The sequence below is a fragment of the Cupressus sempervirens genome, chromosome 6 (genome assembly GCF_028749045.1).
Source record: "Cupressus sempervirens isolate cs-2001-9-10 chromosome 6, ASM2874904v1, whole genome shotgun sequence".
NCBI classification, from domain to species: Eukaryota; Viridiplantae; Streptophyta; class Pinopsida; order Cupressales; family Cupressaceae; genus Cupressus; species Cupressus sempervirens.
In genome coordinates this window covers 203,336,500-203,480,678 of record NC_143123.1, presented here as the reverse complement: position 1 = coordinate 203,480,678, position 144,179 = coordinate 203,336,500, and the positions used below count along the sequence as shown (strand labels likewise).

At 35.3% G+C, this 144,179-nt stretch overlaps 2 protein-coding genes across 5 annotated transcripts; both read right to left on the bottom strand.

The window, feature by feature from the left end:
- Positions 1–54,318: 54,318 nt before the first annotated feature.
- LOC149551943 (initiator tRNA phosphoribosyl transferase family protein) lies at positions 54,319–124,383 on the bottom strand. Of its 4 annotated transcripts, none has more exons than XM_089787443.1 (7): positions 123,894–124,383; positions 94,053–94,254; positions 93,162–93,947; positions 92,743–92,849; positions 92,007–92,115; positions 91,830–91,889; positions 54,319–54,669 (listed from the first exon to the last, which is right to left on the bottom strand). In XM_089787443.1, the coding sequence occupies exons 2-7, from the start codon at positions 94,249–94,251 to the stop codon at positions 54,518–54,520; spliced, it is 1,413 nt and encodes a 470-aa protein (XP_089643569.1). In that variant the 5' UTR covers positions 94,252–94,254; positions 123,894–124,383; the 3' UTR covers positions 54,319–54,517. The 4 variants fall into 4 exon arrangements, with proteins under 4 accessions (XP_089643569.1, XP_089643567.1, XP_089643570.1 ...); XM_089787441.1 differs by having other exon boundaries at positions 94,053–94,241; XM_089787444.1 differs by having other exon boundaries at positions 94,053–94,266; positions 123,894–124,030.
- Positions 81,365–83,026, bottom strand: LOC149551944 (uncharacterized). Its single transcript, XM_089787446.1, has 2 exons — positions 82,758–83,026; positions 81,365–82,408 (listed from the first exon to the last, which is right to left on the bottom strand). Exon 2 carries the CDS (start codon positions 82,007–82,009, stop codon positions 81,644–81,646), a length of 366 nt encoding a protein of 121 aa, XP_089643572.1. The 5' UTR covers positions 82,010–82,408; positions 82,758–83,026; the 3' UTR covers positions 81,365–81,643.
- Positions 124,384–144,179: the final 19,796 nt, after the last annotated feature.

Below are 144,179 nucleotides of genomic sequence, written 5' to 3'. Positions count from 1 at the left end.
TCTTATTCATCATAATTGATGATGCTAGATATGTTATCTCTCAGTATGATTATCAAGTTAAGAGGGAGTGTTAAATATTAACCATGATAATCCTACTGGTCTAAGAAGTGAAAACCACACCTTAGTCTTCTCCCATTATATCATATGTTAGCCTTTATATGCACTAGACTTGACAATAAGATAGGCAGAAATCCTTGGAAGAAACTACATTTTGTACTAACCATAACAACTTTTTTATGTTAGCTAAGAAATTAATTTATTTCTTGAGGCATTGATTATCTCAAATGGTGTTTGGGCCGACCTAGGGAAGGTCATGTTCCATTAAGGGACATGCCCTTTGGTCTTGATATATAAGGTAGGCATTATTGTAGTTTGAGGACACACAATAATAAGAAGTCTTCTCCCTCAATTACTAATACATGTTTGAATATATTGTAGATATAAATAACATTCAGATCAAAGTTAAAGGTGATAACTCCTCCTTACTTTAGAATATTAAGATCATATTCAGCAGTAAAAAGATATTATACAAGTCTGAGTTTTTGAGTACAGAATTTGCAAAAAATTTACACATTAGGTACATGGAAAATGCATTGATTTTTTTCTTTGGCATAAGATGTCAAAGAGGGAGAGATTGTTGTCATAGCAGATAAACTTTGTATTAGTAAAGAAGGAGAGTTTGTTGTCAGAGGGAGAAATTGCAGTCAAAGAAATCAGAGAATCATTCTAGAGGAAGAGATTGATGTTAGGGGGAGTTCTCACTGATAGAGGGAGTTCTCATGGATGAGAATCAAAATGAAACTAAGGATATTATCCTTACTTCTATTTTTCTGTAAAAAAAATTTATACTATGACATGTTGTGTTGCCATCAATGCCAAAGAGGGAGATTGTTGAAAAAAATTATGCAATTCTATATTTTCTTTGATGTTACACAAAATATCAATCCTTACCGAGAAATTTAGTGATTCTCAATCTCACTTGGGCATTGAAGGTAGTTTCCTGTGTATGTTGAACATTCAAGTTATAACTAAGTTCAGAGCTATTTCTTGCCAAGCTCAATTGGGCATCAAAGGCGAATCTTTTCTTAACTGAGTTTACTTTTTAATGTCCCCACTAATTGGCATTAGATTGGAACATTATTACCTTCAAAATAGATGTTAGGTTTGAATATCAACAAGCTTAAATATATTAGCCTAGCCATATTTCCAACCATTGCCTCATTCTTATCTAGCCATTTATACAAGGTTACTCATCTTTCACGCTAGCACAATAGCCATTTATATGAGGATCTCACTTCCTACACTGGCACCATAAGATTCATTACTCATTTAGCCATTTATACATGGGGTATAGTTACTTCTCGCACTAGCATCATAAGCCATTTATATGAGAGGACACATCTCATGTATTGGCACTATCAATCCCACTTTAGCCATTTATATAAAGGTGCCTCCTAACCCTATACAGGCATGAAGCCATTTATATAGGTTTGAAATGTCCTTATACTAGCACTATGGGTCCTTAATCATTTTGTAGAAAAATATAAGATCTCCTTGTATCTATTAATTAAATTAATTATCTATATTTAATTTTATACAAATTCTTATCAATACCTTCTTATATTATTGTACTTATATAATCATATATTTTATACCATATTATTAATGAAGCTTAATGTATGCATGTGTGTGTGTGTGTGTACTTATACTTCAACTTGTAAATTAAATTTAATATTACCCTAATTGTCCTTTGGTGCACGGGTCCCAACTCTTGGTATCCTACTAGCTTCTCTGCTCCTTGATGGTCTATCCTTGACATGGTTGTTTTAATATTACTATGTACTTTTTGCATGTGGTCTGAATACTCTTGTACTCTTTGGTACCTCTACACAGAATTACATCCAACATGGTTACTCCCTTGATTGGCGTAATCAATTAGTCCTTTTTATGTATGATACAATGATGACTAAGATCTTCGGTACATGGATTATTGAACAACCTTTTGTGATTAGACAGGTCCCCAATCTTGTTCTTTCTGCATCCAAGGACTATTGCTTTAGCGGCAGCAACTGCAGATTTTGAACTTGATATTTATGGCTTCGTAGTGTTTCTATAGTTGATGTGAGCATCTAATTCACAGCTTGTTGATTTCTAATTCCCAAGTCCTCACCTTTTGACCAATTTGTCTGTCCTTCCCTTTTCTCCCCTTTTCTTGATTAAATGTATTCCTCCATTTATATGTGGGAAGGAATATGGGTTATGACCCATCATTTAATTAGATTAATTCTTCTTAATGTTTAAAGTAGGATGATATTTGGATTAGTTATTTAATTAAGAATTTTTACTTTATCATCCATATCTAAACATAAATGATTTTATTTAAATGATCATGTATAAATATTATTTTGGACATTCAATAATAATATATGTTAGCTATAGTATTATTGGTATATTTAACAATTATATTGTATGACTAGATATAATTATTGTTTGATCTATCATAATCTATGAAATGTTTTTGAGAATTTAGGCTTATGACATACTCAATTACCAAAGGAAAGTTAGCATGATCCTATGTTTATTGAGTTCACTCAATTACCAAAGGAAAGTCAATTCAAAATTAGTATTGACTAAGTTGGGTTGGTTAACAAAGATTTCATTTGAGTTGACCAAGTACTCTTTTCTATATTAGTCGACTGGTAGCATATTGAGTATGATAGATTTATTAGTTAATTCAAGCCAACTTGAGGGATAATATTTGATTGATTAAAAGTATATTCAAGCTAACTTGAAAATATTATTCATATAAGTATAAGGTCAAGTTGAGGATTGAATTAAGGAAGTATGGAAAGGAAGAAGATGAATTAAGGAAGCGAATTGGAAGGATATCTGCAAGAGGAAAAAGTATCCAAGTTGACCAAGTTGCAAAGAATATTCTAATCAAAGAGGATAAAGTAATCAAGCTAGAATAGAGATCTGAAATCAACAAAGACAGTTGCATCAGAAATCAAGTCAAGTCATTGGCACTCTAATAATTTTAGCAGTGAATCAAATCTCCTAACAGAGTTAGCGTAACAAAAATTTGGTAAATCCTCTAACAAGGTGGAATTTCTAGATTAAAGTATCTAAAGACCTCTAATAATGCCACTCCTAACAGGATGAATTAAATCCTTTAACAAGGTCACACCTAACAGTGTGTTTTGTAACCTTTGGCAAGGTTGGCTCCTCACAGGGCTCACTTCATAAGAGTAAAAAATAGTAACTAGTTGCAATTGGTGGTTTTCCCAAATTTGATTTCCATGTTAAATCTTAGTGTCTCATGTGTTCATTTTATTTTCTTTATGTTTCTGTAACAAAGTTAATTAAAGTTAATCACATTTAAATATCTTAAGATTTGCATGTTCAGTGTTAATTGAGTGACAGTAATATATTCAGTGCTAACTAAGTGACGGTAATATATTTAGTGTTAACTGAGTTACAAAAAGTTATTGGTTTTATATTGTGTTGACATCTTTAAGGGATTTTTGGATTTATTTTTTTAGTAACTGATTCACCCCTCCCCTCTCAGTTACTCCTTTCCATTTCCAATGAATACCAAAATTGATGTGATGCAATTTGAGAACTTATATGTCCAAGAGAAATAAGACTAAGTATTTTCAAAGAAGAAAAGTTTTAAAGATTCTCAACTTAATGTAAAACAATGAATCTAAGATGCCTCAAATGATTGATAGCTTATCCAAACTAATTTACAAAATTGAAAGAAAGATATGGTATTCATGCCCCTTGAGTTTCAAAATAAAAATGATGTAGAGGAGATGTAGAAACAAAATAGATTTTATCAATTTATGATAATATAAGGTCCATGATGTATGATGAGCAATGTTGAGATCATAGAACCAAGTTTGACCATTGAACGATGAAAATGCACCCCACTTTGACTGAAAGGATGAATATTGAGATTAGGTCAAACACAAAAGAAAGGTGATGAAATGGTAAGGAGGAGAAGTAAAAGAGGTAGAAATAATAAAGAAATGATGAAATAATGATTTCCTTAAAAGAGTTCAAAATTTTTCCTTGAAAGGGTTCGTCAACTACACATAGAAGGAAACAAATTTGAATCATGAATTTGATAGTTAAGATGAATTCAGAGTTTGATTTTGATCCCAAAAATGGATCTAGGATGTCAATTAGATTAGGGTGAATTTTTTGTAAAAATTTGAGACTTTGAAAAATTAGTTCAAAAGTCTATATAAAGGGTTCAAAGGGTCATTTTCAAATCATTTTTCATTTTGAGAGTTCAAATCCTTGAAAGAGAAATCATATAGGTCCCAATGCATGAGCATTGTTTTGAGCTGAGATGGTTGCATAATTGGCCATGAGATCACCCCGCGCTAGTAAGTGATCAAAAAAAAACCTTGATTTGGCTTCAATTTAAACATTTTTCATTCTTTAGAGTTCATTTTTGTAAATTTTTGGATAATCGTCTAGAATGTATATTCCCCTTATGTGAAATATCATGTGATTTTCCTCAAGTCTAATAAAATTTTCACATTAGTTATCTCTGGTATCGCTTAATAGGCACTCATGAGTTGCACAATAGGGGGTGAAATGTTGTAATAAAACCAAGCATTATATATCTTTACACAAAATGTTCTATGATATCCAATTAGTCTATGAAATATCATACAATTTCTTTAGTGTGTCATTATTTTTTTATTTGACTATTTTATCTTCTTGACTACTCTAAGTGATGTCTTGATGTTTCTAGACACTTCTTAGTATCATTCTAATGATTTTTGGTGAGTTTTGATATATTTTTCCTTGTTGTATCGTTGCAGTGAGTATTTCTAGATGTGAAGATTAGATGTCCATATCTTATGATTTTATGTCTGGTGAGCCAATTATCATATGAAGACATGGGTATGTGCAGGATCATGGTGTGCCAAAAAGTGGCGATCTAAAAAATATGTAGTTCTGAAATGCCTCAAAGAATTTCAAAATCTATTCCAACTTTTTTCCCACCCATCCTGATACTAAATGAAAACAATTAATACCTTTATAATTCCTACTATATCTTTCGATACCAACCTTATATGGTCATCTTTAAAACAACTCGAAAATGTGTTTTTGGCATGTTTTTATGTGTTTTTTACTTCAAGCATGTAGCTGATGACTTTTTTAAAACCAAAATTTGATGTAATGAAAAGGGTTTCTTAAGAATGTTCTTAGATTTTCATAAATGTAAGGTTTGTCAAATTACGAGTTGAGTAAGCAATTATTACTTATTTTCTAATGGAGTTAGCTACAAAGTGTTGATTGACATACCGGTTGAAAAATAGCTATAACTTTCAAACCATATAAGATTTGTAAAATCCAAAAGATGTGTCACATTCTATGCTTCGACTAGTATAAGAAAAAAAAAAAAAAAACTTAATTTTGTTTTTTTTTGAACTAGTTAAGGTGGTCAGACACAGGAGTTTTTAATTCTAAAAATAGTATAGTAGAAAATTCATAATTAATTATTTATTTGGAATAAAATTTTCCAAAAATATGTGTCACATCCAGGCATGAGTCTACTTTTTATTTTTCAAATTATATTTAAAAATATTATCATTTGATTATGATTAAGGTGGTCAGACATACACCTACTTTTTATTTTTGCCCTGAAATTTTTGTAGAATCGCATTAAAATCCAAACTTTTGACCAATCAAATAATTTTTTCTCTAGATAAGGCCTTGTAGTTTAGAAACTAGATTCAATTTCCTACAAATTATTTTCTTACAACTTTTTGATATAAAGTCCAAAACCACTTTAAAATTATGTATCAAGTTGACATAATCCTGATTTATTGGTTTTTGACTGCCACTTAAGGCCATAGTTTGGTACACCATGATCCTGCACATACCCACATACAAATTCTCATGACCATTAGCCTTTGATCTTTGCTATATTTTCCCCATATCCAGGCAAACCATATTGGTCTCTTGACTACCTTAGTGGAGAGGTTTCACTTAGAGAAAAATACATTTCACTTGTCAATAAGAGAGATGATCGTCTTACTTGAGGATGTATATCAAATCCTTTGGATTTCATGTAGAGGAGAACCAATGAGTATCTAGATTCCATTTTTGCACTTTGTATTTATTTCCTTTTGATTAGATACTCATGATATATTATGATATATGTCATGCTTTTTATGTAGGTATCCTTTGATTAAACCTTGATAGAAGGGATAGTATCTATATGGCAGGTGTTTCATGATGACACCATTCTTGATCAATTTATCATCTATGATCAGATGGTGAAACATTATTGTGACGACTTCCCTATGGTTTTAGTTCTATGTTCCTTGATTGGAATTCTACTAGGTGTTAATTGGAGCTAGGAGGGCTTCTAGTATGAATGGGGTAGTATGGTTATGGATCTATTATCCCATACTCATCACATATCTTGAGGCCCTTCTCTTCTTTGTGATATGTATAGAGAGCTTCATAACATAGCATATAGAGAGGTAAAGAGTTGGTCTGTAGAGGTTGGTGTGGGAGCATATTGTCATGATCCACCCATGGGTTCATCCAAGACATTAGGGGAGATCCTATATCTATAGGTACTCCGGCTACATAAAGTAGACACATATTGGGGATTCCTTGTACTAGAGGAGGAGACTTGATTACATGGTGACCTTACAAAGAATTCAAGCAGTGGGAGAGAGTGTAGGATGAGTTGTCTTACATGTTTTGTAGTAGGTCAATACTAAGAAGATATCCATGGTTACTGGAGAATTTTGTAATCAACCATAGAGGAGGCCTTGGGATGGGGTTTGGTTCTCATTTATGATCTTTGGGCAGAGGAGGTATGGAGGATTCAATGGGTCATCTAGGACTTGCTCCAAAACATTGAAGATATGGGAGAGACTTTCAATCATAGAAGATGGCTATGGGATCTTACCTATCCCAAGTTAAATAATATCACTAGGAGAGTGCCCTATGTAAGAGACAGAGGTAGAGGGGATGATGGATATGGGGAAGATGGAGGAGGGGGAGGAATTGGCCAAGGTGGGACTAGGGACATTTCCCCTTCTAGAATTCATCCACCTAATGGGTCCAAGGTGAGGGGGATAGTGGTATCCATGAAGGAAGAGGATCCCATGGAGGAGGAGAGACTGGTGTGTAGACAATGTACAAATAGAGGGTAGAGGAAGACTCCTCGGCAAGAGGAATGAGGGGAGGGATACCTCTTCATCCATAGTATGGGTGAAGGAGCTATAAGTAGTGGTATAAAAGCTATAAATTACTATAGAGGTTAAAGATCATAAGCTCATAGATCGAACACACACAGAGATAGGATCTTTTTTAGAAAAGGGATCAAGCTCAGAAAGAAACATAGTGGTATAGGGATAGAGAAGCATACTATTATGTAGCCTATGTTATAGTGGGACCAGTTGGGAAGAGGGTTCCTAACTACTCTCAGAGAGTGGGACCATTAGAGGGTACAATTTAGCCACCTAATAGGATGCAAGCTCCTCCATCTACATAGGAGAGTGAGAGTCAATCATGAGCACTCATTTTGTCCAAGCTTGTACTTCGAGATTTATTTGTAAGAAATTTTATATTTTGATATTGTATCTAGATTTTGATCTCACATCATACTTGTACTTGATTCATCATGATACATATGATATACTTGATTCGACTTATGTTTTTTGTGTACTTGTCTTATTTTATGCTTTCATCATGGCTATGTCATTTACATGTAGCACTTAGTTTCCTAGTGTGATGATGTTAATATACGATCTCTTTACCTTTCCTACATTATGTATGTGATTCTCTCGTAGATTTTATTTTCATTATTCTCTAAAATATTGGATGGACTTCATGACTTAAAACTTTATTGTTTGGGATAGATTAGATGTAATTGTATGATTAACCCCTAGTGATTACATATAGAAGAAGATATATGATGATGAGAAATCCCAAAAGGTGATGAAGAAATAATCAAAAGATAGAAGAAGAGATAATTGACCATAGTTGACAATGCATCCAAAAGTGTTGAAGGAGACTCTCTCCAAACTTGAATGTATGACTAACATGCAACCTAGGATGAAAACTAGAATGAAATATGTAGAGTGCAATTTTCAAGGGTTTCTTTAATAGGTCCTTAGTTTTATCATCAGTCATTATTAAGGGACATCACAAGATCATACAACCATCACTAGTGCAACTAAGGCTATACAAAGATATGAATACTATCTATATCAGATAGGATGTAGGAACCTAACACAAGCATCAAAGACGTAGAGGTCAAGATGACTTACTACTATATTCCAAGTTAATATAGCATAATTATAATCACATTGAGATACAAAATGTTGAGATGGCTTTAATCATGATCTTGTGTGACAAACACAATTAAACAATAAAGGATATAATCTTGAATGACCTAAGTGTCCCAACTGTCAAAGAAAGAGATGCCTAGTCTCATCAAAACCACACCCATGGGAAAAAAACAAATAAAATATGTCCCATATGTTAGAAATAATAGTCTACCAAGATAATTGAGAGGGGGGGTTCCAATTAAAACATTTATCAACCTAAATTAACCCTAACAATTATATCAAAGTAAATAGAAACCACAACAAGATGCACATACACAATTACACCATATTTATTAACTAGGGAAACCTTTGATCAGAGGGAAAACCCTGATGGGAATGATGCACACAAAGATATACTGATATATATTCCTTGTTAGAGGATGGACCCTATTAGGAGTCTATAAACACATTCAGTACATAAGATTCCCTATTAGGAGATTTTGAATCCCTATTAGGAGATTCGAACCCTATTAGGAGTTGTGCCAACCCTATTACGAGTTGAAGAAGGAAGAAGGACCCATTGTCCAAATAGCTTCTAGGGAAAGACCACTAAACTTCACTGTCCAACTGATCTCTCAACTATTCCTTGTAGAATAATTGTTCGTACTATGTTTTATCCTCTTTCCTTTTTCCTATCAACTAGACCAATCACTTGTAGACCTTGTAGACCAGGTCACAAACCTTGGATCCAAATATCAAACCTTGGATCTCAAAATAAAACCTTGGAAACAAAATTTTCTCCTGCTTAACTCTACTCTACTTAACTTCACATATCAATCTAGTTCCTCCTCTCTTCGCTCTTCTTCTTTGCTTTCACACATAACAACTCTGCTAAGAAATATAACAAGTTTACAAGAACATGCTTTTGTAAACTCTATCTCAAAATAGTCTTCACTAAAAATTTCACAACTTATTCCTAACTTAATATTCTTGATTTTGAGGTTAGCTGCATATGCTAGATACTTAGAAGTATCCCCCATAACATTGCTTAGTGAAAATACTCAACGATCTATCTGTACCAACTTAATCTTTATTGTTGTTCTTTTGTCAGATACCACAAAAAATTGCTATGTTGACATCAATGACAAACACAATCATGAATGTAACATATCATCATCATAATGACCTAATCATGTTTCTACAATACTCCCCCATAGTAATATCATCATTATTCATGCTTCCAACACCATACCCCCAGTCCTCTAGTCGAGTGACATCCTAGAGTAACCAAGGAGGGAACATCAATGAAAATTTCTCACAGGTAGCACAAAAAGAAAATAAACAAGCAAATCTTAGTCATTCTAGTTTAAGTGTGGTGTGCAAAAGAAAAGAAATAAAATCACCAACTTTCTCAGCTTTATATATTCGAGTGAGATACATCACACAAATAGACTATGGACAAGTTGTAAACCATATAAAATATATCTGATAAGTGTTAAGAAACACTTTATGTCAAGGGAAGTGTTGAGAAACAATTTTTGCATGGTGCAGTCACCAAAACATAACCACATCCTTCAAACCAAAAGATAACATAGTCTATTCCCCTAGACCTAGACAAAGAACCAATTCTAGACTAGGAGAAAAGTAAGCATGATGGAGGGAATTGGCCAAGTGTCAAAGTTACGAGCCAATAGATAGTAGCACATGGTCTTAAGTAGCAGTTTTCTCTAGGTTTTCACTACTTATAAGGATTTTTTTTCAAGACTTTTTATGATTTCTTAATATTTGATTTTCTTAGGTTTTTTCAAGAATTTTTTATGATTTTTTTGGACTTTTTTAAAGAAATTTTTATGACTTTTAGAATTTCTCAAGATCACAAGATATGTACAAAAGAAATCGGGGTACTAGGATATCAAGCATAGAATTTATTTAGGTGGAGCACATTGATCATCACAAGTTGATCTTCCTCAACTGTAGAAAGATAATATGCACCAAATCTAAAGGAAATAGTAATGATATAAGGACCCAGCCAATTTGGTTCAAACTTCTCTTCCTAAGCTCCATTTTTTTAATTCTTAGGATTCTCAAGTAAGACTAGATCTCCAATCTCAAGCTCTCCAAGGTGAACTTTCTTGTTGTATCTTTGTGAGATGCATTTTGATAAACCCATATGTGGTCGAAGGGAGCTTTTCCTTGCTCATCCAAAAGGTCTATCTCCTTTAAACACATAATTCTATAGTCTTCATCTATCATAAAACCTTTCAAAGCTACCCTAAGAGAAGGAGTCTCAACCTAAAGGGGAAAGATAACCTATGATCTATATACAAGTTCAAAAGTCATGGCTCCTATAGGTGTCATACAGTAGTTTTATAGGCCCATAATATAGAATTTATTTGAAGGTGTCGATCTCTTCCTAGCATGTTAATTGTTCTATGTAAAAAAATTAGCAAAGTTTTTTTTTGATGCCTCAGCTTGTCTGTTCCCTTGGGGGTAGTTAAGAACAACCAGTATTGAATAATTCTAAACTTATTACATATTTACTTAAGAGCCTTATTTTTGAATTGGCCTCCATTATTAGTAACCATAGAGAATGGCACACCATACCAACAGATGATGTAATTCAAGATTTAAAAAATAGACTTATTTTCCTATAGAAGTAGATAATGGAACAACCTCAATAACCCCATTCATGAAATACTTTGTATCAATGATGATAAACTTGTGACCACTTCATGAGTTGGGGTGAATCTAACCAAGTCAAAGACCCACTACTAAAAAATTCCAATGTGTAACTATGGGTATCAACTCCATGCTTGGAGAATGGATTTAATTATTGTACATGTGATATTTTTTACAAGATGTAGCATACCTAACGACATATGTTTGTATAGTAGGAAAATAATAATTAGCCCTTAGTATCTTCTAAGATAATGCAATACCATTAGGGTGAGACCCATAGATGCCCTCATGGATTCTAGATAGCACACATTCAAATTTTTCTTTCTCTAGATACCTAAGAAGTATTTAGTCTAGACACCTCTTAAACAACTTACTAGAAATGAGGGTAAAATGGTAAGCATGATTGATAAGTTGACATTTTTAATTATGAGTTAAGACATCGGGGATGATTTGGTCATGAAGATAAGAGTAGATGTTGATAGTGTGATGAATCATGACCAATCATGGTACAAATGATGTGGTTTTTAGGGGATTCACAAGAAGGATAATGTAGCTCTTCCACTAAGAATTCAAGTCTTGATTCATGTTCATGAAACTTCAAGATAGAAGCCAAAGTTGTCATTGCATCTGCTACTTTATTTTCTTCTCTAGCCACTTTTTGAGAATTGATGAAAATAAAATAGTTCCTTAGATCATCAACCAATTTATTGTAAGGTATTGTAGTTAGAAAGTAAAGTACACAAAGATAACTGGGGGGTTGAATCAATTAAGCAATTAAAAGAACTCTCAATATCTATATTAATTTTAAAATAGCAAAAAACTAGATCCAAAAACCATAGAAAGATAATCATACACAATAACACCTAATATGTTAACTATGGAAACCCTTGATCAAAGCGAAAACCCCAGTGGAAATAATGCCCATAAGATGATGTACTAATATAAAAGTTCCTTGTGAAAGGATGAACATTGTTAGGAGTTAATGAAATAGAATTAGTACATATAAGTCCCTGTTGGGAGATTTTGAATTCTTGTTACAATATTCCAAGCCTATTAGGAGTTGTGTCAGCCCTATTAAGAGTTGAAAGGAGGACAATTAAACCCACTATTCAAATAGCCTCAAACTTTCTTCACCAAATAATCTTCAGGATAATATATACAAGCTCTGAAATGACTAAATTGCAACTTCTTTTCCAATACAATTCCATTTAAGCTCATAGTGCATCCTCAACATCAATCTCTTCTCTAACATAGCCAAATTTGCATTTAAGCTTGCATAAACAATAAATTGATCTCACTAGTCCAATTGCCACACTTGCAACCAAGGAAATGACCTTTTGTTTATGCCAAGTCATAAAAAATTACTAATTAATCCTTGAGGATTTCTCAATTTATAATGAATAGTATAGGACCTCATTAATATATTACAATAACACAACACATTACAATTAGCACTTACAAGAATGTGTTTATCAATAGTTGTCTCATAGGAGTCAACATGCTAAACAAACTTCATAAGTCATCCCAAAATGTATATCTGATTTTACTATCTATAATTTAGCATCTTGAACATGTCTCTAACCATCCTCTAATCTTATTCAACCAAACTCCATCTCTTCTAAAAGATACAACTATTTTACCAATACCCGCTTGCCAGAAACTCTCTCTAAAAGTTACCCTCAAAAAGCATTGCATAACTATGCATGTCTTCACATATCTTGATACACTCATAATTGAAGTATCCATACACAATTTTGAATAAGTTCCCAATTTGACATAACCCAAACCATTGACTATTGACCACCCCAAATGCATCTTCCTTTGCAATTATGTTAATCTCCATCAAATAAAGTGTGTGTTGACATTAATGACAAATATTGTCATGAATAAACACATAAGCACTCAATCATGTCTCTAGCAATGCTAATATACACCCCCATTGTATTATCATCAACACTATGGCTAACTAAATCTTCATTTTGCATTGATGGTATCATAGATGAAAAATATTTAAGTACCAAATATACTTTACTCCCCCATTAATGTTTCCCATGAATGTGAACATACATCTCAATCCCAGATAGGTTGTAGAGTTTATTTATGTTCAAATCACAACCATAGAGTACATCAAATAATTAATAACCAATATGTATAAAGAAGGTGTTAATCTCCCCTATGCATAATGTTCTCTCCCCACTAATATCAAAAATATAATGTATTACTCACATCTCTTCCCCTATAAATATTGTATCAAAATAATGTTTTTAATGTACCAATCTCTCCCCCTTTGACATCAATGAAAAAGGTACCATTATGTCAATTCAATCATTTCCAAAAAAACTTGTTCAAGCTCAAGTATCCAAAGGCACTCTTAAATGTCAATACCAAGAATCCATAATGACTCAGCTCAAACATACACTCCCCCTATGGAGAAGCATCAAGCATCCAGTACTCTACTACATATTGGGTCGATGCAATCTCTGCATCAACTACTCTGAATAAGGTTGGGACATAATCCCAAGCATGTATCTTAGATACTCAAATGTATCCTTAACCAAAGGTTTTGTAATTATGTATGTTAGTTTCTCCTTTGTGCTAACACATTCCAATATGATTTCTTTCTCTACTACCTTCTCTCTCAAAAAGTGATACTTAATTGAAATGTTATTTGTCTTTGAATGTAAAACTAAATTATTTGACATAATCATTGTACTTGTGTTATCATAGTGTATGATAATAGACTCAGTAAACTCAATTCCAATATTCTTTAGTAACTTCTTCATCCAAATAATATGACTTCAATTATTCATTGTTCCTATAATTTGTTTCTATTGTATTCTATTAAATGTAATCCTATTTCTTTATCATCCAAGAAACCAATCTTCCTCCGAAGAAGAGTGCTCCACCAATGGTGCTCTTTCTATCATCTATACTTCCTACCCAATTAGCATCAACATATGCACACAATGTGAAATCATATGATCTATCATATCATAAAGTATAATCAAGATTTCTTTCAAATATCTCAAAATTATTTTTATTGCTACAAGGTGTGTCTCTTTAGGGTCTTCTTGAAATCGCACTATAATTCCAACTACATTATCTATATTAGGTCTAGAATGTGTCAAATGTTGCAATCCACCAATCATAGATATATACTTTATCTATTCTGCACTAGGGGATTCATCTTTGCTAGATAACATACATCTAGTTAGCATAGGTATTCCAATAGGTTTACAATTTTTCAATCTAAATCTCTTCAATAAATGTTCAACATACCTAGCTTGTGATATCAAAATTCCATCTTTTTTATGTACTATCTACAATCCCAAGAAGTATTTGATCTCTCCAATTATACTCATCTCAAATTCTTTCTTCATTTCTTCTAAAAATGTCATGCTAGCTTCATAATTATCTTTAAAAATAATGTCATCCACAAACACTACAACAATCAGTGAACCATCTTCATCCTTTCTCAAATAGAAATTGCTATTAGTATTACCTTTCAAAAATCCAAAATTTGTCAAGTGTGTTGGAATTATAATAGGAAATGTAAAATTCTAAAGGGTGGGGGTGAATCAGTAGTTTAAACTTTGACCCATAAAACATTCACCACATATCCATCTCATACATTCAATAAGTAAACTGAAATACCATATGAAGCATGTACATCTAAATCATGCAAACAAGTAAGCATTCACACATATATGACACCAGATATGGTTACCTAGAAACCCTCCAATGAGAAGGTAAAACTAAGGCAGGGATGACACCCACAAACCTTCACTATTGCAGTAATAAAGTATATCCAATGAACGTTACAATGTTTGATCATGAGACATGATCTACCCTGTTAAAGTCTTACAAAGGCTATTAGGTCTTGCCCTATTAAATGATTTCAACACCCTATTATAAGTGTGCTTTGTTAAAGGACATTAACTCACAATTAAGTGAGCACCTTGTTAGAGGATTTCAATACAACCTGTTAAGACTACTCCATTAAGAGATTTAACTAATTCACCTATTAGAATGACTCAGCATTGATCCTGTGGTTAGCACTTTGTTTCTTGATGACATATCACCTCTAAACTGATGTATTCTTGATCCTTCTTGATCATATGTCTCTTTGTTGTATATGATTCATTTCTGTTGTTCTCCTTTAATTGATTCTACAATGCAATTTCACTTTACAATTCTTTAGCCACCATGAATGCTCTGTTTATGCATGCAAACTTCTCTCTTTGCTTATTCCACATGCATATGAATTTTAGGGTTTTTCGTCCTTAAGAATATCTAGTTGACTTAGGGTTAGGTATTAATCAACGGCTATGATTCATCCATGTTGCCACATAAACCTTCTTCTTTTTTGATTGGATGCATGCAATTCATAGGGATTTCAACTTAAGATTCATCCTTATTACCAAAATATCATAATTAAATCTGTAAGTTGGCTCAAAAATGGTTTACATAGTAGTTTATGCCATTACAAACAACTATGACAAAATTGTGCTACTTGGCATCTCAAGTCTTTGATGCTCAGCATATACTAAATTCTATACTATGACTCGGCATCTAAATGACTCAGCATGCACTACTTGTTGGAATACTTTAAAATAACGAAGAGGGGGGTTGAATCAATTATCCAAGGTCAAGATGTATAAATAAAAAATTTTACAATTTAATGAATTTATAAAACATCATTCATCATGCATGCATCCATAAGATTATGCAATTACTTAAAACTTGTAAGTTACTATCAAACCAACTTTGCAAAAATATAAAACAAGAAACATAACAGATTCATCAACACACTTGACACAATGATTTACGTGGAAACCCAATTTGGAAAAAACCACTAGTAACATGCTACTCTTTTCACTTGGAATGTCACCCGGTTAAAAGATTTATAAATGACTATTAGATGAACCTTAATCCAAAGGATGTACTCTAAATTGATACAATTGTTAGAGAGTAATAGTAAGGCTTGATCCGATACAACTTACAACTTCATTTGTAGATTGCATATCTCTATTTAGTCCTCAATTTTTTTTGGCCTTCATACATTGCAGCTCTGATAGCTTGTTCACCCTTCAAGTATTCATACCCTTAAGCCTTCTTGCTTAATGTGTCATTGTAGACTCTTCTCTTAGGTCACTAGATGAAGAAAAACCCTTGATTCCTTATTTCTCTTAGGTTCTTGCACATGACAACCTTGCTTCATGACTAGCCATTCCTATAAATAAGAAATTAAGATCTTTTTCCACTCATTCTCTATCATCCAATTTAGGGTTTGGATGGATTAGGTAAGATACAATGTATCTACCCCATATCTCATATCTCTTCTAGAAACTTATCCTAGAATCCACTTTGAATTCACCTAAAAATGGTTTACTTTGAATTCTATGCCACTAGCTCAGAAACCTTATCTTCCACCTAGTTCACATAATCCAAGAAAATAAACTTGTCAACTTAGATCCATCAAATTTGTGATCTTTTGAATAATGCAATAGCTTAGCATTATCAAGCTTCTGATGCTTACCACATACTATGTTGTTGGACATCCACTATGAAATCACTCAATATGAACTAAAGTTTATTGGTGCTCAGCATCAACTAAACTTTACTCGAGATCCACTACTCTACTTAGCATACAGTAGAATAAACTTTTACTCGGCTTCAACTAATTTTCTACTCGTCTTGCACTGGCTTTGCTCGGCACCTACTATCCACTCGGTCAAGCTTGGTAAACAAACTTTGTGTAACTTGTTCTTCTAAACTTTCTTAGTGTAACCAGTCTTTGTAACCTTAAGTAAATTATCAATATATCATGTCATCACTATCTTAATTGATTATTGTACTTCATTAAATAATCATAACTCAACCTTTCCTCTCGGTGCTATTGTTACATCTTTTGATCAAATCCTCTTCATCAATCAAATAAGTGATAGTATTTAAATTTTATAAGCAGTAGTCTTACCAACGAACAGGAGATTTGAAATTAGTGACAAAAAAATGATTGAAACACATAGTCTTCTTCAACAATCTCCCTCTTTCAATCTAGTTTCAACAATCTCCCTCAACAATGATCTTTTCAATCTAATCTCAACAATTTCCCTCTTTGGCATTGATGGCAAACCAAACTAATTAACCAAATTAACCAAATGGTAAATATCTTGTTCAACCAAACTGACTAGGTTAAAACAGTGAGACAATACCAAAAAAAAAACTTATATTGAAATCTCTCCCTCTATTAGCAACCTCCATCTTTTGAATAGGTTACAAAACACTTTCTTATAACTCCCTCTTATTATATCTCCCTCTTAATAGGTAGATGTTAGAATTTATCTTTCTTTGCTCTCTTGATCAATAACTCTCTTTCAACAATTATCTCCCTCCTAAGATCAATAAACTCTCCCTTTTTGACAACAATGCTCTCCTGATATAATCTCTCCCTCTTGATCATTCAATATTTTTTGATTAGTAGAACTCTCCCTCTTTGAAAACAATGCCAAAGACTTGTCATCTTTAAGATGACAAATATAAACTTTTTCAGTTTCTTCAATTTCTCACTCTCTCACCTTGATTGTGACTGATTTGAAGTTTTAGCTCTTTGATTACTTTAGGTAGGTCCTAAAGTAAGATCATCTGCATCAATTTCTAACATATGAACATCAATTTTTTTGATGTAGGGCACTCCTCTTATTACTTAGATAGCCTTAAATAAGGGTATCACCCCTAGTTTACCTCTTAGATACTCGTGAGCATCCTTAGGTAATGCTTTTGTCAAGATATTAGTAATTTGTTCTTTTGTGTTGACATATTCCATCTTCACCTCTTTATCTTGAACTAACTCTCTCAAGTAATGATACTTGATTTCAATGTGCTTAATCTTTGTGTGCATCACATGATTCTTTGATATGTTGATGGCACTTGTATTATCACAATAATATATCACTAGTTTTTTTATCTCTTCCTTCATACCTTTGAGTAGATGTTTGATCCATACAATGTTTATACAATTTATAGAAGCAACAACATATTTAGCTTGAGCAGTAGACTATGAAGTGTAATTTTGTTTCTTGCTAGTCCATGTAATTAGTCTCTTGCCTAAGAAAAATGCTCCTCCACTGGTGCTCTTTCTGTCATCAATGTTTCCATCCCAATCAGCATCAGTGTAGGATCTCAATTCAAATTTTTCATTCTTCTTGTAGTATAGACCAAACTCTTTTGTTCCTTTCAAAAATATCTCATTATTCTTTTTACAGCCATCAAATGATTCTCCCTAGTATTAGCAGAGAATCTTGCAACTATCCCCACAAATAATGCAATGTAAGGTCTGTTATGTACTACATATTGAAATGTGCCAATCATAGACCTATATAATGTTTGATTCACCTCAACTAAATCATCATTCTTTGACAACTTATATCATGTTACCATAGGTGTACTTACTAATTTGAAATCCTCCAATCCAAAAGTTTCTAATATTTCCTTGACATACTTTGACTGAGTGATGTATATACCATATTTCATCTGATATACTTGCAAACCCAGGAATAATTTGATCTCTCCAAACATTGACATCTCAAATTCTTGCTTCATCTAATTTGCAAAATCCTTACATAAAGCATCTTAACCTTTAAATATGATATCATCAACAAAAATTTTAGATAAAAAAGTACCTTTGTCTTTCTCTATCTTCATGTACAAATTGTTGTTATCATTAGTCCTTTCAAATCCAATCTTTACAAGATAATTATGAAGTCTCTCATACCATGCTCTTGGTGCTTTTTTTAAATCATATAGAGTCTTATGTAGTCTACATATCATGTTCTTATTGTTAACATCAATAATACCTTTTGGATATGCTATGTAAACTTCTTCCTCTAATATACCATTTAGAATTGCAGATGTAACATCCATTTGATAAAATTTGAAACCTTTGAATACAGAATAAGCAAGTAAAGTTCTGACTCCTTCCAATCTAGCAACAAGAGTGAATGTCTCTCCATAGTCAATTCCTTCTTGTGCATATTCCTTGCAAACTAGTCTTGTTTTGTTCCTTGTGACTTCACCACTTTTATCTAGCTTGTTTCTCAATATCCACTTGGTACCAATCACATTTTTGTCTTCTAGTCTAGGAACTAGAGTCCATGTTTTGTTTTTCTCAATTTGTTCAATATCTTCTTCCATGGCTTTACTCCAATCATCATCTTCTAAATCATCTCTCACTAATTTGGGTTCCTTCGTGCTCAGCAAACATGTATCATTTCTTAATTTGTTTCTTGTCATTGTTCTAGCATCTTTATCTCTAATGATTTGAGCAGTAGGATGATGTCTTTTGACATACTTAGACAATCTTGGTTTAGCTCTTGTTTCTTCATTTTATCTTTCAACTTTAGAGTCACTGCGTACATCTCTGTCAGGTAGCTCAACATCTCTTTCATGTACACTAATCTCAGAATTAGAATATGCATTCACTTCATTTTCTAAATCGGCATCTGTATGTAGCTTAGTTCCTAAATGCAACTCGACATTCATAGGGTGTGACTCAACAGTCACTTAAACTTCTTGTTGATTTGTAACTTGATTTGTAGCATCTTCATCAACAAGCATACCTTCATAAAAGTATACAAATAATTTGTAATCTTCTGGTTCTTTCATAGGTTCAGCCTCATATACCTCTGTATATTCATCAAAGTTCACATTTGCACTTTCCACAATTTTGTTAGTATTATTATTTAAACACTTATAAGCTTTACTTCTTATGAAGTATCCTAAGAATATACCTTCTTCACTTTTTGCATCAAGTTTACCATTCCTAACATCTTTAAGAATGTAACATTTACTTCCAAATACATTAAAGTATTTTACATTAGGTGAATATCCATACCATAGTTCAAAAGTTGTTAAATGAGTACCTTTCTTGATTTGCACACATTTCAAGGTATGGACAACTGTACTTACAGCTTCTCTCTAGTATTTCAAAGCGATATTCTTCTCCATCATGAGAGTTCTAGCACAGTCCATTATAGATGTTCCTCCTTTTAGCTATTCCATTTTGTGGAGGTGTTCTAGGGGCGGATGTATGTCTTTTAATTTCTATGTCATTATAGAACATTTCAAACTCATTTGATGTTAATTTTCCTCCTCTGTTAGATCCCAAACACTTCAGAACTTGTTTCCTTCTCAACTCTTGCTAAGTACCACATTAACATTTGGAAAGCATCAAATTTCTATTTCAGAAACATAATTGTCATCATCCTAGAATTTTCATCAACAAATAACATAATGTATTTATCTCCCTTGTATCTTTACACATCAATTAGTCCACGCAAGTCAGTATGAACAATCTCTAGTATTCCTTTAAAGGTATAATTTTTACTCTTAAAACTTGACTTTGTCATTTTGCCTAACTGACATTCTTTGCACATTACATTATCAAGCTTCTTCAATTTAGGCAAACTTCTAACTTTCTTCACATTTACTATACTAAATTATAAAATTTAACATGACATAACCTCTTGTGCCATAGCCATACATCATCAAATTTTATAACAAGACAAGTAGCATCCTCTATATCAAGATAGAATAAATTACTTCTAGTTTGATCACCCTTTCCAATCAATTTTCTATTTGTGTCATATATCTTAGCAATCTTGTTTTCAAACTCATCCTTACATCCCAAATTATTTAGTTGTGACACACTCAACAAATTATAGTTAAGTCCTTCAACATAGTAAGCATTGTCACATAAAATCTTATCTGTGAGTTTGATAGAACCTTTTCCTTTTATTAGACATTTTGCATCATTACCAAATCTTACACTATTTCCATCATAACAATTTAGGTTAATGAACTTAATTTTTTCTCCAATCATGTGATGTGAACACCCATTGTCAATAATCCATCTATCATTCTTGTTCACACAAGTCACAAGTGCATTTTCCTCATCTTCATTAGATTTTTCCTTCATTGCAACATACACCACTTCATCATCATGTTCACCAAATCCTTTTTTTTTTTCATCTTCAACAATGTAGCAAGACTTCTAGCCTTTGTCTTTGTAATCCTTGCTATCATCTCTTATTCTCTTATGCTTGTCACCACCTATGTAGTTCTTCTTCTCTACATATCTAGTAGCAATGTGACCAACCTCATTGCAATTGAAACAAACAATGGGTAACCTACCTTTGAACTTGGCTTTACCTTTGTGGAATCTTCTTGCCAGTAGTGCTTCAAGTTGTTCAACATCCTCCTCATCTATATCATTGTCACTAGACACATACTTCTTCTTTTTCTTCTTCTTCTTCTCATCAGGTTCATTTAATGATATTTTATCTTTGAAATTCAATCTTTTCAGGTTTGTAATTATCAAATTTAGATAGCTCAAAAGTAGTGAGTCTACCTACCAAACCTTCAAGTGATAGTTTATTCTCTAGAATACATCTCAATTCTTGAATTGCAAAAACTCTAATAGCATATATAAGCAAAAATGTCCTTAAAATTTTGCTTAGTATAGTATCATCATCTATATTACCAATAGCTCCTCTTATTGCATTAACAACTTCTTTTATCCTTTCAACATATTGAGAAATATTCTCACCTTCTTCCATTCTCATATCATAAAACTTACCTATGAGACTTTCAGCTTTGGCTCTTAGAACATTTGCATCTCCTCCATAGATAGTGGTTAGGGCATCCCACATTTTCTTTACACTATCAAGGCCTTTGATATCATCAAATTCGGCATAACTTAGGGCACGAGCAATCTCCAACATTGCTAGTTGTGTTATTTCTTCTTCAGTAGTTGGGGTAGCGGCAGGATCAACATGCTCAACAGAAATGGTAGATTGTGCATGATCTCCAAGTCCTCCAAGGTGTAGCTTCATCAAACTTTGTCATGCAGGAAAGTTATCTCTATTGAGCTTGGGTACTTCTCTTTTTGACATCTTGATAGTTGTGCTTCTAGTACCTTCAAACTAGTGCTCTTAAGTAGATGGCTCTGATACCAATTGTTGGAATACTTTAGTATAACTAAGGGAGGGAGGGGGTCAATCAATTATCCTAGGTCTAGATGTATAAATAAAAATTTTCATAGCTTAGTGAACCCATAAAACACCATTTATCATGCATGCGTCCATAAGATTATGCAATCACTAAAAACTTGTAGGTTACTGTCAAATCAACTTTGCAGAAATATAAAACATGAAACATAATAGAAACTTCAACACACTTGACACAATGATTTACATACAAATCCAATTTGAGAAAAACCACCATTAACATACTACTCTTTTCACTCTTCTAAAGTGATGCCCTATGAAAGGCCAACCCTATTAAAGGTTACAATACACACTGTTAAATGTGACCATGTTAAATAATTTCAATCACCCTATAGGAGTGAGCCTTGTAAGAGGACTTTAGACCATTCACTTGGAATGTCATCCAATTAAAAGATTTACATATGACTGTTAGGTCAACCTTAATCCAAAGGATTTTTTGGTGTTTTGAAATGCTACAAGTTTCAAATTATCTCGATGAGAACAAGACATATCTAAGGGCACCTAACTCCCATCTTCAACATGTTATTTTAGACACCTGGCTAACTATAAGGCTTGACCCTTCTTCTACTTCAAGCTCTACAAAACCTAGGCAGGTGGACCTCAGATTCAATTAATATGGTACCAATGCAAAACATATTCTTGAATCTAACAAAGCAGATAAAAACCCTTAATCTCCTATACTTATGCAATCACAAAGATATGTAGTAGTAAATTGCAAATCTAAGAAATTCACAAGCTGAGTGAGGGCATCATTTGCAGCTCTTCAACATGAAAGGCAAATACATTTGATTAATGATGTTGAATTCAGTAAAACTTCAAATATGCAGCAATAAACACAAATGATCATGTAGATGATCAATGCCTTATCTATTGGGAAATTCCATGAATCAAACACATACATATGGATACCTAAGAAATACTCATAATTTAGATATCTTATCTATCCATTCACCTTATAAATACACATCTATGTTCATAAAGATCTCACTACTTACTGAATATCCTCCTGATGAAACCTACAACCCTATCAAGGTAAATAAGCATTTACTTGGCTTTTTGTTCCAATAGAAAACTTATCCAGACATAAAACCTTAAGGGATTGCAAATGGGTTTAAGCTCTTTGTTCTTAAACACAAACATTGCAAATAACAGAGGAAGGAGACGAGAATCAGAATGAAACTAAAGATATTTTTGTTCAACTATATTCATTTCCTTGAAATTATACATTCATATGCCTAAAATCAAAACATGAAAAACACCTAATAGATCTGAACTTTCTATATTATCTTTTCACTACTAAAAGAAATTACTAAAAGAATGGTGTCTCAGTAGTGAGTAATTTTTATCCTCAAAACTGGAACCCCTATAATGGCTGAAAGAAAGAAGGATATAGAAGAGGATGAATTCTTAGATCTAATTTGAAGACGACATGTGTCCACTTGAAATTCTATCCTTTTTAGTTGTGAAACCTTTTTCATCTTTCTACCCATCTGATCTGATATGATTTTCATCATTATTTTCTAACAAACTTGTAAATATCTCTGTTGAATGATGAAAACCTTTATGCCATCAAAATATCTGAAAAACCTCATGAAATGTTGAAGGAATTGAGGCTTAACTAATTTGAAGTGACAAAACTCAACTCCAACTACATTCTTACCATGTTTTACCAAGCTTCTAACTGAATTTTCAATTTTTACCAATTCCACTAAAAAAGCCCCAAAATTTACATTTCTACCTATAACTCAAACCAGTGAATTCCTGTGCAAAAAATAACCTCATAATAAGAAGTTTCTCTTCTCCCAATTTCGATGATATTTAACATCGCTATATTCGCCTACAAGAAATCCCTTGAAAGTCAATTTGAAAAACATATCCCCTCTGCATGGCCCCTAGTCTGCAACTTTTAAATTTTCAAAAATTTAAAAAAGTCTAAAGTCTACACTTTAGAATAAATGCCTCTTTGCATTTAAAATTTTTAAACGTGCATCTAAATTGTGTTTAAGGACTTAATTTTCTCAATGGTACTCAAAATTGGGGCTTCAAATTTGAGTCCCAACAGGATTTACCCTAGACTAATACAATTTTTAGAGAGTAATAGTAAAGCTTGATCAACTTACAAATTCATTTGCAGATTACAGATCTCTATTCAATTATCAATTCTACTTGGCCTTCATACTTTGTAACTCTGATATCTTTTTCACCTTTCAAGCATTCATATCCTTAAGCCTTCTTCCTTAATATGTCATTGCAGACTCTTTTCTTAGGTCGCTAAATGAAGCAAAACCCTTGATTCCTTATCTCCCTTAGGTTCTCATACATGACAACCTTGCTTCATAACTAGCCATTCCTATAAATAGAAAATTAAGATCTTTTGTTGCTCATTCTCCATCATCTAATTTAGAGTTTGGCTAGATTAGGTAGGATACAATGTATCTACCCCATATCTCATATCTCTTCTAAAAACTTTTCCTAGAATTCACTTTGAATTTGCCTAAAAATAGTTTACCTTGAATTCTGTACCACCAGCTCATCAACATTATCCTAAATATGGTTCACATAATCCCAAAAAACAAGCTTGTCAGCTTAGATCCATTGAATTCATGGTCTTTTAAATAATATAGTAGCTCAGCATTATCAAGCTTCTGGTGCTCAACACATATGTTGCTCAGCATCCACTGTGAAATCACTCAACATGAATTAAAGTTTATGAGTGCTTGGCATCAACTAAACTTTACTCGGTATCCACTTTTCTGCTCAGCATACACTAGAATAAACTTTTAGTTGGCTCCAACTAATTTTCTACTTCGCTTGCACTAGCTTTGCTTAGCACCTACTATTTACTCGGTCAAGCTTGGCAGAAAAACTTTTTGTAACTTGTTCTTCTAAACTTTCTTAGTGAAACCAGCCTTTGTAACCTTAAGTGGATTATCAATACATCATGTCATCACTATCTTAATTGATTCTTGTACTTCATTCCATAATCATAACTCAACCTTTCCTCTAGGTGTTGTTGTTAGATCTTTTCATTAAATCTTCTTCATCAATCAAATAAGTGATAGTATTTAAATTTTATAAGCAGTTGTCTTACTAGCAAATAGCAAGTTTGACATCAGTGACAAAAATATGATTGTAACACATAGTCTTTTTCAACAATCTTCCTCTTTGAATATAGTTTCAACAATCTCTCTCAATAATGATCTTTTCAATCTAATCTCAATACTGCTTACTCAACTTTTGTATCACTTGGCATACACTATATGTTGGACACTTGAGTGACTTGACACTCGTTGTGGACTCGGCATGCTCTAACTTATACATGTTGTGCTCTGTATATACTACTTGATCGGTATAAACTAAGTAAATGACTTAAGTGTATAGACACTCATTAGTCAAAACCAATCTGAGATCAACAATCTCCCCCTTTGACATGAGTGTCAAAACACTTGGTCATGCATTGATATCCTTATTCTTTATGAGCATAACATATCTCTTATTCAACTTATGTACAAAATTTCAAATTTTCAAAATTTTACAACAACTTATACCTCAAAATCTTGTACTCCCCCTACGTTGTTGGATCTAGTTCTATATTCAAAATTGTTACTCCTATTGATTAGATATGCCTCAACTAATACTCTTTCACTTCATGCTTTCTCCCCCATGCTCTTACTTTGTTTTAGTTGATGCTCTTTCTCTCCTTTCTCTAACTTTCTCCCCCTTTGGTGAGTTTTCTTTCTCCTTTTTTACTTTCTCCCCATTTTTGATACTGATGTAAATGGGTTATACATTGATAGTGTGTTTGTCCAAGAAATACTTATGGACCTCAAGAATAATTTTAAGAGTTGCATCCCAATTTTCACAAGCTACATCCAAAGACTTAATTTAGATAGCCAACTTAGCAGCAAGGTGGACTAGCCATCTAATGTAGAAAGATGGGATCTTTCTTCATAAGAGTTTCTGCATAGCCTAACTCCTTGTGAAAAATCTCCATGTGAGGAGTCAATGTAGTTTGGATGCTAATTCATTTGGCCCTTATGTTGGCTTCTTCTACAGATAATGATGCTAACTGACTCTAGGTTTGTAATAAAGTTCTAAAATTATTCTCACTTTGAGCTAGAGCCATAGGCAATTTAGCACCTGATGCATTAACTTGACTTTCCAAGCTCAAAATGTGACTCCTTGATTCTTGTGTGAAGAGTGTGGGGTTGCACAATTTGGTGTATAGTGAGAAAATGTTCTCAAGTACCTTCTTAACACTTTCTACCTTAGTTGCCAATGCAACTTATGTAAGTGTTATGTCACCTGATATTTTCTCATTCACTTTAAATTGAAATTTCTTTTCAGACCATTGTAATAATATTGCATAGTATAAAGGTCTGCATCACTTACCTTTTCTGCTATACTTGTAAATTGTTTAATAAGTGGCTTTGTTTCATCTAGAGCAGGTAGACTAAATGCATCTAGGAAGATTTCTTTAATATCAAGCAATGCTTGATTCTACCTATGCTCCCCTCTGAGTAGTTCTTGATGTTTCTTTATAGCCAAGGCTTCTTGAAGCATACCCATCTGCTCAATTGTCATTGTGGCATAATCAAATTTTGGTAAAATAATTCCTTCATCAAGGCTGACATCTCCATATGTTATGACCTCTTCTGCCTTTAATGAACTTGGACTTGGCACTAAGAATTGTAAAGGTGTTGCATTTGTGATCAACTTCTAAAGAGTGTGACTAGAAGGAGTGTCAAATTCTAGTAAAGTTACCAGGGCTTGCATGGTTGCTTGCTCCTTCAACTTAGGTTTCAACTTGGTCTCTTCAAGCTTGTTCTTTTCTACCACAATGCCTTGAAATTTACCTTGAACCTATGTTGGAGGTGCAAATAAATTTATCTGACCTACTTGACTCTATGTATCTATAGTGGCTTGAGTTTCCACTTTATCTTCTCCAACTATATCAACATTTTCTGATGTAGCTTATAGTACTTTATCTAAAGGTTTTACACTAGTCACTTCAAGGGTGATGGTAGGTGGTTCTTTTGTTTTCACCTCTTCCCTTGTAGCGTCAATCATTGATTTTTGGATTTCATCTACACTCACTAATACAGGGTTATCACACAATTTAGCCTGCGGTATAGATGGATCAAGTATTTTTTTCAAGTCTTCCTTTATTAGGGGGTTGATGTTTTGAGCAGTGAGATCAGAAACATCCTTTACTGTAACTATTTCAATGTTTACACTTGTTTTTTGTTGAGGACTGACATTTGGAAATTTTGTATCGTGTACACTCTATTCTTGTTACTGCTCTACCTCAACTATTTCCTGGTCATCTATATTCATTTATGTACCTCCCTCAACTGTGCCTTCATTTTTCTCATCTTCTTCATCATCTTTAACCTCAATGGGCTCCTGTTCTCCTTCTTTTACTGTAGCTAGCCCATATGTAATTTTCCACATTTCTGTGGACTTCTTCACAACATATTCTATATTGTTATGCAATATGCTAAAGGTTCTATATTTTGGAACAAATCTAACAACATATTTCTTCATGGCTTTAGCAATTTGTGCCTTACTGAGTTCGAGCATAACTTGAGCTAGGGATGTCTCTCTAATTTATCTTTCTAGGTTCAAACAATAATGCCATTTTTGCTCCACTCTTTCATATAAAATTTTAGGCATAGAGTTTGCAAGCTCTAGAGGTGTTTTCTTAAAATTTTCCATCATGGCATGTATTGCCTCCTCTACTTGATTATTTTCAACTTTTCCACAATTATCAAAATCAATGTGAGAAAATCCTGATAAATTTGCATTATTCCTAACACTCTCACATAGGTTGTCTAAATTTGAAGATGGATTGTGACTCACCCCTTGGAATTGATTGTTGTCATCAGATTTTGTTCTTTCCTCATCAAATTCAGCTTGAGCTATGTACTTTCTCCTTGGTCTTTTCAATGCTCCTCCTTCTTGCTCTATAGGTTTGGCTTTCTCTTTAGCCTTTTCTGTTGTGATACATGCACTAGCCCTTGTGGTAAGTGTTGTAGTTTTGTGCTGACTTGGCTTAGCAACCTTCTTGGATCTTCTCATTGCTTGTCCCTTAGCCTTTCTCTTCTTCTGATTAGTAGGAGTTGGTGCTTCCTCAGCTTCTTCTTCCTTAGCACCTTTTGCAATTTTTGTCTCTTCCTCCTGTTGATCTTTACCCAGTCCTTATGTTAATGCAAGTGGTGCTTGGGTCTAAGTGTCTTCTTCCTCTTCATCCTCTTCTTTCTCAGCACTTACACCAAATTTGTCTTTCAATTTCTTTATCAAATTCTCCTTCTTCTAGATGACAGACGCAATCTTTAGTTCCATGGTAATCTTAGATTTGGCCATCTCGTAGTTACCAAATGCTTTGGCATCTTTATCTATATCTTCTGCAAGTAATGTTGTTATTGTTGCAGAGGCCTCACCTACATTAATTTCATAGCCTAATGGTCTTAACCATCTCACTCTTGGATTGTTTCTTGAAAAAATGTGTAATCAGCATCAACTAGGAAACAAACATCATCATAATGATACTAGAATCCTCAATCTTTTCTTCATAGATTGCTTGAAGTCCTCAAAGTAACTAGTCATTACTAACTCAAAATTTTCACCTAATTATTCAATGAACTCTCCTATTTGACTTGCTATAGACCTATTTGTCTTCCATGCCACAGTGCCAAATGTAGGAAATGCACTCTGAACATAAAAGAAGATAAATACTAAAATTGATCCAAATTTGCACTGAGCACTCTTTGTTTTCCTTATTGCTCCTAGGTTTTCAATCAATTGTTGTAGCTGTAGCTCAGCAAGATCATATGAATGATCCTTTTTCACAATCTTATAACCCACATCTATTGCAATACATGGCACACTGTACAATCTACTTGATTGGTAAAACTTATGTGCAATTACCCTTACTACAAAATCTATTAGAGGTTTTGTGATGGTGTTAATTGTCATTCCCCTCTTATTCCATACAACCCCTATGTTCTTCTCAATAACCTCTTTTGACTCACTTATCATAGTCTTAGGCTAATCTAGGGTTGGATACGCTGTTACCCTATGGATTATTATTTTGGTGATTTTAATAGGCTCATTGTCTAGCCATAGTGAACTATCATGAATCCTACTCAATACAATTATGATCCATTCAGTTTTGAAAACATTAGGAAAATCTAGGGCACGAGTTAACCCTTTCTTCTCTACAATCTTAAATTCTTCTCTTAGCACGGCATTTTCACAAAATTTTCCATATGCTTCTCTTATTTCCATGTCACCAATACTCCCAATCTTACATTTGTAACACATTTTAACATCCTAAATCATTAAAAAATTTGGTGGTATATGGATAATGCACCGGAGGGATCCTATTTGTATGCAATGTCTAGTATGGCTTTGAAAATTGATTGTTTCACTTCATTGCTAACCAACTGAACATTCAAAACCTCTTTACCCTCTACACCCTTTGAACTAGATGCCATTTTTCAAAACTAGGGTTTTCAAAATTAGAAACAGTGTAGCTCAGACACAATAAATACCTTGCAAAATCTGACAAAATGGTGTCAAATTGCTATTCAAATCTTTTACAATTACTTCGAATGGATTTCTAGATCGCTTCTAGCTCTTTGTGCTTTCTCTCAATTTTAAAAGATGTAAAATGTGCAAAAAAATGATCAAATACCCCTTTGAAGTACTGCAATTAATGTTGAGTGCTTACATAATTGTAAGGTTGGCATCAACCAACTTTTGGCTCACTCAGCATCCACTAGTCTTTTCATTCATTCGATGGTCATTACGAGCTCGGCATCAACTAGCCAGTTTGTTAGCTCGGCATCCTCTAGCATATCACTTGGCAATCATAGGAAATTTTTCATGCTCGAAAATAACATGAAAAAATTTAAACTTTTTCTTTGATTCCTAATAACATCTTGCATCTTAATTCATGCTTATGTGTAATTTTCAGCACTAAATCCTTTGGAACTGATGTATGATATAAATTTTGAATATCAATCCCACATACCTCTTGATTGCTTAGTTTGATGAGGTGTGATCACCTGACCCATTGGGTGAAGTGATCCCTTCTCCACTTGATGTGTTGTAATCCTCTTTCTTCGTATATGTCTTGTTCATTTCATTTCTAACATTTTCAATATTTTCTTTTCCTTTTCCTTTATCTTTATATAACTCACAACTTGGTGCCTTTGACCTTGTTGGACAATATTGACTGATGTGACTAATCTTCAAATAGCTAAAACATGTGGTTTGACATAACCACCTTTTGTAGTCACTTCTAGAGTGTGTCCTAATACAATTCTCAAGAACATGTCCATACTCTTGACAATAATGATAGCTATATCTTGTATTATAATCTCAGTTATAAGAGTTGTCATTGTTCTTTACCTTTGTTTGCCTGTTTGATGACCACATGGGTTGGATCTGCACTCAAAAGCTCTATGTCCATACTTCTGACAATTATAGAAATATCCTTCAAATATGTGAGTGTGCATGGTCTTAGTTCTACATTGATGTGCCTGATGAACTTTTTTGTTGCACTTATGACAGTGAATCAAGGTCTTATGCTTGACATTATGATCTACAATCTTGTTCCTATACACATTAGTAGTATGTCCTTTCTTACCACAATTATGAAAAATAGGTTTGGAGTTCTTACCTTTTTTTCTCATTTCTTTAACACTTTTGGATGATTCTCCTTCTTCGGTACTTCTCTATCCTAGTCCAGATGTATCACTATTAAATCTAGGAGATCTCAAAAATTGCTCAAAGTATTTGATGGCTTCACTTGGTTTATTGAAACTTTTGGAAAATTCATTTTCCCTTTTTAGGTCATTATGCAATTGCTCATTCTACAACTTTAATGTTGTTATCTCAATGTCCTTGACATTTAGCTCATAGTTTGTATTCATCATTGGACTCAAAGTATCCAATTGCATGTTGCAAATCTTAGTTAGCTCTAATTATTTCTCTTCCAATATGTTGATCAAAATTCTTTTGGCATCTTCAATCATGACTTTATCTTCCATAAATTTCTTTTTCTATTTAGTCACCTCACATAGTAGTATGGCTTGTCATTCTTGCTCTAACTTGAGATTTTTAATTTCTTCAGCTTGCACTTTGTTCTTTTCCATTAGATCTACAATTGTTGCATCATATTCATTGGAGTCTCCATTAGAAAATAGCTTATTAGTGTCCATCTCTATGTATTGTGTGTCATTCTCCTCAATAGCAATTTCCTTCCTTCTCTTCAAAGATTTCTTTAGGTCTTCTCTTGCTTCATTCAGTTGATGTAGAATGAGTTGTATTTCAATTCTCTGATTCTCAGTGATCTTTCCCAACTTGTAGACTTCCATTTTCAAGATCTTTCCTAAGAGCTGCAAAGCTTCTCTTTCAAAGCACAAGGGTCTAATACCAATTTCTGGAATTACAATAAGAAAGGTAAACTTCTAGGCAAGGTGAATCAGTAGTTTAAACTTTGACCCATAAAACATTCACCACACATCCATCTCATACATTCAATAAGTAAACTGAAATACCATGTAAAGAATGTATAATTAAATCATGTAAACAAGTAAGCATTCACACATATATGACACAAGATATGATTACCCAAAAACCCTCCAATAAGAAGGTAAAACTAAGGTGGGGATGACACCCACAAATCTTCACTACTACAGTAATAAAGTGTATCCAATGAAGGTTACAATATTTGATCATGAGACATGATCTACCCTGTGAAAGGTCTACCCTATTAAAGGCTTACAAAGACTATTAGGTCTTATCTTGTTAAAGGATTTCAACATCCTATTAGAAGTGTGCCTTGATAAAGAACTTTAACTCACAATTTGTTAGAGGATTTCAATACAGCCTGTTAGGACTACTCTATTAAGAGATTTAACTAATTTGCCTATTAGAATGACTCAACATTGATCTTGTTGTTAGTACTTTTTTACTTGATGACATATCACCTCTAAACTGATGTATTATTGATCCTTCTTGATCAGATGTTTCTCTACTGTACACTATTCCCTTCCTCAGTTCTCCTTTAACTAATTCTGCAGTGCAATTTCATTTTACAATTCCTTACTGATATGAATGCTCTATTTACACATGCAAACTTCTCTCTTCACTTCTTCCACACGCATATGAAGTTTTGGGTTTGTCCTCATTAAGAAGGTCCAAGTGACTTAGGGTTAGGTATGAATCAACAGTTGTTATTCATCCATTTTTCCAATTAAAACTTCCCTTTTCCTGATTGGATGCATGCAAATCATAGGGATTCCAACTAAAGATTTGTCTTTATCATCAAAATATTGTAATTCAATCTGTAAGTTGGCTCAAAATGGTTTACATAGTAGTTTGTTCCATTACAAAAAATTATGATAAAATTGCGTTACTCGGCATCTGAAGCCTCTGATGCTCAGCATATACTGAATTCTATATTGTGACTTAGCATCTGAATGACTCGACATGCACTGCTTACTTGGCTTCTATATCACTCGGCATATATTCTCTACTCGGCACTTGAGTGACTTGGCACTCACTATGGACTCAACATGTTCTATCTTATACATGTTGTGCTCAGCATATACTACTTGTTCGGCATGAACTAAGTAAATGACTTAAGTGGATAAACACTCATTAGTCAAAACCAATCTGAGATCAACAAAGTCTTTATCCAATCTTGCATACCATGCTTTAGGTGCTTGTTTTAGTTAATACAATGTCTTCTTCAATTTGTAAACCATATCATTTTCATATGTCAAAGAAAATCCATTAGGTTCAATATATTCTCAAGTTCACTATAAAATTTGAGCTTCTTGTTAGCTACATATGCTAAAACATTATCACTACCTCTAATCTAGAAATGGTTGAAAAATTTGTTAGAGTGATTTTAAATAACTAAGGGGGGGGGGGGGGGGGGGGTGAATCAGTTATACATAGGTACATATGTACCAATTGAACTTATATTCACTTCAAATACTTCAAATCTAAACATTTAGTAGCTCAGTCTCTATAGAAAATAATTAGTAACACAAACTTGTAGTCCATTTTCCTAATAGTAACAAACTTGTAGAATGTAAAACATTTCATATAAGATCCACACAAGTATGACACTAGGATTATATGTGGAAACCCAATTTGGGAAATATCATCAAAAATATGTGACCAATTCTTCACTCTTCTCAAGTGAGATCTATTAGGATTCAACCCTATTAAAGGTTACAAAATACACTGTTAAATATGACCTTGTTAAAAGATTTAATCACCCTGTTAGGAGTGGCCTTGTTAGAGAGATTTAGAAGATTCCATTAGAATAGAACCTTGATTAAAGTATTTGCATATGATAATTAGGTCAACCTTGGTTAAAGGATTTCAATAATGATACAATTCTTAGAAAGTGGCAATAGATTGATCTCGTGACAAATACAACTCACTTTGCAAATACAAATCACAATTCGATCTAACAACTAACTCATTTACTAGCCTCCATTAACATCTCCATCCTTGATTCACTTGGCAATCCTTCAAGCAATCACTCTTCACCTCAACACTTCACTATTCAATCTTCTTCTCAAGTTTGCCAATCAATAGAATCAACAACTACTTCAACCTTCTTAAGGTCTTCACTAGCTATGCTAACTTCACTACATTTATCCCTTGCATCTACTTAAATAGACAATTCTAATCTTTTTCCGCTTAAGCATCATCCTATATCTTAGGGTTTGGTAAGATTTGTTAAATCCTTCCATTATTTGTCTCCTCTTTTCTCTTCTAGAAACTTCTCCACACTTCTCTTTGAATTCAAGAATAGAAACACCCAACCACATTTTCCCTTGAATTATATTCTCCAGGTCTTCCATCCTTATCTTTAACACTCGTTCCATATTCCAACAATTCAATTGTGTTAGCTAGAATTCAAGATTTCCTCATAACCTATCAAATGTCATCCATCATCCAACAACAGGTTCTGACACTCGGTCAACACTGAATTACTCGGTCGATACTAACTATTTTATCCAACATACTTTTTAATACTCATTGGATATTAATATTTGGTTGACACTATATTTTTCTCTTCTTATACTATCCCTTGGCCAGCTCCAAAATCACTCAGCATATGCTTCTAGTTCCTTAATCTATTTCTCTTTTTCTTGGTCAAGTCTATTCATTTGGTCTTCTATTGTTCACTTCTTGTAGGATTTAGTACAACTATCTTCTCCACTTAGGTTATGATTAAATAATAATATTACCTTATTAAAGTATAACTAATCAAGTGCCCATTATAGTTCCTCATAACTCAAGCTTTCCTCTAGCTCCTTTTGTTATGCCCTCTTCTTAAATCCTCTTCATCAATCATCTGGATATGGCACTTTAATCATATAGAAATTGTCTTACCAGTAAGGTTTGAAATCAATCTTCATTTTCTAAAGCATCTTTTACTAATTTGGGCTCAAACTCACAAAGTAAACATGTATCACTTCTAATTATTTTCCTTATCATAACTATGGAGTCTTTGTTTCCAATGATTTGATTAGGTCCATGATGTTTTCTCACATACTTTGCTAGTGTAGGCTCTTTTCTTTTTTCTTCTTGTTCAGGTTCATCTTGAAAATTAATTTCAAGTTCATTATGTATTTCTACTTCCAGTTCTAGTTTCTTGGCAATGGCTTCTTGGTGTTTGGCAACTTCTTCATGGATTTTGACATCATTTTGTTAATACTTGTCACATACAATCTATTGCTCAACAGCCTATTGTTGGTAATCGGTATTCACATTTTTTTGTTTCTTGGTAGCCTTGTTCTCTGGTTTAGGTAAGGTGCAAGGAACACCTTCATTAAAATATATGAATGTGTTGTAGTCTTCGGGTTTTTTCTTGCATTGAACTTCATTTTTTACATATTCGTCAATTTTCACACTTGCACTTTCCACAACTTTGTTAGTATTAGAATTAAAACAGTTGTAAGCTTTTCTCTTAGTAGAATATCCTAGGAAAATTCCTTCATCACTTTTAGGATCAAGTTTTTGAATTCTATTATCATTTAGTATATAACATTTTCTTCCAAAGACTTTAAAATATTTCAAATTAGGTGCATGCCCATACCATAACTCAAATGGTGTAATTTATGTACCTTGCATGACTTGTACTCGGTTCAAAGTATAGACTATTGCACTTACAACTTCTCTCCAGTATTAATGTGACACATTATTTTTCATCATCATTGTTCTAGCACAATTCTTGATTGATATGTTCCTGCTTTTAGCTATTCCATTTTGGGTAGGGGTCCTAGGTGCTAATATCTGCCTTTTCATTCCTTAATCATTGCAAAATATGTTAAATTCATTAGAGATAAACTCTCCTCCTCTATCAAATCTCAAGCACTACAGACTTTTACATGTTTCCTTTTCAACTCTTTCCAAATACCACTTAAACATTTGAAAAGCATCGAACTTTTCTTTAAGAAACATCACTATCATCATTCTAGAGTAGTCACCAAAAAATAGAATGAAATAGTTGTGTCCACATTATCTTAATACTCTAATAGGTCCACAAATATTAGTATGAACTAGTTCCAAAATATCATTAAATGAATATGTCTTTCTATTGAAACTAGACTTGGTCATTTTTTCCAATTGACATTGTTTATACATAGCATTATTAAGTTTCTTCAATCTTGGTAATCCTCTTACTCGTTTCATCTTACTAATTCTTACCAAATTATCAAAGTTCACATGACAAAACCTCTTATGCCATAACCATATATCATCATATTATGCAAACAAGTATGTCTCATCAGATAAATCTAGATAAAACAAGTTATCTCATGTTTGTTCTCCACTTACAATCACTTCACTAGTAGCATCAAATATCTTGACCTCCCTATGATCAAATTCAACTCTATATCATGATTTTTTCAACTGTGAGACACTCAAAAAATTATAGTTAAGTCTTTCAACCCAATAAACATGGTCAAATTTGATCTTATCAATCAATTGTATTATTCCTTTACCTTTTAGAATACATGGTGCATCATTACCAAACTTAACACAACTACCTTTATATTGTTCTATGATTCCAAGCTTACTTTTATCACCAATCATGTGATGTGAGTAACCACTATCAATTATCCATCTCTAACCTTTACTTGTGTATGAAATTAATGCATTTTTCTCATCTTCATCAAAATCTTATTTCATAGAAATTTAGATAAATTCCTCATTATTACTATCAAACTCATTTTCAATTTATTTTTCAGAAATATAACAAGATTTCTTACCTTTGTCTTTGTATTCCTTGTTTCTTCTATTGTCTCGATCACCTATTTTGCTCTTTTACTTGCTTTCCCTTCTTTTGTCCTTGTCTTCTTGGTTAGGAGATCTTGCAACAATATGAGCAACTTTGTAACATGGAAAACATATTATAGGAAGTTTACCTTTGTATTTTACTTTTCCTCTTAGAAGTCTTCTATCCATCAATGCTTCAAGCTCATCAAGATGATCATCAAAGATATTACTGTCACTTTTCACACACTTTCATTTTCCTTTCCTATTAAGAACCAATTGAGATTTGAAAGAAGATTCAATATTAGTAGAAGTAAAAAAATTTAAGTTTGATAATTCAAAAGCAGTAAGCCTACCAACTAATTCTTCCAAAGTTAGATTGTTACTAGGTGTACACCTCAGCTTTTGTATTGTGGAGACTTTAATAGTGTATATGGGAAGAAAGGTTATGTGGAGACTTTAATAGTGTATATGGGAAGAAAGGTTCTCAATACCTTGTTGATTATAGTTTCATCACCAATCTTTCCATTTGATCTTCTTATATTATTTACCACTTCTTTGACTCATTTACAGTATGATGTCACCTTCTATCATTCTCATCTCATCAAATTTTCCTCTCAAACTTTTTTATTTTTCCCTCAAAACATGTGTCTCCTCCATAGATATTTGTAGCATATCCCACATTTTCTTAGTAGTAGTGCACTCCTTAGGGTTGATGCAATCTCCAACATAGCTTGATTGTGTTCTTTCTCTCCTTTATCTACTGAGCTGTCAGAGGTCTTGGTATCTCCACATATGCATTTTCCACATAGTGTATTACTCCTCCAATTCCTACCAAATGCAACTTCATCAAACTCTTCCATGTAGGGAAGCTCTCCTTCTTCAACCTTGGTACCTCCTTTTTTTACATCTTGATCTTTAGCTTCAAGTACCTTCAAACTTTTCTTTATAAGCACCAATGCTATGATACCAATTGTTAGAATGATTTAGAATAACTAAGAGGGGTTGACTTGGTTCTTCTTAGGTTCAAATGTACCAATTGAACTTATATTTACTTCAAATACTTCATATCTAAACATTTAGTAGTTCAGTTTCCTTTAGAAAATAATCATTAACATAAACTTGTAGTCTAGTGTCCTAATAGTAAAAAAATTGCATAATGTAAAAAATTAATAGTACAACATCTCAGATAACATCCACACAAGTATGACACTAGGATTTAACATGGAAACCCAATTTGTGAATAACCACTAATAACATGTAACCAATTTTTCACTCTACTAAAGTAAGCTCTATTAGAAGCCAACCCTGGTAAAGGCTGCAAAACACACTATTAAATGTGACCTTGTTAAAGGATTTAATCACCCTATTAGGAGTAGCCTTCTTAGAGGCCTTTATGAACATTCCATTAGAATGTTACCTTGATTAAAGGATTTACATATGAGTGTTAGGTCATCCTTGATTAAAGGATTTCTATACTAATACAATAGTTAGAAAGTAATAGTAGATTGATCTGACAAATACAACTCACTTTGCAAATACAAATCACAATTTGGTCCAATAACTGACTCATTGACTAGCCTCCATTAACATCTCCATCTCTAATTCTCTTGGAAATCCTTAAAGCAATCACTCTTCACCTCTCAAGACTTCACTATTCAATCTTCTTTTCAAGTTCACCAATCAACAGAATCAACTACTTCAACCTTGTTAAAGTCTTCACCAGCTATGCTACCCTCACTAAGTTTAGCCCTTGTACCTACTTAAATAGGAAATTCCAATTTTTTTCACTTGATCATCATTGTAGATCTTAAGGTTTGATAAGATTCATCAAATCCTTTCATTATCTATCTCCTCTTTTCTCTTTTACAAACTTCTCCACACTTCTCCTTGGATTCATGCATAGAAATACTCAAACATGGTTTCCCTTCAATTAAATGCTCTAAGTCATCCATCCTCATCTTCAACACACTTTCCATATTCCAAGAATTCAATTGTGTCAGTTGGAAATAAAGATTTCCTCATAATATGTCAAATGTTGTCATTTGGCCAACACTAGGTTCTAACACTTCGTCATCACTGAATTCCTCGGTCGATACTAACTATTTTTTCTAGCATACTTTTTGATACTCAGTCGATATTGATATCTCAATCAACACTATATTTTTCTCAGCTTATACTATCACTCAGTCAACTCAAGCATCACTCAACATAAGCTTCTAGTTCCTTAATCTTCCTCATTTTTTCTCGATCAAGGTTATGCATTTGATCTTCTATTGTTCACCTCTTCTAGGCTTTAGTACAATTATCTTCTCCACTTAGCTGGTTATGATTCAACAATCATATTATATTGTCAAAGTCTAACTAATCAAGTGCTCGTTATAGTTCCTAATAAATCAACCTTTCCTCTAGGTCCTTTTTTATACCTTTTTCTCAAATCCTCTTCATCAATCATCTTGATATAGCACTTTACTGAGATAGAAAATGTCTTACTAGTATGGTTTGACATCAATGACAACATAAAAATTGTTCCAATTGTAGTTTCCAACAAAATTTTCCTCATTCCTTCTTGCTGTGTTCATATCTCTTACAAACTAATCTTGCTTTGATTCTCACAACTTCACCTTGTTTATTAATCTTGTTTCTAAATGCCCATTTAGTTCTAATAACATTCTTATCTTTAGGTCTAGGAACCAATTCTCCAATCTTGTTCTTTTCAATCTTCTCTAATTCCTCTTTCATAGTTTTAATCCAAAAGTCATCTTTACAAGCTTCATCAACATTCTTAGGTTCAACTTGACAAATTAAATGCAACTCTTCACTAACATTATTTCTTTTCAAATTTCGTTTGTTCACACTTCAAATGATTTGTTCAATAGGGTGATCCTTTGCCACATTTTTGTTAGGTGTTTCTTACACAATTCTAATTTCTTCTCTAGATTTAGATATTTGTTCTTCTCTTTGTCCTTCTCTTTGTAATTTAGTCTAAAAATCATTGTCGGTTTCATAAAATATTTTTCTCAACAAGTTGACCAACACTCAAATATTATATTTCAATCCATCCACAAAGTAAACATTCTCAGTGTTAGTCTTTCCATCAAGAGTAATGGATCATTTTCCTTTTATGTGAATTATTTCCAACTCTAAATATTCCTCGATCATAACTATTGAATTCCTCAAAAATACTTATACCTCTTGTCATATAATGGGAATAACCACAATCTATAATCCAATCAAACTTTTTCTTCTCAATCTGTGATACTGAGGCTTTTTCTTCTTTTACTTCCTCTTTTATTTCTTTTTCAAGACTTTTATTTTTAATAGAAAAAAATCCTATCTCATCATCATCATCATCACTATCATCTAGTAAATTCACCATCTTAAAATCAAGTTCATCATCCTCATTAGCAAAGAAGCAATCCTTAGGTATTCTTGACTTGTAAGGCTTTCTAAGCTTAAAGTTCTTTTCTCTCTTAGGAAATTTATAAGAATAATGACCAAGTTATTTACATATCCAAAAAAACTAGAATTTTTTTACCTTTAGGATCTCTCTTAATAAGCATGGAAAGACCTCAATTAATCTTCTTACCTTCTTATTCATTTGTTGCTCAGCTACTACTAGAATAATATCCACTTGTACTCACATTTCTTATCATTGTAGGTATTTCCTTTTGTAAACTGAAATAAATTTCCACTCTAGGTGAATCTTCATTTTGTTTCATCCATAATTCAAATATTTGTAACCTCGCAAGAAGATTTTATCTTGTAAAATTAGGTGCACAGGGAATAACTTCTTCAATCATCAGTGCCTTCTGAAGAAAAATATGTGTTAAAGTTTTCAATATTTTCTAGACAATTTAATATTCTATCTTTTCACCTCTACAACTTTTAATTCCAACAATAATTTATGATATTCCACCAAAGTAGTCTTATATTGTTTCATTGTCCTATATTTAATAATCTTTAAAAATGTATATCCAACTCTGTAATCTAGCCTTCTTAGCATGTTCATCACCGTAAAATATTTTCCATAAAGGAATCCAAATTTCATCTGCAAGGTTTAACTATTTTACCTCTACAAGTTTAGATTTAGGAAGAGCTAATAAGAATGCTTCTTCGACAAGAATATTCTACATGAATAGATCTTTTTCAATTTGTTTATAGGATTCGATCTTATTGTCATCTACCACGCTCTTCTTCATATTCACTAACCAGAATTATGGACCCATGCATAGAAAGTGAGTCTTCATCTTCTCCATCCAAGTGTCATAATTAATTCCATCAAACTTCAAACTTTCTTTTCTAAGATAAGTCACAGATCTCCTCAAGCCTTTAAAATTTTCCTCTAAGGACCTAATACTTTGATACCAATTGTTAGAAAGAAAAGTCCACCAAGATAACTACGAGGGGGGTAGGGGGGGTGAATCAGTTATACATTTAAAATAACTCTCAATATTTTTCTTAGCTCTAAAATATTTTAACAATAGATGGAACAACCATAGAAAGATAACCATGGACAATAACACCAGATACATTATATAGGGAGACCCTTAATTAGTGGAGATCTAGGATTTCATTTCCATGCCCTTGTGATCACTGCATTTCATTGTCGTGCCCTTGTGATCTCTGCATCTTGTTATCGTGCCCTTGCGATCTCTGCATCTCGTTCATTTTATTGTACCTAATCTAATGACAGTTCTACAATAATCAACCTAGCTAATAACAACAATTTAGAATATTTTTGCCTCATGGCAAGGCACCAAGTTCAAAAGCAAGTTGTGTACTAGTTAATGTGAAGTAGTAAATGAGGATTCTTAGGTACAAGCAGACGTGTAAAGTTCAATTTACAAAGACGGGCAGGCTATCTATTATTTTACCTAAAACTTTGGATAAGACCGTTGAGCTAGATGATATAGCAAGGGATCAATTTGTGTTGAAACATAATGAATAGATTGCACAGTTGCAGGCAACTTTTAATTCAACAACCCCCCACCCCTCAATGATGCCAACGAATCACAACCAACTGACCAAGGGGTAGTCTTAGAGAGGGGTTTTACTAGCACTTATAGTCCCACGAGGACACCTCGGCATGCTGCCCAGAATTGTATATTAATGTATTAATGGCTATGACAGAGCAGTTTATGTCTCTAGAAGTGAGATGCATTATGGAAAACAATAAATACAAGGAGGCCAATGAGGGCTATCAAATGATGGCTTGGGAAAATAGCGCACTGAGAAAGTGGGTCCAAAAATTGTAGTTTACCTTGGAAAAAGATGGGTATGAGATGATTTTGTTAAGGCAGGTGGTAGTAGAGTTGAAAGCAACATAAGGTAACAATGCAAGGCGAGGCAATGGGGATAGTGGTAATGCTTCACAAATTAATGATATCCAAGGTACAATAGCTAATTTAGAGCTGACAGTAAGAGAGTTGAGTGAACAGATTGAAGGAGTGAAGATTGTTTTGCTGCATGACACACTTTCAATTGGTAATCTGGGGGGACAAAATAAGAAAGACATTAGTCAAACTTTTAATCTTTTAGGGGCAACAAGTGAGACTAACCTACATGGGGAGGTTTTCCATGGTGAGAAGAATATGTTAAATCATTCAAGTTTACTAAGACAGATATCAGACAAGGAGGATAAAGGTTTCTCGTCACAAGCATGTTGGGAAAGAAATGTAAATGTTGATTCTTGAGAGGGTAATGCTTAAGATAGAGATACCGTAGAGAGGCAAGCGAGAGCAGTAAATGTTATTATCAAGTGTGTAAAGGATTATGAGGTGAATGAATGTACACTGGATCTCGCTACGGACTTCTTAAATGAGATATTACTTTGGTAAAGGAAAATCTGACAGGCTTAGAGGATTGATAAAATGTTGGAGGAAAGGGATAGGCCCATAAAAGTGGTGTTGGCTTGCACACATGACAAACATGATCTTTTAAGTAAAAAATAGACTTTGAGAGGTTCTCATTTCCTTTTAGAGGAGGATCTGAAACAAAAAAAAAGTAAGAGCAGCCAGGAAATGATGGTAAAAGGGCATGGTTGTTCAATGGTAGAGTTGTTATTCCTCACTACGGTCGGCATTCCAACGTAGGACAGTGTTAGTAAATAGATTGTTCTTTTTAAGTTAACCTTTTAAATGCCCAATATCTATGAACAATGATTGATTACAATAGCTGGCAAATCGTAACTAAACAACTAATTTCCCTCTAAATTTATAGGTACAACTCCCTCATGTTTATGATTTGCGATGAATTTGTTTGTTCCTAATTCTAAAATGGGGTTTGTTCTTGACTAGTGAATGGGAGAAGAAAACCAAGTTAGGCCTAGACATGAACTAACTCAAGCTAGAATTTGGGTCTTAACACTAATCAAATTTGTGAACCCATACATTTTATGAACCCGAAAATTTTGATGATGTAGTAATGAATTCTATTTATATGAATTAGATACTTAAAAAATGCTTCTAACTCTAAAATGCAAGGAGATAGCTTAAGAAATAATGCTGGAAAGAATCTCCTTTAATGTCTAACAACACTAAGATTATCTTTGGTTTGATGTATTAAACAGGGGAACAAAGCTTTGTTTGTTCATTAGCTCAATTCAACTTAAAGAGATACTTCTAACCAAGACAAGCAATGGAATAGTAAATAATTGATACAAAACACATTTAGTTTGTCTCTACAATATGAAGTATTTCACACCAGAAATTAGCTGACCCTTCATTAATCTTTCTATTGAGTAAATATAGGATTTCAAGATGAACCGTTACAAAAGGGAACTAAACCAGTTCATCTCCTCAAAAATGATAATTGGCAAGAAGCCAATTATCAGTTACAATTTCACATTAGAATAAAAAATAGTGGGAGAAACATCATTACACTTTCTTCCCTTTTTCTAATTTCGCCTTATAGGCCTTGGCAGCGACGATGATTGGAATGAGCTCCTCGTGTCTATTGACGTGGACGTTGGTGTATCTGAGAATCCTTGGAGTGTTCTCTAGCCAAGTCCTTGATTGCGCTCAACCGTTCTTGCATTTCCTCCATCGCTACATGTATGCATCCACTGAGCCATTGGAGATCTGACACTCTGTTCTAATGGCTAGTAGATTTCTCTATTAATTTATCCAGTTAGCTAGAGAAATTCTTTTACATAATAGAAACTCCTACTACTCCTTTCCCTTGTCCACTTGTTTGGGAGTCAGTGTGTAGGCCTTTCAGCAACTCATAATTCTTATCATGTTCGTCCTTGACTTTGATCTTTGTCTTTTGTAGCCCTTTCTTTGCTGCTGAGATAATATCAACTTTTAATTGCAAGCTCTATTTTCAATCAAACAAAGGCTCATCTCCATTTTATAGAATATTGGCTTCTACTACTTCTTTGGTCTTCATTTGGACGATAGAGTAGCCCGGTTAGCTAGGATGTTATCCTTTTCTATCTCAAGTCTCAACACTGCATTGTCGAGTTGATCACTGCAAGTCCTTCAAACTTGAGTTTCTCACTCCAACTCCTACTAATTTTCCCAAAATGCTTGTCTTCTTGCAGCTAAGAGATGATGGCTCGTATATTTGTAGTTGTAGGATCACTGGTAGGTAGTACCCCCAAAATACTTGCTAATAGGGAAACTAATTGCCAAATGAAATAATTAAGGTCATGGATCTTTGCCTTCGTTCTGACTTTGGAAAGCTTGAGGCTTTCAAGTTCTTCTATTACTTCATTAGTTGATTTCTATAAGCCCACTTTAGTATCATGCCTAACCTCTCCTAGATCTAGAGACTGTAGTGTGAAGTCAACTATAGTTAGGTCTTCAATCCTACCATCTTTGGTGAGTTTGGTGATCTCCATAGTTAGCGGCCCTGTGTCTAGGTCTCGATCGAGGATAGACAAAGTCTTCTGCTTCTTCACTTTTCTCAATGTTGACCTCGAGTGGATGGCCAGAGACAGAGTCTCTTTGTTCGGAGCCCCATCTTCTATCCTCTTCCTCTTTTTGTCTAAAGTATTCTTGAGCCATGACTCAATGTCAATTACTTTGGATGCAGTCCCTAGTGTAACCACAGTGAACATATTTCTCTTAAAAGGAGTCAAGGCCTTTGATGATGAGGAGAAAGGGTTTCCTAGATCAAGGGAAATGAATTTTGGAGCTTCAAGCACCTTCTCTGCTTTAGATGATTTCTTTACTACTTCATTGGACTATGTGGACTCGCTTTCAATGCTCCCATCATCTCCAAGATCAACTACTTGTATCTAAGGACTACTTAGTAAGAGTAATGTTGCACTTATAGATGGGATTGGACTGTTGTGGGATTGCAGAGCCACTGTAACTGTAGTGTCTTTTAGTTCTTCTTCTTTCTTCTTCTTGGCTTCTGCCTTTGTCTTGTTCACTAGTACTGAACCATCCTGACAAGTTTTATCTAGTGGGATGTTCTTGTCAAGAGGTTAATCACCTCCATCAGCTAGTTGAGCGGGTCCTTCAGTGAGAGGTAAAATTGTGCCTGAAGTTACAGTATGGGAAGATGAAGTTGTTACTACATTTGGGGAGGGTTGAGCAGATGCACCTTTGCTTCTGCTTTGTTGTGTCGTGGTCCACTCAACCTACTTCTCGATCCTCTTGTAAATTCTTGCCATCATCATGTCTAGGTCTTCTATGACAACTTTGAATGGTTCAAAGCTTATAGGAGTATCCCTTAACTTGGTCAAATAATTAGTGCTATATATACTCTGGCCATCATCCTCAACTCCATCCACATCTATATTTACCTTATATAGATTAACTTGATCTATTGTCAATCTTGTGAAAGTGTAATTACAGCTTCCAAATTCATCTTTGCAATCGGCCTAGTAGCTCAATTGTGGTGACATGTTTTATTACACTCCCAATCTATAGGACATATTTAGCATATCTGTTGGGGTCGAACATAGGTCTCAAGACCTCATACATATCCAGCTTGTACTTCTTTTCGAAAACCTTCATCATATTCTTGGTATTAGACTGAGTGTCACAACTAAATGCTCCAACTTTCAGAGGGAACTTGTACCCTTTCTCCTTCAAACTCCTACTCAGGACATTTACCTGCAAAGCTTGTCAGATGATCTCGATCAATACTATCATATCATTAGGATATCTTGGCAACTTCAAAGGAAATCCATCAAAATTTGCAAGACGCATGTGAGTAAAAGATGAGAACTGAATGAAATAACAACCAAATTGATTGATGGCGGCCATCGCTTCAAAGGAGAATCTTCTTTCTAGACACCCTTGCAATTCCTTGCAAATTATCATAGTAAATATGTCATTCACTTTTACATAATCTTCATAACTATTCTGCAATTGAAAGCACAGATTAAATTCATAGGACTTGACATCGTCCAAGAAATTATCCAGGCATGGCAAACTGGGCCATAATTGCAAGGAAGCTAGCATATAAATCAAGAACGAAGACATATAGAACAAATTGTAAAACATGGCTACCTAGAGGGCATTGGACAGAATCTCACTTACCTCTTGTGCTCAATCAATATACTATGTATCCGAACATATAACTTGAACCAAAAAGAAGTATTGTTCAACAAAATTTAGGGCTTCTACTTCAGCTCTCAATTTGTGCAAAAGAACGAAAATGTCGATTATCTCTGGTTTGAGGTTGGTTCCGAAAAACATTTTGGGAACTTTGCTCTTGTCACTCCGTAATTTCAAGAACCATGTTCGCATGATCTCCTTCCTCCAGATCATCTTCTTCACCAAGAATTTTGAAACGACCCCACCGATAGTTAAGTCAAAAAAATCCTCCTGTTCTAGCACACAAAGGCAATTTATCACCGTTTGTCTGTCGATTGAAATCAATATGGTGTCATCAAGTAGAACTATCTGCTTGGTTTCCAAATTGTAGTGATGGATACATTCATAAATGATTTCTGGAGCTTGAACTGCAACCGGGAAACCAGCGGCTTCAACCAAATCACATCCTCGAAGCTTCTCAGTGATAGGATGGATGCATTCATACTTTACCCTCTTTTGGAATTCTACCATAACATAGAAATGAAGGGATGTGTCTCTGAAGTTCTACATTGAGAATTGATCCCAGTCAAACCATCGAAACCCATGAACTTAGTGGCCATAACTTAGGAATGAGATTTTGAATGAAAAAAAAAGAATAAGACAACGGACACTACAATCACTGGCTTTCAAAAAGCTATGTGTACTAATAGAATGAGAAATCAAGGAAACAAGGTAACTCATTCAACTGCCTATGTATTTTTTATACAAGGACCTCAATTCATCTATTATACTTCAGAATTTGCGCCACACGAGTAAAATTTAAGGAAATACCTGTTAAAGAGTAAATGAAAAGACTCAATGGACATTTAAAATTATTTTCACAGTTCTGTTGGATATAACGATAACTTTCTATTAACACGTTATTTACTTTTCTATTTTCCTTTTAGTTTCAAAAAGTTGCCCTTAGGATACTCCATTTATGAATATCTACCAAGTGAGATCCTGACCATATCTTCTTTCTGCAACAATTCATTTCGTTCTAATATCATCCTAACATATACTAGATCCAACATGGGAGCCGAATTTTACTTGTTGACCTGATTTCTTTGCATGATCGAAAAGTTTCCTGCATGGGTTGGAAACCTGTCGAAGAGGAGGCAATTTCCATTTTTCCACCAACGCTTCCTTATTGGTTGAATCTTTAAAAACTGTATTTCTTATTGTTAAAGATGTTTAGTTTAGGTGCATGGATCCACTTGGACGTCACTTAGCATCTTAAATTTCGCTTTTATCTATTTTGTGGAAAATCATCTTCATGGGTTGGAAACCCACCGGAGAGAAGATGAACTGAGGTTTTCTGCCAAGGCTTAGTATTGAGCGATAACAAATCCCAATTATGTTTAAGAGTTTGATCCCATATTTAAACATCAATTTGCCTTAAAATTTGCACCTTTTGAATCTTTTTAAGCTAGATACATCTTCAATTGAGCCTTTGTGGAAAATCGCCTTCATGGGTTGGAAACCCACCGAGGAGAAGGCACCATGGGATTTTTCGCCAATGCTTATTTTATCAACCATTGATATGTCGTGAACTAGTGTTGTAAAGACATGTGAATTTTAGAGATCCTTCAAAAGCATGGGAACAAACTAGTGAGTATGCTTCTTTTGTAATGAATGAAATTTGATCTCTATTGGATTGGAAACTAAACTTACCTTACAAATTATAAGACAAAAACAACCTGCTCGGCTATGGAGATAGAGAAAGCGTATTGGAAAAATCTGATAAAGACTGCCTAACCTTAGGAATCTAGACCTAGACTCAAATATTCATGAGAACAAAACTGACTTCATCTAAACAACAAAACTCACTTTTGCCAACAAATAAGAAAAAAAAAGTAGGACAACAGATAGCAAGGAGGTAATATTGATTTGGCCGAAAACTCTAATTCACACTCTTACATTGTGAAGGTTTCACAACATAGGTTTGTGGATTCAATGTTGAATCCTCCAAGACAAAGCAAGTAGCAATTAGGTTGTACCCAAGCTTCATTAGGCTTAGTTTGTTGGAATTGCGGAGGTTGTCCTTAGAGGTGGGGGTCTAGGTTAGTACCTATTGCTAAAGGTCAAGACATTGTTTGTCTCACTAAGACCCATGAACATGAAGGTTGTAGGACCTTTAGTTTTGAGGGCTATTCGAAGTTTGCAATGTGGAATGAGGTGGCTAGTAATGGTAAAGGCTATGGTGGCATTGTGGTTTTAGTGAAAGAAAATTTTGGGTGTATGATTCAGTTGGAAAATGAGGACAGCAATAAGCAATTTATTTGGTTCAAGATCTCAAAAAACAACATGATCAGAATTGTTGCTTATTATTTTGCACCTCAAGTCTAAAAAATATATAAAAAGTATGGGTTAGATGATAAAGACCCTTCTACAGCCTTGAAAAGGGAGGTTGATGTGTTCTCACAACTGGGTGATGTTATTCTCATTGGAGATTTTAATGCTAGGACGACAAGTGAACAGGCTAGTGTCATCTACAATAATGACTATTTTGATCCCATTTGGCTCACGAAGGACCCAAGGCAACAATGGAACAGGATTTCTCAAGATACGAAGGGTGGTAATCATTTTCAAGAGAAGTTGATTAGTCTTTGTGGCACTTTTGATCTAATTATTTGCAATGGCTTAGATAAGTGGGCAAAGTCAGGTTTTTTCACTTGCAACAATTATAATGGGGCAAGCATGGTTGATTATGCTATTTGTTCTCAAAATTTGTATTAGAGAATTGAGATAGTTACAATTGGGGATCAAATATGGGATATGAGATCATATCACAAACCTACTTATATCAATTTCATGTGGATAGATAAATAGTAGGTTATAGGGGAAGCAAAGAGCACCCATCAATCTATTTCACTAGGCAAAATTCTTTTAATTAAGAAAAATGGTAATACTTTTAGGATCGCACTTGAAAAGCTATAAAAGGAAAAGGCATCTCATTTGCATGTTCTAATCAACCATGAGTTACAATCATGAGTTAACAAATCTGACCCATGGGGCACTCTCCAAGTGTAAAATGTCAAAGAAAAGTAGGTCTGATTCTTACTGCTTCCCTGTGAATGCTTGGTTTGATGAGGAATGTGAAATGGCGAGGAAGCATTTAAGAAATTCAAACAAAAAGGACTTCAATATAAAAGCTTATAAGAAGATTTTGAAGAGGAAAACATATGATTATTTGGTTGCAAGGCGGAAAGATTTTTATCTTCCTTGGCAAAATTAACCTGAAGCTTTTTTGGAAGGAGCTTCATGACAAAAAAAAAGGAAATTGTCAATAACATTTCAAATTTGCAATGGTTTGAGTATGTAAGGTAGCTTTATAAACAAGATTGTGCGGTGGACCCCCCACCCTTGGTTAATAATATAGAAAACCTTTTCACAGTGCAAGAAGTCAAGATGGGTATTAAGAAGTTGGGAGGCAGTAAAGCTAAAGATTTAGGTAGGCTACAGGTTGAATATCTCAAGTGGGGCATAAATGTGCTCACACCTCATATTACGCATATCTTCAATGGCATCAACCAACAAGGCTTTCCTAAGGAGTGGACTACTAGTTTAGCAATCCCTCTCTTTAAGAGTGGGGAGTTAAACAATCCATCTAATTACAGGACGATCATGATCAAACCTTTGTTTGCTATATTTTTTGGCAGCATGATTGAAAATAGGATTAGCAAGTGGGCAAAGGGGTAGCATAAGAGGGCTAAAGGGCTAGTTTGTTTCAAGCCCAAGCATCTCACTATTGATCATTGCATGATTTTGAGGCACACTATTGAAAAATGTGGGAAGTTAAGGGTGAGTTATTTTGTTGCTTTGTTGATTTCAAAAAGGCTTTTGACACAATCCTTAGGGACAGATTGTGGCTTAGGATGGAAGATCTTGGGATTCCCTCGCACCTTAGAGATGATGTTCATAGGTTGTATGACGAGGTCAAAGTCAAAATTAGGACCTCTACTGGTACTTTTGAATGCTTTAGGAGTGATATTGAGCTCAAACAGGGTTGTCCCTTGTCACCTACTTTGTTTGGGGTTTATATTGACAAGTTGGAAGAGTGACTAAACACGCAGGGTGGCGAGTGTGCACATTTGGGGGAATTTGTTATTAGGTTGCTCCTATACGTGGATGACCTTACTTTGATTTCCAATTCTGCCCAGGGTTTGCAGGAGCATCTATATACCCTTGAGTGTTTTTGTACTAGGGTGAGAATGCAAGTCAACATCAACAAAACTAAAATCGCGATGTTCTCCACCAGCCAAAAGTACAATCAGCATCAGTTCTATTATAAGGGCAAGACTCTTGAGGAGGTTATGAAGTACAAATACTTAGGCGTGGACTTTAACAAGCATCTAAGATGGGAAAGTTGTAGGAAAAAAAAATTGGGTGGCTAGAAGGCCTTGTTTGCTCTTGAAAACAAATGTAGAGAGGTTGAGGTTTGTTTGCTCTTCAAAAAAACTGTAGAGAGGTTGAGGTTTGGGATTGGATGACTACTCAAACCCTTTTCAGTATTTTGGTGGTGTCAGTTGTCCTTTATGGGGGTGAGGTGTGGGCTAGCAGCACCTCCATTTCCCAATGGAAAGAAAATCGAGGGTATTCAAAAGCATTTGATCACTAGCAAGTTCAAAATCAAATGCATGGTCCCATATGGTATCATGCTAAGTGAAATTGGGGCTACCCCCATTGAGGCTACGATTAGGATCCATCTCTTATGCTATCTTAAAATAATACAACAAATGGAGAATAGTAGATGTCTTATCATTGTCTTTAACGATGTTTTGTGCAAAAGGAAGAGGACGTGGATGTAGAAAAGCATCAATTAGATGAGCAAATGGAACATTCATTTCAACATATGTCCCACTAATAGCAAAGCAATTAAGGCCTTTGTTTTGGAAAAAATTATAAGAAGAACAGGGCTAAAGGGATGGCAGGAAGAAAAGGTGTTACATCAATGAGTTTAATCCCACTAGTGACAAACTTCAAAAGCCTTACGTTGGGGCCAATATTGTTTGGGAAGCTAAACTTTTTATTGCTCAATTGAGGACTAACTCACATCAACTCCGCAATGAGAACCGACATTGGAAAAAGCCTTAAGAGGCTTGAGAGGAGAGAATTTGTACATTTTGCAACTCAAGTAAGGCGGAGACTGAGAACCACTTTGTGGTTGAATGTTTTGCTTTTAAGGACAACAGGGCCAATTTCATTGATTATTTGATTGTGTACAACTGGCATAACCTTTTCAATGAGTAAAACATTAAGAAGCTTGGGGCCCTTGTTGTCATTTTAAATAGGAAAAGTCTTGATCTAATGAAAGTGATAGGTTGTCCCATAAACTATGTTTAGTCTCGTGGACTTTAAATTTTTCTTCTTCTTCTCCCAATAGTCAAACAAACCATGATTGATGGGACCGCCACCTGGACCTCTAGAAGACCAACACCGCAAGCCACTGCCACCAACAAAGTACTGCCCACCGGCAGATACCAAGTGAAAATGAGCATAAACACTCCTGAAAAGTTGCATTGGACATTGTGCATGTGAGCGACAAGAAGTGAGGATCGAACACAGGACCACCCTATCAATAGGGCATGCACCAACTATCGCACTATAGGGTGAACCCCTCATAGCTTAAGGTTTTGAATACATTGGTAATATTTTATTTTTAATTAGCACACAATGATCAAAGTTTTTAGATTTTCAAAAAGAGATATATTTAAGAAAAAATGTATAATAAAAAAATAAGCTAACAAATTATATGGCAGAAAAAATATTTTTTGAATATACGATGGCTTACTTTATCATGAATATTTACGAATTTTGAAAATCTTTTATCACTCACATTTCGAATATTTAGGGGATGAAATTTGAGGATGTGCAACCACACGTTAAAAAAGCAATTCATATTCTCCCACTTTTTCCAATCTATCTCAATCTATCTATTTATTTGTGTGTGTATATATTCCCCTCTCTCACACACATCACATTTTTTCTTCCTTATATTTATTTCTACCTCCCCTCCCTCATATTTCTCTTTTTCTCTACTCCACCTCCCCTCCCTCCTATTTATCTTTTTATATAACTTTGACGCATTGAAATTTTTGTTGGTCTGAGAAAAATTGAATTATTAACTTCTATTTTCCTATAATATTAACTGTCCTTCTCTCTCTCTATATATATATAAATTAAACGACAAATAAAGAGACATGACATTTTGTTGTGTAATATTGTTCGACTTCTACTTGACTCTCATATTTTCTATCATGGCATTGGAGCAGAATATTTTGGCGCCGCATGCAGTGTACAATATTATCCGGCTTCTATCTTACTCCTCATATCTCTTCCACTCAAACCTTTCTATAGCATCTTGTAATTGCTAAACCTCGGATATGGCTTGCACGTGCTCATGGTGAATGTGGTGATAGCTCGTATTACTTGTTGTCTGGCCATCATCCACTCCATCAGTGGTTTCCGTTTTATGGGTTTTGAACATATCTATCAATGGTGTCCTGCTTTTCATAATATCTTTTCTCCACGATCTCTATCCAATAACTGCCCAACACACCCTCTCCGTGCTCGGCTGGCAAATATAACGTATGAGGATCAATATAATGTGAGTTTAGTGTCTTCAAATTATTGCATCATAATCTCTTTGTATCTAATTTTTAAAATGTTTAAAATTAATAAATTGTTTAAATAGTAAATGGATATGCTATCTTGTGTCCAACATTCATTTGCATAGGCGCAGTCTAAAACTAAGCTTTTAAAGACAAATTTGCTTAAAATGTCTAACAATTCTACTTGAGGATGGAAACACCAAAGGCTACAAGACACTCAAAAACCTCTCATGAGTCGGTAGTGACGAGGTCGCGAAATTGATTTAGTGGCACAATAAAGTGTCAAAATGGCAAAAGCCAAGATCAATTTCCAAGTTGCAAAGTCTCGTATCATTTATAATTGAAGTGACAATGATCTATAATGGTGGCGACATATTCGACAATAAGAGCTTGGTGTTCGAACTTTTTATGTTGTGATTGGATAAGTATGACCCCAAACACATTTCTTAGTTGTTTCTAAATGGATGTGTTTGTCCTCCGTCACAAGATAGTGTAAGTGATAGGAAGTACTTGTCCCCAATTTTAGGAGTCGGTAATTTTGATTAGATATCCTTATGCCCAATCATCATTATTGTTGTGAGCAGATGTGTCTATCCCTATCTTTAGATGAAAGTATGGTCCACGTAGTGTGAAATTAGACCCGCTATTTCTTCTCATGAGTAGGTGTGTATTTCCCGACTTATTGCGTCATAGTGTTGTGGGACAAACCATTTAAGGACCTTTGATGTGTATGTCCCTACTCATACCTTACATTTTCGGTGAACTACCGAATGTGATCATCAAATATTGTGATGTGCTCTCACCTCATGTTCATAGTAAGGGGACTACGAGAATCAGTGTTCACATTGTTGTTAACGACATTGTATCATAGGATGCATATCATAATGATGGATAAAATAATATCTTAATATTAAGTTGTTGATAAGCTTATTGTATTATAAAATGCATAATATAATAAGGTTTGTTAGAGTATGTATGTTAATATTAAGTTTTTGAGCAACGAGTTAATATTATATTGTAAGTATAGTAAGCTTAATGAGGTTAGTTCGATTATTGCTTCTTATGAGTAGAGATGTGTTCAATGAGCTACCGAATGTGGTCAAATATTGCGATGTACTTTTACCTCATGTTTAGTCTAAGGGGGTTGCTGGTAATTAGTGTTCATGTAGCTGTTAAGAATATTATATCATTAAATGCATATAATAATAATATTTGTTAGAGTACGTACATAAATATTAAACTGTTGAGAAACAACTTAATATATGTATATTTGTTAAAATATAAGTAAATATATCATTACTGTACGAATGTTTATAGGAATTTGAATTGTTAAATCAACTCTTATATTTAGAAGAGTTGCTGTAGGAAGTTTCCTATAAAATAGGATATGAAATATATATTACATGTAATTTGCATTGAATTAAAAATAAGGAAGGAAAAAAAAGGAGGCGTGGTTTCTATTCGACTGTCCCATATTTTCTATATTAATCGCTTCAACCTCAAGATAATTCTTAAGAATTGTATTACTATATTACATTCTCTATGTCCCGCAGATAAAACTCAGTAGCAAGTGCGAAGTAAAAAGATGGGAATCAAATCATTCCTAGCTGGAAACTTTCCCAATGCAAAAATGAGTTACGCTAGCAATACAGGCAGCAAATGCTAGTATAAAACGCTTTCAAACTTTCTAATCAAACGCGCCATTACCATTAAATTAATAAATGAGCTTGAAAATGACATATCCACATATGGAACTATATGTTATAAAATATTCCATAACTAAGTTAAGGCAGGAAGTAATGTTTCTTGAAACTTTACTAATTGAAAAATTACCCCAAAAATGATTAACTGAAGGTGGCAAGATTCTAAATGTAATTAAGGGGCTCTTTGCCCACTGAGGATCAAATCTGGGTGATTTGAATATTTAGAATTTTAAAGTACAATATTAAAAGCAAAAGCAATAAAAAAATAATCAATAAGATTATAAATCACTATTCTCTTCTCAAGAAGTTAAAGACTTGTCTCAGGTTTCCACGTGATGGTCTTGCATTGGTTGCGAAACTGCAAATGTAAACAAGTTGTCGCCGAATATCCCATTTCGAAACCATGGCACTTCTAAAACTCCTTCCATTATCAAAGATCCCTACAAAACAAGATAGATGAACTGAGTAAAATACAAGTATGCCCTTGAGCAAAAGGACATATGATAAAATGGCTAATATATTTAAGTTTTTTTAGGGAATATAAAGTTCTAGTGTTATTACATTAATGGTATGAATTATCTAAACCATTGCCATTTACAAAACACGTTCACAAAATTTGGGACTATTCAACACCACCACGATGACTCAAGGCACACTTTGTATTTCCTTGCAAGTTATAAGACATGAAGTTAAGGTACTGACCACCAGCAAAACTTTCATTAATTGAGAAAATGAATCAAACACCTGTAATGTTGAACAAACCTCTAAACTTTCCAAATTATTTATACCTAAAGCAATTGATGTGTGTAAAATACACCTTACATATGGCGAAAACTAGCATAACAATAAACCAATGAAATCACATTACTTATCTAGTCTGAATCCCTAAGAAATATCAAAAATTAGAACCAATACAACAGTTTAAATGTCATTCATTCAGGATTTTCAATTCAACAGGTGCCTTTTGCCTAATATGGCTGTGTTTTTTGTGCTGACTTCTATTTTATTATAATCTATGTTCTAGGGACATAGGCAGCAAAATAATGTTTTGACATCTTCAATCATTGTTTTTAATTATAGATAAGCATGGTTTGAAGGGCCCAGAACATTGTACAATGAAAAGGATAGAACATGACGCACAGATAGACAACAAACAAACAAAAGGAACAACTAAGAGACTACAAAAAGATGCAGCATTATTTTTTTTTAAATAAACTACCCACCCAAAGCAGGGCGGCATAAAAAAATTTCCAAAGAACTTTGCTTTCTCTCAGAACAAGGGCCCTCCTCCCTATATCTGAACATTTTGAGATAAGGAGCAACAAGATCACTGGCAGATCCTTCTATCAACCCAATGCATCAAAAAAGCTATCCATCATCGAACAATCCATTGAGGATTTCCCTTTAGTATCTACTTTCTGAACCTCCTGAAAGAATGTAATGGAATTCTCCTTAGAAGCTGGCAATTGATCCTCCTTCCACACAAAGTGTTGTTTCTTATTTTTCAAATAGTAGATGCATGACCCACTTTACCACAAGAATGGAAAACAACTGCAGAGTTTTCATAATCAATTTGCTGCACCCAAACTAAATATTTTGGAGATAAAGTAATCTAAGTAGGAAGCACCTGGTTTTTCTCGACAAAGACGCAAAATCTAGCAAATAACATACGCTTCATAAATTTGGTGATTTATCAGCAGCACAATATTGCCCAAAAGAAATAGCAATAATCATGTAAATGTTTTCATTTCGATACTCCAAGGGTAGTGTAAAGTTTCTTACCAGATTTCAATTCAATGGTAGACTGATGCACAATTTTATTGCAGGTATAATCACTGTTGACAAAGGATGGATTTGTTTCAGAATCTGTAGAAGTTACTGCAGAGATAATATAATATTCTTCAACTCACAATGTTCTTTGACCCTTTGATGTGCATGCATTAATAGATTTTGATGCCTTGTTTACTCAGGCAGATCGGTATATATATCAAGTGGAAGTGTGGGGATGAATGGTCATGTCTCCGAATGGAGACATGAACATTCCTCCTCACACCTGTTCAGAGGTAACTAATCATTCACGATTTGTTACGGACTTGACCAAAGTATAACAATGTATTGCCAAATGTTAAGATCTGTGGCCCGATATAAAGGATAGATCGATAATGATCTAAATATCAAAGGAATCAGAATTAGTTTCGATCATGCCTAAAATGATCTCAAAAAATATATATATCATCAATTTCAACTGTGCATTACTCACATACAACAAATACATATGCATATATGTATAACAGTATGTGCATCATACTGTTGTATATATATATATATATATATATATATGTATATATATATATATATATATATGCGCTAACCACAGTAATGTCAGACCAAAGCTACATGCATTAACACTCCCTCTTAGCTAGGGAAGACAAAGTGCAAATATATAAGTTATCCTTATTTGAAAAGTAATATCCTCTAGATATATTTAAGAAAAACAAGTATCATGATATTCTTTCCAGTTATGGTGTGTACACAGATATCAAGTCTCATGATATCCACCATAAAAGTTCATGGTATATCCATAGATATTATGTCACATAATATCCACAATGAATTTGAACATATTGATCTTCAGCAGATATCAAGTCACATGATATCTATCAACATGCTCTTTTAACTATCATGATTTTTCCATGAATATCAGGTCACATGATATTCATCATAATAGTAATCTAATAATTATAAAGTCATCACCTTATATTATTAGAATCAACATTTCATTATAAATGATTGTCACCTTTTAATAATGTACATAGGGTAGGCGCATAAGTCATAAAGTCACACATATGACAAAAGAATTTACACTTTAAACATCTTTATTAAAATAATACAAATTTACAAAGTTGAGATTCAATCTCATAAACTTACATTTCAACCATACCAAATTTCTTTTTGAAATGTTCAACCTTCACTTTAGGAAGAGCCTTGGTGAGAATATCAGCTTGTTTGATCACAGATAACTTGATACAACTTTGGTTATCACAATGAATAGTGATAGGTTTCATAGGCTCAGAAAACAAGTTAGAAAGCAACTTCCGAAGCCATACTGCTTCTCTAGCTCCCATTGCTACTACAATATACTCTGCCTCGGTAGAACTCTAAGCAATTGAAGCTTGCTTTCTACAAATCCAAGAGATCATAGCTGATCTTAAGCTAAAACAACATCCTGATGTGCTTTTCCAGTCTTTTACACTTCCAACCCAGTCAGAATCAGTATATCCATGTAACTCCAAGCTAGTATTCTCATATTTAAGTTCATACCCAATGGTACCTTGGAGATACCTTAATATATGCTTCAAAGCAACAAGATGAATCTCACGAGGTTCACACATGAACTAACTTAATGCATTCACAACCGAGTAGATATTAGGTCGAGTATTTACAAGATACACCAGGGACCCAATTATCTGTCTGTATAAAGTGGGATCAACTAGTCTGGATTCAGCACTTGCTTCCTTTAGCTTGTGTAAGTTGGTTTCCATAGGTGTTGACATAGGTCGACAGTCCCACATTCCAAATCTTTTCAACATATCAACAGTATACTTCTTTTGATGCAGAAAGATATTCCCAAACTTCTAACGCACTTCCAAACTAAAAAAGTAATAAAGAATTCCTAAATCCCTCATTTCAAATTCATTAGCCAAATCTTTCTTAAACTGATTAATGAGATGTTCTTCCCCTATAATCAGAAGCTCATCAACATAAAAAATAAGAATCAGCATATCACCTTTAGTTACCTTAAAGTAAAGATTTGGATCAGTCACATTCTTGGTGAATCCCAGACTTAGATATATTTATCAATCCTTTCATACCAGGCTCGGGGAGCCTATTTGAGTCCATACTTCCAAACCAAGAAAGTAATGAAGAATTCCTAAGTCCTTCATTTCAAATTTAGAAGCCAAATCTTTCTTATTCTGATTAATGAGATGTTCTTCCCCTATAATCAGAAGATCATCAACATAGAGAATTAGAATCACCACATCATCATTAGTTACCTTAAAGTAAAGATTTGGATCAGCCACATTCTTGGTGAATCCAAGACTTAGGCGTATTTATCAATCCTTTCATACCAAGCTCGGAGAGCCTATTTGAGTCCATATAGAGCCCTCTTCAATTTGCATACATAAGAGGCAGCATCATGAGTCATAAATGCTTTTGGTTGTTCCAAGTATACTTCTTCCTCAATTGTTCCTTTTAAAAAAGCAATTTTTACATCCATTTGATAGATTTTCCAACCTTTCGTTACTACAATGGCTATTATAGCTCTGAGGTATACCTAGCAAATGGTGCAAAAGTTTCTTCAATGTCGATTCCTTCCTCTTGAGAAAACCCTCTAACCACAAAACGAGCTTTATGTTTTTCAATGCTACCATCTACAGCATACCTAACTTTGAAGAGTCATTTTAAAGAAACAACAAATTTTCCTTTAGGTCTAGGAACTATATCCCAAACATCATTTTTTAGTATCGACTGATATTCTTCCACCATTGCATCTTTCCAAGCTTGATGTTTAAGTGCTTCTGAAACACTTGAAGGTTCAAGGTTTGGACTCTCACACATGAATGCATTGTATGTCAATTTTATAGGTCTTTTGCTTTCTCAGAAAGTCCCTGAAGGTGTTGCCAATCCATCTCCTTCCTATATAATTTTCCTTGCCCAAAATGATCTTTTAGAATGATCAAAACTATCTTCTCGAGTCTCAAGAAGGATCTCGATTTCATTTGAAGTCTCCTCAGGGTACTTCCTCTAAATCTTAGGAGCAGGAGCCTCTTCTTGAGGTAAATCATTTGTATCTAGTTCATCTAAAGTTTTGGCTCTTTTGAAAGCAATATCTTCTTCAAAAATCACATCTCTACTGAGTTCTGTTTGTTTCTGTCCAGGTATGTGGACTCTATATCCTTTTGTTGTTTCACTAAAACCAATAAGAATTTAATTCTTCCAGTAGGTTCTAATTTTGTCCTTTTCTCCTTAGGTACATGAACATAAACAGGACATCCAAATATCCTTAAATGACTAATGTTAGGATTCTTTCCTAAAAAATGCGCTTCTTCAGGGGTCTTATTGTCCAAATATGAGTGAGGACATCTATTTCTAAATATAGAGTGTTGTATTAGATGCTTCAGCCCAAAATGACATGCTCAAGCTTTGATCAAAATTCATAGCCCTAGCAGTTTCTACAATAGTTATGTTTTTCCTTTCAGCAACTCCATTTTGTTGAGGATTGTAGGGGACTTTGAAATCCCTCTTAATCCCAGCAAGTTTGCAAAACTCTTTAAATATTTCAGAAGTGTACTCTTTCCCATTATCTATTCTTAGAACTTTAATTTTCTTTCCTAAGAAGTTTTCAGTGATTGTTATAAATTCTTTAAACTTAGAAAAAACCTCTTCAGATTCTTTGCACTTAAGTAATTGTATCCATGTCTTCCTTGAAAAATCATCAACAAATATCACATAGTATAAAAACCCTCCTATGGATGGTAAGGACATGGGTCCACATAGGTTTTAAGTGCACTAGTTCCAACACATCTTAAGTTTTGTTCGAACTATGAGGAAATAATTTTTTAGTGTTCTTCACCAAGGCACAACCTTTGCATGATTCATTGTGAATATGACTTAACTTGGACATTCCATTCACTAACTTTTCCTTAGATGTTAGGGCACGAAAGTTGATATGACCTAATCTTCTATGCCATATTTCATTTGAATCAGAAGTCTCATGTACAAGTGCAAAGTTTGACTTAGTGCATAGCTCATATAATAGTCCTTGTCGTACTCCTATTGTTAGAGCCTTCTTTATGGTTGAATTCTTAGGCCATGCTAGTACCTTACCTTCCATGAATGCAATTCTATAACCATCATCTTCAAGCGTAGATGTAGATATTAAATTCCTTTTAATACCTAGTACATAAAGAACTCCAGAAAGCTGAACAGAATTCCCAAATTTCAATTTGATGGTGCACATCCCAATTCCTTTTACGGAATGTGCAGAATCATCACCAATTGTAACTTTCTCATCTATTTCTATTTGCATACTTTCTAGGTTATCTTGATATCTAGTGATGTGTCTTGAAGATCCATTGTCAACTATCCAAGTGTTTGATTTGGTTGATGTTTGACTAGACAATGCTGAATAGATGTAATGTCCCCTTCTCCATGCTAGCATTAATGGTGCCTAGTTGGTCTATCTTTCCATCCAAATAGGCTAGTGGCATGTGATTTAAAAATGTCAACCAATCATAGGAGTTTTGGTTTCAGTTGAGGAGATTTTTTAAATGGTAAATCCTAAAGGTTAAGTCTCTTTATTTTATTGAGTTGAAGTATAAAATACTTTATTGTTTAAAGTCACTTTAGAACAAAATGACTTAAGTGACTAAAAGACAAAAGTCTTTTATCCTACATTGCTAAGAGGTTTGTTTCTCCCCACACTTCGAAGTTATAAAAGAAAGCTTTTACATTGGGATTGGCACCATGAATATATGTTATTTTATATAATCCTAAAGGTTGCTTAAATGTGACTAGATTTTTCCTAAGGACGAAACCCCTTAAGGAAAATAGTGAGGTTAGATGCAAACCTGGCACTCACATTGCATTTTCAGAATTGAGGATTTGAATTGATATATGTGTTGAGCTATAAGAGGTTGGAGTTCCACGATAGGAGGGAGAGCAAGAGGTTGAATCTGTATAAAGTCTTGGCACCTACTAGTCATTTTTTGGAAGTGTTGTGCTTGGACAGCAGACATCCCACAACTGAGGAAGGAGAGGTTGACGTGGGTCAAGAAGTCTACAGACCAGACATACTGGAAGTCGAGTCACCCACAGCAAGGCACATTTCAGTCAACGTCCATATACCCATAGCCACAGGAAGCATAGTGAAGACAGGGTTAGCAGCTCGTGAAATTGGTCACAGTAGCTACATTGTTAGTTGCAGAGAGATCACGGTCCAAGGAAGTCACGCTAAGTCTCTTTTCAGTAGCAGGTGTGAACGTAGAGTGACTAGGCATTAGCAGTACTGGGACTGAAGTTATTAAGGTGCAGGTCAAAGACAACAGTATATGCTCCTAGCCATCAACAATTATGCCAGTATTTACAAACAGCTCCTAGCCATCAACGATTATGCCAGGTTTCATTTACCACTCGTGTTATAAACTTGCGTAGTAATGTAAACATCATTTAGTTCATTGGGATACATCCAGAAATTACTTTCATTGTGATAGATAATATATTGCATGTGAGTTGCTGCTATTAGAGAATAGATTAATTTCAGTACTGTATTTTTCCGAGTTTTCACTTTCTTTGCAAATTCCTATAGCCATAGTACTTTATTTTCTTGAGTCAAACTTCTTACAGCAGTATCAAGTCTTGGGCTACATGCCAACTGTTTGACAAAATACCTCAAGCCCAAACTTGAACTCTTTAATCAGAACTAGCAGAGATCATTACAGTTGTATCAGAGCCAGAGGTCCTACCATCTTGTGGAAAAAAATTTACTACATAATAGGTTGGAATAAGTAGGAAAAATGAAAGAGAGGTATGAGGAAGAAACCTTATAATTTCAATCACCTCCAACCGGAACAAGCAGAGTCTTCAAAGTAGATTGACGTTGAAGATAGTTATTCAGTGGATGAGTTAATTTTTAGAACAGGCTGAACAGGCTAAACAAGTTGATCAGATTGAACGAGGTAGAACGGGTAAACAACATTCAAATGGCACTTAATGAAACTGAACCAGATCGAGAAGTAAGGGAAACATTTCAGGCTATTAAAGATGGGCAGAATAACATAGCTGATGCACTTCAGCAGCTTGCAGTTAATATACAGCAGTTAGCCCTTGTTAACAGGAGAGCTCCGAGCCATCATAGTGAAGGTAGTAGTGTAGCAAGATCACTTCGAGTTGTTAGGCCCCCACAAGAAACACAGAGAGGCCTTTGATGCTCGTGTTTAATGCAGAGGAAGAGGTAGCACCACCAGCAGCACCAAACTTATTGCCAAAAAACGTTATGGTGATGTATGATGAATGGGATTTGTTTCTTGATCCAATTAAACAAAATATGTCCTTTATCCAATGCCTAAATCAGAAAAGGGAGTCAGACAAACAGCACCAAACAGAGATTTAAAACATGCTATGAATAAATTATCTATCCCTACTTTTGATGGCAGCGGTAAGACATCTGTGAGAGCTTGGATTCACAAGCTAGACACTTACCTAACACTTAAACCTTTGTTAGAGATAGAAGCCATCAGATTTCCTATGACACACTTAGAGGGAGCGGCATATGATTGGTGGCACCACGAGTTGGGTTACCCAGGATCATGGTCTCATTACATCCTATGAGACTTTCAGCTCTAAACTGATTACTCGCTTTGATGGGAAGGATATAGAGGTCTATTACAGGAATTTGGCACAGTTACGACAGGGTGGATCTCTAGATGATCTCATTGACAAGTTTCAACAAATCTCGGTGGTGGTTCCAGACATGTCAAAACAGCATAAGGTAATGTTGTTCACCGAGGGTTTACAAGATATATATAGAGGTTTGGTTAAGGTACTTAAACCAAAGACTCTAGATGATGCTATTAAGATCGCACACGATCAAGAGTCACCCTCTTCGATATTACAGCCTAAGTAAACATATAAGGGGATCAATTCATTCCAAAAGAACAAAATCAGCATAAGGCTACACCTCCCAGGTTGGACTTTGAGACACGAAATGAACTCAGGAGGAAGAAGCTATACTTCACTTGCAGAGAGTCATGGAAACTAGATCATAAATGCCTTGGCAAAGGCAAGATACATTATGTAGAGGTACTTTAAGAGGAGGAGGATGAGTAGCAAGAGGGCAGCGATGTTGATGGTAGTAATGAGGAGGAGAATGATGATCGACCACCTAGAGAGAGGAAGAAGGAAGGAACCCAGAGACACCTCCTATCATAGCATCACCTTCTAGCAATCCCACAGGACACCCCTGTCGTTTGAAAAGAATTATTAGAGGACAGTGTATTATATGTCTCTTGGATACAAGTGCCTCGCATAACTTCATAAGCTCATGATGGGTTACTAAAAGGAAGTTACAGATTGACGACATACCCGAGTTTGAGGTTAGAGTGGCAAGAGGTGAGAGATTGAGATGCGTAGGGAAGGCGTCAGGACTTCCAATTCATTTTGATAATTTCTTTTTTGAGGCAGATCTTTATGTGGTTGATTTGGATGAGTTAGATGCCATGTTGGATAGACAGTGGTTGAAAACTATTGGCAGGTACACAGTTGACATGATAAGATGCAACTGGAATTCTTACAGGGTGGCAGATAAGTGATCCTCAAGGCTATGCCAGAGGGAGCACCCATGCTGATTTCAGCACATAGGATGGAGGCAATCATGAGGCATGATGACATGGACTAGGCAGCCCACTGTTTTATTTCTTCTAAGGCTACCTTAGACTCAGGGCAGCAGATTCATGTTGACATTCAGCCGGTGCTTGATAAGCACATGAGGGTTTTTGAGGTCATACCGCCAAGCATTCCCCCGGATAGAGGGTTTGAGCATATCATTGAATTGGAAGAGGGTGTCAAACCGTCATCATAACACCTTATCGTCATCCCAAGCATTATAAGGAGATAGAAAAGATGATTAAGGAGCTTCTAGACATGGGTTACATCAGATATAACTCTAGCCCCTTTGCTTCTTCAATTGTATTGGTGAAGAAGGATGGCACTCTACGTATGTGTATTGATTACCGTGCTCTCAACAAGAGGACCATCAAGAACGGATACCCAATCTCTTGCATTGATGAGCTACTAGATGAGTTACATGGGGCAGTTTACTTCTCAAAAATATATCTCAAGTCAGGGTACCATAAGATATGAGTTTGCAAGCAGGATGTGCATAAAACAGCCTTCCGTTATCACTATAGTGACTACGAGTTCTTGGTTATGCCATTTGGACTCACTAATGTGCCAGCTACATTTCAGTCATGTATGAAGCACATCTTTCGAAAGCAGCTACGAAAGAGCGTATTAGTATTTTTTGATGACATATTGATTTTCAGTGGGACTTGGAAGGAACACTCACAACATCTAGATGAGGTACTCAGTATCATGGAGGAGCACTCGTTGTTTGCTAAGGAGTCCAAGTGTAAGTTCGGGTTGACTAAGATTCTTTATCTTGGTCAAGTGATTGGAGCAAATGGGGTGAAGGTACATCAAGAAAAAGATTCAGGCATTTCTAGATTGGTCACCACCAAGGAACCTATCAGACTTTAGAGGATTCATGGGTCTTTGCTCTTACTACAAGAGGTTCGCTAGAGGTTTCTCTCAGATAGCGACTCCCCTTACTAACCTCACATGGAAAGGGGCTTTCAGATGGACAATTGAGGCAGAGGAGACCTCTAATAGGCTCAAACAGGTAATGAGCACATGCCCAGTCTTAGCACTACTAGATTTCTTTCGACCGTTTGTTCTTGAGTGTGATGCTTCAGGGAGTGGTATTGGCGCAGTTCTCACACAAGATAGGCATCTGATTGCTTATGAGAGCAAGAAGCTCAAGGATGGCGAGAGATTGTACTCCACTTATGATAAGAAGATGTTGGCTATTATGCATGCTTTAGCAAAGTTCAGACGGTACCTAGTGGGGGGCAAAATCACAGTTAGGACGGATGACAATAGTTTGTGCTATTTCCTAGAGCAGAAGGATCTAATGAGAGACAACAAAAGTGGGTCAACAAGATTCAGGCCTATGATTTTGACATTGAGAACATCAAAGGTAAGAACAATATAGTTGCTGATGCACTTTCCAGGAGACCCTTGGTAGTGGAATGTTGTGCTATTTCTAAGATTTCAGCAGATTGGAAGTCTCAATTGCTGGTCGAGTATTCCAAGAATACTCAAGCATGTCAGATTATGGATGGACAGCTTCAGGACAATAGGTACAAGGTAATAAATGATGTGATTTTCTATAAGGATCGTATTTACCTTGTACCAGGATCTAAACTCAAAAGTAAGAGTATTGAAACTTTACAAGATGCACCATTAGCAGGACTGGTTGAGTATTCTAAGAATACTCAAGCATGTCAGATTATGGATGGACAACTTCAGGACAGCGGGTACAAGGTAATAGATGATGTGATTTTCTATAAGGATCGTATTTACCTTGTACCAAGATCTAAACTCAAAGAGTATGGAAACTTTACAAGATGCACTATCAGCTAGACACCCAAGATTCTTCAAAACCTACAAACAAGTTAGGAAAAGATTTTCATGGAAGGGCCTCAGGGACGATGTCCTCCAGCATATCAAGGTGTGTCAGACTTGTCAGCAGAACAAGTCAGAGCATGAGTTTCCAGCCGGGTTATTACAGCTTCTCCCCATTCTGATGCAGAAATTGGAGAGTATTTCCATGGATTTTATTACAGGGTTGCCTAGGGTGCAAGGCAAGGATTCTATTTTTGTGGTGGTGGATAGGTTAACGAAATTCGCTCACTTCTTCGCCATAGCAATAGATTGGTCAACCTCTCAGATAGCTGAATTATTCTTTCAGGAGATTTTTTGTTTACATGGTCTTCCTCGCACCATTGTGAGCGACAAGGATAGCAAGTTCCTTAGCACCTTCTAGCAAGAATTGTTCAGATTGACCGGTACGGAGTTGACACCCAACAGGACTTATCACCCCCAGACGGATGGACAGACTGAGACAATTAACAAATGGGTGGAAGGTTATCTGCGAGCTATGTAGCAGGACAGCAAAGAGCCTGGGTTAAGTGGTTGTATCTAGGAGAGTATTGTTACAACTCCTACCACCTGTCCATTCAGATGTCTCCATTTCGTGCTCTTTATGGCAGCAAGCCCCTGTCATTCATAGACCTGACTTTGCAGGACAGCAAGGCACCACTAGCAGGGGACTAGATACAGGATCAGCAGGATATCCTTAGATCTCTTTGGGAGAACATTCTACGGGCTCAAAATCAGTAGAAGATGTACGTTGGTTGCCGGCAGACTGAGTGGAGTTTTGAGTTGGGTGACATGATTTATCTCCGTCTCCAACCATACAGACAGAGTTCTTTGAAGAAGAGTGGATCTCAAAAACTTCAGCCCAGACATTTTGGTCTGTATTGCATTACTAGGAGGGTTGGTGAGGTCGCCTATGAGCTGGATTTACCTGATGATAGCTGAATTCATAACGTGTTCCACGTTTCATGTCTCAAGAAAGCCACTGGCCAACATACAGTACCTTCCATAGAGTTGCCCCCACTCGATGAAGAAGGGAAGCTTGTATTAGTTCCTACAGAGGTGATAGAGGTTAGGGAGAGGAAACTACGGAACAAGTCCATCAAGGAATATCTGATTCGCTGGAAGGATTTACCTTATGAGGATGCCACTTGGGAAAGCGAGACAATCCTACAACATCCAGCATTGAGATCGCTTGAGGGCAAGCAATCCCAGGAAGGGAGGACTGTACTATCCCCTTCTCCACGATAGAATTAATGGCGCCTAGTTGGTCTATCTTTCCATCCAGATAGGCTAACAGCATGTGATTTAGGATGCTAGCAAGTCACAGGAGTTTTGGTTTCAGTTGAGGAGATTTTTTAGATGGGAAATCCTAAGGGTTAAGTCACTTTAATTTATTGAGTTGAAGTATAAAGTACTTTAATGTTTAAAGTCACTTCAGGACAAAACGACTCAAGTGACTAAAAGACGAAAGTCTTTTATCCCACGTTGCTAAGAAGTTTGTTTCTCCCCACACTTCGAGGTTATAAAAGAAAGTTTTTGCATTGGGATTAGCACCACGAATATATGTTATTTTATAAAATCCTGAAGGTTGCTTAAATGTGACTAGATTTTTCCTAAGGACAAAACCCCTTAAGGAAAACAATGAGGTTGGATGCAAACCTGGCACTCACATTGCATTTTCAGAATTGACGATTGGAACTGATATATGTATTGAGCTACAGGAGGTTGGAGTTCCACGACATGAAGGAGAGCAGCAGGCTGAACCTATATAATGTCTTGGCACCTACAAGTCATTTTCTGGAAGTGTTGTGCTTGGACGGCAGACATCCCACAACTGAGGAAGGAGAGGTTGACGTGGGTCAAGAAGTCTACAGACCAGACGTATTGGAAGTCAGGTCACCCACAGCAAGGCACATTTCAGTCAGAAGCCATATACCCATAGCCGCAAGAAGCATAGTGAAGGCAGGGTTAGCAGCTTGTGAAATTGGTCACAGTAGCTACGTCGTTAGTTGTAGAGAGGTCACGGGCCAAGGAAGTCACGCTGAGTCTCTTTTCAGTAGCAGGTGTGAACGTAGAAGTGACTGGGCATTAGCAGTACCGGGACTGAAGTCATTAAGGTGCAGGTTAAAAACAACAGTCTATGCTCCCAGCCATCAACGATTATGCCAATATTTACAAACAGCTCCCAGCCATCAACGATTACGCCAAGTTTCATTTACCACTCATGTTTATAAACTCGCGTAGTAATGTAAACATTATTGAGTTCATTGGGATACATTCAGAAATTACTCTTTGTGATATATAATATATTGTATGTAAGTTGCTGCTATTGGAGAATAGATTAATTTCAGTACTGTATTTTTCCGAGTGTTCACTATGTTTGCAAATTCCTATAGCCATAGTACTGCATTTTCTTGAGTCAGACTTCTTACAGCAGTATCAAAATTTAAAGTCTTGGGCTACATGCCAACTATTTGACAAAATACCTCAAGTCCAGACTTGAACTCTTTGATCAGAACTAGCAGAGATCATTACAATAGAAGGAATGTTTCTCAAATTCATGACCTTCATTTGATTTATCAGATTTGGCAAATGATTCTTGATGTTTAGATCGATCAGGACAATATATTGCATAATGTCCATATTGAAAACATCTGAAACATTGAATTTTGGACAAGTCTTTCTTTTGTTTTGACTGTCCTTTTCCATGAAAATTTATTTTCCTTTGGTTGTTCTTCTTCTTTCCCTTTTTATGAGAGTTGGTGTTAAGAACTTGAACGTCTTCATCTAAAGTTTTATGTTTTCCTTTAATCATTAATCTTGATTCTTCTTGTAGACAATCAGATCTTAATCGATCTAGTTTTGGGATTTTAGATCTTGCACTTATACCTTGTACAAAGGATTCCCAAGAATTTGGAAGTCCTAGCACTGTTAGGGATTATTCTTGGTTGCCAATCTCATAACTGACTACAGATAATTGATCTCTCAAATCTGTGATTTTCATGAAGAAAGCATTTACAATTTCACCTTTATTCATGTTGATATTATTCATCTGTCTTTTAAGAACAAGTTTTCTGCCAGTGTTTTTTTATTATGAATGCATTTTCAAAAGCTCTAATCATGTGATATGTTGTTGCATGTTTTGCCACAATTGGCACTATGTGATCTCGAACAGCATCCACAATTATCTTCATGGCCTTCTCATTATTCTCGATCCATAATGTTTCCTCTTAATCATCTTTCGGTTCTTCCTTATCTTCTCTTACAAAAGAATCCAATTTGTTTTCTTTTAATAACATCATTATACGAAGTTTCCAGAATTAGAAGTTATCAGCACTTGTAAGGTGGTGTTTGAATCTCAACGTATTTGTCATCTTGTAGAGAAAAGAGAGATTGCAATGTATTGTGAAATCTGATCTCTTAAACTTAATGAGATCTCTCCTTAACAAAGCCCTGATACCATGTAGAGTTTCTTACCAGATTTCAATTCAATGGTACACTGATGCACAATTTTATTGCAGGTATAAGCATTGTTGACAAAGAATAAATTTGCTTCAGAATCTCTAGAAGTTAGTGCAGAGATAATATAATATTCTTGAACTGAAAATGTTCTTTGACCCTTTGATGTGCATGCATTAATAGATTTCGATGCCTTGTTTACTCGGGCAGATCGGTATATATATCAAGTGGAAGGGTGTGGGGATGAATGGTCATGTCTTTGAATGGAGACATGAACATTCATCCTCACACCTGTTCGGAGGTAACTAATCATTCACGATTTGTTACGGACTTAACCAAAGTATAACAATGTATTACCAAACATTAAGATCAGCGGCCCGATATAAAGGATAGATTGATAGTGATCTAAATATCAAAGGAATCAGAATTAGCTTCAATCATGCCTTAAATGATCTCAAAATATATATATATATATATATATATATATATATATATATATATATATATCATCGGTTTCAACTGTGCATTGTTCACATACAACAAATACATAAGCATATATGTATAACAATATGTGCATCATACCATTGTACATATATATATACATATGTTGATCACAGTAATGTCAAACCAAAGCCACATGCATTATCGGGTAGCCCTGGCAATCAAACCGAAACAAAAAACTTGAATTTTTCTTTCGTTAGATTGAAAACCAAGAAACTGATTTTGAAGACTAAACCATTTAGTCCCCGAAACCAGGGTCATTAAAAAGGACCTTATCAATCCTTCTAACAAGTAAAAAAGCAAAACATTCAATGTTGCAGACATCTCAACCTTGCCTCATAGTTTCCAAACCTGAAGGATCCATCTTCTAACGGTATCAATTTTGAGACTAAAAGGAACATAGGCAAGATAATAGAAGCAGAATACTAAAAATAGGGCATATTAAGGAACTTTGCCAAATGGAAAAAATCAACCTCAACCACAAAACCGTGCTCAAGTGCATTTTTGCCTTACTCAAGAAACTTTGATAGGTGAGAATCTATGGAGATGGTTATAAAGCTCCCAAGGTGCTATTCGGAAGAGTTGAAGGAATTTTCTAAATGATCCACTATAGAGCCTCATATGCGCTTGCACCACAAAACATAATAATAAGAGAATGTTTGTAAGGGGGAATCCACAACGTTGGACTAAGAGACAAACTTGGATTATGGAAGCCCTTAAAGAAACCTCAAATATATATGTTTCACCAAAGTCTCGAACTTGATGTAGAAACCTTTGTGAAGAGTATCAAAAAAATCAATGTTCATCAAGCGAAGAAAGTTGAACTACATAATCAAAGGACAAGTCAAAATATGCTCATGGAGTATGATGTAAATATTTGAAGTTTCAATTAAAGCAAGGTGAATTTGTGCGCAAAAAGAATGTACACAAGGACTAAAAAACTTAATTTTCAAAACTTTTTAATCGAGATGAATGTATGTTCAGGATGCTCTTGCACTCGTGAGAAGAAGTATGTCCTTCCTTTGTAAAATTGTCGAGGGAAAGAAAAAATAAAAGGGATGTAATAGTTTGCTCATTAACAACATTGAAGAATTAGTTAGCACCCAACACATGAGTGATAAATCAAATTGTTGGTAATAGGTACACTGTTATTAGATTTAAGCCCATTAAGGAATTGCAAAAATTAGTCAAGAAATTCAAAATAACAAATTAAATCCAAGTCAAAATGATAAGAAATGGCGAAATTGGAAGAAAAATCAATTTTGGAATTATAGTTGAAATTTTTTTTTAAAGAGGTGTAAAAAATTATTTTAAAAAAATGAGATACAGGAGGAAGAGCTCAGCTAGGAGCTCTATCCCTACCAACAAGATCATTGAATTCAATAGCTAATTGAGGGCATAACTGTCCCATATCCATAATGTTCCAATCTTGCACATGATTAGAAGCCCATTTAGCCAAACAATCAGCAACTCCATTCCATTCCCCAGGAATGTAAGTAACATAAACAGACTCCAGAGATCTACACAAATAGAGAATCTGATTCAGAAATGAAGCCAGGTGCTAACTAACATCCGCAAGTGCCTTTGAAGTAAGAAGGTTCACAACCACTTGGGAGCCAAACTCACAAATAATCATGCACCATCCTCTCAAACAACATCGTTTCACAACATGTAAAATTGCCAGAGCCTCCTTAGGATTGTTAGTATGACAACCCTTATGCACTGAAAAAAGAAATTGAACTTCACCAAAGTTGCAGCGAGCCACTCCCCCAATACCAAAAGGACCAGGATTCCCCCGGGAAGAGCCATTAGTGTTGACTTTTAGAACTCCAAGCAAAGAAGGAGACCAATGCCACTTGCGATTCACCCATTGCTTCACCTACCACCTAGTTTGTCTAGGCAAAGTGTGGAACCATTAGCCCACAGCCACAAGGGCCCCTCTATGAAGCTGAAAATTGAAGCGATTGCAAATGGCAAGGTCACCAAGAGCCATACCCTTGTCTAAGACACACTTAACCTAAATTGTCTCATGCAGAGAATGGGTAATCTTCCACCAAAGTTGCATGACTCCAATCTAGACATCTTGAAATATTCATCGGTTCCTCTCCAACCAAATATGTCAAAGAATAAATGAAGGACCAGCAACCCGCGCAACTTGAAGAGGACAAGCAGTAGAGGGGGCACTCCCCAAACAAACCTAGAAAGAAGACAAGGAAGGAACGTGCCAACAAGGTCTACCCCAAGCATTCCACCAAAGTTGTCAAATCTGGACAGAATAAGAGCACTTGAAGAAGAGATGGGAGACAGACTCCCCTCCATTGCTGCACAACACACAAACTGAGGACCCTTGGAACCCACGCTTACAACGATTATCCCACATAAGACACCGGTTATGGACCACCAACCACATGAAAAAATTACATTTGGACAAGAAAATTTATTCCAAACTTGTTTTCACCACAACACCTCAGCATCTCCAAACAATTGTCTAGTAAGCTCCTTGTACCTAGCAGAAACAAAGTATTTACCAAATGGGGTACCCCCCAAGCCAAAACATCTCATCCCTCTAATGAGCAACACTCCCTAGAAACCAAAATTCTAGAAAGATCCCAGTGGTTCTCCTCTAATCCCTCAAGAGGCCAATATGAAGAGTTTGCCCATCTATAGCCAACATCAAGACCCAAGTGATAAGGAGTCTTATAATGAGCCACCTTATCCCATCCAGCATTAAGAAAAGAATCACGAAGGGTCTGAAGATGAGGGAACATAGATAAGATAGGAGGGTTGCCATCCCAAGCATCAATCTAGAACAAAGCGAGTAATAAATCAACTTTATCATTTAAAGCATTAAATTGATTAGATATTGAATTTCTTATTTAATATTTAATCAATAAATTTTGAAAAATTGAAACAGTGGCCAAATTGATCAAAAATGACAATTGGAGCAAAATTGGATTTCTAGGAATTTGACAATGAAAGAGTTTGGAGATGTCAATAAGTGCGATCACAGTCTTGAACAAAACATGTCAATTTTGGAAGAGGGAAAGTTGCTTCTAGAATGGGAAAATGTTTTATATTCAAGATTCCACGAGTTTAAAGTTTGTTTGAAGTTTGGAATGAGATGTAATGACGCCTTCTAGTTTAATTCCTCACATGTGCTCATGTTTGTCTATTCTATTTTGCAGGTAAAGTTATTCCAACTCCAAAGGGTCAAGGAAGAGACTCAAGTCCTAGGATTCTAGTTCCAATGTTGAAGACATCCAAAATTCCAAACAACACAATTCAAGGTGTTCAAAATTCAAATATCATCAAGTTCAAGAGCACATATACAGATGATGGAAGGATGGGACATCTTGGATTCTCTTTGAAAGTCCAAGCCCAAGATGAAGGTAGTTCTATAAGAAGAAATTCCACATTGACAAAATCATTGACGAGAAAGTCCAATCCATTTCAAGAAGTTGAATTCCCAACCAGGCACATGGAAGCAAGAAAATGGTCAAATGGGGCTAATTCAAAGGATATAGTCATATTTGGATCGAGTTTTAAAATGGTTCAAGGACATTACATGGCACCCAGAATGTTGATGTGGCACTCAAACAACTCCACCCATTGGTAAAAGATCCCAAAGATCAATGCATTTAAGGAAGGACAATCAAGAATAGTATATTCAAGGCAGACAAGGCATTTAATGTGTAATGGATTCTCCTTTGTAAACAGCAAAACTTTGAGATTGTTGCTAAGAGCTATTGGGACAAAAGAATTTTCACTAGAGTTTGGTGATCATTTGATGTGTTTTAATGCTTTCTTGATTTCATTATTCCCTCATTTAGATTAGATGGTTAGATAAGTTTTGATGAATTCCTTGGTTCATACTTTTGATGGTTTATTGATTGTAAGTTGTCGACAATGTACTGATTATAAGTTGTCGTGCAAAGTTAGCCTCAACCCCACCTCTATATATGCTAAACTTTTCATGTGTATTGTTCATTCTGATGGTGTCCGTAGTGGTGCGAAATAAAATTGCACACCCCCTTGAAGATCGCACCAGTTCTCGCAAAGTTATAGTTTATCTTGGTGAAGTAGAACTCGGTGTTCAGGAATTTGTCCACCAAAACATTATAATTCCTAAACCCTTTCTCGTTTGCTTTCTGCATATTTCTTGAAAATCCCAAAAAAGGGTACCCTGGTGCAATATATTTTGATAGCTCCCATCTAGTATGATTTGGAATCAATCCATATGAAACAAATGTAAAACGCCTTGTGATATTTAGCAAATCACATCAACCATTGAGCTTATCTACAATCAAGATCTGAGACAAAGAGTAACCTATATGATCTTTTTGCAATCCTAGCATACATCGTACTTTGATCAAGAGAGGCTAACATAGTTTGGTATTTTGTTCTTCTATTGGTGAGTCACAAACTATAATATCCCTTCCCTAGTTCGATAAAGAATTCAGACTTTCCTTCATTGACATTTTTGCGAACAGTTTGCAAGCAACCTTGAAATAAACTTGGAGACCAAATACTCTTGAACAAATACCAATTTAGAAGAACAATACAAATATAAATGCTAATCTAATATACTGAGAATTCCAATTCTCCTATTATGAAATGACAGACTACTATCACACAATAACGATCATACAACAGTATATATAATCATATCTCAGAAGTGATATCTCAAACACAAACTCTCATTTCACCAATATTGAATAAACATACATATAGCAGTGTTATAGTCACCCGATTTAAAGACTTGATAACTAATATTATATTCAATGTAAGGAAGGGGACGTGGCACCTGTAGTTACAACATTCATGGATTCTTCAGAGCCCCTATTGTGTATGGTGTGTCGTAAGGAAGTTATGTGCAGCAACGAATAATGTTACTGCCACCTTAACCACACGTGATTCTGCCTTTGCCCGGCCTGTGGGTGATGCTTGTGATGGTGCCTCCGCAATACTGGAGTTAGAGTGACACAGTCACGTTGTGCGACTGCCCTGACCACCTCACAATCTACTAACCATGTCGATCTATGTATTCCCTATGTGGTGCTGATATTGGCTGTGGACTGTCGATATATTGGTTGTATGTGGTTCAACTTTAACACACCCGACCTGTATATATTCCCTAGCACTTGTAAATTTACTACCAGGCTACTCCCACTCTCAGAGGTGAAGCAATGCCACTGCAGAACGAGGTTATTGATATATTTACCTCTCAACCATAAGTGTTTGCCAACCCTATATGTCGTCCAAGCACCCACATTTGCCCGCTAAGGACCTGTATGTGCCCAAGTGACTCTACGGAGTTCAATCACCACTTCTGCTACCTGTCGTGGAACTTCAACAATCTGTAAACCAATGCATTAACTCAACTCATATTTCTGAACCTACAATATGAGCACTAGGTTTGTGTCCAATCTCACTTCTTTCCTTAAGGGGTTTCATCTTTAAGGAATTAACAATAACATATATTCATAGTGTCAATCCCAATGTAGCTCCACGCTTTTATAACCTTGATATGAGGGAAGACACAAACAACTAGGCAATGTGAGATTAAAAGCCAATTTCGTCTTTTAATCACTTAAGTTACTTTATAACTTTATAACATTAACATATTTAAATAAATCACTCAAGTCACTTGAACTTTAATATCTCTTGAAATATTTGTTTGATTGCAATGTCGTTTGAAATAGGAATCTCTCTTCATAATTCCCCATGTGACCAAATACACTTTCTAAAAATAGAAAAGGTCCATCTCTATTACCCCTAACTTACTATACATAGTAAGGATGACAAATGGAGTCCAAATGACATCGAACAAAGGCCAAATCCATAAATCATTGAATGTTGAAGATGAATCAATCCTCAGAAGACCCTCTAACCATCCTCAATAGCTTGCAAGGATCCCATATTAGGCTAATCCCTGAAACTCTGATGCTGGCAACCAATGGGGACATTACAGTCCTCCCTTCCCGAGATTGCTTGCCCTCAAGCAATCTAGCAATAACAGTGAACTCCAACCTCCACCTGGATCCCAAATGAAATAGTACGTGACACTCATGTTAACATTGAACCAACTGCATACCACTAACATCATCAGGACCAACAACATAACTTGCAATATAACACTCAAAACTTGTGCTAATGATGTAGGAGTTAGAATATCACCAAAAGAATCCCCCATAAGAAATATCTTCATCTTGGTTCTCACCCATAGAATATAAACAGGACAGGAATTCAGATCAACAATCCCTTGAAGAGTTGTAGCTACAGGAGAACCATATGCACTCATGCCAACTGTATCAACCATAGGTGTAGCCACATCAAAATCTATGGACACAGGAACGTCACTAATTGTCGTAACACAAAACTGAATCTTTATAGATGGTGAAAACTGAGCCCAACTCCACTCAGGTGAGTCATCAACATCAACCTCAAACAGCGAATTGTCATAAGACAATGTTGCATCCATGTCAAACGTAGGACTATTCATGAAGTGAACACCAACACTCTGTTGATCGATAGTATAACATGACTCTATCACTACATCGCTCACCTCATCAACAGTAACAAGTGTACTACCATCAGAGCACAAATATACAATCGCTTGCATACTGCTAAACTCCTCATTGGATGACTCAACCAACACAGAAGTGGTTGTTGATATGACAGTATCCTCGCATGCTCCTACTCCCACTATCACTACATCGCCATCAAATACATGATCCAGGGAACTCGTGCCAACAACTGCATCATCTAACTTAACCTAACATAAACCCACATCACATTCCACCTCAATTGTCCCCAACTCATGCTATGTCTCATAAGAAATGTCCCGCAAATCTGAAACTGCAATTGTATCATCACCTTCCGCTCTTAGAAAAAGTGATATTATTCTCTGTTTAAATCCCGACTTTGAAATCAGTTGGGTCATCCATTTGTGATTTTGATTCATCTCATTCACTAGCACATCCAACTGTTTCACAATACCCCGTATCTTAGAATCTCCCTTCATTAGCAGAGAAGCACGCCCTTTGCAGGTCTAATGAATACTAAACCTTCTGTCACCATCAATAACACTAAAAACCAAGTCCTCCACCTGTGGCTCAAAAGAAAAATGATGAGCACTCCTCAAAGTGTAATGCCGATAAAAACTCCCAATCACTATCAAGGTCTCATCGTCATCAAACTAGAAATCAGAAGATAGCTCCAATCTCTAACTCTGAACTATTAGTCGGGCGAGATCCTGGGCAAACTTCTCAACAAGCCCAACCACAAAATCTCTACTAGGAAGCATTGTAGCCAAGGTCTCTACAATCTTCCTCACCAATTGTCAAATAGCACGAGAGCCCCGAATGAAAGCACCCTTAGATATACTGTATGAAACCTCTCACAAATCTGAGCTCTCAAGCAAATACTCCATGAATGACTCAGTACAGTAGAAATTAGATGTGTAAGCATCAATCTACTCCCCCGCAACTGATCACTCTGAAAATGTGACAATGCCAACTATCCAATGTTACCAGCTGTATGAAAAGAAAAAATCGATTCACCTCCAATAGAAGGAAGCAAATCACCATGAGAGCCCGTCTTCATTGATGCTCTCCTCTCCTCTGTACATACTACACTCATATCCTGGACGAATGTGTTCACCACATCATCATGTTCCTCATCGTCAACCATAGAAGCAAACTCACCACCAACCACAATATGTAACTAAATAGGGTCTGAAGTTGGTGTTGACTATACCCGTTCTAACTCCATGTTAACCTCACCCAACTATGACTGTGACTCCTAAAGAGCCAACTGAGTATACTGAAGAGAGTCCACCATCACCTCAAGCTCTCGAGTGATCTCAACCACCTCCTCCTCTTTCCCTAACAATGCCTCATAGCACGTGCTACCCCACTCCAGAAGGTAATCTCTGTCATCAACTAACTGGGAGTAACTATGCTTCAAGATCCTAACAGCCTCTCAAAGTGCATGAACCTCTACTAAGGAAAGACTACTATCACCGTGCTCATCTGACACTGGGGCACCCCAACCAAATGTAGCTAGCATACGTTGAATAGCATCATAATGATCAAGAGATGAATAAATGTCACTATCACTTGCGTTCAGCTAATAAGTCACGCGATGCCTTTGTAACCCCTAACTCCTATGCAAGCTCTGTGTCTCACTAACTGCACTGTGATAGGAAACTAAATCAGAACTACCCACCACAAAATCACTCATACATGTGCTATTGTCCTTACACAACTGTGCATCCGAGATACAATTACTATGTACCTTAAACAACTCCTTCGAAGAAATAAAAGCCCTCGCAATCTCAATCTCCCCACATGTCTCAACTTCCACCTCAATAGTAAGATCCTACAAACATTGATCCTGGGACTCATCCAAAATCTCATAAGGGTCATCACCCAATATCTGACAAGGGGTATCATACCCGGTGCAAATCATAGCATCATCCAACAAATCACTAGAGGTGTCCACATTGTCTTCATCCCCATCACCTAATAGAGTCTCAATTGTCGTCACCTGACTCTGAACACATGACTCTATGCCAAGCTATGAATCAATAATGCTAGGACATAAACCCACATCTACTGACTCCATTGTAACACCCAAATCACCAACATCACAACTAGGTGACTCCATACATGCATCGGTCCCACCTGAGGAAGCAACTGCCTTCTACACTAGAGCAACACTGTGACAACTCCCATACAAATCTCCAATAATAATTCCCTCCTCAAAAAGAGCCTAAAGTATCAGTAGTAACAACTACATCAACTATCTCTACACTAACTACAACAACTCTAGGGGCCTCAACATGCTAAAGCTTAGCGTCGTTATCCACCAAGGGTACTAACACATCCACTGATCTCTGTGAATTGGGTCCATCGTCAATGCAGTAGATAAGACTAGCAGGTGTTGTACTAAATATAGGTACATCTGCATCATAGACACTTGTTGGGGAAAACTCAAGTTTCCTTCCCTGCAATCTCGATAGCGGCCTTCGAAAGGCAAAAATCGAATACCTCGCTGACCTCTCAATTGTCTCTAGATCTAACAAGCTCTCCATTTTTTTATTTAAGTGTTAAACAAAGGGCAAATTCTGTTTAACCGGATCAAGGAATAAATCTCATTCATCGTACATTGTCATAACGTAATTTGGTAGTAGGTTTGGTTTCGCGAGTGGTGCTACCTCTTCCTTCGCATTAAAAACAGGCATCAAAGGCCTATCAATGTTCCATGTGGGGGCCCTAGTAGCTCAAGGTGATCCTGCCACACTACCACCTCCACTATGATGACTTGAGGCTGCCCTGTGAGGCGGAGCTAACTACTACATAGCACTTGTAAGCTGCTGAAGCGCAATGGCTATATTGTTCTACCCATTGATGTAAAAATCGCCTGAGGAGATTAATCGCCTAGGCCTGAAAAAGTTTAATCGGGAAAAATTGGGAAAAATCGAAAAAAAATCGAGGAAAAAATCAAGGACTAAAAAACCACTAAATTTTAATTAAAAAATGCGACTTTTTTACAGAATTCAATGTTTTTTTGCATCTAATGACTTAATTACTAACAATACATAAGAAACAAATTAAACAATCATGTTTAGATATATATCAATGCAAAAAGAGTTATTAATCGGTAAATTACTAACAAGTAGTGACAAGTTGTAAATTACTAACAACTAACAAGTTCACAACACATGAGAAGTATTCTCATAAATAAAGTGTCAAATGTAAAGAGTTCAAATAAGCACATCAACATGACTACAAATAAGTACAAATGTCAAATACAGGACTACATCTTCCTCTTCCCAGTCGCTTTACTAGCGAGTGCGGGAGAGGGTAAAGCTCTAGAACTAGAACCCCGCAGGGTTTGTGCCTGTGTCTGTGTCTGTGCCAATGCAGGAGATGGTGTAGCTATAGAACTAGATGTCGGTAGCTCCACATTCGTTGCGCGCAAGATGTCAAGGTCCTCTGCAATAAGCTCAATGTCATCATCCTCATAATCGCCCTCCTCAATGTCATCCAAATCGATGTCATATCCAGTTTCACCCCCTTTGTCCTCCGCAGCCTCCTCCGCGCCCTCCCTCTCCAAATTGGAGATGTCCTCTTGTGTAAATAAGGGAGCCTGCTCCTGTGCCGTCCAATCATAATAAGGATCTATCTCATCCAAATCGATCGGCCCAAGAGGATCTTGTTGTGCCTTTTTCATGCGCAATTTAAGATTATATTGCACATAGACCATGCCATTCATCCTCTTTTGGGACAACCTATTTCTCTTTTTTGTGTGGATGGCCTCAAACAAACTCCAGTTGCAATCACAATGTGATGTGCTGCAAGGCTGTGATAGGATTCTGAGAGCAAATTTTGCAAGATTTGGAGTGCTTGCACCCCGAGTGGTTCACCAAGCCACTGCATCACAAAAATTGTACAAGTTAGAAAATACTAATAGACAACAAAAAGTGAAACATAAATGTTAATTTAGCATTTGAGATTCAAAAGTTTGCAAATGTATTACCTGGGGTTTGTGTAAGCCTTGCTCTCTTGCAGAGAGAAGTGGAGAACACCTTGCCCCCTGCTGAAGTGAAGATCTCCTGCTCAGCGATGATTTTATCTCTTGTTTCCTCGCTGGTTACCATCTTTTCGACGCACTCACTTAGGCCTCTGATGACCTCTCCATCAGGATCTGCATATGTACCATCAGCCCTAAAACCAAAAACCAAAAACAAATAAGTCTTGCAATTTTAGTACACACCCAACACCCTACGAAAGCAAAATGAACTCAAGTCTTCGTTAACTTAAATTTGAGTAAGAATGAGCTTACGGTATACCTAAAACGTGGGTTGAGGAAATATCCTGCTACATGAATGGGTTGGTGGAGCTGATTATTCCACCTTCTATCAATGATCTGCCAAATGGGTTCATATTTGATGCTTTCCCCCTTGTAGTAATTTTTGACAAATTCTTTGGCCTTGTCCATGGCCTCATATAGTTCACCCATTGGCATTTGGTCTCCATCAACCAAACACAAAACTCTGACTAAAGGCTCAGACACCTGCAATATAAATTTGAAATTAGTTGACAAGTTACAAAATTATTATTTACTTGAGTTACAAACTTAGTATGTTATAAAGTTGTAAAGTGTAAACTAAAACTTAAAGTTTTGTAGTTACTTTTACTCTTTCATCAGGCCTTATCTTCAAAATATTTATCAAACACAATCCACACAACATTCTCTCCTTCACTCTTCTTTGAAAATGTGGAAGCAAGCCATTTTTTGGAAACAAACATTTGCTTCAAAGAAGCCAAATTATCGAGAATGCTTTCCAATGTCAAAAAAATCGTTGCAAACCTTGTAACGGCAAGCCTGACAATTTCTTTGCCATCAATGTGCTCTCTCATCAGGCTAAGGACCCATGGGTGATTGTATATGTATTTTGTCACCCGCCTTGCATCCTCCACAATTGGAGTGACCCACTCAAGTTTGCCCATGTCCTCCAAAAGAAGGTCAAGGACATGTGCTACACATGGGGTCCAAGAGAGAGTGGGGTGCCTCTGCTGTAGGAGTTTTCCTGCCAATTGTAAAAGAAAATACTAATTAGTTTCCAACTTTTCAAAAATATCAAACTATTAAAAATTCTTCTTGTGAAATTCACAATGCACATGCAACATAAAATTATGGTTTACCTGCTGATACATATGCAGCAGCATTGTCTATGATGATTTGCACCACATTTTCAATGCCAATCTCTAAGACCATGTTCTCCAACATCAATGCCAATGTCTGAGCATTTTTTACCTTGTTGGAGGCATCGATTGATTTCAGGAACACCACATTATCATTACAGCAGGCCAAAAAATTAATTATGGTCCTACTCTTCCCATCCGTCCACTCGTCAAAAAGAATGGTGCAACCAAATTTTGTCCATTCCTGTTTCTGTTCCTCAACAAATGCTTTGGCCCTCTCAACAACATTTCCAATAAGCCTACAAAAACAAAATTTAGTTATGTCTTAGATTCTTAGTAATTTAAAATTGATTTAGACTTTAGTAATCAACATTCTAATTTCTAGATAAATTAATTAAAATTTAGAACTAAGTAAAAAGTTAAAAATTAAAAGGAAATCGAGTGTAATAAAATTATTCGCTTACCTGCCACCCAACACAAAACGAGAAGGGGACTTGTACCCCTTTCCTGCAACTGTCAACCCTATGGCCAAAGCCTCCCAATAGGGACTGTCAACAACACTAATAGGAAGGTTGTTGAAAACCCAAAAATCTGCTAGTGCATTGTCCAACTGGTCATGGACCTCCTTATTCCATCTAGTGGCCTCTAATGAAGGTTGTGCACCAGGTGTGTGCCTCAGCACAAAATAGCTCCCTATCCCAGAAGCACCTGCTGATCCTGATGGTGCGAAAGGGCTAGGAGGTGTAGGAGTGGGAGTGGAAGCGAAACTCATGAAAGAAAAACCACCCTGTTTGCGGACACGTGGCCCACGATAAGAGCCGACCATGCTCTCAATGGCTGCTTCCTCCTCCTGAACATCAACAAAACTGCCCTGGGTCTCTGCTATGGCTGCCCTGACATGCAATTTATTCCGCTCTCTTTGCAATTTTTTTTGCTCTCCAGCTGCGAGCAAGGCATTTGCAAACCTTTTTATTTCTTTTGTTGTACTCTCACAAGGATTCGTATCATGTTTTGAGATCCTTGCAATGTGATATTTGAACCGGTAAATGCCCCCCGGATATTACTTTTTCACATCGAATGCAAATCACTTTGGTTGGTTCATCAGGTGCTTCATAGGCATATTTCCATCCCTGATCTCTCGCATTCTTTGGCCTGGTGCCAATGTAGCCTGAGGGGCATGGAGTCAATGGCCATTTGTCTGCCATTTAAAACTGTTGCGGGCTGCCTACACATACAAATTTTTAAAAAAAAACTATAAATAAATTATAACAAGATCAAAGTTAACAGTTAAACAAAGAATTCAAGCAACATTCCAATAACAGCGCCAATAAATTGAAATCCAAATAACATTCAAACAAACTAGCTGCTAGGGTTTCAAATTTTTCAAAAAAGTGCAAATTTCTAGCATAAATTTGATCTAGAATGGAAAAAAATGCAAATGAATGCATTTAATCTTGCTTACATTCATCAAATGCATTCCTAACTAATTAGGAATGTATTGTTATCCATTTACATGCAAGAAATAAAAATACAATCTCTTGCAAAAATAAAAAACAAAGATTCAAATCACTTACCTAGTAACGAAGAAATCGAATCAAAAGGCCTCCAAATGCACTCGATTCCGCTTGTTTCTTGCCAAGAACTCCTTCTCTATCCTCTCCTCTCCAAAACGCCCTAAGCAATGTAAAAACAGAATGAAAAAAATGTGTTTTTTCTTCATTTTATGTGACTGCCGGGCAGGGGCGATTTTTTTGCAACAAATCGCGATTTTTAGGCGATTTTTTAGGCGATTAATCTGCGATTTTTTGGAAAAAATCTGCAAAAAAAAATCACGATTTTTGGGGCGACTAAATCGCCGGCCCCAAAAAATCGCGATTTTATGTCATATCGCCGATTAATCGGCGATACTCACATCTATGGTTCTGCCCATCTCTAATAGCCCTCAAAGTTTCCCTCACTTCCCGTCCTTGTTCATTCTCATTACGAGCCATTTGAGTGTCTTGTACGTGTTTCACTTCCTCTTTCCTATACCTGCTACTGAACAATGCTCCATTTCATAGCACTATTGGCTCCTGGGTTTTATTACCTCTGTGGTAATAGCAAAAATCACAATACCACTATCTTCCAAAACTATGATTTTGCAATACTGCATTCACAAACAGACTTCTACTTGCATAAACACTCCATACAAATCCACTCCACAATCTCCATCTCTCAACTTAGACTATTTCTGATAAATCCTTATAAAAATTTGCCTCTGTTATAAATCCACAAGCTGGCAGGAAGACCAGCTTTGCTACCATTGTAATATCCCTTCCCTAGTTCTATAAAAAATTCATACTTTCCTTCATTGACATTTTTGCAAACAGTTTGCAAGCAACCCTGAAATAAACTTGGAGAGCAAATACTCTTGAACAAGTACCAATCTAGAAGAACAATACAAATATAAATGCTAATCTAATACACTGAGAATTCCAGTTCTCCTATTATGAAATGATAAGCTGCTATCACACAATAACGATCATACAGCAGTATGGATAATCATATCTCAAAAAGTGATATCTCAAACACAAACTCTTATTTCACCAATACTGAAAAAACGTACATATAGCAATGTTACAGTCACCCAATTTCAGACTTGATAACTAATATTATATTCAATGTAAGGAAGGGGATGTGACACCTATACTTACAACGCTCATGGATTCTTCAGAGCACCTAGTGTATATGGTGTCATAAGGAAGTTATATGCAGCAATGAATAATGTTACTGCCACCTTAACCACACGTGATTCTGTTTTTGCCTAACCTATAGGTGATGCTTGTGATGGTGTCTCCGCAATACTGGAGATAGAGTGACAAAGTCACATTGGGCAACTGTCGTGACCACCTCACAATTTGCTAACTTTGTCGATCTGTGTATTCCCTACGTGGTGTTGATATTGGCTATGGATGTAGACATGTTGGTTGTATGTGGTCCGACTTTAACACACCTGACCTATATATATTCCCTAGCACTTGTAAATCTACTACCAAGCTATTCCCACTCTCAAAGGTGAAGCAATGCCACTGCAGAACGAGGTTACTGATATATTTACTTCTCAGCTATAAGTGTCTGCCAACCCTATCTGTTGTCCAAGCACCCACATCTGCCCGCTAAGGACCTGTATGTGTTGATATTGGCTACGGATGTAGACATGTTGGTTGTATGTGGTCCGACTTTAACACACCTGACCTATATATATTCCCTAGCACTTGTAAATCTACTACCAGGCTACTCCAACTCTCAAAGGTGAAGCAATTGCACTGCAGAACGAGGTTACTGATATATTTACTTCTCAGCTATAAGTGTCTGCCAACCCTATCGGTTGTCCAAGCACCCACATCTGCCCGCTAAGGACCTGTATGCCCCCAAGTAACTCTACACAGTTCAATCACCACTTCTGCTACCTATCATGGAACTTCAACAATCTGTAAATCAATGCATTAACTCAACTCATATTTCTGAACCTACAATGTGAGCACTAGGTTTGTGTCCAATCTCACTTATTTCCTTAAGGGGTTTCGTCCTTAGGAAATATCCAGTCACATTTAAGCAACCTTAAGGAATTAACAATAACATATATTCATAGTGTCAATCCCAATGTAACTCCACGCTTTTATAACCTCGATATGAGGGAAGACACAAACAACTAGGCAATGTTGGATTAAAAGCCAATTTCATTTTTTAGTCACTTAAGTTACTTTATAACATTAAAATATTTAAATAAATCACTTAAGTCACTTGAACTTTAATATTTGAAATACTTGTTTGATTGCCATGTCATCTGAAATAGGAATCTCTCCTCATAATTCCCCATGTGACCAGATACACTTTCTAAAAATAGAAAGGGTCCATCTCTATTACCCCTGACTTACTATACATAGTCAGTATGAAAAATGGAGTCCAAATGACATCGAATGAAGGCCAAATCCATAAATCGCTAAATGTTGGAGATGAATCAATCCTCAGAAGACCCTCTAACCATCCTCAATAGCCTACGAGAATCCCATATTAGGCTAATCCTTGAAACTCTGATGCTGGCAACCAATGGGGACATTCCATAAACTACACATCAACAAGTAGGAAACTTGCAAGTTTCTCAAAAGTCTTTTTATGAGACAGAGTTTTAGAATTGGAAACCATAATTTTCCAAAAAAAATATGGTTGTAAAATAAAAACAAAAAGGCTTGATTGCAACAAAAAAGCTCTTTTCTCTATTTTCTCTCATTTTGATCTTTGGCATGTGCACAAAACGGCTAGGAAAGTGATTCTTGACTAACTAGAGGAAAGATTTGAAAATTAAAATAACTCCAATGAAATTATGAAGGTATTTCCATTTCAATCTATTGCTTTTCCTATTTTCTATGTGATTTCATACCATAAACAATGAAAACCTTGTTGTTTTTGTAAATATGGGTCTATTTTTTATTATAGTGTTAAAATATAAAGAAAAGATTTATCTTAGACTAGCGAGCAGACCATGAAACCACTATATTTCTAAATAACCAGCCAAACACCTTCAGATACCACTAACCCCGAAAACCACTGTGACTATACATAAAAAAGACTGTCCTGTCTTTACAAAATTAACACTGAAGTGTTTATAGACATGAACGTTGCAAGCAAAGTGGGTTTAACCTTGTAGGAAACTCCGTAGTTAAGTGTGCTCGAGCTATAGTATTAAGATGGTTGAGCTCCTGGGAAGTCTCAGTGCTTCACCTCTATGAGCATCACCTAGATCCAATGAATGCTAAGTGTTCCATTTATTGTCATAAAAGATGGATTTGTGTGAATCACTACTCATGAAACATGAGTCAATGAGTTTGACTCAAAAAACTACATAGTAAAATCCTGATGGCAATATCACACAATTTGACTTGTGGAAAAATATTTCCTACTTCTCAATTGATGAGCTTAAGGGGCTTTCTAATAAATGGTTCTTAAGCACAACACTCAGTGAAATTTTAGCAAATGGGGTTGCAAGCAGACTGAGTTTAACCATGGAGGAAACTTTGTAGCTAACCGCACTCGAGTTGGAGTAGTACTAGGATGGGTGACCTCCCGAGAAGTCCTGGTGCTTCACCTCTTTGAGCATCACCTTGATCCAATGAGTGCTAAGTGTTCTATTTTTTGTCATGGGAGATGAGTTTGTGTGAATCAATACTCATGAAACATGAGTCAATGAGTTTGACTCCAAAAACTACACAATTAAATCCTAATAGCGATATCACAATTTGACTTGGTATGGAAAAAAATCTCTTTCTTAATCAATTGATGAGCTTAAGGGACTTTCTAATGCACTGTTCATAAGGCACAACACGTGGTGAAGGTTTTGCAAATGGGATTGCAAGTAGAGTGGGTTTAATCATGGAGGAAACTCCGTAACTAAGCGCGCTTGAGCTGGATTAGTACTAGGATGGGTGACCTCCTGGGAAGTCTTGGTGCTTCACCTCTGTGAGCATCACCTAGATCCAATGACTATGAAGTGTTCCATTTATTGTCATGAGAGATGGATTTGTGTGCATCACTGCTAATGAAACATGAGTCGATGAGTTTGACTCAAAAAACTACACAGTTAAATCCTGAAAGCAATATCACAAATTGACTTGTGGAAAAATATCTATTACTTATCAATTGCTTCAACTATACAACTATAAACCATAAATGATTTTCACAACTATTCATTAAGGATTACAAACAGATAAAAAAAACTGTAAACAAAAAAGACCCTCCAAGTTCAAGTTTTCTCCTCCTGCACAGGGTGCTCACCCAATAATCGTCTTTTGAGAATTTTTGTCATTTCCATGCTTGCTTCACAACATCCACTCCAAATAGCTCCTCTTCACAAGCCCCATCTCAAAGGTAATCTTTGATAAATCCCATCCCACTTGAGCCCTGGGGCACCTCTTCCCCTTGTCCTTCCCAACACTTTTTAGTAGAAAGGGTCTCAGTGGTGCAGGGACCTTAGAAACATTCAACCATTCATCTTTCTTGTGTGATGAATCTTTCACCTGGTTTTTCCATCACAATGAAAGCCAGACCCATATGCCCATTTATCCCTAATGCACTCATGTAATGCCTAGTGAGCATCATCCTTACTACCAAGCTCCAGCCACCATGCCAAACAAATCGAGGTGTGTCCACATTTGTGCAGTAGCAATATTCTGATTTTATATACTTCTAGTTCTTCCCCAATAACATTTCTACCATTTGATAAAGCATGGAGTCTTCAAGCTCAAACACATTTTTCATTCATCTTCCGAAATCCTACCCAAAATTGCTAGTTACTGCTTGTGAGTAATGGGGATGAACTTTGCCTGCATTGCAAATAGAGCCATTATCACTTCCACATAAACCACTGGAAAGATCTCAAAAATGTAGTAAATATATGGTCACCCCAAATACCTCTACCAATTTCAAATACAAAAGGTAAAGAGCTCCAAAACCTTTTTAAAGGAGCAAGCACAATGCCATAAAGCATTAACATTATCACAAATGTCCATGAGTAGATTAGTGGGTGGTAGCGTCCAGAAGCTTCCACCAATTAAAAATGATGTTTTGGAGGTTGTGAAACATCCCTTTGTCTTGTGGGTCATTTATGGGGACCACCCACTTAGACATCTTGTCTACCGCATCATTTCCTACACACTTTACATGAGAAATTTTCAAATTTTGTAAATTCCTTTCTAATTATTTTTCATTTTCCCAAGATGAAACCTCTCCTTCTAATGGTATTAAATGCAAATTCAGGATCTCAAAACATCTACCATTCTAACAATAGATAAAACAGCTTGAGATTTGGCTTGATTGTCTATACCCATAGAAGATTTTCAGCTCCAAAGGCGATGATCTGCACCATGTGATCTTGGGAAACAAATCCTACCCAAGATGAGGGCCCATCAAAATTAACTTTGATCCAATTCTCCTCCCAATTAATCCATACAACCTCCTCCTACTCATAAGAAACTAGATCACCCCAAGAAGGCCCATTAATAGGCCTATAAAAACCTTCTTGTTATTCCAATAGAATTTTCCTTTTGTTTTTCGACTCTTTGAACCCTCCCTATTGCATTTTTTTTGTCTTAGGCTTTGTAATGAGCATAGTAAGAAGGGGACACATCCCCCAACTTTTTACCAACGTCCCAGAGGCAAGTACGCATCGGGGACTTGGGGGCGCCATTCCCCCATCCCCAGCAGCACCACTAGATTCAACCACCTCCACTGAAGATGGGGGGACGTCTCAGTGTTGACTATTTGTCGATTCGACTATTTATGTTCAATGTTCCAATTCAATGCAATGTTCACGTATTTACTCTTTTACATCTTTATATCTTATATTGCAATACATCTTATAACTAGCATTTTAAGCACCATATGTATAGTATATACAACCTCCCACCATCCCCAAATTAAGGCCCCTCTGTCCCCCATCCTCAAAACTTGTCCCCCAAGGCGATGTAACTATGGTAATGAGTAATATAATTGATTAGTACTTACAATTTCAAAAACACTATAAAAGAGAACTATATTCAGAATGTGAAAGGGAAATAATATGAAAAAGGAAGCAACTATAAAGTTCAACTTTACAGAATATTACGTCTGAAAAGACCACAAATGATATTGCAATGTTCTCACTGATAACTATTTTAGCAGATTTATATTACAGTAAAGGGAGTGTTAAATGTTTTTCCATTAGATGATAAAGAGTTGCTAATACAAAAGAAGAGAGCGACTATTTGAGCCACAATTTTAGCTATTATTATTCCAGTAGCTTTTCCTTTAGTTTACATAAAAATGGATGGAGTTAAAAACATTGGTGGATTTAATGTTGAGAATTTGAGAGATCATAGGTACAAGTTTCAATGAGAAAATCGAAGCGCAAGGAACATTCCCTTTCTATGGCACAATTGCTACTAAAATCCATCAGAATCATTAAAGAGAAAATATGAAGCCTATTTCACAAGAGATTGAAAATAAGCCCACAAGACTAGGGTTTGACTTCTCTCAAGGCATGTATTAGTTTGCCTGATACCTATTTATAACTATTTAAAAATGCATGGAATGCTATGATATATGTCCAAAGCATTCATGTACTACCATTGTACTCTTTGCAGGCCTTCAGAACCTTCCAGTATATGATAAAACTCAATGGAATGCAATTCCCTAACAACTAACAATTGCAGGGCATGCACTTAATTAGTGAATTTCATCAATTTAACTAAGCATTAAGCTTGTAGAATATTTAAGAAATTTAAATATAACAAACACAATCCTTCATTTGATATAAAATATTGCAACAGTTCATTTTTTTGCAGCACTACAAGCTGATTTTTACCTTTCAGATAGGAACCATTCTGCTTCCGGTTCTACAATGTCTATATACTATTATGTATATACTTTACTTCCCGCTTGATTATACAATTGTCCCTACCCAAATGAGTAGCTATTTGCATTAAGTGGGGGGTCAATCCCCATGGGTGAGTTGACTACCCATTCCCTTCCCTTCTCCCATGTTACAGCAGCAAGTGTTGTTGTTCCATATGGCAATCAAGGCGACATTTTGGCCAAAGCCACATGGCTCATAATTGTACAGCCTAGTTTGGGAGATTTAATCCAACACTTTGTTTTGTTTTTTGGGTTTTTTTAAAACAACCATGACTTAAAGCTCCATTGCCATAGTTTTGGGCTACATTTTCGAGAAAGGATGCCAAACATGGGTTAACAGAGAAGTTTGGTACTCTTTTCAAGATCTTGTAGTGATATCCCAAGTTCTTTGGCCAAAGACATGTATTTGGTGAAATAGATGAATTTAACTTAGCAAATTTTATTACCATTTCTCTGTGATATCCCGATAGTGACAGAAGAGCATTGCATATTCATGATTATAAATACATGTAGATATATTACATTGCATTGGGATTCCATCATGCCTACTGTTCAAGGTTGCTGAGCATTTTGTCCCGGGTCAGGTATTCTTTGTGTCAGGATGAATTCCAGGAAAGCATAATCTTAATGTTAGGGTTAGAAGATAGATATCAAACAGTTAAACGCATATTCAATCAATAAGACAGGAATGAAAACACACACAAAATGAAACAAGAAGACAGAATTTAACACAGTTCACCCAATATGGGCTACATCCACCAAACTGCAGGAACTCAAACATCTATTATCCACTGCATAACCTGCAACATTCTCATGAATACACTACAATACAACTCCTCAACTCCCAACCACTTATACCAAACCCTATTTTAAGAATTACTAGAAATTAGAGTTTTACAAAGTCACACAAAAAAAAAAGGAGAAAAAAAATTTTGAGAGTGTACAGTATAGCGTGATCAGTTGCCACATACCAACACTTAATGGTTGGGCAAAAAAGCTCCTGAATCATGCTCTCATCCCATGGCTTTGCAGGATGACCATGTTGGGTTGATGATGGCCAGGACAGTTTATATCAATGTGATTCATTATTTGCATAATCATGTGTGTGTACATTATTTATGTATAATTGGACTTAATGGCAATAAGTACCATAGTTGTACATTTCATGTATATCCAATTTATGTGCTAGCGCCAAGAATCTAGACATGTCAATTTGAGATGTCATTATGCCATTTTAAACATGTTAATGATTTAGCATTTGGTTTATTTACTTTAATGAGAAATTGAGCAATTATTTATTTGTGAGATATAGTTTAAGGATTGTGCTACAACTAACTCATGCATTTTACAGGGTACCTGATCCAACTGAGCATATACTCAGCCACAGAGAAAGACCCTAGAACATGGTAAAATTTGGTCCTTAATAGTTAATAGTCAGGACTCAGGATGGTCCTTGGCTAGCGTGGCTCTTCATGGGTCATCTTTTTCTTCTTTATACTTGACTATCGAATATAAGGAAGATTGGGGCATTTGTAGGCCATCAAGATGTAAGCATTTAGGTTTGTTCTGTGAATCAGTTCATGAATTAAATCTACTCTGAATTCAACATAATTAGCTTTTAAGTCTGTTACTCAAAATCTATTAGAACTCGGCAGCCAACAAAACACAGACATTTGCAGTTTATGCTGTAAGAAAATTCCAAGCTTGTATCTATCATCACTAATTGTAGAGATTGGCAGACTGAAAGAATATAACTTTGAGGTTTGCAGTGGGAGTCACTTATGCGGTGCCTGGACTATTCTAAGTCAAATTTGAAATGGTTTTGAACTTATATTTCTAATTATAGATCTTGGAAGCCTCTGAATAGGCAAGCATAGTAGTTTGCACTGGGGGTCAATCCTATGATTAATAAGTTTTCATTCCAGTGTAAAAACTTTTCTTCCCCTAAATCTCTATCAATGCAACTTATCAGTTAACCGCCTCAGTCCATTTAAATGTCTGGGTGAACATTTTCCATAAATCCAACAAGACATCAAGAAAGTTCGCTTCACCATTTTGAAAATGCTTTCCTTCTTTTTAATAACATATATTTCCAACCTAGCATAAAAAATGCAGTTTCCATTGTGCTTTTAGACTAAAATCTAAATCAACCATAAGCCTGCAACTGATGCTAGATTAACACAAAATAGGACCACATAGAAGGAATGGAAAATCAGTACCTTTATCATCAAACAAAGACATCAGAATCGCCAAACATATACACACGCTTATGTCTTCACCTGGAAAAAGACAGAAACTTAGAAGCGTATGTGAGAGGTTGAAAGTCTAAAACATTAGACTGGAAGAATAAAAATAAGTCTGTAAAGGCAAATCGCATGAACACATTATCATAATACCATTGGAGCAACAAACTAGAAGCGTTTGTCCCCTCTCAAATTTTTTCCTTGCAAATTCTACTGCTAAAGGAAGATTCTTTTGCAAGTCATAACGATTGAATTTGGAACCCTGGCGAAAAAAAAGAAAGCAATATGAACACAATTATTCATTCTGAATCAACATTCCTCCAATAAGTTAAAAAAGCTCCTAAAAGATTTAAGCTCAATATCATGATTACTTAGGCATTTCTAATCTGTATGTGTGCTTTGTATCAAAGTTAATTGTTTGTGTGTGTGTGCATGTCTGAGCATTTTAAAGCTAGTGTGTGTGTTGCAGGCTTTATGTCTTTTGTTGGGTGGATGTGTGTGTGCGCATATCTGTGCTCTATATTTATGGTGTGTGTACATATGAGTGTGTGTTGTGTGGTGTCTGTGGTCTGTGGTCTGTGGTCTGTGGTCTGTGGTGTGTGATGTACAGAGTCTGTCCATGCGGATCCAGATTGTGGGTATATGGGGGTGTGTGTGTGTACATGTGAATGTTATGTGTTGGAAATTTTATTTATATGTATGTGTGGATGCATATCCAAGTTAATTGTCAATGTATGGTTGTATGTTTCGTGTTATATGTTTTATGTTTTGTCTTTTGTCTTTTTTTAGTGTGTGATAGTGTGCACGAGCATGTGTATAACTACACACTACAGCACATGCTAAATATGCATAATAGACCAACCTTAATGAAATCACACGAATCACTCACCAAAATAGGCAAATGAATATATGAACCTTCACCATCACGAGGAACAAAGCTAGTAGTGTCACAGTTTAGAATACTGTCAAACTGCCCAGAACCATCTCCTTCCCGAGCTTTGTTTAAACATCAAAGAGAATAAGATTCAACAAATTATGTGAGATGAATGAATAAGCTCCACCAGAGTACATGTTAGATCAACATATGAAACTAATTCAAACATGGATCACAATCATAAAATCCTGGGTGACCATAATATTGTAAAACAAAAAGAAAAGGCACAATATACCACATGCTTTACGTTAGGATATCTATTTCTAAATATGCATGGGAAGAGAATGCATACAAGATTAAAAAATTATAGAAACAGTGACATAGTACATACAAAATTCTTTAGAAGTTAAAAAATCTTGCAAAAATGAACATACCATATTCGCTACTTGAAATCGCAAGTCTAGTAGTTCCTATCCAATAAAAATTGAATTGTCCTTGGGGCAATTGCTGAATTCCATGTTGATTCAGCTTTTCAGTTCTATCTGCAGAGACAAATCTTCCATTGGTAGCTACATCAGATTGGAGTTCACTATTGAATCCTTCCTCCAAGCTACTCACAACATCAGTTGCTATTTTCTTTGGTTTAAGTTTGATCTGCAAAGCCTCCTGTCCTCTTTGAGCTCGATATACCCTATCCTGTTCTACAATATCTGCCACCATTTTATTACATACCTCCGGTCCACCAGAAATAAGATTATATGAGTGCTTCCAAAACAGGCTAGGTGACAGTCCACGTGCCCAGCTTTCTTCATCATCTGCAGCTCCTGGGATATAACTCCAACTGTACTCATCATCATTCATTCTCTTAGTGTTTTCCATAGAACTTGATGCAGAAACAAGAATAACAGGAGTAAAATCCCAAGAATCCAAATCGGGGACTTCATTAAGCCAAATGACAGTCTTCTGAGATATCCATAGTGGGCGCAAAGGCCTTCTTAGAGATGTGGCAAGAAACATTAAATCAGACCCAGTAGCTTCCAATATTTTTGTCCATCCATCAATACGGCTCTCTATATTAGCCTTTTCACTGTCAGACACCCACAATGGAAGATGCAATGAGCAATCCCAATCTTCTAATTTATTTATAACTGCCTCCCTATGCTGGCAAAGGTTTACTTCAGCATTCCTATCTGCCAAATTTATCCTCTCATGATGGTAATCTGTTTGAAGTTGCACAGGTGAACTATTAGAAAAGGTGACGTATGGTGCAAGAACCCTTAAGAAATTAGAAAGCATATAAGCAGATAAAATCATTTGTTTCCCACCTTGAGCATTTGACATTTCAGAGCATGTTGACTGTAAAGCTTCAGAATATTTTGTCAGATTGGTGTGACGAAAACCTTGAATCGCTCGATTTAGAACACATATCCATATCGGTATTGTCTTTGACATACTATCTGGAAACCGTTTGCCTTTCCTTGTTGCATCCACAATGATGCATCCTCCTTTCTCCGCTGCACTCATTTACTGCAGGTTCACCTAAGCACTTCTTAAAAGTTTCTAAATCATAACTGAACAAGTATAAAAAGTTGTTTTCTGACATTCTCCTATATGAAATAATATAGCAAAGATGAAACAAAATAAAAAATGATTGCTATTGGAAGATATTAGTTTAAACCTCAAAATATGCCACCACTAAAATGGGGTTTTTTTATTAGAAGGTATTAGTTTATACTTTATAGAGCATACCATTAAAATCAACTTTCCAAAACCCTAAAATCTTACTACAATGTCAATTATTCACAGTACACAATATAGAATACTCTACAGTTGGTGTATCAAATATGAAAGGGAAGGCTGCTCCATTAACAGTATTGCAAACCCATCAAAAGGATATCACCATCACATAGCAATAATATTTGCAAAAAAGAATTGATCTTTGAACTCTAGGAAAGCCAAGGAAGGACTTGCTTCATAAAAATGATCTGACATAGATCAAATCAACTATAAAAACCATGTAATACAGAAGAATAAATTAATCACTTACAGGAATGACAGCACTATAAGAATTACATCTCCAATCATCTTATTTATTATTTTTTTAAATGGTAGATATTGTATATCTTGTAAATATTTGAATATTTCTAATATTCTTTTATTTTTTCATTATTAGAATGTTTCTAATAACAACCATTGTTTCATAATAGAAGCATTGTCTTCGTAAACTATATATGAGCATCTTGCTCATTCATTAATCTATAAATATTTTATCAATTACCTGTGTAATATGGTATTTGAGCATGATTATGAAAAAAAATCCGAAACAATTAATACTTTCTGTTAGAATTTATCCATTTTGAATTTTTCGGGATTATCAGATTTTGAAAAGCAGAATTGTTTTTTCTGCTTATGGCTGTTTTCTGACCTTACTCTGGTCGTCTTTGTGCAGAAGCAGCCAGCAGCTGTCATTTTTCCACATCTGTCCCCATAAACTTTGTGTTGCCAGTTGTTTGATCCCAGTTCAAGCAATGTCTGTGTGTTGTTTTTGCTACTTCAAAATGCATTTTTTCACAATTCATGGCATCTATGTTCGTGCAGCTTTTCCAGTCTGTGTGTGGATTGTTTTTTCCACGCACAAAAGGGTTTCTGCCTGTGCTTACATGCCATTTTCAGCATTGCCTGTATGTGTTTTAGCTGCAAAGCCATCAGCTCTAGAACTCCTCTTTGGCCCACATTTTTTCCTCTAGCTCACACGACAGGAATGTTTCTGTTCAAATGCTTGTGGCCTCTGTTTTTCATGACTTCCTGTGATTTTTTAAATTTTTAGTGTATTTTTTGACAGGATCCTAGTTTTTGTTGGATTTCTTCCTTTATCTGCAAACAGACAGCCATTTCTGAGGGCGTAATCTGCTAAAAATAGGTTTTCGTTACACCTGCATCCTGTGCTGCAACACCTTTAAACAATTTTTTGCACTGGTTTTCTGCTCATTGACTCATCTTTTGTGGTTCAACCTGTGATTTTTTTCACAGCTTCATAGCAGCATTTCTTCATTTTCTTCAGCTGTCTTAAGATTTTTTTGTAAAAACCTTTGTTTCTTGGTTAGATTCAAAGTTCAATTGCCAATTCTTTATGGGTTTTTCATGAGGATTTCTGGGTCTTTCTTCATTTTGTCTGGGTCTTCCAAAATGTCTACCTTAGGATTCATGTCCAGATATTTTCTATTTAATCTCGGATTCAGCACCTATTTTCATTCAAAACGGGCTTTTTCTACATTTTTCTTATTCTGCCTCGATATTTGTACCACCATTCACTCAACCACTTTTGCCCTCAGTATTTTGTAATGGCATCTTTAGTGAATATCCTAAATGAGGGGAGTTCAAAATTTAATGACAGAAACTACAATATTTGGAAAGAGCATATGATGACAATCTTTGTATACAGATATCTTGATAAAATTGTTTTGGGCAGGACTGATCATCCTACAGATGAAGGCAAACGGCACGAAAATTTTGATGAGCGAAATCAAGAAGTTGTCGTGCTCATCAAACTTACAGTCACTAAAGATCAACTGCCACAAGTTCCTTCTGGCAAAACAGCTGTAGAAATTTGGAGCCATCAAAAAGATTTGCATGAAACCTCTAATAATTGTTGTGTTCTTATAGAAGAACATGGTCTTCATGATCACGTTGGATGAACAGGTGTCCCTGCAAGATCATCTCAATAAAATCAAGGACATTCCAGGTCAATTGGAAGCCACTGGACAGAAAATGGAAGAAGACAGCATGGTAGTGATCACCTTGAGGAGCCCAAGTCTCCCTATGAGCACTTTGTTGGAACTCTCAACGTTGCTTCCACTCATGCTGATGTATCTTTTTCCGATCTCTGCATAATGCTTTTACAGTAAGATCACTGGAAACAACAATCCTGCAGTGGTACTAGTTCATCTTCGAGTACACAAGCTTTCTAAGCTAACTTTGTTCATAAGGAGACAGGCAACAATCAGTGCTCTTGGTCTTCTCAGCAAAATCCCTATGCTCAGTCATCAAAATGCCCGAAGAAGAAAAGTATTCACTAAAACTACTGCTGTAAGCATGGTTATATGAAGTTGGAGTGTCGTAAATGCTTAGCTGCTCAAGCCAAGCAATCTGGTTCACAGCCTACATCACAGCTACAGAGCACACTGGGAAGGGTGAGTCTGCCTTTTACACCTTCATGGTTAAAAGACCTGTAGATCATGTAAAATTCTCTACCTGGTCTTCTAATATCCCCTACTCAGACGTCGTCAATTTACAATGTTTAACATGCATTATTATGCATCTAAATTGAATTTATTTTAAGAAACAATGAATAATTCATTATGAATTTAATAATTAACACATTTAAGCATGATTCCTCCTTCTCTCTTACACAAGTCAAACTTACGGAGGATGGGAATTTCAATGTCGTGGGACGATTGACACCCATCTACAAGTAGGCTTCCTCAAGGGATTGGGACAGTATGTTCAAACCCATCTCGGGATTTTTCCCTCAAGGCACTGGAAATACATATCCTTACCCATCTTGGAATTCACCCGTCTTGTGAGGATTTACTCTGCCTCTCCCGAATTGACAGAAATCTATCCTCTTAAGGAGCTATAGTAAGTGAATACGGAATAGGTAAGTTACCAAGGTTCGCCCCTGGACCCCCCGGACCAGCCCAAGTTCAAATTAGTCTGTGGTTCGGGGCTGGTTCGCTGGGTGGTCTAGGCAGGGTTTGATGTTTTTCCTGATGGTTCGAACTGCTCAGAACCTAGTGCAAACCCGGGGAGACCATGTCAAAAACTAGCAAACGAAGTTCAAACCGCGTGAATTCTAGGCCCTACGGATGACAAAAAAGTGGCTCTTTTGCAAAATATAATAAGGTTTTGGCATCCACAACCGCTAAAAGGTTATTATGAAATGATTTTGGTGGCCTCTCATTGTCTTTTTTGGTTTCCAATGAGGCTATTTTGTCTTAAGCAAGAGCAAATTGGTGGTTGAGCAAGAGTTTGGTTGTGCAAAAAGGAGTTTGAAGATTGATTTGTGGGTGTTCATCAAGTGTTTGTGCTTTATTCCTACACATTTGCAAGCTTACAATGGCTGGAAAAGGTAAGTTATTATTCCATTTGCTTTTCTTTTTGTTCTAGTTTTTTTTTTTTTTTTTTTTTTTCCATTTCTCTTTCATTCTTCATAAGATCTTTTCCATTTCTCTTTCATTCTTCATAAGATCTTTTCCATTTTTTTCAGAATTTTTCATTTTCTTGCATATGAAATGAACATGTGTACAATTTCTTGCCATAGGAAAAGGAACCGCAATGGCATCTACCTCTTCATCAATAGGCAATACTGAACAAAGATTAGAACCCCACTTTGATTCTCTAATATGGAAGTATGTAGATATTGTAAGACCCCTTCCAGGAGGTGGTGCATTTTGTTGGAGATGTCCAGGTTGTGGTGTAGAAAAATATAGTTCTTATTATCATGTGGTAGGTCATTTGTGTGGATACACTAGAAGAGGACTCAAGAAATGCCCTCGCAAAAAGGTACCCCTATACTCAATGCAACCATGTTAAAATATATTGAAGAGCATGAGGCAGCAAAAGAGAGAAGGGTGTAAGGTAACCGAACTCAATAGAAATAAATGTAAGAAAAGAGCAAAAGGAATGCAACCACCCCCTAGATGCTATGGTACAAGACCACCCCTTTTTAGTACCTTAGGAAACACTAAGACTGAAACTATAGCCCGTACACACAATAAAGGGACCACTAGAGATTGCTTTTTGAACTAAGAGTTAGGAAATTGTTGGAATTAAGGCGGGAAGATACCTATATGCAAATGGGTTGTCCTTTAATGTTGTTGACTCTCCATTTTGGAGGGACATGTTGACAGTTGTCAATGAAGCTCCAAGAAGGTATTGTGGCCCCAAGTTTGAGAGAGTGTACACCACCTTGTTGGATCAAGAGGTCCAGCCGATTGAAGATCAATTAAAGCCCATAAAGAACTCATGAGTTGAGACAGGGATGACAATAGTTTCAGATGGGTGGAAGGATTCTAGGAACCATCCCTTGATCAATGTCCTTGTTGTGTCCCCTAAAGGGGCAATGTTTCAAAAAGCAATGGATTGTTCGGGGCAAGTAAAAGATGGGTCATTTATTGCTAATACCCTAATTGAGGACATTGAACAAGTGGGTACTAGAAACGTTGTCCAAGTCATAACAGACAACACAAAGAATTGTGAAGCTGCTAGTTTGTTAGTTGAACAGCGATATATGCATATCTTTTGGACACTTTGTTTTCCATTCAACTCATAGTGGGTACATGTGGAACATCTCCTTAAGTTCACCGAACCCATTATAAGCATGCTTAGGTACACTAACATGGATAGGCATTGCCTTGGAGAGATCTATGATGGCATAGACTCAATGCTTTAGAAGACCAAACAAATTATAAATGACAAGGAGCAAGATTCGCAAGAGACCTTCAAACAATTACAAGTAATTATTGTTGAAAGATGGAACAAAATGACCACTCCACTAAATTTGCTTTTCTATGCCTTGATGCCCAAATACTATAGCTCTCAATATGGTGATCTACCAGGAAGGTTGCCACTCTATAGAGATTAGAAGTGCCTGACAAGTACCTAGCAGCATTTAGAAGACTCTTCCTAATGATAATATGAGAGATGTAACCATGTACGAGTTCATAGAGTTTGTGAATGCTAGAGGTCTAAGTAACCATGCTCGTCGTCATTAGTTTCGGAAGGATGCTCTAGTTGGTGGTACCTCCATGGCCAAAGATTCCAAACATTGAAGCCCCTTGCAATCAAAGTTATATCACAAGTTTTATTTTTATTTTTATAGCTCACTTTATTGTCCAAAGAATCATGACTAGAAAGTAATTTTAAAAAATTTATAAGATTGAATTAATTCTTTTTAAATTGTTTACCGTGCGTTGCCTACATAGGTTTCTAGTTCTTCTACATTAGAAAGAAATCGGAGCACTTATTCTTTCATCCACTCGGGGAAGCACAATAGGCTGCAATCAAAAAGAGCAAAGAGCCTAGTATTTGTGCATTACTACTAGTGCCTTCTTTCGCACAAGAATAAAGAATACAAAGAAGGGGAGACAAAGAAGTGGGATGTAGGTGCGAAGGTTATGGACTTGGATTCTTCCACTGCTCAACTTACGCTAGATGATTTTGAGGAATTTGATGCCAATACCATTGCTGTTGCTGCTGATCCCATTGGCCTTTACCTCAATTGCTGAGTCAACTAATGCTGAAGAAGAACAGGAAGAAGAAGATGAAGAAGATGAAGATTGAAGAACTTAGAATATTAATAGATTTTAATTCCATTAGTTAAACAATGATACTTGAACTTGATGCTATGATTTATTTTTAATGTTTCGAATCTTTGATGTTGAACTTGTTACTTGAACTATATGATGTTATGATCACTATGATTACAAGTTTATGGTGTTTTTGTTGTTGAAATGTATTTATGCTACTATGTTACATTCTTATTTAAACTCATGCTTCATAAATGTGTCTATATATATATATATATATATATATATATATATATATATATATATAATTTACATGTTTTTGTACTAACAAACCCAAAGCCTTTTCCAAAATTTCGACAAACTTGCAAACCGGTTCTTGAACTTTGAACTTGGAACCGAACTCGAACAGGTAACTTAGAGGGATAGACTACAAACATTTTTATTCCTTTGTATTACAAATATATAATGTATAACAATAAGATTCTAATTATTATTATTATCAAAATATGTACTGATATATCCATTATCTGTAGTAGACTAAATGAAATATATATACACATTCTAATAATTTTACCACAGTAATCTATTACCCATATGTACCAAATTATGATAGTATAATAACTTATTATAATTGTATAGTGGTATGATATATATGTATATACTAACAAACCCAAACCCCTTTCCTAAATTTTGACGAACTTGCAAACCGGTTATTGAACTTCGAACTTGGAACTGAACTCGAACTAGTAACTTAGAGGAATAGACTACAGACATTTTTACTCCTTCGTATTACAGATATATACTCATTATAATGTATAAAAATATAATTCATATTACTATTATTATTAAAATATGTATTGATATATCCATTATCTATAGTAGATTGAATTAAATATATATACACACATTATAATAATTTTACCATAGTAATCTATTGCCCATATGTACCAAATAATGATAGTATAATAACTTATTATAATTGTATAGTGATATGATTGATATGATATATATATATATATATATATATATTAGGAGTACCAAATAATTCTCATCCTTCCACGTTAGGCACTAGTTATATATATTTTATAGCCTATGATGCCTTGATTCAATCAATAACTATTATATCCAATAATGTTCAATCTTTTGATGAGCGACTCATTAATTCCTATGATCCCCTCTAAAAATATCCCATTTTTTATCATTTGTTTACTTGGATTTTATAGGGAGATAATAACATGTTTGCTTTTACTCATACTATATAGTATTGTTGTCTACGACAACTGGCAAGGTGGAATCGATTAACTTTGGTTAGGATAAATTGAACAATCTTGCCACATAATTAATGTCACTACACCCTCAATCAATTCCCTTGAACAAAGGCTAAGGTGAATAGCATATCAAGCATACCATTATGCAATCTTCAAAATATCAGATTGGGTGAAGATCGATTATACTCATTGCATTTGGACACTCATCTTTGCAGTGTAATTTATTCTTGGAATAATAAGATGGTATTTTACTTGCTCTTAGGAGACACTGATTTCAATATATAAGAGGTGTTGATCATGCTTCATGCCCCAAAGGGAAAGGTATCACTCCCTTAATATATCTTCCTGAGATAGCACATAACTCCTATGATGAGACACGACTCATCTTGCATTGTTCTGTAATGCACTTAATTATTTGTTGTTATAATTCAAATTAATTTAGAGATATAGATTATTAGTTTGTTGTTATAATAGAGTTTGCATGTGTTCAAACACTATCATGTGCCTTGGTTTCTTTATTCCTCTTTAATTTTTATATAGTCGATAAGTATTATTCTTTTCTAATTAAGATTCCTAAAGAGTTATATGAAATTACTATATCGCTAGTTATATTATACCATTTGTTATCATATCTATTTGATATGATTCTTTATATACTTATTAATAACATTATATTATATTGATTAATATATCATATTTATTTATTTATAACATTGATTGATGTATTTATTCATATGAGGAAATAATTATTAAACTTCACTTTGAAATGGGACATTACATTTGTTGATCATAGACACCACATGATCATGAAAAATGGTTTGGTCTATGCTTGAACACAACAATGTTCTAAAGAAATTTTGGGCTGAAGTAGTCCACACTGTCATGTACCTTCTCAACAACTCTCCTACAGTAGTTGTCAAAAAGCAGACTCTCAAAAGAGACTTGGTCAAACTATAAGTCCAGAATCAATTATCTCAAAGTTTTTGGTTCCATTGCTTTTGTCTGGATCCCTAATGCTAAACACACTAAGATAGATGCCAAGAGCAAGAAACTCATGCTAACTGGCTACAGTGATAATCACAAAGCCTGTGAACTGGTTGAGACATTGAGACTAATCATCTCATCTTTAGTCGTGATGTGATATATGACGAGAAACAAGGGCCATTTCAGCTCTCTCCTCCAATTATGGATTCTAGGGATCAATCTCTCAAAACTCAAGACTTGGGTCCATCTTCCATTCAGCCATCTGATGGGAGGGCTAGGCTCCAATTGTTCCTATTCCTACCTCTCCACTAGTTCCTCCTGCAAGATTACCCAAACATGCAACTACACCAACAAATTTTCCTCAAGATTCATGTGATCTTCTCCCATTGTACCTCCTACTTCTGATATTGGCACTTCTACTCTCCAGTCTAAATGGTAGGCTAAGATGATAGGCGATCTTCATGATGATGAGCTCAATGAGGATAGAACTAGTTGAAAGAAGAGCAAACCTTCCAATTTTGTAGATTTTGCTCTCATGGCCAACATTCACAATGTGTATGAGCTACATACATGCATAGAAGCAAAAGGGATACCTGAGTGGTAAGAAGATATGAAAATTGAGCATCATGGTATGTTAAAATTTAACACTTGTGTTTTGTTAGAACATAGAAACCCATCGGATGCAAATGGATCTACAAAGATAAATACAAGGTTGATGGTACTTTAGATAAGCACAAGGCTCGTCTTGTTACCAATGGCTTCTCTTAGCATGAACAAATTGATTATGAGGAGACTTTTTCTCCGACAAAAAAAAATGAGGAGCATCAAATTAGCCCTAGCCATGGCAACTTATTAGTGTGATTCGAAGGTCCATCAAATGGATGTCAAAAGTGCCCTCCCAAGTTGTGATTTACAAGAGACACAACCTTCTAGATTCAGCATTGTTGGTAAAGAACACTAGGTGTTCAAACTGGTGAAAATAGTTTATGGCCTCAAACAAGCTTCTCAGGCATGGCACATGAAAATTGATAAGTACCTCACAAATTAGGGTTTCTAGAAGAGTCCTAACTCATATTTATATGTTAAGACTACTGGAAATGGCATCATTCTTCTAGCTATTTATGTTGATGATCTCAACATCACTAGCAGCTTGGTATCTCTGATTCAAGAATAAAACAAAATTTATGCCAGTCTTTTGACATGACTAACCTTGGGTTTCTGCACTATTGCCTAGGTTCATCTCTCAATCTAAGAATGCATGGGCTTTGCTTGACAAATTTAGAATGCAAGATTGTAAATCACATCTACACCTATGGAGTTTGGTCTAAAGTTGTCGGTCAAATTTAGTTCTCTTGTTGAGAATGAGTTCACCACTAGACTTGATCTCAGCTTTGTAGTGAGTTACATATCTCGCTTCATGACAGCTTGTGTTTCAGATCAATGGGCAGCAAAGCCAATCCTGCACTATGTCAAGGGCACTTTAGACTTTGGTACATTGGTTACACAGATTCAGATTGGGAGGCTCTATTGGTGACAAAAGGTCTACTTCCGATGTCTTCAATTTGGGTACAAGTGCTATCACTTGGACCAATAAGAAGCAGTAGGTCGTATCTCTTTCCTTAGTGGAAGCCGAATATCAGGGAACGATCAAAGCAAGTTGTGAGGCAGTTTGACTTCAAAGGATGCTTTCTGACATCCATATGCCTCAGGCAAGCCTCTCACCCCTCTTCTACGACAATCAAGGAGTGCCCAAACTTGCCGAAAATGCATTCTCCCATGAGTGAACCAAGCATATTAACATTCATTGTCACTTCATCCAACAACTAGTTAAAGAAGGATTTATGGATTTGCAATATGTTCCTACAATAGACCAAATTGTTGGCATTCTCACCAAGTCCCTGCTTCTAGATAAATTTGTTAAGTTCAAGGGGTTCCTTGGTATAGTTGACAAATTGATCATTAAGGGAGGGTATTAGAATAATATCTTATATATTATTCTTTTAATGGTCAAAATTATGTATCTTGTAAATATTATAATGTTTCTAATATTCTATTATTCTTTTGTTATTCTAATTTTTCTAATAACAACGATTCTTTCATAATAGAAACATCATCTTTGTAAACTATACATGATCGCCTTGCTCATTCGTTACTTTATCTAATATTTTACCAATTACCTAGAAAAATGATTGCATGAGAAAATAAAACAAACTAAAGGAATTAAAGATTCCCTTCATTAAAAAAAAATGTTTTCCATCAATCAAGCATAAGATGGATCGAAAGCTATTTTTACTTTTATCTATACCACGTAAAGTGAGCTTATCAGAGGTCTCCAACAACCATCTCTGCTTTATGATTTTTTGCAATAATCCATTCATATAAGTATTCAGCAATATCTCTTCCATTAGCGACTGCAGTCCAAGTACCCAATGCAATTGGCCATGCTATGTTGTTTGTTCTTTGTTTCTTTTTCAAAATGATAGATGTTAATCATGGTGTGCGAAGGAAGGTGCTTCCAACAAGATAGAGAGCTTCTTCTAGAAAAATCGTGTCCACCTCAATAGCAATCTCTTATCCGAGTTGCTTTCTCATTATCAATATATGTAATGCCCCCTTTTAAGAAAACTTGATGTTTAACTAACTAGCCTGGTTTCCAAGTTTCCCTCAAGCTAATTGGTGAGCAAGAGGGAACTCCATAGTTCTTGAAAAGCAGAAGATCAATTCAGAACACTCGTTATTCATGGGAATGAGTTTAGTTGGTGGCAATGAGCATCTTGATACTTCTATAATTGTTTTCCAACATTTGGGAACTCTCCAAATTTCTTGGAGCAAGCATTTTCAATAAGTCACTCAGTCGCTCCAATTCATCATCTTAAGAACTCAAGGTTATTTTTGTATGAGCAATAATTACACCATTCAGTACTCTCCCAACTCGATAAATTATGAAGTTAACAAATAATTATTCAATTGATTTGTCTACTGTTGAAACAATAAAAAGACAACTTAGTGTAATAGTTCATTAAAATAATAATGCATATAAGTGTGCCACTTCAACTTGGACACCTAGGCATGGGAGCATTTTTAAACAGTTAATTATTTATTTTTCCAAAAAAATAACAGGACTTTGCGAGGAGTCTCTTGATGCTTTCAGTATCGTTTTCTAACATTTGGGAGCTCTCCAAGCTTCTTGGAGGAGGAAGTTAATTTCAATAAGAGATTTAGTTGCTTCAAACATCATATCAAGACCTCAAGTTTATTTTGGTATAATCAATAATCATGCCATTTCAGTACTCTCCCGACTCGGATAAATCATAAAGTTCACAAATAACTATTCACTTAAGTTTTCTAATGTTCTCAAAACAAAGATATGCAATGGATGGATGATGAAATGATCTCAAAACAAACTTTAATTATACACCATAACCGTGTCTTTTTACCCTAACGGTTGTAACTCTTGGATCAGGTCAGCCAGCAACAAAAAACTTTGATTTTATTTATTCAATATTTTAGCCCAAAGCTGCACACACATCTTCCCTAGGTCAGCCAGGTCAGCAAATAAAAAGGCATTTATATTGCAGTTGATTCTTACTCATGATTCTTACTCAAGAAAGGACTTACCTCAGAGGGTCATCCTTCTTGTGAATGTATAGAAAATAATTTTAAAACCTTTTCCCTAGGGTCGGCTCCTATGAAGAGGTTAGCCAAAAACAGCATGTGTAGATTGTATTATGTATATATTTATTTGCTTGAAGGGATGTTGATAAGTAACCTTGACATCAATGACAGGTTAAATCAACATGAAGGCTTCAATATCCTAAAAGCTGAAGCTATGTTTGGTAAGCATTCACACACCTCCAGAACCACATGCTCACCAATTGATCTGATTTAAAAAATGGGCTGAAACACAATATCTGGTGAGAGTCAAATACCTGCGATATCAATATTCAGTTTCTGAAAAAACAAATTTGCAAAAACTCGAAAGAGTTGTATGCAAACCAAAAGCCATCTTGTTATTCGAAAATGTAAGAATATATACAATGATGGAACATCAAAAGTCACCACAGACATGAATTCGAAATGTATATGTGGCTATAATAAATACAGAAATATTTAACTAAAACTATTCAAAACTAGGTGTTTATTTACCCCAACTTGTCGGGGTCATAACTTTTGACCTAGAGCTCGGAATTCAAAACCGTCTGCACCGTTGGAAAGAAGAACTAAAAATCTAATTTCAGTCCCTAAAACAGTGAGCATTTGGCTTGTTAAGTTTGTAGTTGCAGTCAGATTGATTCGATCATGAGATACGTTGTTGATGGTAAATCATCATTAGATAAATATTCTTCTATATATATATATATATATATATATATATATATATATATGCGGTTATTTATATAATTGATATATTAACTAATGATAATTACCTATAGAGACATGTCTCTTCATGAGACATGTCTCCTCCTCTCATATTTATGAGTCTTCAAATCTGCATTTGGAAGACATCAATTACATTGGCAATGTTAATACATTTGCAAAAAACGATCCATGTTACTCAACATGGTATCAGAGCCTGACTGCAAATGTATATCATATGGCTATTAAGATGGAGGGCTGGAGAGTGAATATGATAGACAACAATAAAGTGTATATATATATATTTGGATATTATAAGTTCCAAACATAAATTTTATGAATGCATCACCACTAGGAATGATTGCCAGTCATCTATCTTTGAACTCCACAATATCTCTGTCTATCACTGAAATGGGAGTTTAGATATTAAGAAAAGAGGAACATAAAACCAATCAGAGATTAAGTTGTATCTGTATGGAAGATCCATTAGCATTAGTATCGATCAATACTGGAGATTAGTCTAATACTCACAGTCGAAGACCAATTTGCAGCAGTCTATAGATTGGAGAATATATGAACAAAAGAATATATACAACAGTTGCATAAAATAAATAGATTCCAGCAATTGCACATGGAGAAGAGAATACTATGGTCGCAGATATATAATAAGAAGCAGGGTTAGCATAACATTGAAAGAGTGTTCTCCCATCAGCGATGAATTAATGTGATCTGCAATCTATATCAGCGATTGACTGGAAACTAATCAATGATTGGTATCAGCCAACAATCAATACTTGCCATCACTTATATATAGTGCTTGCTTATTTAAACAGTCTATTGAAATTTTATATGAGTGCGCAACTTAATATATCCTATTATATAAAGTCTGAAAATTTACCAGTCTGATTTATAAGATATCAGAAGGGATTGAAGCAGCAATAACAAAATACTGAAAACAAAAGGGTTCGAATGGAAAGAATATGCAGCGGTCTCTGAAATTTATATCTGATAAATATGCAAATTGGAGTCTCTTCAAATAACATGATTGCTATACGGGTGAGTATATAGAGTGGTGATGTCCACTTATCATGAGTAGAGCAATGAAAGTAAAATGGGATATAAGGATACAGTTCTGGCATAAGATAAAACACATACAGTGCCTGAAAACTCAACATGTGGTATCCTGAATATTTAACCAATAGTGTGAAGTGTTAATGCGGAGAAACAATGACCACACAGTGAGGAAAAGAAGTATGAAAAGAACACGGAGGAATATAAACAAAGATTCATGCTCTAATTCTTAGTAAACATTGAAGATTCCAGAAGAGTTTGTCCATTTAATGGGGCTAAAAGGCTTGAACTGTTGTTAGTTGTCTGGCAGTCCAATGATATTTTAGAAAGCTTTTGTGCAACTGTTATTTTGAGGAGCTTCTGGAAAAATCATCCAAATTTTGTTGTTTTTTAATCATTCTAATACTATTGGCCAGCCATCGGCAGGATATGAGCAAATGATGATAGTGGGATTGCAGTAATAACTTTTTGGAGGAAAGGATTATTAATGCCTGCATCTAGGACTTTTTTTTTGTCGCATAGGAGGTTCCATAGATTTTATCAAATGCCCTCTTCTGCAACTGAGCTATATACCATGGAGAACAATCTATTTCTTTCTATAATGGATTCAGATAGCTATTGTCTGCCTTGGAGTAAAATGAGTAGAGACAAATAAGATGAGATGGAAATATAGATATAAAAAAGAAAATGGAGGTCGTGGCTCACGACCATTTAAGTGCTATTTTCTCTCACATTTGCTGGAATTGAACCGAAGTTTTGACTTTGAGGCAATGCTTTTGAAAGGCTCGCCCTCTCGCACAACAACAACGCTCTTAATTCAAATTGGCTTCATAAAAGTGAAACAAAGACATTGGAGTTAGGCGACATGACGAGAGGAACAAGAAATAGGAATACATATTATATAGCTAATCACTGCAAACAAATAAAACACCAATTGCCTAATAGAAGATGGCATCGATGTGAATAGTGGGGTTTATAAAACAAGAATAACACATTAGTTTCCATATATTAAAGCATCTGGGACAATTAAGAAGATTGTGAATAGGATTTAAAAAGGAAGCGTGTAGATACCAAAGAAGGGCCTACATTACCAAGTAAGAGGTTTGGAAAATGGGCGGTCAACTACAAAGGACCCATGACATTGGATAAGGTGCAGATCGGGCATTGCAAACGGTCACACATGATTTTACCATGTCAAAATCATAAGGATTGGTCACCAACTGACCAAGGTATGTGGGAAGTTATTTAATAATTGTTTTCATCTTATTAATATTTGTAACATCTACTTTTTCCAGGTCTTCACTAACAACTAACATATCAAAGAAATGCAATTATTACTTCATTTTCATAAGACGAAAGTTATATCAATTACATTCATGGGAATGAAATTAACGATTACAATCAGTTAAACAAAATTTCATAACTAACAATCGAAAACACCATGAAAGAATTTACTATGGAAATTAAAATCTACATACCATGGAATTCAAAACTGAAATCAATCTAGGGATGCTTCTACAAACACCCAAGTTAGTCCACAAATACCACTCAAAATCAAATGACAATTACCATCAAATACCACTATATCAATTAGGGCATCAATTACCAATGGATCATTTAGGGCATCACATACCATTGTATCAATTAGGGCATCTATTACCATTGGATCATTTAGGGCATCACATACCACTATATCAATTAGGTCATCTATTACCATTGGATCATTTGGGGCGTCAAATACCACTGTATCATTTAAGGCATTAGATACCACTGTATTGTTTAGGACATCAGATATCACTGTATCATTTGGGGCGTCAGATACCACTGTATCTTTTAGGGCATCAGATACCACTGTATTGTTTAGGGCATCAGATACCACTGTATCATTTAGGACATCAGATACCACTGTATCATTTGGGGCGTTAGAAACCTCCATTTCATTCATTTTCTTCCTATTGCTAACTGTGACAATAACATAAAATTAAAAGATATGCTCATACTCATTATTCTTATAAATGAAAGACTGAAATAACAATCCTATAGATATATTCCATATTCAGTTGGAAGGTCAACCAATCTAAATGGTTACCAATTATATGATCTCTTTCATTAAAGGAAATAATTGTATTCAACAATATAAATTAATCCATCATATCTTCTGCTTGTATAAATATCATAAAAGTAAAAATACCTATTACCAATAAATGTTTGAATGCTCATCTTTATCTGATGCACGTCCTAAGATCTCATAGAGAGGGGAAACATTGTCAAGGGCTTAACCTCCCAACCACAACCTCAAACTTATCCCCACACTTTCTCTAACTAGAAAGGCCCTCCCTACCCGAAATAGACATGGAACACCTTGTTAGCCACTGAGCATCCTACTACTTAATCACATCACTCGACTTGACAACAGAGAATGAATTTGGACATGCATGAGCTATCAAATGATTCTTTTGAAAATAATAAATAATTGTTATGTCACCTCTGATTCTATTTTCATGCTAATGCAGATTTCATTATCACCTCTTAAACTCTTCCTTGGCCATTCAATCGGATGAGTCCCAGGTGTTAAAATCTCAGAGTAAACCAACTCAATCTGCTGATCCTCAGCTAGTGTATGATTAATTACATATTCAGTATATCTCAGCCTTTATGGCTTGAGGAAACAATCTTAAGACTTGCAAAAGTACAATTTGATTCTAACTTACAGCAATAAAAGAAAGATGTTTGGACTCAACATGACAATTTGTCTTTACTCAATAAGGAAAGATTAGTCTCTTTGGTATTACAGTGTAGACTTCTCATGGACGTACTTCCTTCTGCTATAATTTATAATGCAGAAATAAAAGAGTGAAGATGTATCACTCAGAGAAGAAGTAACCACTTAACCTAGTCTAACGTAATACAGAAACGTGAGCCTTGGCTTGATGTTTAATAGCTGACTTCCTCACAAAAGCAATCCATATGCAATATCAGAAAGAGTATGATTTCCGCCTTCAACAAGGGTGTAGAAACAAGAAGTAAAACTGTGGAAAGAAAATACACCAGCAAATACAGAAAAGATGTATCACTCAAAGAAGAAGTGACCACTTAACCTAGTCTAACGTAATACAGAAACATGAGCCTTGGCTTGATATTTAATAGCTGACTTCCTCACAAAAGCAATCCGTATGCAATATCAGAAAGAGTATGATTTCCGCCTTCAACAAGGGTGTAGAAACAAGAAGTAAAACTATGGAAAGAAAATACACGAGCAAAATCGTGTAGAGGCAAAATACATATCCAACTTCTCTGGGCTTCCAAATATATGTAAAGGCATTCGATTTCTCTAGGCTTCCAAGAAGCCGTAACTCTTAAAGAAATGTTTTGCCTTCTTGGACGCCGATATAATATGCCAAGTGTATATTTTGGTTTCAAGTAAAGAATTGAATAAATAAGAAAAAGAATTTGAAGGTTATAAACTAAGGATAATTTGTAATATATTTATCTACTTACACGTAGATGTATTTATAAGATGGCATCATATTATGTGTTTTATCCAAGGTCGTATCTTATATTATGTATATATAAATACATGCTTTATTTGGAAGACTATTTATCTTCTTGTACATGCATCTAAATGTACGTATTAGATAAAATCTTGTATGAAAATAATATTACGATGTCACCTTTAATTTATATCTGTGTATGTACATAAATATGTATTATAATGATGTGGTGGAAAAGTCAACCAAAAGCCAATTGAAGTATGCATTAATTAAGTTAAAAAAATTAATATTTTAAATGTTTATTTAATAGCTCGTGCATGTCTAATGTGTGTATCTTGTTATGCAGTCGTTGGGTCCTCAACTATGGTGATTCACGATTCATACCCATTTGCCCAGTGATGGTGATGCTCCTATGCCCAATTTTTTTCTAACAATGCTTCCACCTCTTTGAGGTGCTCCCTACAAGGAAATTCTCCGCAGTTAAATCATATTACCATAACAAGTTACTAATCATAAATGATCATAACAGCGAACCGCCTTTTCAATTCCACGAATTCGTAATAAATAATCAACTACCACATTATCTTCATATGAAATTATAACGACTAACCATCTTACCATTTCGCAAGATTATAACAAATTTAACTATCAACTGACTTCATGTGAACCTCAATGGCTATATGAACATTTTAAATTGGGTCAAAAATTGGGATGCAACAATGTTAAAAAGGAGATATGTATTCATAGATCTCATATATCTAAAATAACATCGGGTATATGGTAATTAAAAAGGTATATACATTTATTATTTCATAAACAATTACTAATGAATTTAGTCAATACTAGAAATCTACAATGCATATAAGATTATAGATTGGAATAACGAATATCAAGAATTATAATAAGGATTGATTATAATATATTAATAAATTTGCTGAATATTGGACTAAACTTAATTCATTATGAATTAAGCATAGAATCAAAATTTTAAATGTTCTTATAATTAAAATACAATAATAGTTTTATTGAGAAAAATGATTAAAAGTGATTTTTTTTTTTATAAGAGCTACGTGCCTTGATTTTTTTCTCTGAGAATGTTATTGCATGTGAGGGAGTTTGAGATTCCAAGGTAGCCAGACATTTCAATAGAGGCAACCTTGAAAGAGGGGGAGCAAATAGAGGAAACATGTATTCTGAAGATTAAAACATATACGATCTCCTTAAAACCAAGGCAACACCCTACTACATATCAAAGTGAAAGGTGAGAAATATTCTACAAGGAAACTACAAGGACCCCCTTGAAATTGGGAAATCAAATAGAATCAAAGCAACTATAGAGAGAACTTTACATACTCACACCAAGGAGATGATGATATGAGGAATAATAGCAATGATGGATCATTCATGGAAGCAGAACTTCAATACATTGCTCCAGATACGAATTGTGTAGAACGAAATTATTGCTCATGAGAACTAAGTATCACTAAATAGATACTACTACCCACCAATGTTGATGGAATGAATGGGAATTTTACATTGTGGTGTGGGGTCGAGGGGGAAGGGAATAATAACTAATGTTTCATCCCATTGTTTGACAAATGTTTATACAGAGACATCATCTTATTTGATGCATATGGACCTTCTTTGAAGCAACTTGTATCAAGAACATTAATGTGCAGATAAGAATTTATTATCCTAGAGTATTATATTAACTTGCTTATTGTAGTCTCTCTCTTATTTGTAATTCTACACATACTATAAGAGTTATTTGCCTTGATCTTTTCCTTTGTATCTGAAGTTGATGTTGCGGGAAAAGAAGAATGCCACATTAGGCAGCTTATGACAGTAGCTTAAAAGAAGTTGTGATCAGGCTAGATCAAATGAGGCTCTTGAAGCAAATGCCCTTGATGATTGAGATTATGAGTATCCTTCTACATTAAGGAGTATGACAATTCTTCAAAGGCAACGCAAGAACTTAGAAGATTAATACTCAGAGCGAGTCTAGAAATACAAATGTGTGACTGCATGATTTTGATGGGCCTACTCTTGAGTGCATCATGAGGAAGTATTGACTTATCACTAGAAAATCGGAAGATTGATATCAAATTCAGAGGGAGTCTGACAAGAATCCTTGGGAGAAGAGAGCCTCTAAGGGAGTAACTATTGGACCTGACATCCCAAGATCATTGTACAGAGGGAGAATTTTGAGGTGCAATCCTTTGTGAATGATATATTCTCTTTGAGGAGAAGTTCTTAGTGAAATTTCTTGTAATGCAATCTTCTCTGTGAGAGAGAATTGAGGTGAAAGCCTTTGTATCACCCTCAGACTTGGTTCATGGTGGTTACTATTTCACATATGATAGGTAATGAAAGGTGACGATCTTTCATTGACATATACAAACAAAGGTAACCATTCTAAGGTGACGATCTTATAAATGGTAGACACGTTATCATGACACACTTCATTAAGTTGTTGTCCCAGAGTGTTGGAAGTCATGATAACAACCGTATCATGATCAAACTTCATTAAGTTGTTGTCCCGGAGTGACGGAGATCATGATACTTGTCATGATAGAAACCATGACATTGTGATTTCTTGTTATCTAATAGACTATTGTTGTCCCGGAGTGCTGGAAATCAAATAGCTCATATTCTTCTAGGATATAACATATTCTTTTGGTAGGCATCAAGGATTTGATGCCAGTGTACATACCAAAAGAATATATGTATGATGAATATCATATGATTAATATTTCTTGTTGAATCATACTTCGGATTATATTGAAAAATAACATCTAATTTGATGGAATTATGTTGATATCCTTAAATATGTCATTCCAGGAATATCATACTGCGCTGATATCTCTTCATATACTCAAGAGCATAATGTGTTCTATATCAATCCTCCCTAACTAAGAGGGAGTGTTAAGTTTGTAGTTGCAGTCAGATTGATTCGATCATGAGATACATTGTTGATGGTAAATCATCATTAGAGAAGTATTCTTATATATATATTACATATGTGATACATATATTATACATATGGTTATTTATATATTATTACATATATAATGATATATATTATACATACGGTTATTTTATATGATTAATATATTAACTAATGATGATTAACTGTAGAGACATGTCTCTTCATGAGACATGTCTCCTCTCATATTTATGAATCTTCAAATCTGCATTTGGAAGACATCAATTACATTGGCAATGTTTGTACATTTGCAGAAAACGATCCATGTTACTCAACACAGCTGCCCAGTTTTAGGGATTGATGAAAGTCTCAACTTAAAATTTTGAACAGAAGACCTCCTAAAAAGCCATTTACAAAGACCTAGAAAAACTTTTATAAATTATTTTTTTATTTTTTTATCATTCTGGATAATCTAGATCATTCCTCCCCCCTTAAGAGGAAATGGGCCCCATTGCATCAAGCTTCTGCAATAGATGAGGGAATTGTGCTCCAATCTGTTCCTTGGTTAACCACTTGCCCTGATGAGAGAATTGACCAGCTCGAACCACCCGATATAGAGGAATTTTCTGATTTCTCAAAGATTTTAGCATGACTTTAATGACATGATCATACTATAATGGAGTAGTAGTGGATGGATTCAATTTTGTAGCATGAATATGTTCAACAACTTGAGAGATGTCCAATAATGGAGGAACATAAGGTTGCAACAATTCCACATTTAAAATTGGATGTAACCCCAAAAACTGTGGCAAATCAAGTTCAAATGCATTTTCACCAACTTCTTTCTTAAGGGCCCGTTTTGATCGTGGATTAGAGCAGGAATTAGAATACGGAATTCTCAAGATTCTCATATCCATTGTTTGGGTCCGTTGAATGAGAATGGGAATTAGAAAAAAGTAGAATCTGGTATCCTTATTTGCCTCCCAAAACAAGGATTCGATCTTCCACCAAAATAGGTGGAATTGTCCATATACCCATTTTAATTCCATTTTTCCAAAACCAAACACTACAAATTATTGAAATACAATATTTTCTCCCGTCCGCTCAATCGACCTAATAAGTATTTGTTTTGGCGCTCATTTTGCAACACGAGATTTTTTGCCACTGTCGCCTCTGCACATCTCTTCTCTACTTGTTCCCACCTACTTGACTATTTTGGCTGCCCTAAGCTGCAGATGAGAAGATATGTGGCTAAAATACGGAAGTGGAGATTTTGCAGGTAAAGTTGATATAAATTTGGTGAAATGAAAATTAAGACAAGAGGAGGAAAAGGCAGCTTGTGTAGATGTGAGAATTCTCATTCTACTGGCATTGCTTACATTTGATGCGAATTTAGCCGTCGATGGACGTAAATTATTTTTACCAATAGCGACAGAGATTGCAATTTAATGACGATAAATTATCCAGCACTGTTTCAAACCAATATCTAGCAATTAAATTGTAAGTGGAACTAGTTGATTTCTTGCTTTAATTACTATGGTAAGTCCCTCAAATGTATTGCAATGGGGCACGACAATCAACACAGTTGCCCTAAAAAACTCCCTTTTCACATTCAAAAATTCTTAAACAACCCCCAAACCAAGATTCACAATATACATTAGGTATATAATCACCAGTTATTCTTTGGGCTTCACCCTCCATTCATCTTATTCTTTTTGATAAATGAATTAAATCACATTTTGTCAAAATATATATTAAAAATATATTTCATATGTTAAAAAACTGAATAAAAAAGATAATGCTTATTCTGGCTAGTATTCCAATTCTACAATGTGCAACCAAACGAAAGAAATGTTTATTCTCATAAAGAATTCTTGGTCAAACAAACAATTCCAAATTGAATTCCCAAATCACAATCTAGATTCCAAATTCTAGAATCCCAAAGTCAGCATTCTGAATGCCAATGCTTAATTTATATTTCAACAACCAAACGGGCCCTAATGGTATATGGGTCATATCGAATAGGACGAAGCTTTCTATTAGGTCCTTGGAGGCGCTCCTTCTGAAGGTGTAGCCATACCTTGTCACCAATCTAGAAATTATGGGGAGTTCTATGTTGATCATGTGTTTCCTTATACTTCTTATTACTCTGCTCTAAAATATCATGAACTTGTTGTAATTGTTTGATCTTTTCAAAAAAAAATTGCTTTATCTACCTCCTTTTCAGTATTTAGTGGACAACTAGATTGCAAGACAAGTAGTGCTACATCTATAGGTGCCAATGGTTGATACCCAAAACAAACCTCAAATGGACTGTGTCCTATAGTAGTGTGGAGTGCACGGTAGTAGCTATGTTGCACATAATGCAAGCTCCCGTCCCATGTACATGGGTGTTTGGAGTGATACATTCGAAGGATACAGATAATCATTCGATTGACTACCTCCATTTGGCCATCTATTTGAGGATGGAATGTTGTAGATTTTGTCAACTTTGTGTCCATTCTAGCCCATAGTGAAGACCAAAAATTACTGATCAACCTACTATCCCTATCAGAAATAATGCTTTTTAGCAACCCAAACATGTTCAAAAAATAGCTTGGCAATCTCCTCTACTGAAATCATTTTTTTACAAGCCACCATGATAGCCATTTTAGAAAATCTATCTACCACCACATACATACAATCATTTCCCCTTCTGCTACTTGGAAGCCCAAAGATAAAATCCATTGAAATAGAATGCCATGGTTTATTAGGGATAGGTAATGGTAGATAGAGGCCTAATTTACGATTTGAAGGCTTTACAATTGCACATGCTACACAAGATTTTATATATATAGATGATATCCTATTTCATTTTTGGCCAATAGAAATACTTTTGGAGAATTACAGTAGTCTTACCAATACCAAAATGTCCTGCCACGCGGCTATAGTGTGCTCCCCATATCAGTTTCGTCCTTTTTCCACTAGGGACACATATGTGACCAATGTGACAAAGTAACCCATCATGTATATAAAATTCAAGAACATGCTTCCCTTCTAAAGACTGCATTGTAAATGTCACAAAAATCAGGATCATCACCATATAGTTGAGCCCAAGTTTTTGTTTGACGGCCACAAGAATCCAACACCATTGTCAAGCCTATAATTGGAGGCCTACTCAAACAATTTGCTACTTTATTACTGCTTTCCTTTTTATGACGAATGTTGAGGTGAACTTGTTGCAAATAAGTTGACCACCTCTAATGCCTATCATTCTGCAACTTCCCTTGTATTTGCAAGAATTGAAGAGGTTTATGATATGTGTGTATCACAATTTCCTTTCCCAAGATATAGTGCTTCCACTGTTTGCAGGCCTGAACAATGGCATACAATTCCTTGTCGTGGGTGGTTACCTTCGTACTGTATCAAAAAATGTCTCACTATGATATGCAACGAGGTGCTTGTGTTGCATGAGTACAGCACCAAGAGCATAATCTGATGCATCTGTTTCCATTTCTAATGATTGTTGCAAGTATGGAAGGACCAATACTAGAGTTGAACATAATCTTAGTTTTAATTCCTCAAATGCTTGTTGTTTTCCCTCTATCTACCAAAGTTTTTCTTGTGCTCCACCCCTGAGTGATTGATAAAGAGGCCATGATAAATGTGAAAACCCAAATACAAATCTGTGATAGAAGTTAGCTGGACCCAAGAAACTGCGAAGTTCTGTGAAATTTGTAGGTGGTTACCAATCTCTGATTATTTGTATCTTTGTAGGATCCACATGAACACCCTCACTATCAATGATGTACCCTAAGTATTGGAAGCTTTGCATACCAAAAGAGCACTTTTCTATGTTGGTATAGAGTTTATGTTTTTGCAGAGTCAAAAACACTTGTTCAACATGTTGCAAATGTTCAGACCAGGTTTTGCTAAAAATTAGGATATCATCCAAATAAATAACTACAAAAGAATCAATGAATGGTCTAACTAAATCATTCATCAACATCATAAATGTAGCAGGAGTATTTGTAAGGCCAAAAGGCATCACCAACCATTCAAACAAACCTCCCTTGGACTTGAATGCAATCTTCCATGCATCCACTGGATCAATTGGTACTTGGGGATACCCAGATTTCAAGTCAATTTTTGTAAAGAACTTAGCCCCCCTAAGTTGATCCAAAAGATCATCAATTCGAGGAATTGGATAACTATTTTTCACAATAATTTTGTTAAGTGCCATGTAATCAATCCAAAGTCTCCATGTCCCATCTTTCTTTCTTGCCAAAACAATGGGACTGCCACATGGTGAAGCACTTGGCCTGATGTGTCCCTTTTCAATCAATTCTTGAATTTGTCTCTTAATTTCATCATTTTCCAAAACTGACCTCCTATATATCGACTCATGTGGTAATGGTGTTCCTGGAATCAAATCAATAGAGTGCTTAACTGACAATGTGTTGGGACCCCCACTGGTGATTCAAACACACTCTGGTGCTCTTTCAAAATTTTATCCATCTCCTTTTGCTAGTCTATTGTTGTGACCACCTTAGCATGTGTGTTAAGAACAACTAACTTTGCTTAGGACGAATCATGAGGAGGACAAAAGTTCTAGTTTGAGTAATTAAATGTTTGCATTGTTTAGCACTAATTAAAGAAGCAACTTGAGTTGGGCACACCTTTGGTATTCTATCTCTTTACACCAAGCTTGATTGTGACATTGTGTGGTCTAGATTCATACACCCCATGTCTTTGATACATGTATGGCTACCCCAACAAAACATCACATACATCTAAAGATGCTAAATCACAAAATTTCTTCATCCTTGAATGGTTTGATTGAGTATGGTAGGCGACACTATTGATTTATCTGAATGTCTTTCCCTTCATTAACCCATCCCATAGAGTATGGTTGTGGGTGTCTTGTCATTTTTAAACTTAATCTCTTGACTGTCTCCATAGAAATTAAGTTCTTTTGGCTACCACTATCAACAATAAAATGTAGAGGCTTCCCCTCAACTCACATCCGTGAATGGAATAATCTCTCTTTATCTTCACATGGCACTACTTTCGCAGTTGCAAATATTGGTGTGGATTCATTCTCTTGTTTGTCAAAAGTTTCTATTGGTGTGGATCCGGGCTTAGCTTCGTCCCCTCGTATTTTTGTCATCAAGTTCTTAATACTTCAACACTCCTTTGCGTTATGGGTTGGGCTCTTGCGAATCTCACACCACGTGCTTGTAACACCACATGCTTGTATCTGCTTGTGTCTTTTTAGTAGCCCACCACATATTCTTGGGTGAATTTGAGGGAGGGTCCTTTCCCACTTGTTTTCCTACAAATTTATTACTACCTTCACCCTTGGCTTATTATTTGAAAAGTAATCTCTTTTCCCTTTCTTTTTGAATTTTTCTTCAACTTTTGTAGCATATTTGAAGGCAACTACCAATGTTTTGATATTCAAGAATTCCATTTTATTTTGACTATATCTATGAAGCCCACTACGATTTTTCAAAATTCGGTGCTTCTCTGAATTTTCTTTACCAAGTTTTTCAAAAAGTGCATGGAATGTATTGGTGTAATCTATGTACAAATTGGTCCCTCTTTTGTCAAAGCAACTGTCATTCTATATATTTCTGTTCATATATATCTTTAGGAATGTAATATCCCTTGCCCAAACTGACTAATTTTAGCTCAAGGAATATTGTCAAACACTTGTATGTTGTCTCTCAATGCTAAGAAATTAAGAATATTTGCAAATGACATTACAATGCCTCTTACAATGAACTACTATGCAAGTACAGTTCTTTTGGTACTTTCAATCTTTATACATGAAAACTAGATATGGAATGTATATCTACAGCCAACTGACATTTTGACAAACAATTGGCATACAACTATTATGCTGATCATATATGCTATTAGATGGACATCTCGTTAAACAAATGGTATGCAACATGTATCTCCTTTATTGAATTCATTCTCATGTACAATGTTGCTATGAGTTTGACAAGACAAATGGGCTTACAATAATGACTACAGTAATGCCAAAATCTGATTCTGAATTATCACAGCAAAATCATATACCTAAAAATTACAATGCTAACTACTAATAGTTGCAAGAGGAACTTGATAATAGTGATGCCTAAGAATGGAAATGAATCAAGCATAAGTACTGTAGCGCGGCATCACTCTTACATACTCTAGCAGCCAACAATAAATGTATTCTCCAATTTAAGCACAAATAGAACTCCTGAATTGAAGCTCTCTTGAATACCAAATTCAGTGAATATTCACCACCTCAAATGGTTGCAACACCGAAGAGTTGACATTCTCCAATGGCTAACTGAAATTAGAAACCTTAGTTTCTTCTCCCAAGTTCTTATCAAATGCAATTCACAATAATCGGATGATTAACAATGAAGCTCTCACCTCTATTTATTCTTTTCTTTCACCCTTCTAGAAGGAAATAAAATATTATTTAATTGCATTCTCTACAAGCTTCCCCCTTTCCAATACAATAATTAATTGTATTTCTAGAAAATGCACTCTCTAGAAGCTTCTCCCTTGCAATACAATAATTAATTGTGCTTCTAGAAAATTAAATTAATTAAATATAAAGTCACTTTTTAATTTTAATTTATTTAATGACTTTATAAGAAATTAATTTAATCAATTTCTTCTTATTTCTCCACAGCCTTCGGAGAATGTAAAGGCTAAGAACTCCACTGAAATGCTAAAAAGATGGTGACATTACAAGGCAAGTATGCTTCTTTTATGTATTCCACAAATTTGCCCCATTTGAGCTTGTTATCAAAGAGTATTTCCAACCCTGCTTCAGAAAGTGGTTTGCTTTCCTTATTCAAAAAAATTGTTTCCCATGCTAGTTTCACATGACTTTCAGATTTCAAGAGGGCAATGTTATTTTTTCTGCATCAGAGAAATAATTCACAGAGAAGTATCGATCCAATTTCGATAACCAATTATCAACAGCATCAATATCAACTTTTCCTTCAAAATTTGGGATATTAAAATTCACTTGTACTTTAAAAGGGGTATTTCCATGGAACGGTGCTACTGAACTGGGCAATTGTTGGTTCTGCAAAATTTGTGAAAACTAATTCATCATCTCTTCTCGTTGCCTAGCCAAAGCCTCTTCCACCATCTTCTTAATAGCGTCTGATGAATTATTTGACATCTTTGGTTTTGTGCACCGCAAAGGAGAGAATTTAGACAAATCTTGTGTGGTCATTCCTAATCTTTGATAGGATTTTCATGTACTAGTTCAGGAGCATTCCCGCTCTGATACCACTAATCTAATTTAAGAAATGGACTGAAACACAATATCTGGTGAGAGTCAAATACTTGCGATATCAGTGTTTAATTTCTCGAAAAACAAACTTGCAAAAACTCGAAAGAGTTGTATGTAAACCAAAAGCCATCTTGTTATTCGAAAATGTAAAAATATATCAGTGTAACATGGGTGCGCGCACCGGGTCAAAAACCCGAAGCACCTAGTGCATGTATGCACCCGATGCGGGTGCATTACGCACCCAAGTACCCCCGCCGGCTGAAAAAGCGTCGCCACACCTTGGTCGCACCGGTCAACACCCGAGTGGGACACAAGGCTCGAGTGCATCGCGAGTGCTCAAGTGCAGGGTTGCATGCATGGGTGCGCGCGGGGTGTACCCGGCTAAATGGCCCAAAACGTTATAAAAAAATACTTTTTACATTTCTTTTTTAATTTGTTTTTGAAGCAAGCTAACCCTTGGGATGATTAAGACTTATGGTATAGGGGATGATTAGAGAGCACTTGGGATGATTCCATTCTCATTATTGACATTTTGTCATTTTGTTGTTGTATTCACTTTGATATGGCTATGATACATTATTTTATTTCACTGTTTCATGCTACTCGGCTCATTATCATTATGAGCATCTTTATGATATATGATATTCATATTTGAACAATGAATTTTGAATCTTGCATCGTGAACTAAGTTTGTTAAATGGTCATTGGTAATGGTTATGAAGTTTCAAGTTTCAAGTTTGAACTTATGGTTTGTGAATCACATTTCAATTTTCTCCATTCAACCATATTTGGTATGTTATATAATATATTGAAGTATCATTTCATAATTAACATTTTCAGTCATATATATATATATATATATATATATATATATATATATATATATATATATATATATACACACACACACACACTATGCAACCCCCTCCCCCCTCCGCACCCCCATCGTCCCCAAATTGAGGCCCTTTTTTTTCTGCACTCGAAACTCGTCCCGATGTTCCCCCGCACCCCTGCGCCAGTGTATCACTGGAATATATATAATGATGGAACATCAAAAGTCACCACAGAAATGAATTTGAAATGTATATGTGACTATAATAAAAACAACAATATTTAACTAAAATTATTCAAAACTAGGTATTTATTTACCCCAACTTGTCGGGTCATAACTTTTGACCTAGAGCTCGGAATTCAAAACCATTTGCACAGTTGGAAAGAATAACTAAAAATCTAATTTTAGTTCCTAAAACAGCAAGCCTTTGGCAGACCAGTTTTAGGGACTAATGGAAATCTCAACTTAAAATTTTGAGCAGAAGACCTCCGAAAAAGCCATTTACAAAGACCTAGAAAAACTTTTTTTTTTTAAATATGATTTAAAAATAAAAAAATTGATCATTCTGGATAATCCAAATCACCAATATCTGGTATAATTGCAGGGTTTGCAGCCAGAGGAGTGGCATGGAAAACTCTTAATCAGCTTCAGACCCAATTTCCACAACTTAAGCATTGAGGAAAATACTTTTCAAAGGGCTAGAACATGTTACAGCCCTTGTGTCTTAACCTCCTTATTTGTTTTGTGTAGATAGTTCTACATTCATCACATGAAGTTCCCAAAGTATACGGACCCCCTATTAACTGCAAAGATTTAATCCACAATGGTTGTGCCTTGTAAGTTACTTTTTGTACTGCTTATATAGAGAAATTGTAATGAAGAGAGAAGCATCTTGAAACATATTTTGCATTAGAATTCTGCCCACAAGAAGGTTGTCGCTAAAATGGACCTGCAAATCTTTGCATATGATTCATGAATATAATCATATTTGTGACTCTTCTTTGAGTTGAGCCTCTTGTTCTTTATTCATGTCGTCCTTCATGTCCTGACAATCTTTCACAGGGACGATTCTATCACAGTTCAGGAATAGGTGTAGAAGTAACATAGTATGCCATTGATAATTAGGTCCTCAGTTCAAACCCTACAGGAATCCCCTCACGCCCCGATATAGGGGTAAATGGAGGCAGCACATCAATACAATGTGAACTGTAATGTATTATAATGGTATTGCATAACGATATTAATATAACTATAAATTCATATAATAAAGTCAAATTTTAACTTACACAATACTCAAGAACATGATCATGTCATAGCGATTCTAATATGGTTAACTGAAGATTCGAATGTAGTGCAATATGTTTTAGTTAAAATATGGAGTGCTGGAATAAGGTTTCAACCGAGGGTTTCTTATCAGAAGTGAAGGCAAGATGCCAAATTGTTGACAACCGACCTAGGGTTTTAGCTCACAAATTACGGATGGAATGCTGTAAAGCTTCGAAAGAAGGAAGAATGAGAGAAGAAAAACACGCAACAAGCTAAACGAAAAACTGTAAACTTATGTAAAATGCAAATTCAATTTCCGAAACCTGACAAAAGAAAACCAAATAAATGAAAGATTGTCGGACCGGAGCTTATACCAGCAACGGTGGCGATGTGAAGGTTGAGGCGCGTGGGATTGAAAGACCAGTTGCCAGTGTGGCCATCCGTTGACTTGAAATAACAGGTGCCATCAAACTGCTGAGAATACCACAAACCGCATCTCAAATTCGCCATCAGAGGAAGCTCGGGCCATAACCTTCTAATCTCTGAAACGAACAGCGAGTCCTGGTAGACGGACCGGAGAGCATTGTAAAGAGACTGATCCATTCTCTTTATTTTTCTACAAATTTTGTATATGTTCAAACTGCTATCCCCTCCACCTTCCATTTTTCTCCTTGAAATTGTGTACGTTGGTGAGCAGTTTAAAATGCTTCTATGCACAAGATGTCAGCGTGGTTAGTCGAATGGAGTTCAGAGGTACTGGGCAGTCCCGATTTTCAAAAGCCAAAATTTAAGGTTTAACTTCGGACTAGAGTTTCTGAACTCTTTCCCAGACTTCACACTCATTTTCAAGCCAGACTTCACACTGATTTTCAAGGGCTGGGAAAAATATATATATAGGGCCCTCGGTATTTCCCTAGAAGTCTTGCCTTGGGCCCATTTGGTGAGCCGAATAGGAATACGTATTCCAAAAATTTCAAATTCTTTGTTTGGATGCACCAAAATGGGATTGGAATATGAAGTAAAAATAGAATACGTATTCCATTTTTGGTCCAAAAATGGAGTTTTGCAATTCCACCAAAATAAGTGGTATTGGAATATGTATTCCTATTCCATTTTTATTTATTTTAGAAAACATAAATTTTCGGGTCAGCGAATTCTCATCAAATATTGGCTGAACCAAACGGAGAACAAGAATACGTTATATTCCAAAATACGTATTTCATAATACGTATTCCAAAATATGTATTCCTATTCTGCTCACCAAACGGGCCCTTAAGTAAAGCTTATCGGCTTATCTTGCTTTGAATAAGTAATGGGCTTATCGGCTCAATCTGCTCATCGTATGAGACAATACGTGGAGTTTTTTTTTTGTAATGAAAATAAAGTTATTATTTTATTTTTATTTTTAAAGCAATAACATAAATTTAATTGAGGGAAGCTTTTCAAAGATGATTGATTACACCTTTACAACCAAGTTTTGAAAAAGTTTCCAAATGCATTATTTCTGTACACTTGATTTGTGTCACACTTTAAACCCTTCTATCCAAACGATTCCATAAAATAGAATGCTTAGATGCCAGCTTAGAGCTCCCTATCCACGAAGTACAAAAAGTTAGTTTTCAAGCATGAAGGCTCTCAGCGAAGCCTTAGAAATGTACTTCTTACTAGTAAACCATGCAACAGGAGGTTCTTTGAGACAAGAGCAAGAATGCAAATATCTTCAAGCAATCCCTCAAGAATGCAATGCAAGTATGGAAACTAAGCTAAGATGATAATGCAAAATGCAGCAATGCTAGAATATGAATGAGAGTGTTACAATACCATTATTTAAACTATGTGAGATTATTGCAAGAATCAAAGCTAAACTAACATGCAACTATGCTAAGAATGCCATATGATCTTATGCTAATATGATGGAATGAGAGAATGAGACAAGAAATGAGAAGTTCTCCACAAAGCTCCAAAAAAATCTGTTAGAAAACCTGTAGCATAACAATATTCAAAATGAGGATAGATCCTTTGAAGGGGAAAGCTCTCTCCCTTTTAAAGTCTTACGAACGGTAGAGATCAAGATGAAGATGGTGGATGATCAACGGTGGAATTTGAAAAGAGGAGTGATCCATGTGCACACACAAGTCAACCAATAGAATATAAGTTGACTTGTCATATAAGACAAAAGTCACAAAGCCTTTTCTTTTAATTGCAAAATAGAAAAAGGACTTTATGTGTGCACTTTAAGTGGATTAGAAGAATGGGGTCTTTTATTTAATTAAAAGGGGACATGTTCTTTTAATCAAATAATGAACTTAGGATAGCATAGTCAAACTATAGGTTATAATCAAATAAATTGATTATTAGCAATATGATTAAATTAATTTAGCCAAAATGTTGAAAAGGGGGCTAATAGTCTAGATGACCATTTTTAGGTGATTAGATTTGCCCCTCTTTGACTAATGCGTGATCGATCTGGGAACACATTATGTCAAAGAAAATAGAAAGTCAAGTAGGTGGTGATAGATATAGATATCTAATTTTGAAGAACGAAATGTAGAAAAAGATAGCAAGTCCTAAATGTACAGCTTGATAGTGGTAGTACTGAACACTAGGAAAAGATGATGTCAGAATTCAAGAAGAATGCTAACACTTAGCAAAGTAGATAGATCGAGAACAAGTGAGAAGATCAAACAAATGCTCCTAAGAAATAGATAGTTGTAGTAATCAGTGATAGAGTATTTCTGCCCTCTCAGGATCAAAACCAAAATGAGGTAAGGGGATGCAAAAACTAGCTAGACATGAGAAAATTAGAATATAGAAATGTCCAAGATGACAGATAGATGACTGGAACCCAAGAATGACTATAAAAAAATTGATAAAATGCCCCAGTTTGACTAGAGTTGACCTTGAAGGATATAGCATAAAAATTAAGTCAAAATGAGTAGAAAGGTGATTTTAGACATGAAACATTGAATTGAAGTAGATATGAAGTATGGAAATGATGGAGTCATGAAGAAATGAAGATGCCCCAGTGATGATTCAGAGATTAAACCTCAAAAGGTTAGCTAATTGCTCAGAAAAAAGTAGAATTTTAAAAGATAATTTTGACCATCAAGATGAACTCAAATTTGGATTTCAATCCCAAAAATGAATCTAGGATGTTGAAATTATTTAAGAAGTCAAAACTTTATATAATGTGATGATAAGATAGAAAAGAGATGAAGTGAAAGATTAAGAAGGTGAAAATACATGAACAAGAAGAAAATAAAGAAATATATGAAAGGAGTTAGCTGATATGTCCACAAAAAGATGAAGAGAGAGCTCTCCCCATATGCAAGAATGCAAGACTAATCTAGAAAATGAACCTAAAATGCAAGCTAATATGCAAAGTGGTTTACCAGCAAGAAGTGCATAACATTTAGACTCTTAATTTCATCATTGAGCATTTATTAGGGACATCATGAGATCATACAACCATCACTAGTATAACTATGGGGATATGAATATGATCGATATTAGATAGGTATGTGGAAATCCAATCTAAGCATCAAAGACACGTAAGTCAAGATAACTACGCGATTAGATTACCTAAGTTTAATTTAGCAAGATTAACCTATATCAAGGCATAAGCGCCAAGATAACCCCCGAGTGTGATCTTGCAAAATAGTCAAGGATGATACATTTGTAAGTCAACATGTTGGTTAGGACAAGCATAAATGCTTACAACACTATAGACAAACAAAGTATACCCACAAGCAAAAATCAAGAAAGTATGTCCCATGCCCCCAGTCTTCTAGTCAACGACATCCTCAAAAGACTATTAGGGAGGGAACACATGGAAAAGAAATCATCATAGACAGCACACAAAGTAGATAAAGATCAGCATAGCTCAATCATTTAAGTGTTAAAGTGCGTGTGTGTAAGTCACTTGGCCATTTCTTCAAGACTTGATTCTGATAGTGAGAAATATTGCGACATCGGATACCGTAGGTAAACTATTTGAAAAGTGTTGAAAAACCCTTGATGTCAAGGTGGGAGAAGTGTTGAGAAATACTATTTTGTGAGTTGTCAAAGAAACCCTAATGCACAAGAATACCTCAATAGGCTAAGTAACTATGCCCCCGAGAAAAAGACAAGAAACAATTCTAAGCCAGGAAATGTGTAGCAAAATAGGTGATTGAGACTGATAGACATAGGTGCAAGGGTTTCAAGTAGTGCTTGTTTCTAGGTTTTCACCACTTGACAGATTTTCTCAGGACTTTTTTCAATTATTTTTGTATTTTTGATTTTTTTGGTGATACATCAAAGCACCTATTGCTAGGTTTTCACTAAGATGATCATTTTTTCAAGACATTTTCTAATTTTTAAGATTTTTTCAGCATCATATATGATTTTTTGAATTTTTTAGAATAATTTAGAGATCACTAGTTCTCAAGCAAGATCACATCATTTTCTCCCAATGTCTAGCAAGGTATAGGACATGATGGAGAAACAAATCAATGGATAAGCAAATATGCATAAGAAAGGAATGTGAAGCAAGTGAAAGTGATCCTCAAGGATGCACTCCTCAAGAGTACCCAAGCTAGGGAAAGATAGCCATATAAAGTAGGTTTTGGATAAGCAATGGAAGAAATGAGCAAGATAGCGTATAGGATAAGCAATGAAGCCAACAAGTGAGATAGCATGAAGTGTGTAGTCCAAAAGAGTAGCCATGTCAAGAGACCTATGAGAAACATGTTTCATTTATTATGATCAAGACCAAGGGGTCAACTAGATAGTATAGCAATGGGATAGAGCAATAAGAATAAAGCTCAAGATAAAGGCTATGAGTGAATGGGAGAGCACAATAGAAAATCTGGTGGATAAGATAGCCAATATGCAAAGATAGCTCAACATTGTCAAGATCAAAGAGAGAAGAAGGGATAGATGGATGATAGAAGAATTACGCATGATGCTTGTTTGCCAGGTTTTCATCATGGTACTTATCTAAGGTGCCACAAGAAGTAGTTTTCACCATAGGATAAATTTATTTCTCTTTACTTTTGCTACCAAGGTGCCACAAGATATGGTTTTCACTAAGGCACATTTTCATTTTTTATTTTTTTTCTATTTTTTCTTCTTCTTTTTTTTTAAATTTTTAGAAAGAGCTCAAGCTTTGTCAATTTAGATAGTGCTCTTATAGGAAAGATAAGCCATGATAAGCCAAGACCATAGAAAGGTATGCTCAAAGATGTTGATAGGGTGATGAAAGAGAAATGGTAGTAGGAAGAGCATATGGAGGATAATAGTTCATGTATAGAAAGTTAATGTAAGCTTTAGAGGATTTCATGAGGGTGGTTGAAATATTGTACAAGATCAACATTGACACACACCTTTAAGGGTATTGGAATGATGGAGGAATCATGGATGAAGTAGCTTGAGGTTTAGATGTATGAGGTGGTAGAAGAGATTTGGAAAAAAGTGGAGTGGAAGGCTTTAGAATATTTTTAGAAAGATTTTTGGAAGAAGATGGAATGGAATCCTTTGGAAGCTTGAATGTCAACTTTGAAGTATTTTCAATATTCAAGTCTTTTAAAAGAGACTTGTGAATCCATATAGCTTTAGATTTTCCTTTGGATACTTCAAAACACATTTCTTCAATGATGGGTTTAGGAACCCATATTTTCTTTGATTTAGCTTTTTCAATAGTGGACCTTTGTGGCCTTTTTTGTGCATTCTCCTTCTTAGCATTCACATGTCGATTAGATGGGACATTGTAATCTTTCTTTTTCAATGAATTCTTATGTTTATTCTCACTTCCAAAGGACTTGGGATTTGTGGATGAATAAGGATGATATGACTGGTTTAGATGTATAGATGGGTGAAAAGTCATCAAGGATGAGTGTCTTTGTTGATCTTGAGGTAATATAGGAGAGCTAGGGAATGAGCTATGAGTAAATGTAGGAGATGGAGGAACATAAGGCCCCAATATGGATGGAAGGTTTGAATGCTTTAGCTTAGATGGATAAGGACCAAGGATAGATTTAGAAGATGCAAAGGGATAGTGGGAAGGGATATCGACATCTTTAGAGTGAGCAACATGGTCAAAGCCATCAATAGACTCATGAGTACCTTTGATAGGAACGCCATTTTTAATAGAAGAACTTGAAGCTTGAGCACAATTTTGAAGTGGATGTGGAGAAGTAGAACATGAGGGGATGCTTTGATCTTGACAAGTAGCTTTGGATAGCATAGGAAGAGAAACTTTCTCATAATTTTCAGTAAGCTCAAGGGAGATAGTGGAAGTCGTGTCTTCATCATATTTAGGAGGTGGATTAGCTATAGGATATGGAGGGGAAAAATCTTGAAAGAGATGAAAGGGTGCTTGATCTTGATCTTTCTTGACATTTATAGCTTTTTCTTTTTGAGAGTCCTCTTGACATGGAGCCACTTCTAAGGACAAGGGAGAATAAATAGGGAGTGGAGTAGTGCTTTGATTAGGCATAGTAGTGCATGAAGGTTGAGGATGTTTAGGATTATTAGCATGGAAAAGGTTTGCAGCCAAGTGAAGGTTAGCTTGAGTTTCTTTTAGAGATAGCCCTTGAGGATACACATAGTCAATGTGGAAAGCATTAGGTTCTTTATTTGATGGAGGCATGTTGGAAATATTTGAAGTGTTGGGAGATGCATGAGTGTTGGAAGAAGTGGAAGATGTAATGGAGCCACTACTAGACATAGGTTCATCAATGTAATCTTTCTCAAGAGAAGTATTCTTAGCACATGAGTCACTAGAGGTTCCAAGATCAACAATCTCATCATCAATGAGATCTTGGATTTTATGTTTCAGCTCTATACAATCCGAAGTAGCATGGTCATTAGATTGATGATAGGCACAATAGGTATCCAAGAATGGATTTCCATAGGAGCTAGACTTAGGCAACATGATGAGCTTGGTGCCAAGAAGTGTTCTCAAAATGTCATCATAAGAATTCCCCAAGGGAGTAAAATTTCTCTCAAAAGTATGTCTATAGTCCTTTGGTTGTTTCTCAAGTGAATAGAATGCATCCATGTCTTCATTATTATCTTGGTCAAAGATAGGTCCATCATGAAATTTTGGCATAGGCTCAAAGGAGGTATCACTTGCTTGTTCTCTAAAGAGGTCTTTAGATCTAGAAGATGAAGACATTTGATGTCTTGAAGTAGAGCATGTAGACCTAGAAGAAGAGGATGACCTCAAATAAGGTGACTCACATGCATGTAAAGACCTTAAGGAAGATTCATGTAATGATGCAATCTTCTCCTCCAACCTTTTCTCAAGTTTAGACTTCATTTCTGTCATGCGCTTAGAGAGATGAAGGTAAGAAAGATCATTTGTCTCTTCTAGTTCTTTGTATTGCACATATAGATCTTGAAACTCTTTAGCGGCATGGAGGATATCATGATCATCTAGATTTGGCCGAGATTTGATAGCACAAGCTTTGAATGCCATAGTTTTAGATGCAAAGCCAAGCATAAAAGAGCCTAGAAGATAACTTGATGCTGAAACTATAGGAGGTAGAGTGTTCACTTGCCAAGATAGTAGAGAGAGATTAAAGTGACTTGTCAAACAATATGTCCAAGAAACTTACGACATGAATGACTCAAGTCAATAGCTAGGCAAGATGCCCAAATAGCCAAATAGATAGAGCAAGAAGGGTGACAAGTGAATAACTTTCCCAACCTAAGAGTGCAATCAAGAAATCAAGGTAACCATTTCAACAAAAGGATGACTAGCAAGCGGATATAGACCATGAAGACAAAAAGACCAAGAGCACCAAGACCGAAGAGTCACTTTAAGCATGTTCAAGAACTAGAGACATAGAAAATAAAAATCAAATGATGAGACTCCCCTTAGCAAGCAACACAAGAAAATGTTTGCATTTTATGTTTTGACTTGGTTGACAAAGTTTGACAATAGTTGATAGCATAGCAAGTTTGATGTTCAAAAGCAATTTCTTTCCAAGCAAGATAGTGACACATGGAGTAGTCTTCAAATAATCAAGCAAGGGACAAGGCAACCTTGCATGATACAAGCATATGTGAGGTCTTAAAAGAAAGCCGTATAACTATCATCATGTGTATGTTCCAAAGATTTCCACAGGTCTAGCACATTCGAGAACACATCAAGCAATATCTACCTAAAGGACATGGTTCATTACTCAACAACTTGGCCCACGTTTGATGCTCCTTCGCCTCACACCAAGTGGTTGCCCACAAGAGATATTGGCTTTGTCATGAAAATGCCATAAGCATAACCAAGAGAACACATATGGTGAGTGTAAATCTTGGGGTGATCCAGGTAGTCCACTAGGATCAATCCTTGCACCAAGAAGTTGAGCGGCTAAAAAGGGTAGTTACTAACTTAGGGTTTTTAGATCGGGCTTCCATTCATAGTGTTCCTCTTGCTCCCAATTACGGGACACCTCACCTTGTGATGAGTAACCAATCTCGCGATCACAAGAGTACCTTAAGCATTCTTGCCTAGTGATCTCCCTATGGTCGAAATCCCATAAGCGATCACACTAGGCGAAGACAAACACTACGTCTACCAAAGTTTTGTGTCCTTGGTAACCTTGAGTTTATAGTGGGTTGGAAGAGCCAGGTAATCAGCTTGTCCCCACTTGGGTCGTTCCTCTTAGGTTGTCCGAGAGCAGGCCCTCTAAAAGATTCTAACTACCCAAAGTGGATCAACTTTTGGAAGTCAAGATTTTTGGTTCACCACAAGGGTGAAGAGAATACTCTCCTATTCTAATCATTTTCTCCCAAACACACCAAGAAGATTTAGTTACCCTTTTCTTTTGAAACCAAATGGCAAGTCAAGATTTCTGATTCACCACAAGGGTGAAGAGCACACTCTCCTATTACCAAAAAACTCCAATCACAAGTTTTATGTGCCTATGGAAAATGAACAATTAGTCAATGCCACACATGAAAACAAAAAAGCAAGAAATTTTGAGTTTTTATGCTTTGGGCAGCCCTGCAAACAATGTTAGTAGCCCTTGCGCATTTGAAGCTTTGACATGCGTTCTTTTTATGCAATGTTTCAATTTTTTTCATAAGGATGGCAACTTGTAATCACAACTTGTTAGCACCAAAAGTTAGTGTGAAATATCATAAAAATCTACAATAAAAAGTGGTGAGTTGCCTCAAAAATTGAATTTATCTTCCAACCAAGTGCATGCAAAGAAAGTGCAAGTTAATCACAAATGCTCTCATTTTTTACTCTTTGATTTTGACCTAGTCAACAAGATTGGACTTGTTTGCTATGATTTCGTATCCAAAAATAAAAATAAAAAGAAGAGACCCCTATTAAAAATTAGAGAGCTTTCCAAAAATGCAAGAAATTTAAAAAAATCTCTTCATTTTCGCTCTAGAGATCGATTTTGTCAAAACAGGCCAAATTTATCAAATCAAGTTTTTGATCCTTAATACGACCTCAAAATTCAAAACACAAAGAAAGAACCCCCATTAGAATTGAAAACCATTTCTGGAAATGTAAGTTTTTCTAAAAAAGATGTTGATGTGCGACCAGAAATGACTTTTTATGAAAAAAAAGAAAATATCATAACTTTCGCAAATCATGTCAAAATGCTTTAAAAATCAGACTAAAATATTTTGGATACATACCCAACCTACAGAAAAAATTTCAGAATCAAAATCCAAGCGGTTTAAAAGATACGATCAAATCTTTAAACCAACTAAATTTTTGGCCTTCAAACCAATCTACTTATGGGTTGGCCTTAAAATCAAAGTGATAATCCTACAAAAGCACTTAATTAGATCCAATATGCTGCTATAAAAAAACTAGAGATGAAAAATAAAAGCAAATGGAGCTAAAAACTTGATTCAAGCCCCACGGTGGGCGCCAAAAATGTACACTTGATTTCTGTCACACTCTAAACCCTTCTATCCAAACGATTCCATGAGTTGGAATGCTTAGATGCCGGCTTAGAGCTCCCTATACACGGAGTACAAGAAGTTAGTTTTCAAGCATGAAGGCTCTCAGTCAAGCCTTAGAAATGTACTTCTTGCTAGTAAACCATGCAACGGGAGGTTCTTTGAGACAAGAGCAAGAATGCAAATATCTTCAAGGAATCCCTCAAGAATGCAATGCAAGTATGGAAACTAAGCTAAGATGATAATGCAAAATGCAGCTATGCTAGAATATGAATGCGAGTGTTACAATACCATTATTTAAACTATGTGAGATTATTGCAAGAATCAAAGCTAAACTAACATGCAACTATGCTAAGAATGCCATATGATCTTATGCTAATATGATGGAATGAGAGAATGAGACAAGAAATGAGAAGTTCTCCACAAAGCTCCAAAGAAACCTGTTAGAAAACCTGTAGCATAACAATATTCAAAATGAGGATGGATCCTTTGAGGGGGAAAGCTCTCTCCCTTTTAAAGTCATACGAACGGTAGAGATCAAGATGAATATGGTGGATGATCAACGGTGGAATTTGAAAAGAGGAGTGATCCATGTGCACACACAAGTCAACCAATAGAATATAAGTTGACTTGTCATATAAGACAAAAGTCACAAAGCCTTTTCTTTTAATTGCAAAATAGAAAAAGGACTTTATGTGTGCACTTTAAGTGGGTTAGAAGAATGGGGTCTTTTATTTAATTAAAAGGGGACATGTTCTTTTAATCAAATAATGAACTTAGGATAGCATAGTCAAACTATAGGTTATAATCAAATAAATTGATTATTAGCAATATGATTAAATTAATTTAGCCAAAAATGTTGGAAAGGGGGCTAATAGTCTAGATGACCATTTTTAGGTGATTACAATTTCAATGGAACATGTAGGTTGAAATGTCTAATGGGTAGGGTAGTGGATTGGGTGGGCATATGGTGGTCATGTTAGGTAACCACCCTATCCTATTTGCATGGTAAATAAGTTATTTTTGCAATGCATCCCACACACATTCTAGTTGAGGCACCAAAATGTCGTGAAGGAGACCCCTTTGACAAATTAAACTTAAACACATGGCAACAAATTTTGAGATGGGAAAATCTTTTAATTTAGGGTTGTCAACTAAGTCGGTTTGGGTGGTGAGAGAAAACAATGGTCCCTAAGGTGTGCATATTCAACTCCCTCCCTATATGTGTAAATTGAAAACACAAACCTTCGAAATTATAAAAATTAGGCTTTCAAATTGAAATTTCTTAATCTTGTTGTTTACATTTTGTCTCAATCATCCTATTACATGCATTGACATTTTTTTTAACAAAAAGGACATACTTGGAAATAAAATATATTTCATGTCCATATACTTGTAACATATTTTTCCGCATCTTTTTTGCTACTATAAATTAGAAAACAAAACGATCCCAAAGTTCAGTAAACAAACTAGGAAAAATATTTGTTGGTAAGGTGGGTGATGTCCTTGAAGCTACCATACAAGACATGTTTTTCTCTGCTATTGTCCCTTGACTAATACTCACGCCACTTTTTATTGGGACACAATATCTATTATTGCTTGCATATGTTGTGCTCCTTGCAATATACCTATGAGCAATAACAAACATAAGAGGTGGTGAAATTGGTGCACAATTATAAGTTATTAAAAAGTTTGGGATGTGTTATTCACAATTTTTTAACTTGGAAAAATGTGGACTTTAAAGACTTACTAATTAAAAGTCCAATTACTACATTTTTGTTGCAAGAATAAATAGATAATTACATAGATTAGTTTTAATGATTTATAAAGTTAATAAGCATTTAAATTAAATTATTAAATATAACTTTATTATTCTTATTTTTATTTTATTTCATTTTGAAATTCAAATATTATAAAAACAAAATATCTACTCATCAAGCCCAGAATAAAAAATTTGTTTCTAAATTTTCTTTCAAACAACAATTTTATGTTCTATACCCTCCTTAGAACCTTAAAATTGGTAATTTGTAGCTAAAAGAACCTAAAGTTTTTAAAAATATTTGAATCCCAAAATTAATGACTTGGAATGTTTTGTCTTTAGCTGCCTTGAGTTTTATTTAACACTTAATCCCATGAGAAAACATTGAAGAAAAGAGGGAAAATTATTCAGTGCATTGTGAATTTTGTACGCATAATTATTTTTTTGTTTGTTGTTGTTGCTGTTCCAATACAACCCATTTTTTCGTTTCTTTGGTTTGAAAATTGTTGATTGAAATAAATCAATATTAAATTTAAATGGTTGATTCTCTAGGCCATTTAATTTTATGTTGTGGAGACTTTCCTTACAACAATAACTCAATTACAATTCAAACTTTTCAGAGAACCCAAATGAAACACATAGACATCAAATTGATCCAAAATTGTGTCTATTGTTGCATCTACCAGAAGATCTTCCTTGCAATGATACCCCTTAAATTATAACCTAGAACAAAGATTTATAGAAATAAAAATGCATAACTTATATATTGTTTTAGATCGGTAAAAGACTTTTGCCGATATCTATTAATTTCAAAATTCTACATTGATGTTTATCCCCATTCAAAGTGTGGGCACTAGGGGAAAAGAATGGGGAACTAAAACCCCTAGTCTATCCCAAGACGTGAACGTCTTGTCTATTTTATGATACAATTGCCCCTATTTTTTAGTAAAGGATTTTAAGAAGGCATACCTTCTCTTACATGAGAGACAAAACTTAGTACATCGTTATTGCGTCTTCAATCTATCTATTTTTTACATTACTAAAATTTGACTTGCATTCTCATTATTAAACTTCTTTTTGAAGCTTGATTGCTTTTTAGATTTCTCGCTTTATTATGTCCCTATGATTCTAGAGTTCAAAATTCAAGTCACCGTATGCTTTTTCATGCATACTTTCTTTTGGCTAAGATCCTTGTTAGTAGTGGTGAATCATAAAAATCACATTGAATCAAAAATATTTCTATAAATAGCTTTTTTCTAAAATAGAGAAAGTGTCTTTTTCCTTTAACCACATTTGAAATTCGAATTTATTTTATGATAGAGTAAAAATTGAATTATTAGGAAAGTTACTATTAGCAACGTCTCTTACTGTGAGGCACTAAAAATCCTACATAGCCTAAATCTGGAAGAGGAAATACACATCTGTGCAATATGATAATATAAAAATAGATTAAAATCTAATTAATAGAGAGTGTCTATTTAAAAAGAAGGCCTAAATGAAAAATGGAAAAAGACAGCATAAATCAAGACATCAAAAAACATATTTATCGCGTAGAACCTATGAAAGGATTATTCATCCTAATGTGATAAGTAAACTAATTGAATATTAATGCACCCTATTGTCAAATCTAGAAGTGAAATATATTTGATCCTAAAGATTTTATCATATATTATTCTATTGAGGAATTTCACAATTACTAGATTATTGGCTAATTTGTTTATTCTTCATTAGAGAATCTTCATTGTCTACTCATTTGTCTACTAATGTATCTGCTTCCTTATTTCCTTCTCAATATATGTGTACAATGCTCATTTCTTCGAATTTATTAACTATCTTTAACGCATATTCAAGTTTATAATTTCATATCCAATTTGGCATACTTATTTTCCTTAGTGTGTTTATAATAATTTGTTAGTCTCCTTTGATAACTAGCTTTCTTATACCCAATTCCAAACTAAGGATTAATCCTTCAATCAGAGCCTTTGATTCTACTAGATTATTTGATAGCACTCCTAGAGGCTTAAATCATTTTATTATCCACAAGTCTCTATCATAGTGGATAATACAATCTAGTCCTACAGAGCTTGGTTTGCAACTCGAGGCTCCATAAAAAATTAGTTTAGCTCATCCTATTGGGAGAGGTTCCCATTTGCATACAACCCTATCTTTATTATTTTTTGAATAGGTCATAGGTGGGTTAATGAGCTTAAACCAATTTTTGCATCTCACTTAGAAAAAGAGCCTTCTTCTTTGTTAGAATTTCTCAAGTTATTATTTTCTACTTCTATAATGCATGCTTCTACTTTATGTAGAAACGAAGTTACTTCCATACTTTCATTTGTAAATATTATTCTATTTCTTTCCTTCCATTTTTTTCATAAAAGTATGGATGGAGATATTTTCCATAAGTTATTGTAGACCTTAGAATGTCCATTTTAGGCCAACTATTTAGAAAATTTCTTAAATTATTCAGGAATACAACTAACCACTTAAGATTTTGGCATAGCCATTGTCAACACTTCCTAGCAAAAGGACATTGGAACAACAAATGTTCAGTCATCTCATATTCATTTTCACGTAAAGAACATCTTGAGGATCCCTTGAAGCCCATCTTGGTAAACTTGTTTGTCATTAGAATTCTCTCTTGCAAAGCTTCCCAATGAAAAACTCCAACCTTAAGTAGACATGTTACACCCCAATAAAGATTTAGAGGGATATCTATCTTTTCCCATTATTGAGAGTTAATAATCATTTCATATTCTCTTTTAAAACTATGATTTATGCTTTTTGAAGCACCCTAAATTAATTTATCCTTCCTATCTTTATGTAGCTTGTCTATTTTTCAGAAATTATTCAAAATTTTGTTTATCCTGATTTGACAAATAAGTTTCTTTAATGGATTTCCTCTTCCTTGCTTAATTGTTTATAATTGCTTACTTGATGACCCCGCCAGTTAATTAAAGTAATTTTTATATTAGTGGGGAGGTTATATTTATCCGGTGGAGGAAGTCCATCCCATGAATCTTCCCATAACAGAGCCTCTTGACCTTGACCAATATCCTAAGAGAGATTATTGGTTACAAGAGGACGACATTGCATCATGAGGTTCTAGGTCCTAGATCCTTTTGGCAGGTTTCTAGTTCTAAATAATGATAATGGATATGTGTTATTCAAATAATTATGGTATAATTTTTGTGTCCATTTTTTTTCATGTCCTTGAAACATTCTCTAAATTAATTTTGCTCCTAAAACTTCATTTTGCCAACTCCAACTCCAATTCTAAGACCTCCATACTCTTTAGGTCAACATATTTTATCCCATTTATTAAGACTTGTTTCTTTTTTTCCTTTCATTCATTTCTAGAAGAACTTACTTAATCTACCATATAAGTGCCTTTTTACTCCTTTGGGAAGTGATAGACACTAGATCTGATAACTAGGGATGGCTGATAAGACTGATTTAATGATAGTCATTCTTCCAACTTTAGTTAGCCATCTACCTTTCCAACTTTCTAGTTTTTAATTTATCACTTTTGATATGAGTTTCCATGTTTTACTTTCTCTTACACCTTTCCAATTGGATACCAAGATATTTACAAGGAAAATTTCCTTTCCTATACCCCATTGTATTACATATATTTCTTTTTGATTTAGGAGAGGTGTTAAGAAAGAAGATCATTGACTTATTAGGATTTACTTTTTGACCTGACAGTTTTATATAGATATTATTAATTTGTGTAAAGTTATGAGTCTCCTCCATTGTGCTTTCTCTTGATAGGATTATATCATCTACAAATTATTGATAAGTTATTTTAGGAACTTTCTTCGTTACTATGATACCTTTAATTTTCCCATCTGATTGAGCCTTTTTTATTGCCCTACCAAATGCTTATGTCATTATGATAAATAGGAAAGGGGAGATTAGGTCTCCATGTCCAATACCTCTAGATATGTTGAAGAAACCTTCAAGCACACCATTAATAAGAAGAGATATTTGGGAGTTGAAAAATAATTATATATTTTTTAAAAAAAATTATCGAGAAATATAATTATATATTAAGTTAATCCATTGATATGAAAATCTGAAGAGTTCCATAATCTTGCATTAAAAATGCCAATCAAACTTATCATAAGCTTTTTGAATGTCTAACCTCATTAACATACGAGATTCCTTATTAATTTGAGTTGAATTTATTTCCTTTGGATTATTATTATACCGTTAAACATTGACCTATTTGGGATAAAGCTAGTTTGTTCTTCTAAGATCAAATTTGGATTTTTTTCATCCTATTAGCTAATGCTTTAGACAAAAATTTATAAATTGTATTATATAATGTTATAGGCCTAAAATCCTTTGGTTCCTCATGTTCTACCTTTTTTGTTATTAATGCTAGAAACACATCGAAAGATTTTATGAGAAGAAATCCACAATTCTAGTAAAACACATGCATGCAAGAACCTGTCATAGAGAAGAAAAAGATAAGAGAAGGCAAGGGTTTAGCTTTGGAAATATGCAGGAATTTATAATCAAACTAAGAGAATGAATAAAGTATACTATTGATCAATCCTTATAAAAGGAGATCGTAAAACCTAAAAGGGAAACCTTAAGAGATAAATGACATTTAATAATTAATATTTAATTATGAAAGGGGAATGCATGTGAATAAAGGGAAATCTTAAGAAGGTAGTAAAGTGATGGAGATACAAGCAAAGACCAAAATAAACACACAAGAAAAGGGAAATATTATTATCAATGAAAAATTCCCTATGGGCTTACAACAATATGATTCTGGAGAAAGAATTCCTCCACATAGTACCTTCTTTATAACTCCATTAAGAGTTGTCTTTACAATGCTAGAAATGTTCTTTAAATAAGCCCCAAATGGTTTAGGGTTAGGAATACATTCTAGAATATGCCAGTTGGCATCCACCGCCAAAATAGAAGGTTCTAGAAATCATGTTAGAAGTTGGTGTAAAATTAGAAGAATCCAAAAACGGTAGTCCAACTTCTAGGAGGCATAACTTTTGAACCGTAACTCCGATTGATAAACCATTTACATTTTCAGAAAGCTCTTGAAGTGCCCTACAGCCTTATGGACTAGCTTTGCTTATCCCCCATTTTTTGGTCTCGTATGAGGCCATTTAGTTCCCTATAGCTGACTTTGAAGTGCTCTTAGGAGGTCTCCAGGAAAATAAAAATTGCAATAACTTGCTAATCGTAAAGCCTTTTGACCTAATTCTTTTTCTGAGTGTTTTAAATTACAAGTACAATCATCCCTCCAAATTACACCCTCTAACTCATCATAATTTTGGCTCAATTACAAAATAACTCATTTTCTACATTTACACGTATCCCAAGGTGCTTAAAAACTAATAAAACTCTAACCCATAAAACTAATAGTGGAACTGTGAAAGTTGGAACCTTTATTTGACCCAAATGGGTATCCAAAAATGAAACCACATTAAATAGAAACTATCTCTAAGCATATTTTTGGGTGATATAGGATTGCCCTTACACCATTGGATGCTCCTACATCAAACACCCAGGGTAGATTGAAAAGTGACCCTATCACTTTATGGTAGAGGAAAACCCAAATGGGTAACCTCTGTTGCTGATATCCAAGTTGAGTCCTTTATTGGTCATCCTTTCCACTTCACCAGGTACTCTTCATATTGCCTATTTCTGGTACTCCTACCCACACGACTATCCAGAATCTCTTCTATCTCCTCCTTCTTAGAAGTAGGAATTGGACATGGTTCCAGCATCAACCCCTCATTTGCACCATCATCATGATATTATATTAAGTCTATAATGTTGAAGATAGGAGAAGTGTGAATCCCATCTAGCAACTCCACCTCATATGCATTTCCCAAGTCATGTTTCTTCAAAATTTTACAAGGGCCAAATTTCTTCATCTTCAACTTGTTGTAAGTACCCATTGGAAACTGTTCCTTTCGTAAGTGTACCATAACCATATCCCCTACTTGGAACTCCTTATGTCTTCTCCTTTGATCTTCACTAGCTTTATACTATTGATCCATCTTGGTGATGTGTGCATGGACCTCCTTATGCAGGCTCTAGATATGTTCAACAAATTCTTCTGCCTCAACACTTGTTCTCTCCCCTTGCTCCATCTTTCTCAATTCTAGTGTAGTCCTTAGGCTACTTCCATACACAATTTGGAATGGTGATCTACTAGTACTCCTATTTATAGAGTTATTGTAAGCAAATTATGCTTGTGGCAAAATCAAATCCCACCCCTTGGGCTTATTTCCCACTAAACATGTCAGCAAATTACCTAAACTTTTATTTAACACTTCGGTCTATCCATTAGACTGTGGATGATGTGTAGAACTGAACCTCAATTCTATCCTCAAATTCTTCCATAAAGTCCTCTAGAAATACCCCACAAATTTAGTATCTTTGTCAGAAACAATACTCTTTGGGAGACCATGTAGTCTCACCATTTCTTTGAAAAACAAATCTGCAATATGTACAACATCATGAGTCTTATGGCATGGGATGAAATGTGCCATCTTGGAGAACCTATCAACCACCACAAATACTAAGTCATTACCCCTTTGTGTCCTTGGCAATCCAAGAACAAAATCCATACTTATGTCCTCCCAAGGCTTTGATGGAATAGGCAATGGCTGATAAAGTCTAGTATTATGACTAAATCCTTTGGCTACTTAACATACTTGACAAATCTGCACAGATTTCTCCACATCTTGTGACATTTGAGGCCAAAAATAATGTTCACTAAGAATGACAATGGTGTTATCTCAACCAAAGTGTCCTGTCATTCCCCCACTATGTTTCTCTTTGATCAAGTTTTCCCTCATGGAACTCCTTGGAATGCATAATTGGCTGCCCTTGAACAACATACCATTCTGAATCAAATAATCTAGCCACCTGGTTCTATCTACAGTAACAAGTTCTTTGCAAGCCTTCCATGCTTTAGCAAAATCAAGATCCTCAAGTTATAGATTCTTGAGTTCATCAAACCCAACCACTTCAACCTGCATTACTATAAGCAACAACTATCTCCTACTCAATGCATCTGCAACCCTATTAGACCTTCCACTTCTATGTTTTAACACAAATGTATAGCTCTGCAAGAACTCTACCCACTTCATATGTCTTTGGTTCAATTTACCTTGGCCATTTAGGTACTACAATGCCTGGTGATCAGTGTACAAGACAAATTCTTTTGGCAATAAATAATGCCTCCATTTCTTTAAGGCTTGAATGATTGCATAGAACTCCTAATCATAAACAGAATACTTCTTCTTTGCATCATTCAATTTTTCATTAAAATATGCAATAGGCTTACCTTCTTGGCTCAATACGGCCCCAATAGCACTGCCACTAGCATCACAATCTACCTGGAACACTTTATTGAAATTAGGAAGTGCCAACACTGGTTGTTTTGTCACCTTCTTCTTCAATAATTCAAAACTCCTTGCAACTATTATAGTCCACTTGAACTCTTTCCTATCCCCCCTTATTGTTTCAGTCAGGGGTGCACATATGCCACTAAAATTCTTAATGAACTTTTTGTAAAAACTAACCAGACCATGAAATGATCTCACCTTAGTAGCAGACCTTGGAGTAGGCCATTCCAAGATAGCTTTTACCTTCTCTAGATCTGTTTTGAGACCCCTAAGATGATACAACAAACCCCAAGTAGACTAACTCTTTTTTTACAAAGCTACACTTCTTCAAATTAATCGACATTCTATCTTCCTCGAACCTTTCAAGGACACTACGAATGTGCAATAAATGTTCATCCAAAGTCTTGCTAAAAATTAAAATATCATCGAAATAGACAATAATAAAATTTCCCAAGAATTTCTTTAGTACCTCATTCATAAGCTGCATGAAGGTGCTTGGCACGTTGGTCAGTCCAAAAGGCATGACTAACCACTCATATAGACCCTCCTTGGTCTTGAATGTAGTCTTCCACACATCTCCCTTTCATATATGTATCTAGTGATAGCCACTCTTGAGATCTATCTTTGTGAAGTACTAAGCCCCACTCAAGTAGTCCATAAGATCGTCCATTCTTGGCAAAGGGAACCGATACTTGATGGTTATTCTGTTTATAGCTCGAGAGTCTGTGCACATTTTCCACTCTCCATCCTTCTTTGGTGCTAGTACTACAGGTACCGCACATGGACTTAGGCTCTCTCTAATCAACCCCTCCCTTAATAGCTCTTGAACTTGTCTATTTAGCTCCTTAGTTTTAGTAGGATTCATCCTATGAGCAGCCTTGTTAGGCAAACTAGCTCCAAGGATTAAATCTATCTGATGACTAATTTTCCTTACTGGTGGTAACCCTTCTAGAGCATTATCAGAGATGACATCTCCATACTCACTTAATAGGCTTGAAACTTTAGGTGAAATTTCATTACTACCTTATCTTTTCTAGGAATCAAAGCATAACACATACGCTGATGTTTCATACCATCCAAAAAAAATCTTCCATCAACAAGACATATCCTAACACTACTGCATACCTTTTCACCTTCCTTTACCAAGGGCTTTAGTTTGTGGCGAACTCCATCCTTTGTTAGAGAGTATGTATTTGCATGACCATCATGTACAACATGCCTATCAAATTGCCACGATCTTCCCAATAATAAATGGCAGACATCCATTGGAATAATGTCACAAAGAACTTCATCATGGTAACTCCCAATCTTGAACTTCACCAAACACTGTTCACTGACCAGGACCTTATGATCATCCTTCACCCAAGCAATCTGATAGGGTTTGGGGTGTTTCTCCATCTTGAGCTTTAGCTTAGTGACCATCTCCTCAGACACCAAGTTGTCAATGTTGCCACCATCAACAATCACATCACAACACTCATCCTCGCACTTGCACCTAGTACGAAACAAACTCCTCCTTTTTCTAGGTTCAGTCTCACCACTTAGTAAGACCCTTTCATTTACAAGAACCTCTCCTCTTTTTGCATCCTCAAAAT

Excerpts from the sequence above, each read along its gene's own strand:
- LOC149551943 (XM_089787441.1), bottom strand. The coding sequence starts at position 124,182 with ATGGAAGGTGGAGGGGATAGCAGTTTGAACATATACAAAATTTGTAGA. Across the intron at positions 93,948-94,052 it reads TGAAATGTCAAATGCTCAAG|ATTACCATCATGAGAGGATA; the intron begins GTGGGAAACAAA and ends AACTTCAAACAG. Across the intron at positions 92,116-92,742 it reads ATATTCATTTGCCTATTTTG|GGTTCCAAATTCAATCGTTA; the intron begins GTGAGTGATTCG and ends TTTTTTCGCCAG.
- LOC149551944 (XM_089787446.1), bottom strand. The coding sequence starts at position 82,009 with ATGGTCGGCTCTTATCGTGGGCCACGTGTCCGCAAACAGGGTGGTTTT.